Source organism: Hevea brasiliensis, chromosome 7 (genome assembly GCF_030052815.1).
Source record: "Hevea brasiliensis isolate MT/VB/25A 57/8 chromosome 7, ASM3005281v1, whole genome shotgun sequence".
NCBI lineage: Eukaryota > Viridiplantae > Streptophyta > Magnoliopsida > Malpighiales > Euphorbiaceae > Hevea > Hevea brasiliensis.
Genome location: NC_079499.1, coordinates 89,831,761 through 89,975,939, shown reverse-complemented (window position 1 = coordinate 89,975,939; position 144,179 = coordinate 89,831,761). Strand labels below are relative to the sequence as shown.

The 144,179-nt window shown below is 31.1% G+C and overlaps 4 protein-coding genes, 1 long non-coding RNA gene and 1 pseudogene across 8 annotated transcripts in view; 3 read left to right on the top strand and 3 right to left on the bottom strand.

The window, feature by feature from the left end:
• Nucleotides 1-9,316: 9,316 nt before the first annotated feature.
• LOC110650584 (uncharacterized) lies at nt 9,317-10,042 on the top strand. Its single transcript, XM_021805625.2, has one exon. The coding sequence runs from the start codon at nt 9,433-9,435 to the stop codon at nt 9,940-9,942; it is 510 nt and encodes a 169-aa protein (XP_021661317.2). The 5' UTR covers nt 9,317-9,432; the 3' UTR covers nt 9,943-10,042.
• Nucleotides 10,043-23,877: 13,835 nt separating this feature from the next.
• LOC110650578 (uncharacterized) lies at nt 23,878-25,194 on the top strand. Of its 2 annotated transcripts, none has more exons than XR_002493996.2 (2): nt 23,878-24,231; nt 24,499-25,194. It is a non-coding gene; the product is annotated as an uncharacterized LOC110650578 (long non-coding RNA). The 2 variants fall into 2 exon arrangements; XR_009150079.1 differs by having other exon boundaries at nt 24,573-25,153.
• Nucleotides 25,195-30,826: 5,632 nt separating this feature from the next.
• Nucleotides 30,827-36,679, bottom strand: LOC110650564 (uncharacterized). Of its 2 annotated transcripts, XM_021805592.2 has the most exons (12): nt 35,971-36,679; nt 35,765-35,840; nt 34,946-35,018; nt 34,327-34,410; nt 34,108-34,224; nt 33,375-33,803; nt 32,639-33,039; nt 32,423-32,522; nt 32,242-32,301; nt 32,070-32,156; nt 31,747-31,875; nt 30,827-31,368 (listed from the first exon to the last, which is right to left on the bottom strand). In XM_021805592.2, exons 2-12 carry the CDS (start codon nt 35,836-35,838, stop codon nt 31,066-31,068), a joined length of 1,857 nt encoding a protein of 618 aa, XP_021661284.2. In that variant the 5' UTR covers nt 35,839-35,840; nt 35,971-36,679; the 3' UTR covers nt 30,827-31,065. The 2 variants fall into 2 exon arrangements, with proteins under 2 accessions (XP_021661284.2, XP_021661298.2); XM_021805606.2 differs by lacking the exons at nt 35,765-35,840; nt 35,971-36,679 and adding an exon at nt 35,204-35,731.
• Nucleotides 36,680-62,769: 26,090 nt separating this feature from the next.
• Nucleotides 62,770-63,755, bottom strand: LOC110648765 (uncharacterized). Of its 2 annotated transcripts, XM_021803107.2 has the most exons (4): nt 63,567-63,755; nt 63,317-63,468; nt 63,136-63,217; nt 62,770-63,049 (listed from the first exon to the last, which is right to left on the bottom strand). In XM_021803107.2, the coding sequence occupies exons 1-4, from the start codon at nt 63,655-63,657 to the stop codon at nt 62,934-62,936; spliced, it is 441 nt and encodes a 146-aa protein (XP_021658799.2). In that variant the 5' UTR covers nt 63,658-63,755; the 3' UTR covers nt 62,770-62,933. The 2 variants fall into 2 exon arrangements, with proteins under 2 accessions (XP_021658799.2, XP_021658798.2); XM_021803106.2 differs by having other exon boundaries at nt 63,136-63,468.
• Nucleotides 63,756-88,710: 24,955 nt separating this feature from the next.
• LOC131168950 (BTB/POZ domain-containing protein At3g50780-like) lies at nt 88,711-136,626 on the top strand (annotated as a pseudogene).
• A 7,187-nt stretch (nt 136,627-143,813) lies between these two features.
• Nucleotides 143,814-144,179, bottom strand: part of LOC110633691 (BEL1-like homeodomain protein 4) — a 7,276-nt gene continuing 6,910 nt past the window's right edge. Inside the window, exon 5 of the mRNA XM_021782409.2 lies at nt 143,814-144,179. This exon is cut by the window's right edge and continues 568 nt beyond it. Within this exon, the coding sequence (XP_021638101.2) occupies nt 144,133-144,179 (47 nt within the window). The 3' untranslated portion in view covers nt 143,814-144,132.

Sequence of the window (144,179 nt, the reverse complement as noted above, 5' to 3'; positions counted from 1 at the left end):
CCCCAAAAATTTTCTGTCCAATTTTTTATTTTATTTTATTTGCAATCGATTTGTGAATCGGTTGCTAACAGCAACCGATTTTTTAAACTAATTAAAATCGATTATTACTAGCAACTGATTTTGCAATCAAATTTTTACCTCCAAAAATTTTTGCCCTTTTTTTTATTTTGATTCGCAACCGATTTGCAAATTGATTGCCAACAGCAATCAATTTTTTCCCCCAAAAAATTTTTCTTCCATTTTTTTTAATTTTGATTTGCAATTGATTAGCAACCAATTTTGTAGCCGATTATGAATCGGTTGCAAAATTTCCCCAAAATATTTTCGCCCAATTTTTAAAAGAAATTAGCAATCAACAATCGGTTGCTAATTTACTTTTGTAAACTACAACTCATTTTCTTTCTCCATTGCTCGTTTTTTTTTTCTTTTTTTTCTTTTCTCTCATTTTATTGATCATCTTTTTCATTATTATATATTTTGTTCGTCGTCTTTTCCATTTTAACATATTTTCTTCATCATCTTTTCCATTTTAACATATTTTCTTTATCATCTTTTTTTTTCTCACAATTTATTTTCTTCATTATTTTTTTATCTAATTTTTTCATCTTTTTCTTTCTCATGATTTATTTTCTTCATTATTTTTTTATCTAATTTTTTCATCTTTTTCTTTCTCATACATTTTTTTCTTTATCATTTTTTTCTAATCTATTTTCTTTTTTATCATCTTTTTCTTTTTCTCATATATTTTCTTTATCATTTTTCTCTTTATCATTATTCATCATCTTCTTCTTTCTCACCTTTTCATTTAATTTATTTTTCTTTGGCATAAAATAAAAATTTTTGTACAAATATATTATTTGTTGGTAAATTATTTGTAGTACTAATTTTAGTATTTTTTTTTGTTATAATATATATGGTAATTTTTTAGTAATTTATCTTATAAATATCTTTTTATATTTAATTTTTTGTTAATATTTTTCATAATAGCTATTATTAGTAAATTTTATAATATTTTTATATTAATTTTTAGTATTAGTTTTTCATTAATATTGTATTATTTTAGTAATTTTTGAAAAATTTATTTATTTGAATTTTTATTTATTATTTGCAAATGTAATTTTTTTATATATTTTTTTGAAATTAGCAATCGATTTTTTGATTGTTAAATTAGTTACAAATAACAACCGATTTATAAAATAGTTGTAAATTTATAAAATTAAAGACATCAAATATTTTGTAACTAATTATGTTTTGGTTACTATTGGTAACCGATTTCAGTTGTTAAATGAGTTGCTGCTAGCAACCGATATTTTTTTTTACTAAAAGTTCTTTTTTTTTAATTTAATTAATTTGCAACTGATTCGGTTATCGATTGCTATTTGCAACCAGTTTCATTGCAACCAACTGAATTAGTTGCTAAATCAGTTGTTAAATTGATTAACAAACTGATTTTAATGGATTAGCAACCGATTTAATTGATTACTAATCTTTATATATATATATATATATATATATATATATATATATATAATTTACTCTACCACTGACCACATCCTCAACTCGACATCCACCATGCTTTCCTCACAACTTTTCTTCACCACATTCTCGACTCATCATGTATTGCTTCTCCTCCATAGGCCTCTATATAGTGTTGCCATCAACCACAAACCAATAGCAATTTTGAATAATTTTTCTTTTGATGAGAGAGTTTCGCTTTGGGGAAAAGTACTAAACCCTAATTAGGTTCAATTTTTTTATTAAAATCATAATTTACATCTAATTAGAACTAATTTTCAATAAAAAAAAACTAAAATCCTATAAAAAATTATTTTTTTTTGGAATGTAGAAAATTACCTCTTATAAGATTAAGAATTCACAAGAAAATTACCTATAAGTAATTAATTACCTATTTACCTTTGACACCCCAAATTTTCAAATAATTATTTTGTGTTGATACTAATGAATTCATTAATATAATTGTTTAGGTTATCAGAATCAGCCTTCTTACTCCGTTCAGCTGCCGCAGTGATATCTGATAGATTTACGAGTAGATATTGATTTTATTTATAATTTCAATATTATTATGCATACAAGGAATGCTCATGCATTCACTAATAATTATATGCATATAGCTATTATAGGCATGCTTTGTATTATATTATTATTTGATGAAGTTAATGTGAGTGTCGCCTTAGAGTAATTTGGAGCTTTGTGCATGTGTTGGTGTGGTACTGGATATGGGTAGGATGGGCAGATCGGCTTGAGCTAGTCTCACTTGGGGCCTAATCCTTTTTTTCATAAGTCAGGATGAGTACAACTTTGAGTTGATCTCGCTGACCCCGCATTTGGATTGTTAAGAGAAAAATTCGGCTCGAGTTGATCTCACTGGCAGAGGTTGGAATTAAAAGAGCTGTGTAGGGGATCAACTCCTATATATATATATATATATATATATATATATTTGATTAATGTGACACACTGGTGTGTGAGTGCTCCAAATTATTCTTTGTGCGAATATTGTTTGAACTTGATTGAATGTGTTGATATATGCTGCATTTCATCCTTAGGGATGCATTAACCTTAGATAGTTATAGAAATTGTATTTAAAATTAATATCTTACTCTATGAGTTGAACGCTCACTCTTGTTCAATTATTTTTCCTTAGGTAACAGGAGAGCTCTTTGAATTTAACCTGCTTTCTTTCTCGCAGGTTTACCAGAAGCAAATTTATTACGTTCTTATTTTGTTGTTTATATTCTAAAAATTTCACATGTACCATTAGTGTATTAAACTTTCTAGGACTGTAATAACTTATTCTGTTGGATGTTGTAAAGGTTATTATGTGGTTATGCTTGGATAAGGGGGCTAAGCTCCCATTGGATTATATGTATTTCTTTGAGGATTGTGAGGGTGAGCTGAGCTCCCCAAATTGAGATATATTGTGATTACAGGTCCGGTGAGCTATTGCTCCCAGTTGAATATCCCAATTATAGTTAGACTCTGTCTGTTTATTTTCTTGAAATTGGACTATAATTATGAGCCTTATAGTTGGGCTAGGAATAGTTAAGTTTACTATGATCTTTGGGGGTCTTATGCTGATCCAAGTCCTAGTATCGGTTTGGCTCAGAAATTGGATCATGACAAAGTTAGTATTAGAGCTTAAGCTTACGTACTCCAAGAAGTTTTGTGTTTTTGTCAGTATGGGGCTAGGTGGCATGCTTATCTAACACAAGGTATGAGTACATAAAGGTGAGTTATGGCAGTATAGTTGCCTTAGATAGGGATAAGGGTAATGCTGCTGGCAGTCATAAGTGGATAGCCCAATCAGAGTAAGTTTATAATATACTAGTGGGTTTAAAAGAGATAAGAGATTGGAAAACCTAGTCTGTTGGGATGTACCACAATAAATATGCAATATTCTTGATGTTTGTGCTGTAAGCTGTAGATTACAGTACTGATATGGGATTATTATGTAGAGCTGCATGCTTCCTCGTAGTGCACCATGAAGAAGGTGATTGTAGATAGCCTCTATTTTGACACAGTTATGTCAGAGCAAAGTTCTATTTTTACAGAAGAGTTTGGAACTCCTAGTTAGGGGTTTAAACCCTTCAGCTAAAATATTGAAGGTCACAGTTGGGTAGTAACTAAAGTTAGTAACTAGAGTCAGTGGCTCAGTTACCTTAGTATGAATTAGAGTTATATCAAGAGTTATCATAAGACTAGAGGTTTTTGTATAGTCACAAAGTAAAGGTAACACCTATAGTGTGAGACCATCTGGTTTCTGATATGGGGTCTTAGACAGTTTTAGCAATACAATGGACATTATGCCTAAAGTTTAGTAAAAATAATATCTTCTTTGTGTGACAGCAAGGCACAGAGTATGACTTTGCTTTCTTAAAATAAGATTGGATGCTATGAATGATGTTCATAGCCTGTGAAATGATGCTTTAAGGGGTTTACAGTATGATAAGAGAGCAGATAGCCTAACATAATTGTGGCAAGGTGGCAAATATAGTATCTCTTTTGCAGTCAGTTGTGATGTAGGGTATGGTCTTATCCTTTCAGGAGGGATAGAATGTTACTACTGATGATGTTGACCTATGGAATAGTGTCCCAGATGGGACTATAGAGTGTGGTAGAGAGTTATTAACTCAGGTATCCTAGAGAGGGTACAAGTTCCATTATAGGAATCATAAGTAATCGAATCATGATGGATGAAGGTCTATGAATTGAATGACAGGTTATGGTACCCAGTATCTTAAGTTTTGGCTAATTTAGTTGATATTGGAAAATGGAATCCCTATAGATTCCCTCCTTAAGGTAGTAGAAGGTAGTATATAGTCTAATGGATAAGAACAAAGATCACACATTGAATATACAATTACCCTGAGTTCCTCCTTAACTTCTTATTGCTCGAGACAAAAGTATACTCTAAGTAAAGGAAATGATAAGGACAGAAGTTAGCATAGATAAATCATAGAATAGGTATATATATATATATATATATATATATATATATATATAAAAGAAGTGCAGAAGAGAAAAATAAAATAGTTGGATCAAATGCAGCAGGAGAGATAACTTAAATGCCAGTAAAAGTACTAGCTAGAGTGGTTAGAGGACCAATTCTAAGTAACATCAAGGTGTTGATGACTTGATAGAGACAGTGAAGGGATATAAGCTTCTAACATGATAGTTAGGTCAAGAAAGAGGATAGAGCTAAAGAATAGAATAGTTAAAGTTCAAATTTGAGTAAGATAAAAGGAGTTGGCTAAAGAACAAACTAAAAGGCCCAAATTAGAGATTAGGAAGAGTAGAATCAAGATATAGAGGCAAAGTGCAATTCTAAGAAAGGTAACAAGATAAACATAAAAGTAAGGATAGAGAGCTTAGAAAAGGACATCATTAGGCAGAACATTTGTCAAGATTTAAAACCTAAAACTACAAAACTCAGAGCAAGTCGTAGTTGATATAGTGTTAGGAGCCAAATCATAAAGCTCTGAGTTGTAAGATCTGGAATAAGTTTTGTCTATTTTTTGTCCCTAAGATAGAATAAGGGGCAATGGGACAAGGACTTTTTAGATTGTTAATAGTATAAGGAAAGTTAGATGAGGTATGCAACCAAAGTAGGTAGTAACTAGAGGGTATGCAATGGTAACTTGAACTGCCTTATCAGACAAAGAAGCAAAGTCAGTAGATAGTAAGTTGAATAAAACTCAACTTAATGGATTCAAATATGCTTGATGAGAGAAAAGAATGAGGGATAATGGCATAAAGATTTGATGCTAGAATTCAGAATGGTGAGACCTAGAGTCTATAATCAAGAGTTAGGCAAGTGTTTTCAATGTGACCAACTGGGTAACTTTGTGAGGAAATATGAGTGATAGTTTGATAATGGGTAATAGAATAATAGTAGAGGATAGGATAGGTATAAATGTTACTCACAAGTTACTAAGAAGTACAAAGATCAAAGTAATGAATGGAAGACTAGAGATAGTTCTGGAAGGATTTGATAGTGAGAGGTATCTTCCGAAATACCGCAGAAGACAGGAATATAGGATAATAATGCTAGGAATAAAATACAAATGGAGTGTAAACAGATATAGTAAATTATGAGATTATATGCTAAGCAGAGTAGTGGTACAATAAAGAGTTGGTGCACTACAATTCTGTAGGTAGAGCACAATAATTGCGAAGGTTATTATGTGGTTATGCTTGGATAAGGGAGCTGAGCTCCCATTGGATTATATATATTTCTTTGAGAATTGTTAGAGTGAGCTGAGCTCTCCAAATTGAGATATATTGTGATTGCAGGCCGGGTGAGCTATTGCTCCCTATTGGCTAGCCCAATTTATAGTGGGACTCTGTCTGTTTATTTCCTTGAAATTGGATTATAATTATGGGCCTTTTAGTTGGGCTAGGAATAATTAGGTTTACTACGGGCTTTGGGGGCCTTATACTGATCCAAGTTCTAGTATCGGTCCGACCCAGAATGTCATGACCCAAAATTTGAGTCGGATCGGCACTAAGACTTAGGTCAATATAAGGCCCCCAAAGCCCGTAGTAAGCCTAACTATTCTCTAGCTCAATCTTAAAGCCCATTTTCAAGAAATCAACTGGACAAAGTTTAGCTATAAACTGGATATCTATATATATATATATATATATATATATATATATATATATATATATATATATATATATATATATATATATATATATATATATATATATATATATATATATATACAGCTCACTCTCACAACCCACAATCAATCAGTTTAATCAAATGGGAGCTCAGCTCCCTCATCCAAAATATATGTCTGTCCCATTCAACCATACATGCATAATATTAAGTTTACAACCTTAACTAATAATCTTTTACAGCCCTAAATCAGTAAAATAATTCTAGCACATGCGGAGTTCTAAAGTTTAAATTAATAACATAACATAAATATAAATACAGCGACTAGTAGACCTGTGAGGAAGAAAGCAGGTAAGTCACAAAGAAAAGCCCTCTTGCAGCCTGAAAAAAATAGTGAATATGAGTGAGCGTTCGACTTATAGAGTAAGATATTGATTTTACTTATAATTTCTATAACTATCTGAGTCTAGTACATCCCTAAGAATGAAATGCAACATCATCGCATAATTCAAACAAGTCAAGTCATAATCACACCAAAGGCAATCTGGAGCACTCACACACCCGTGTGTCAAATCCATACTCACACACACACACACACACACACACACACACACACACACACACACATATATATATATGGGAGCTGATCTCCTATACAGTTCTCTTAGTTCTAACCTCTGCCAGCGAGATCAATTCAAAGCCGGACTTTCTCTTAACATCCAAATGCGGGGGCCAGCGAGATCAACTTGAGCCGTGCCTACCCCGACTTATCCATAATAAGGATCAGGTCCCAGCGAGTTAAGCTCCAATTGTGACTACTCGTCCTACCCATATCCATATACACACCGCATGCACACCAACTCACACACGCGGCTCAAGATTGCCATAAAGCATCAACCACAACAATGTCATCAAATACAAATGCAATACAAGGCAAGCCTGGCAAATAGCTATGTATATATATCTATAAGTGATGTATGAATATGTCTTGAATACATAATAATATTGAGATTATAAGTAAAATCAATATCTACTTACAGTACTTCATAAGTCACTTTAGTGGCTGGGCAGAGGAGAAAGGCTGGCTCGGCTCACCTAAACAATTACATTACAAACTGATTAATATTTACTTAAAACAAAACTTTGAAAGAGTCAAAGATAGCCTAGGTTTTGTCGAAAATTCGGTAGAATTTCCTCTATACCTAAGACCTACCCAACCTGCAAAATAGCTCAAATCACACTTTTAAAATTATAAGTCTCAAATTCACATATCAACAACATTATCAGGCCCCTCCAACTAGTTAAAACTCACATACTACACATAAAATAAGTATTTAAAAATTTAGGATGTTGCACAGAATTTGGGTCGTGAAATTTGAATTTGGAAAAAAAAAATTATATTTCATTTAATTTGAGAAAAAAAAATTCACAACTAAGCTATATATCATTCATGTCATTTTAAACATTAAACATCTTTAAAATCCAAATATTAGCATTCAATTATATAATTCATTTTCAAACATCTAATTAGATATTTCTCGAAAAGAAAAGAACTCTAATTAGTTATAAATAGATATTCATGTTAATAGATATTCATGTTATTTTTGAGCCTCTTAGTTGTGATGATATATCTTTATTTTCATCTTAATTTTAATTTCTCAATTTTTCTTAAAAAAATAAAAAGTTATAATCAATTGTCCTATGTTATCCGCTCTCATTTCTGGCTATGATTAGACGATTAACCAAATACTTTGTAAAAGGTGTCTTTAATAAAAGCTCGACCTTATATAAGAATGAGTTTAATAATTATTAAATTAAATATTTAAATCAAAATTAATATAAAAGTAATTAAAGCATATATAATGAATGCAAGAATCTATATATAAATATTTAATAGCGAAATATATAAGTTCACCAATGAATTTTATCAAAAAAATCTCGTGGTACCATAAAATTTTCAAGCATCTAATGACACACTCCACTCTTATTTCTAGCTATGATTAGATGATTAATCAAATACTTTGTAAAGGCTATATCTAATATAAGTTCAACCTTATATAAGAACGAGCTTAATAATTATTAAATTAAATATTTATATCGAAATTAATGTTAAAGTAATTAAAGTATATATAATGAATGCATGAATTTATATATAAATATTTAATAACGAAATAAACAAGTTCACCAATGAATTTTATCAAAAAAATCTCGTGGCATTATAAAATTTTTAAACATTTTATGATACATTTTAACTTCTATAAAGTAGAATTAATATATCTTTTAGATCCAATTAACAAATCGTCATGTCTGCTCTTTAGTTTAGGAATTTTAAAGATATTTTAATTTCACTTTATAATAGTTAAAGTGTGTTATGGGATGTTTTAAAAATTTAGAGTGTCATAAAATTTTATTTAATAAAGTTTATGTATGAAATGGTGTATTCAGCTAATATTTAATCGAATAACTATTAAATTCATCTCTTATAAATTAGAGCTCTCCCTGGCTATGCCCTTCCGTAAAATAAATGAATATTAAGCAGCTAATTGAATTTATAATTTCCAATAATTTTGAAACTTGCCAAGTAAGATGGTTGTAGCAGTCTCCTGCTTTGCCAATGTTATTTAGTTTTGCGAATAAATACATGAATCCATCCAATTAAAGATATGTAATTAATAGTAATCAATTACAAGTAAGCAGCTGATTAATGAGATGATTAGCAATGCTAATATAATTACTTGTTGCGAAATGAGAAGCAAAGGGTCCAATCCCGTCTGTGGACGTCAATCTGGTCGCAGGCCGATTTAAAGTTGAAATTAAATTTAAATTGAATTAATTAAAATTGATCAAAGTTAGTATTAAAATAGATAAAAATCGATCAATTTAATTTAAGATTAACTTGAATTTTTTATTTTAAAAAATTAAAAAAAATTTATAATTAAATTTAATTAAAATTAAAATTAAATTAAAATTAAAATAAAACTTGAAAAAAAAAAAAAAACCCCGAAACTGAATTAAAATCAAACTGAAACCTTTTACATACACGCAAGCTGTCTGCTCCAATTTACAGCCTGGCAACTCATGCCCACCGATTGATCAAATCCATTGAAAACGACAAATCTTACATGGCTACAACGTACAGATTACGAGGCAATCGCTCTCCTATATATTTCTCCTCCATTTTCTCCCTCTTCTCAAGATGCAGACTTTTCATAGATTTTTAATTAAAGAAAGATTTCTAATCTTTCTTTTCTTTTTTTTTTTTTTTTTTAAATCTCAATTTTACCTAAATGGGTATTTGCAATTCCAGTGAATCCACCAACGTAGCTACTGCAAAGCTGATCTTACAAGATGGGAGGTTGCAAGAATTTTCCTACCCTGTTAAGGTTTCTTATGTTCGCCAAAAGAATCCCACTTATTTCATCTGCAACGCCGATGAAATGGAGTATGACGATGTCGTTTCCGCCATTAACGATGATGAAGAGCTCCAATTGGGACAGCTTTATTTCGCTTTGCCTTTGAGTCTGTTAAAGTACCCTTTACAGCCGGAGGAAATGGCTGCATTGGCTGTCAAAGCTAGCTCTGCGTTGATGAAAAGTAATACTGGTGGTGAGAAACGTGGGTGCCGCCGGAAGTCGGTGTCTCCTTTGTTGTATTCCAGTGAGAGTGATAGCAAATCTAGCATGAGAAAGAGATCGTCCGCCGCAACTGGAGTAGGCGATGTTGGAAGCAGAAGTGGCGGTGGTGGTGGAGGAGGAAGGAGAAAGTTTACAGCGATGTTAAGTGCAATACCCGAGTAGGGGTAGTTTAGGAAAAGCAGGGGGTACGAGTGTAAATATTGTAATGAGGGAGGCCCATAGTTAAAGTTCCTCTGATAAATTGCTGTTTGTGATTTGATTAGTTCGCTTTGCTACATTACTTTTGGCTGATACCCATTCAAGGGATTGAATTACAATTTTAAACCTATATGAGTTGATGAGCTATTGAGATGAACAAAAAAATTACGATCACTAATTTTTTTTGTTTTTTAAAGAAAATAATTAAAAAAGGGGTCTCTAAATAAAGAAAGCCACATTGAAAGGCTGCGTAAGTGAACGTCCATCTCTAAATAATCAGAATTTAATGGCAAATTAAGAAAGTAAAAAATTTTAATCTCCCTTTGTTTATTGGAGACTTTATTGACAATTTGTGATTTAATTTTTTACGCGAATCTTACATAGATTATAAAGATAGCAAATTGAGATTTAATTTCTTACACGGATCATAAAGATAGTAAGTTATCAGGTTTTCAAAGACAGTATTATAAAAAATTTATTTAATCATCTAAATTAAAAAAATATCAATTTATGTTTTATTTTAAAGAATCTTTTAATTATTTATATTTTTTAAGAAGATTTTATTAAAATATTGTATTATACTTATCTTATAATTTTTATCAATGAATTATGAAATTTTTTATAAAAAAACTAGTGGATTAAACAAAGGCTGAAATTGGATAAGAAAAAAAAAATAAATTATTGTTCTTCAGGATAAAGAGAGGCATTAAAAGAAAAAAAGCAAAGAGAAAAAGATAAAGAAAAATAATGAGAATTGGAAGTATGTGATTTGTTTTTAAGAGGGAGCCAAAACTTCCACTTCCCGGTTTCAATGGCAATGTTTTTGGAACTTTGTTTTATGTCTTATGTGTAATAATAATATGGATAAGATAGGTGGGTTTGAATAAAAATCGAAGGTTTTAGGGTCTAGTTAGAGGATGAATTAGAATCGGATCAATTGATCATATGATTCTAGCTTGCTCTTGTTCTTAGCCAATTTTGATTCTGTTTAATTTTGGTTTTGAATTTCGATTGCAGTTTTTGATGGTTTTAATTTTGGTATGAAAATGGCTTAGTTCATATGCCACCCTATAAAGCTGCTAACTTTTTATTTTTTAAATTTAGTTTGAATCGAATTAAAATCAATAATTCAAACCGTCAATTTTAGTTCGACTCTAATTTAAGACTTCATGAGAGGAATTTCTAGTCGCCCTTTATAATCTAATTGAAGACAAATCTAGTTCACTAAACTGTTGAATCAAATTGATCTCGAATATGACTCGGGCTTATCTCAATTTGATTCAGAGACCAATTTAATCCCCAAACATGGCTATTATAAGAGAGTTGAAAAAATAGCATTAGAAAGAGTGTTGGAAAAAATTTTGTAATTAGTTTCAATTAAAATGAGCTTAGTGATTTAATGATGCTGCAGTTATTTTTAAAATAGCGAGATCTTATATTAAATTAGAAGTGAAATTGAATTAATCGAAAAAATATATATATATATATATATATATATGAATTTAATATATTGAATATATCAACATCTTTTAGCTATAATAAAAATTTAAAATTAGGTTTATGTAATCTTCATTATTAATTAATAAAATAATTTATTTTTAAATTGAGCCATAGAATGCGTACAATGAATGGTGTGGGCAAGGGATTTGAAAGCAACTTTGATGAAAACAAAACATGACCCGTGATAGCATTTTTGAGATGGACAATCAAAGCGACACCACTTTACCATTCAACTCATTCCACGCGGAATGTTAAATGTAGGAGAGATAGTGACAACACCTAACAATTAATTGAAATTATCTTCAATTTCTAAGTTAATCAATGCAATTTTACATGTCATTAAATTATTAATTAGTAAGTAATTTTTTTTTTTTTTAAAAAAAGCTTTTTAAATATAACAGTTATCGAATTCACGGTTAAATAATTTATAGTTTATGATTTAATTTATGTTATAAGAGAATCTACCATTAAGAGCATTGTAGATTTTAAAGTGTCAAGGGTATGAAAGTATTATAAATAATGTTAATAAAATTAGGAAAGTTTAATCAATTAAAAAAATAAAATTGTGATTATCATTAGATAAGAATTAAGTGAATGGGGCAGTGGATGAAGCAAAGACTAAGGGAAAGATAAAAAGGATAAGTTAAGTGTTATTACGATGACGTTGACAAAGAATAAATGAGACGTTGCAAGTGGGTCATAGGTCATTTTCCGTTTGGTTTACAAGAGGAGGGGAGAGTAAAGATGACGCGACATTGTTGGTCTATGAGGCTTTTGTCTTGTCCAATGGAATTTTATGCTTCTGCATTGAAACAGGCACACAGCTGTCACAATTTGTTTAAGCCACTCGTGGGTTCATTGTGGATCTAAGCAAAGTTCGCATATCAATCCATGCCACATAATATATATGTTATTGGATAAATATGTAAGTTCAATATTAAGTTTTATTAAAAAATATTCGTGACATTTTAAATTTTTAAAATGTCTTATAATATATTTTAATTTCATAAATATCTCATAATAAATTTTAATTTTTGTAAAAATAGAATTGAGATACTCTTCGAATTTAAGCCAGTAGATCACCATGTCAAGGCAATTGACGTTTATGTTTGGTCTTAAAGATATCTTAATTTCATTTTGTAGGAGATGAGATATGTCATGAGACGTTTTAAAAGTTCAGAGTTGAAATGATGTATTCGGTCTATGTTATTCACGTAATTTGAATTTTGTGATCCAATCTGAAAGTTTCGCATTGTAATTTAATTGTGAGAAATTAAAGAAACACAATAGAATTAAGGTTTGAGAGTTCTGAATGATTGTATCTTTATATTTTTCTTTTTGTCTATTATCACACTATTGTGAAAAATTCGAAAAACACACTAGAGTTAGGGTTTAAGAGTTCTGAGTGATGTATCTTGCTCTTTTTTATCATAGTGGAACTTTTTTCTCATTTTACTCATGGATGTAGATCTTATGGTTGAATCAGGTAAATTTTGTGTCCATTCTTTTTATATTCTCTATACCATGTTATTGTACGATTGTGTGTATACAAGCCTTAGATTTGTGTGCCTGTTATAACAAAATACCTAGCCTCAAGTAATAAATTATTCATGTTTTTTTTATATATGACAAGTTAGATTCGGGCATGACATTTTCAACTATTATTTTTTCAAGCTATAATTGTAAGGTCTTGACCCTATTTAAAAATTGTAAGGTCTTGAGCTTATGAACCCGACATGGAAGACTGTGAAATCAGAACGGTTAAAAGAAGAAGAAAGAAGGAAAAGAGAAGACGATAGAAGACATAGATAGAGGAAAAAAATTCAAGAAGAGAGAAAATTACGAAAAAAGATATTTTGTATGACTTATTCCAATAGTTTTATATATAGTAATAAGTGTTTTTATACAAAACAATTCTTGATTATTCATATTGTTGCTGTGGTTCTTGAGGCTGGTAACTAGTGGCCAGAATGGGCTTGCAAGAAAGATAGGTGAGATCGGTAGCCTAATGATAGCAACTCCGATGCTAAAGTCAGTGATCAAGTAAAAAGAGCTTATTGCTTAAATAGAATAGGTGTTCTTAATAATTAGAATGCATATCTTGTTACGAGAGAGAGTTTCACCTTTTATTCATCCTTTTTGGACCGTTGGAGGGTGTTTCCTTGCGAGATATTAGGCATTATTCTTGTGGTTCCAAGTGTTCAGCGTGTAGAAAGGATATTGCTCGATGATATTAGCTTGGCGAGATGTTGGAGATTTGTTGTTACATTATTTGTAATGACTAACTTTGTTTGACCTGACCAAGCAATTGTTAGAACCTAATTCAAACAGGATTGATTTAGTCTTCATAATATCCTTCGAGATTTTAGGGATAATAGGTTTTAAGGTTGTTGCATTTCAATTTTTAAAATAATGATCTAATATTGACTAAGTGTTGAGATTTACATGAGATTTTATTTTATTTAGTTAGACTTTTGCTATACAAATAGCTCAATTAATAGTCTTTGAATTAATAGAGTTATACAGATTATTTCTTCCTATTCAATATAAATGTTCTTTATTTTTCTGCATTTATTTTTGTTCTAACAGTAGTGTCAGAGCCTTAGTTATCCTATAGGCAAACCTTTAAGTCCGTGATTCACCAATAGCCTCAACCAATTTCTCTTTGTCTTCACCCCCTATATTTTCAGGAGAAAATTATCAAATATGGCCTATCAAAATGAAGTCCTATTTACAAGCTTTTGATTTATGGGATTCAGTAGAAAATAATACTGATCCTACCCTACTACCAGAAAATCCAACTCTTGCTCAAATAAAAATTCACAATGAGGAGAGAGCTAAGAAATACAAGGCAAAAACTTGTATAGAATCTTCAGTTTTTGAAATCATTTTCATAAAGATTATGGATTGTGAAAATGCAAAAGAAGCTTGGGATTTGCTCAATGAGGAGTATGAAGGCAATGATCAAACAAGGCTCATGCAAATTTTAAATCTCAAAAGAGAATTTGAGATTCAAAAAATGAAAGAGTCTGAAAATGTCAAAGACTATTGCACTAAGCTTGTGTCCATAGCCAAAAAAATTAGACTGCTTGGTGAAGAATTTCTTGGCAAAAGAATTGTAGAAAAAATATTTGTTAGCATCCCTGGGAAGTTTGAGTTATTTCTTCACTTGAGATTCATGCAAATTTTTCACAAATAACTGTTACAGAATTAATCGATGCTTTGTAGGCTGTGGAGCAAAGATGAGCAATCAGACAAGAAGGAACAATTGAAGGAGCCTTTCTAGCAGCAAAGTCATCCACAAAGAAAAAATTTTCACAATGTGGTATTTGCAAAAGGTTTAACCATGAAGAAAAGAATTGTTGGCAAAAAGGCAAACCACAATGTTTTAATTGCAAAAAATTTGGGCATTTGTTAAAAGATTGAAAGTTTAAAAATGAAGAAGCAAATTTAGCACAAGAGGAAGAATCTCTTTTTTGAAGTTTGGAGAGAAGTGCTCCAAGAAAATCAGAAGCAAAGGTTGGTGAGAAGTGCATCAACAAATTGTGAGAAGTGCACCAAAATTGTCAGTTGGAGAGAAGTGTTCTAACACACAAATTTATGGACTGGAGAGAAGTGCTCCAAGACTCAAATTGCCAGATGGAGAGAAGTGCTCCATTCAAAAAAAAAAAATTATTTTAAGTCTATGTTTGAATTAAGGGAGAGAATGTTAGAACCTAATTCAAACATGATTGATTTAGTCTTCATAATATCTTTTAGGATTTTAGAGATAATAGGTTTTAAGGTTGTTGCATTTTAATTTTTAAAATAATGATCTAATATTGACTAAGTGTTGAGATTTACATGGATTTTATTGTATTTAGTTAGACTTTTGCTATAATTAATAGAGTTGTATATATTATTTTTTATTATTCAATAAAAATGTTCTTTATTTTTCTACATTTATTTTTGTTCTAGCAGCAATTTGCCCGAGTGATCTTGTATTCGGTCAGTCAAGTTTGTTTGTGGTGAGTTATATCAATTCATTTTTAATTTAAGGTTTGTTATAATTTATTATTAATTATTAAAAATATTATCATTTAGCTAAGAATTTAACCACTAAGCTCTTCAGCTCAATTCAATTGACTAACTCAAGTTTCAATTATTTGTTATGCATCCCATATTGACATTTACAATATTATCATCTTCTATAAGCTCACACTACAAGGAAACAAGACCTTTAGGGATAGAATTTTGTCACTAATAATACAAATCCATAACGAATTAGAAATGAATTGGTTGTGACAAAAGTGTTTTGCTTCTAAGTCATCACTGATCAAGAAATTAGCAACATATTGAATTTCGTTGCTAATAACATAAACGATTGAATGGACATCATTTCTAAAGTGTGCATTTTGATGATTTTAAGGCTAAATTGTTTTATCTTTCACTTTTCTCTTCTCCATCTGTTTTCTACCCAACTTTCTGAATCTAATTTACATCTCTTTTTGCTGCCCGAACTATCTGCATTTTCTCCCTCACTATCTTAAGAACCTTCTATTGTAGGTTAGAAATATTTTTGTGAAACAAAATTAAAGTTCAAAAATTTTATAGTAACAAATTGAAGATGAGGGATAAAAATGAAATAACTTAAAGTTGAGCCTACTGACAAAAATTATCCCTATTCTCTCCCTCACCCACCATTGGAAAAGGAGGTACGACAGGCCATTTGGAGTATCGTTGTCCCTCCCTCTCCTCTCATCATTTCCTTTCTCTCAATTTCTTTTTTTTTTTTTTTTTTTTCCCTTAACACACAGAGAGCATCTTTGTTATCTGAGAAGCATCTCGAGTGTATTGAAAAATCTGAAAGGAAAAAAAAAATGGCATGAAGAGGCCAACTTTCTCATAATCTTAAGGAGCTTTGGATTAAGTTATGCCAATCTTCGCGTTCAATTTTTTTTTCTCAATGATATAAGTTTCATTAGCCATCATTATTATGAATTATAGAATAAAATCCACATAGGAATTGCATCTAAAAGATGCATCATGAAGACACATAATAGATAAAATAGAGGAGTGTGACAGGTTACTATGTGATTATAAGATTTCTAACGAAGTGAAAGATAAGTTTTATAAGACTATGTTCAGACCACTATATATATATATATTGTATGGGACTAAATATTAAGCATTTAAAATATAACATATCCATAAAATAAATATAGTAGAAATGTAAATATTAAAATGAATTTCTGATAATATGAAATTAATAATGATCCCATACTAACATCCACAATATGGAACAACTTGATTTGAAAGGCCAATATAATTCATTGATAAGATCTCATTTTTAATCTAAATATAATGTACATTAAATTATACAAGCAGAATGAATCATTTCTCAAACAAAGGTAAACTTTAAAATCAATTCATTTTTAAATAAAATTTTGATCAAGCATATCTAATTTAGAGATAAAATCCCTAACTAAACTTGTTTTTTTTTACGGAATAAATTAAGTGATTCTAGTCTCATAATAATATAACGTCAAATATTAAGCATTAAAATCTTTTTTTTTTAAAGTAAATTACTATGAACATAGAGTTCAATTCACCTTTTGCAATGTGATAAGGGCTAATCTCTCAATTTTAAACAAGCAAATTGCATAAATGTTATAGGCCATGTTCGGCAACAACTAATTTTGAGGTAGCATTTAGTGTATATTATTAGGTAGCATAGTTTTTATTGTGCTTAAAAATTGAGGGAGTGATTTATAAAATGTTATCCTCTTAACTTTTAGAAGTTGATGGAGTATTTTGATTAAGATCAATAAAATAATATCACTATTTTTATATTTAACAACTAATTTCAATAATTATTTTTACTTAATATTTCTGCTTTAAATCACTATATAAATAGTTAACAATTAATAGTTGCTATCTAATAGTTAACGGTTATTAAAATAATTGACAATTATTAAGACAATTAATAATTATTAAAATAACTAATCATAGTAAATCCCAAACTACTAAAATCTTTTCCATATACAAGCATTTGAAACCCCATCAACACTAGAATAAATTCAATACATTCAATTATAGGCAGCTTAGCACTAGAAGACATTTATATATTGTGGATTTGCGGTGGTAAAACAAAATATTCCAATGATGAGAGCCAGCTAGGCACAGGAGAATCCAATGTTTGCATATGAAATGTTGAAGGTGAAGAGAAATTACCTAAAGAACATATTTCTTACATATAAAAATGAAAAAGGAGGAGCACGTGCTCATTTCTTTTATCTTACCATTCATGAATATTCATGTGAGAATATGTCGTTTCTTATTGGAGGGACCATATCCATATGACTAGCTAGCTACTTCCAACCATCATTATGCTGCAACTTGAAGGGTGTTCCTCTGTAGAGAACATGAAGGTGACAACCATAATTCCGACCACCATTAAGGACTTTCGATTCCGATAACAGCCACCTTTCATCGATATTTGAAGAGCACCTATTATCTGCACGAAGCCAAGGTCCATATGCGAATTGGCTCCTTGGAACTTCAGGATATTCCAAAAGCTTTGCACAAAAACGATCAGAATGTCCCAAGTAGCCATAGAAAAAGCAGAATGTAGATAACCTCTCATACTTAAAATTCACCCACTCCCATTCCCCTTTAGGATGTTTCATTTGAAGCCTACATTTGAGAGGTTTGTTGACATCCATGAGATTCCAATGTTTGCATATCCAGCTAGGCACAGGATTCCAATGATGAGAAATGCATTGTTTCCTAACTCTTTCACCGGCATTCCTTTAACTGGCCTCCACATCGCCGCCATGATTTGCTTAAAAGCAACAAAATTCAACGGCTTCTCCGTCAACAGCCTTCCCACAACACGCAACAGTGATTCAATAACCTCCTCGTTTCCACCATCATTATCATATTCCATAAATTCCACCCTCCCTCCCTTGTTGCTCTTTGCTCTTCAAGATTGATCGAGATGCGCATAAAACTCATCAGCAAAAGATGAATTAGAGCTAGAACTCACCATGATCCAAAAATTAAAGAAAAGAAATAAGAAAAGAAGACAAAGTGGAAGAAAGTTTCAAACTTGTAAAAAATAAGAGAAAATCACACTTGTCACATATTGAACAAGATATTCGCAAGAGGTCAGGTTAAGTGTATATCTTCACTTATTTATATTAATTATAATATTATAAATATAATACAATAAAAATGCAACTAAAAAAATTGGAAAAAAAGATAATATATGCATTAAAATAACAATTTTTTTATTAAAATCTTGTTTTACCTTGAAAATATATAAATATATTGTATTCGAACATAAGTAGGCATTCTTATCAATGTTAAAACGTGATGAAGAGCATTATTTCTATTTGATTGCATTACAATACAATTTTTTTGATACAACTAAAAAAGATAAAAAAAAAAAAAAAAAAAAAAAAACTAATATGTGCAGCATAAGTTAACACCAAATAAGAGATCAATATTATGGCCTAATTTGGCCAAACAATTAATTTTTAGTATGAAATTTTTTATTATAAATTTTAATTCATTCAGTTTTCTTTATTAAGAAAAAGTTAATAACACTTATTGAATAGCAACTTAAAATTTTTAAAATAAATGTTTTTTTTTTTAATTTTCTACATTGGTATAATTATATGTAGTGTAAATTTTATGTTCTTTTAGTTTTTTTTTTAATTATTTTTTTATTATATTAAACCTAATTCATGCAACAATTATTTAATAAATTCATTTTCAATTTAAATTCAAGAATTTTTATTTATTTAAATTCAACAAATTCTTTTAATGTTGTAGAAGTTTTACATTCACCTTTAAAAAATATAATAATAAAATTTATTTTTTAAAATAAGAATCATGAAAAAGATGTTCAAAAATAAATTTTCAATGAAAAAAAAAAGTGAGTTTAACAATATTTAATAACTTAATGTAAAAAATGAGTTGCACACAATAAAAATTAAAAAAAAATAAACTTCTCACTGCATAAAAGAAAAATAGTCTAACTTTGCGTCAGGATTGGATTTTATTTTATTATATTTTTATTATCTATTCCCATATTGTTATGACAAATATTTATTAAATTTATTTTCGATTTAAATTCAATTAATTTCTTATAAAAGAATTTTTATTTTTTAAAATTTTAAAACTTCTTTTTATTATGATGTAGAAGCTTGACGTTCACCTCTAAAAAATATTAACGAAATTTATTTTTATTTAAAATAAAAATCAGAAAAAAAATTAAAAAATAAATTTCAATGAAGAAAAGGTGACTTCAGTAAAAATTAAAAGTTTAATGCAAAAAATGAGTGACAAATAAAAAAGTAAAATTGCTTAATGCATAAGGGAAAAATAAAATTAATATGAATTAAGTTAAATTTTACGTATTTATATTGATTTTAATTCTTGTGCATGAAAGAAAATCAAAATACATGAAATTAAAATTTTCAAGCAAAAATATTCTTTTTTAATTTATATGAAAAAGAAAAAAAAATTGCCTAACAATAAATATATAAAACTAATTGAAAAAGTTAAATTATTTGAATAAATAGGTAAAAATAAAATAAATTAAACTAACAGTAATCGAATACTTGCAAAAATCTTTAGTATTATTTGATAGTTGATACAACTCCAATCTAAATTCTAAAGCAACAATTAAGAAAAGCATCTAAAAAGATTGGAGCAACTAATTTTAAAAAGCCTTTATGACAATATTTTCAAACATTACTAGAATTAGGTTAGAGCCCTAATCATCTAAAGTCTCAAATCTTGTATAGATAAGAGTGGAAAGGGAAACAGTGGGATGGATAAAAATAATCAAGATTAATAACTAAATTCAATTAACTATTAAAAATCAATATATTATGATAATATTATATCATATAAAAAAATTACATATACAAAAATTAAATTACGAGAATAAATAACGAACACAAATAATATATAATGCATGTTAAGAATATATATATATATATATATATATATATATATATTATAAACGAGAGGATGATCTTGTTAACATATAAAACTTAGTCATCTATCCGCGTTAAATTTTTTATTTTTAATTTTTATTTAACCTAAATTAATTTTTTTTCCTTCATAACCTAAATTAATTGAACTTCAATCAATTAAAATATTTATTTTGATAAAAAAATTTGGTTATTATATTAATTTATATACCAATATATGTTGATCAGTAATATTTAGTCTAAACAAAAATAATTGACTGAATTAAAACAAAAATAGAAAAAATTTTGCAAATTAAATTTTTAAAAGATAGAATAGTATTTCTTAGCTCAAAAGATAATTAGCAAAAAAAATTTTTAGCATATATGAAAGAATAAAATAATGTGAATGCATTAAGTAAAAAATATTATTATAGATTAAATATCTCTAAAATAAAAAAAAATAGAATTTAATTTACCAATGTATCTAATAAATTATTTTTGGTAGTCATACGGAAATAAAGTTAAAGATGTTACGTGAATTTAATATTTTAAAAGGGATTTTTATTTTATGAATTTTTTCAGTTTTTGATTACAATAACAGTTATGATAAAAATTGAATTTATAATTAAAAATTAAATTAGAAAGAAATTTTAAATTTAGATGCTATAAAATAATTATTAATTTAAGTATTATTTAATATTGATAAATAAATTTATAACTAAAAAGAATAATTAATATAAAATTATTGAGGTAAGTATTATTTAATATAAATAATTAAATTTATATTAAAAAAAAAGATAAGTTAAAATAAATTTTTTTATATATTTTTTAATATATATATATATAATGATTAAGTTTTTTTTATTGTAATTCAAATTAAATTATTATAAAAATAATTAATTAAAATAAAAATTTTATATATATTTTAAAAAAATTTGTACCATTCACATTTTTTAAAAATTTTATAAGTTTTTATAAAAATACGACTAAAATCACAAATTTATGTTTTTCTTAAAGAAAAGTTTGTTACTGTTATGTTCTGAAAAAATATCAATAAGTGTTTGTCATTTAATTTTTTATATCATTTTTCTTATAAGGTAGATTTTTAATTATTCAAATTTATTAAATATAAATGATAATAGTATATAATAAATAAAATAATATATGATTTTATATATTATTTACAAAACTAATAAATTAACTACAAATTCTATAATTTATTAATGATAATAGTATATAATAAATAAAATAATATATGATTCTATATATTATTTACAAAACTAATAAATTAATTACAAATTCTATAATTTATTTTTTTGTATTAATGTATTATTTATTTAAATAATTTGCAATATTATATTATAATTTATACATCTATCTATAATATATAAAAATATAAATTAAAAAGGAATTTATACATATTACTATTACCCATATGTAATTCTATTTATAATAATAAATAGTATTTCTAACTCTTTACAATAATCTATAGTTTAAATTTAAAAAACATAAAATAAAAATAAAGTTAAAATTATGCGAACATCTTTATAATTAAAGGAGATTATCTCCTTTCTATTGTTTTAACTTTCATGTTGTGTGAATGTTCAGTATTAGGATTATAATTTTAATAAAATTAGAATTATGTGAATATAATTTGTTTAGAAAAGAGAGAAAAAAAAAAGCCAGCTCTTTTTATTTATAAATTTTAAAAGGATAAATAGTTAATTACTGACAAAAAGAATTTTTTTTTTTTTAAAATATAGATCCCATTCAAAATTTAAAAAAATATGTATATTTAATTTATTGAATAGGTATTCATACCATATCTTATTTAACAAGTGTTCAAAATTCCAATTCTAATTCGAATTTAATAAGCATTCTATTTTAAGTTTTTAATTTGATTTTAATTGTATTATTTTAATTCAATTTAATCATGGCTTGATAATACCTTATAAAAGAGTTTTTCTTGTAATGAAAGATTTTCAATTATTAAACAATATTTTCTATGAGAAATTAAAGAAAAAAAAAAATAAAGCTTATCAATTATTCTATTTTATAAGGCACAACTATTACAAAAGTATAATACAATATCATAAAATAATTTTTCATAATGCATATACCAAAATTTTCTTAGACAATCATATCATTTTTATCATCTCCTAAAAAAAAACCATATTAGGTCCTTTTAACATATTGAACTTAAATTGTTAGTGGAAATGCAACTCTAACTGCATATAGCATAGTAGTTCAAACGCCTTAAGGCGAACGAATTTGAATAGGATGTAGGCCCACTGAGCTATTCTTACTCAATGCCAATAGTCGCCTCCCCAGCACCTGCTAGAGATTTGAACCATAGCCTTGGCTCTGATACCAATTATAGGATCGAGCACTTAGCTTAAGCTATTAGCAAAGGTACAACTCTAATTCTTTATAGTATAGCAGTCCAAACGCCATGGAGCGAAGGAATCTGAGTAGGATGCTAGCCAGCTATCTCCACTTAGTGCTAACAAAATCAAAGATAAATATTAGTTTTAAAAACCAGCTATATGTACAACATAGACAGAATTTTATTTAATTTTTGTAAAAAAAAATAAATAATAAAAAAGTCATTAATAGCAACTAAATCTAAATTTATTTTAATCCCATATGTTTACTTGGAAAACAGTTTGGCTAGCTAATGGCTTAGGAAATGTAGGTGTGTCAGATACTGAGTGTGTCAGCTGTGTGCTTTCTGACTTTTATCAAATGGTTGCGAGAACTTAACTAGACTGAGTGTAGCCTCGTCAAAATCTCACTTTGGAATGAACAATTAAAGTAACAAAAATTATATTAATCGTTGAAATTTGAGTACAAGGTTTGGAAATTAAATGTAAAGTTTAGAAAATTAAAAGAAAAATAAAAATAAAGATAGATAGACTACTAGATTCTATTATTGTTGTTGTTGTTGTCGAAATGGTTGGAGGTCTTCTCGTGGCATAGCAAAAAATATTTATAATAGCACCTGGCTGCCCTTGGAAGAATCTAGAACCCTCATGCTACACGTTTCACAATTGCAGTCCATTATCCTGTCAACTGCTTAGTAACCTCCTCTGTGGCAAGTAACCTCCATCCTAGTAACTCCTTACAACTTTCCATTACTTAATAACCACTTATAACCTCCAATTAAATATTAACTTCTACTAAATAACTAACAAAAATATATAGTGAATAATTAATCAGGCTTCATAAATAAACTAATGCAACAAAGTTAATTAAATTAATTTTAAAAAAACTAATTTAATTAATCATGGGCCTGAACACAAAAAAAAAATTATATTTTTGTTGTAAATAATACCCCTCGCACATGGATTAGCTGATAATTTTTTAGATTTTTAATTGAACTCCCTTGCACCTGCTCAACTCCCTTGGGTACCAGCTCCCCTACCTCATACGTCTAGGTTGTTGTCCAATGCACTTACTTTATCTCCAAATAAGAAATTAATTTAAAATGAGACATTTTCTGCAAAAGTTTCAACTTTAATAAAGATAAGAATATTCTACCAACATCACATCAACACTTTTACACTTACCAAAGTTTTCTTTTTTTCTTCCCAAAGCAATTTTACTTTCCTGTAAATCCTCAAGCCACATAAGACTCTAATATTTCATCTTCCTTTTTTTTTTTCCAATCTACTTCTCTACCTTTAGTACGCCACTCCTTTGATCGAAACCCACTGCCATCGATCGAGTCAAAGGCCTAAAAGCTTCCTTTACTCGTCACCTAGCCTTCCATGTAATGCTATTTTAGGTACTTTCTTTACTCCATTTTCTTGATTCTTGCTTTCTTGAACCATTTCTTTGCTCTAATAGCCATTTCTTAATTAAATAAATGTTGGTTCTTGTCTAGCATTATCAATTTGTTGAGAATTTGAAGGAATTTAAGCAAACTTGAAAAATTGTAGGTACCTTTAAATCTTGACATTCTTGAATAAATTTGGTACCTTTTGGTCTTTTGAGCTTAGTTGTGCATTCAGGAAGTGTTAGGTAAACTATTGATGTTTGTAATTACATTTAGATTTACTATGAAAACGTCTTCAACCTCTCCTGGTATGACACCTACTAAGGTACTTGCTACGACACTTGCTGCAGCACCTGCTACCAATATTGGTGCGGCCCCTCTCCTGGTTATATGTCCTCTGAGTATTTTTATACTAAGGCTTTAGTTCCTCTTCTACACGAAAGGTCTTTGCACCGTCAAGCTTCCCAATGTCCAAAATCAACCCTTTCTACATAGCAGCCAAATATAGTTCTCTTCACGGAACCTGTATTGAACCTGAGCACCTGAGTTAAGTTGTGCCAATCTGCTATTTATTGTGTGTTCTGCAAGTTGTGCATTTGTTATTTTTCGAAGATTGGCTTTAAAACTTGACTGGCCACTTTTCTGTACCTTCCCAGTGTAAGGAAGATTTTATCAAAATTTTTCCTTGACCAGGTGCTACAATATTTACATGGAGAATATAAGCACTTCCTTATTAGGTGCTAGTACCACCTTTCTCCTTTAGAAATATTGGGCAGTTGTCTATCCAGCCTTATTCCAGAGCCACTAATTCACTTTAAGTTTCATCCAAGGATTTGCTGCATATTGTAGTCATATATTTTGAGGTAATAAGTTTAGCACACATGTAAATACTTGGATATTTGTTGAATAATAAGTTGTGTTTCAGCTTTTATTTATGAATGATAGTGGCCATAAGGCTTACTTGTTACCTTCTATCTGCCTAATTTCATATGAATAAATGCTATAATATGTTAGCCATTATGTCAGCTTTATCTTTTTATTAAGTGCAAGTGAGACTAAGAAAAGCCGTGGGATCGACTATTTGATACCGTGGGTCAACCTAAGAGAGTCGTGGATTGGCCTTAGGTGTTTTATGCTCAGCATTATTCCATTGGCTTCTTGTAAGTTGCGATGGATTTAGACCTAAAGAATCTCATCATTATAAATGTTACTTGAAGAACTAGAGCAATAGGAATTGTTATATGAGGAACATGGCCTGTAAGACCATTAATTCCTCTGATACTATGATTGCCCCTTGAGTATGGAGTCACTTAAGGAACCTGAGTCCCCTGGAAAGCTATTGGTACCATTAGAACTGGAGTTACAAGTACTACTATCTGAGGGCCTGGTGCGGCTATTTGAGGAACTTGCATTGTAGATACATTAATTCCTTTATGAATGTTGCCCCCAAAGCCAAAGGTCACCTCGGGCATTTACATCTGCTTAGACACTAGTGTGGCTTAAGAACCTAAAATTGCCTCTACATCATAAATACTCAGGTAAATTACGGGGTTAATGTTATTAAGAATTTAGGTAGAATATTGGTTCTGCCGTTAGGGCGACTAATTTTTATTAATGCTCTAGGGTGGGTAGCCATTTGTTAGCCACTTGTTCATCTTTCTTGTGGGGTGGCTAGTACCTTTCTTCATTTTGGATCCGACATCCATCAAAACTGCCCTAAGGAGTTTTGGCAGAGATTGCCCCTCGAGTACCCTGGCACTCCTAGATGCCAAATCAGATTCCTGTGGCCTAGGAATCTACCATCAAGAAGTAGTATAAAAATTGGGATGTTGTATTTCTCATAAATAAATTATGCATCCAATTGATGAGATTTCTCCACCCATGAAATTATGCCTTTTATTAAAGTATTCATGATAGTTGATGCTAGCTTTTCCATATTACTACTATAACACATTTTGTAACACCTCATTAAGAACGTAAATGATAGTAAAGCATGAGAATCGTCTCATTGGGCATGCCAAAAATTGTTAATGAAATATAGAACGTTGATGTGAGAATTTATAAAATCTATTCCACCGAGCGTGCCAAAAATTATTTGCAATTTTTTGTGTAGAATAGTGGTAAAGAATAGAAAATTGTCTTGACATTGTAGGAGATTGTCCCACTTGGCGTGCCAAAAATTATTTGTTTGGGAAACAACTTGGTTGGTTAATAACGTAGGAAATGTGAGTATGCCAGACACTGAGTGTATCAGCTGTGCACTTTCTGACCTTTATCAAACGATTGTGCGAATTTGACTAGACTGAATGGAACTTCGTCAAAATCTCACTTCAAATTTAACAATTAAAGTAACTGAAATTGTATTGATTGCTAAAAATTTGAGTACAAGGGTTGGAAATTAAATGCAAAAGCTTGGAAAATTAAAAGACGGATAAAAATAAAGACAGATAGATTGTTAAAGTCTGTTGTTGTTGTCGAATTGATTAAGGTCTTCCCGTGGCACAACAGAAAATATTTATAACAGCATCTGGTTGCCTTCGTAAGAATTTGGAATCGACACTTCTCACACTGCACATTCTGCAACTGGTGTCCATTTTCCTATCAACTGCTTAGTAACCTTCTCTATAGCAAGTAACCTCCATCATGTTTCAGTAACTCCTTATAATTTTGCATTACTTAATAACCTTTTGTAACCTCCAATTAAGTACTAACTTCCAATAAATACCTACCAAAAATATATAGTAAATAATTAATCAGGATTTATAATTAAATTAATGCAACAAAAATAATTAAATTAATTTTGAAAAAAAAACTAATTTAATTAATCATGGGCTGAACATGAAAGATTACATTTTTTGTGTAAACATCATATAAATCTATATTTTTCAATTATTTTGTTATTATGATTTTTCTTAAAAAATTTCTACTATAGAATTAGCATTATAGCACCTATAAAATAATCTCTTTAATATTTATATATTATTTTTTCATAATTTTTGAAATATTATACAATTATTTTTACATTTACATGTAATTAAACATGTAATATATATATATATATATATATATATATATATGGGTATTTGTAAAAATAGATTATATATGCTTTAAAAATTATAAGATAATTTAATATATTTATAATTAAAATTATTAAAAAATATAAAAAATAAAGTAAATATTAGATTGTACTTAGTTTATAATTATCTATACACATATATACATAGATATAATTATATTAAAATTATATAGTACATATAAAAAATATAAAAATATATATGAATAAATTCGATCTTCGATTCGATTACGATCCGATTCAGTTCCTAGTGAAGAATCAAAACTGAACCAAAGTATTCAAATAACTTTAATTCAATATGATTCTTATTGATTTAGTACAATTCTTCAATTCGGTTCGGATCCTCAATAAATGTGTACAATCCTATCAAGAGTTACACAAAATTTTCAAATTATGATTATATCATAATTTAATAATATAAAAATTTTAAAAATTAATAATTTTAAATTAAAAATAAAATGTATTATCAAAATCTACATGTGATGTGCACCGATAATAAGTTGAATCCTACCTGTGATTTTTCTCTTGAACTTCTATTAAATAGTCAATTAAGTCTTTAGGAAAAAAAAAGCGGTCAGTCCAGCTTTGTAGTTTTTTGAATGGCTCAATAGACCCAAAATTAACAGCAATTAAATTTTGCTAATTTCACTTCTCTGATCCTTCAATTCTTTTGCCACCGCCATAGAAATCAAAGCTCTGGAGAAGACTGTGAGCAACATTTTCGAACTCTAGGCTGGTTTAGTGTCATTTTCTCATAACAATATTGTGGTACTTGAGAGAGTACAACATAAAGACAAAAAAATGATAAGAGTCATTACCCAAGTAAAAACACAAGAACAGAAGGGAAGTGAACGTTCATTCCTTTTAGAGGACTATTACCATTTGTTACCATATCTTGAGAGACACATGTTTAGGATAATGGGTACAAGAAAAGGAATGTGTTAAATATCCTTTTCACATGAACTTATTTGATATGGGGTTGGTCTCTACTAATTATTTTCTAAAATTTATTTTATTATTTTTTTTATGAGATTTTTTATTCATACAATTGCAAACTAAGTTACAAGCAAAGGTTTTTTTTTTTAATCAGAAGTTACACATGGAGGTTGGTGCAAATAGGAATCAAACAAGTACATATGCATTTATTTCATCCTACGCATGCCAAAGTTCCTAATTTAGAATTATTTATCATGCTTACTGTCTTGCCCTATTCGCATATTACTAAGTCAATTACATGCATAACCATATTTACATCAAAGCATATTATTACAAACAATTAGAGAAAAGAAATAAAGTCCTAAATCATGCCTAAAGGTTTCTATCATAGCACAACTCATTTTAATTTACTAAAAGGCCAATTCAAACAGTATACAGTAAATTCTTGAAGAGGACTTGAAGGAGAGATCAGTATACAAGAAGAGATGTCCTTTTACCTCTTTACTCTTATTCCTTCCCGTCTTGATCTCCCTTTTCCTTCATATTATGCTTATTTATATGCCTTGTTGTTTATTATACATAAATTAAATCAAAATAAAGCTAAGATTAAACTAGATATCCTAAACTAAAGAAATGAAAAGAGAAATGAGCTTAAAAATCCTTAAAATGATTAAAATATACCTTAGAAAATAAATAAAGAAAATCTATCCTATTCTAAGACTTTCATGTTCAATAATCCATGCAAGAGGTCTTTGAAACTCCAAAATGGGCCTTGAAAACTCCATAGGTTGCCCATGTGTAGGTGAAATTTGGCTAGGGTTTCTCCATTGATTTTCTTGCTTATTCAGTGTGCCTTGCCTTCCTTTTAGGGGATTTGAACTTATCATATTTGTTTATGGAAATTAAATATTTAATTAATTAATTAATTAAAATAAATTAAATTAAAATAAGAAAAGAAATCAAAATAAAATTTTAAGGGTGCTACAATTCGTCTTAGGGTTCCAAACCCTAGCCCTTTTCCATTCAATCACCATAACATCAAAATAACGTCCATCGAACTCATGCAAAATAGAAATTAAATGGTTAGTATGATCCAAATAAATAAAATTAAGAACAAAGACATAAACTCAACATAAAGTCATAAAGTCACCGTATAGGGTAACAATCTTGCAACAATTACTAAAATAGTAAATCAACTCCAAAAAATTATGAAATTTTATGGAAAGATGCCTAACATGTTATACTGACAAATTGGACTTGCATACAGAACTATAATGGCTATCCAAAATCAAAAAATATGGCAAGAATCCTGAAATCCTAACATGCAATTTATGAGCAAGAATCATTAGAAAAAAAAAAATCTAGCTCAAGTTATTTCCATTGCAAATTCATGTTTATTATGTGATATGATTAATCAGGTGCAAACTTTAAAAAATAATAATTTAATTTAGAAAAAATATTTTTTTATAATTTTAAAAAACAATATATATATATATATATATATATATATATATATATATATATATATATATATATATATATATATATATAAAATCCATTAAAAATAAAATCAAACACAGAAGAGTGCATTTTCAATGAGTGAAATTAAAACAAAAAAAGAAAAACGACTTTTAGATGCATATGGAGTAATTATGATGCCCGATCAAATTTTCCTTTAAGAATTTATTATTTCTTTGGGTTAGAAACTCCCTTAAGACACTTTGGAACACCTTGGAATGGTTGAGGATGACCTTGGAGTGTAGGGTGTTTTTTTTTTTTTTTTTTTTTGTCGTGGTAGTTGAATGGAGAGTAAATTAAGGTACCTAAACTCTATTTTCTAACCTAAGGGGCTAGGACCTGGCCAGGAGAGGGACAGAAAGGAAGAGACAAAAGAGTTGGGGTTTTCATTGCAATCAAGGGTATTTTACTAATTTTAACTTTTGATAATTGAAAATCCAACTCCAATAAGTAAAGCATGTAAAGGAAAACTTTTGTGTTACTCAAATTAAAATTGAATAATTTTATTATAACAAATTAAAGTTAGAAACTGAAATGAAATAATCCCTTTAATTCAAGAACAAGAGTAAAAATCCGAAATGCGCCTCACTTTAATATTTATATGGATATTAAATCCACTAATAGTTTGATGCAATGCACTCAATTCATCCAGTAATCCCTCTGGCCATTCTCAAAGTAAACCTCGTGAATCATGCAATTAAATAGGATTGACATTCATTTTTTATCCGATGCCCTCAATCCAATTGAAAAATTATGCAATGAAGCAGTTATAACATGTCAGCACATTATATGAAATGACAGAGTAACAGGGGATGGACAAATATATAAATGCAGTTATAATCACTTCATTGTATAATTTCTCCTATCTTAAACGTCCACGGGCACAACTGGAGCTGTGAAATTTTTCTATAATAATTTTGGTCTATTTGATCTCAAGTAAACATCATCTACTTATGTATGATCCAGTGCATACCTTACACTAGTGGGCTACAAAAATTTTATACAGGAAAATAGAATTAGTGAGCAAATAAGAAAAAAAAAAAAAAATAAAATAAAGAATAAACAGTGAACCGAATCTATGTGCAATGCTCAATACACAATTTCATTCTTTTCCAGCATTACAAAAATCATGAATACTTCCCTGACACAGCATGGAAGACTGGGAATCACATTGTACAGTATCAAAAAGCACATTGCTCTATCCTAACCATTTTTATAATTCATCTTCTACTTTGTACAATGAAAATTATAGAATCTGAGAACAGTGTAAATGAACTCAACTGGTATTAAAAACTTTGGATGATACAAGTAAGCAATTATCTTACCAGTTCTTTAGATATCAGATACCGAAAAGTAAAATTGTGAGGAATCCATTCAATGCTCTTACGAGGCTTTCCAAGCTGGCTTTTCTTAATACAATTCCTTAGAGATACAGGCAATGTCTGTTGGATCATTTCAATAACACCAGCCTGACACAAACCTGAATCCTTTGCAAATGATTCCACAATCCTGGGAAGTAGAATTTTCTGATCTTTGCGTACACCAAATGTAGCTCGGATATACTCATCTTTTGCAGCTTCTAGCTCTAGAAATACTCGCTTCGAGGTATAAACACGCACCTGGAAAAAAATTGCAAATTTATATAAATCCTGTCTGAAAAATATAAAGTAGAAAATGTGTCCAACTTTACAAGCAGTAATAATGGAGGAAGGAGTGAACCCCAATTTTCATCTTTTTTGAGACTGATATCTCTTAAACAATGTAAAGTAATAAAAAGGAAATCAACCCTTGTAAAAATTTTGAGCACACAGATGATCCATCAATGGAGTTAACCCCCATGACACATGCCATGCAAACGTATAGTATTTACTTAGTTTGGCGATTCCATTATCTTTTGCCTGTAGAGAAAATTTTAGAAGCCAATTCTGCACCTCAACACATTTTTAAGTACTTCTCATCTTAATAAAAACATTAAAAGAAATTTGAGGATTAAGTACCGCAGGATCAGAATGGCTTCCTGAACAGAGTGCAAAGTGCAAAAGGGGTTCTGGATTTTCAATTGCATATGCTTGTCTTTCATCTCCTGTCTTAAATTTTGATCTAGATGAAAGTAATAGTCGAAGCCACTGCAATCAAAAGCAAGCTTTGTGAGTCTCATTAAATTAAAAGAAGTTTTCTGTGCATGTTGACAATAAATCAAGTGAATCACTGGATCTCAGAGAACTATCCTGGGTAATATGTACTTATATTAATAGACAAAATACATTTCTACACACATAACATCTTAATTTTACAGATAAATTCAAGACTTGAGATCTACCTGTCCAGGACGAGACATCCGGCATCCAAGGATAGAATTCTGTACTGTGTCTGCACTAATTGTAAAACCCCCAACATTATAAGCAGCCTGCAAAGAGTGGAACTGTAAGGAAAAGAAAAAGAGAACCGAACCAAATTTCCCCCTTGTAGCAGTCTAATGTAGGTCTTCTTACCTTCAAGAGCAGAAAAAGTCTCTTCACATTGTTTTGCGGAATTCCATAAGCCAGATATGCCTGTAGAAAAACAGCAAAGATTATGTTCTACTTTCACTCACAAGAACAGAAACAGAACCAGAATTAGCAGAAAGGAGTCAATACTTAAAGCAAAAATATTTCTATTAAAGAGAACCATTACATGCATCACTAATGCATTGTGTATGTTGATCCAGAAAGCCAGCTTCTCCTCATGTTTCAACTTCCTAGGGTCAACATCTTCCAGTCGACAGATAAGTGATCTACAACAGAATAACTCAATAAGCATGTAACATATTTCTACAATAGCACAAAATACAAATGTTCACTTCATACATTATCAATTAAGTTTTCTGTTAAGGATCAAATAATAGCTCACCTGTAATTTTGCAGCAAGTGTTCAACATCTCCCAACTTCTGACTATCTCTATAAATCCAAGGCACTTCAACCATTGTACTGTATGGTCCGCTAAATTCTTTCAGTCCGTCAACAAGGAAAGGGTTATCCAGCCGTACATCAAATGATGAATTATTCCTGAACCCTGGACTCCAGATGTCACATTGATCCCGTGGAGAAAATGCACTCACTGATGACAAAGATGAATTGGGAGATGAAAGGCCATTATGCATCAAAGGTGGGTCTGAAAGTTTGCAATATATAGCTGACATGCACTTGATCATATCCTCTGAAAGTTTGTTAGGTGTCTCTGGAACATGATCAGAAATGTGTGTTCCAAGATGCTCCGCCAAACTGAATATATTTGTTGCATTATGAGCATACTGTAAAAAAGTCATCACAATTTATAATCCAATTAGTCCTTACCAAGCTCTCATATGAAGAAATTAATCTCTCTTACTATTGTTATTATTATTATTATTATTATTATTATTATTATTATTATTATTATTATTATTATGCTTCAACATGGAAGCAGACAGCCAGTGACAGGGACCACATCTATAGGAAGGAAGAATGGCTGAGCACACAATATTTTCTTTCTTTTAATTCTGTAGTAGTCAAATCATGGTATGATGTGGTCCAAGTTCGTTGGCAATAGTAGGGACTAGGGAGCCAAAGGAAAATGGAAACACTAATGAATTAGATGCTATGTTACCTCCATCATGGACAATGGCTGGGAATGGCAGGCACGTACAGCTCTTCCTAAAGACTCCTCTGGAGGAGAGGTTCTAGTTGGAAATGCTGAACGTTGTGATAGTGAAGAGTGACAGCGATGAACACCAGAATCTAATAGCTTTTCTTCTCCCCCAATACCACTGGATTCCTTCCATGGGTTGTCATGTGACCCACAACCAGATTGAACAGCCGAAGTTTCCCTCTTTGGCATAGTATCAGGTCTTGAAACATCCAAGGACCTTCCTCTTGGTGTTGTCACAGGTGATTTTGATCTTTCATACTTGCTGGATGGAGAAACTGAGGATATTTGTTGACCAAAAGCTTTACGATACAAGGAAAGAAGATGTTGTTCCAAATGTACAACTTCCAATTCTAACAATGCAATTTCCTTGATTAATTCTGTGGCTGGCTGGAGTTGAGAGGAAAAAAAAAAAGGAAAAAAAAGGACATGGCAAGGAGGATATCAGAAACCTTGAGTATAATAGTTATTCTGGGATTACAGTCACATTTCTTCATGGGAAAAAAGTAAAATATTCTATTACAAATTAATAGCCAGATCCCTAAAGTAATGACCAGGGGTTAGCAAGTCAATAGCCGCTAGTGCCACATTAGTAAATTTAAAGTTTAAACATTTGGAGAATGTAATTAGAATAAAGGTTATGTCCGCAAGAAATTGTTTCTATTTCCACCAAATAATGACGGGATTAGGTTACCTTGGGAATTGACATTCTAGGGGCATTAACATGGGAGGAAGTCCTATAACCAAGTGCTTTTTCCATAGCGTGACGGACCTCAAACTGATCTTGTAATCTTTTTTCAAGCTGTAGAATCTGCATAAAAGAGATTAGATCCAAGATGTTAGTAAAAATATTTGCAGTGATAAATGCCTAAAATGGCCCATGGTTTAAAGACGAAGATGTTTGGTTCGACACCTCTTCCTTCAAAGAAATTTCAACTTCAGTCTTAGGGGATTGTTTCTTCTTGGCCTTCACAGAGTCCTTCAAGTGCCCCATATCCTATTATCAGATCATACCCAAAAGTCATACAACAAGGCATACAACAAGGAATTAATTGTAAGATTATGTCCCCGGAGAACATTCATTCTGGATTCATGTTCATTGAGTGAATTAGTTCATGTGGCAAGGAGCACAGAAACAAACTCCACTTCTGTGGATTAATTACGTGAATCATTTTTCTATTGAACTCACAAGAATAATTTATTCCATTAAACTCTATTTAGGACCATAGGCGAGATTTGATTCTAAGAAATTAAGCTAATCATTAACAACTTTAACCACCCACCCCAAGCAAAAAAAAAAAAAAAGCTTAATAATTCAGGGAAGGAAAATTTGGAATATAATAATGATAATAAGAAGAAAAAGATGTCACTGAATTTCTGGCTGGCTTGGGGCTCAAGGTCCTAGTATAACATGGGAAAGAAGAGATAGAAAACAATACATAAGATAATGAGATATTTCAGGTGCTAGTTCTCTAAACTTCATTTAGAAAACAATACCTTTTTCAAGGAAAAAGGAAAAGGCAGTATCTTACCAGCCCTATGCGGTGCGATGCTTCAAATGAATTATCAACTGCATCTTCATCAAATCTTTTCTTATCAGGGAAGCTGACAAAGCACAAACAGCAAAATCTTAGATGAAGTGGCTATGGATTGGAGAAGAAAAGAATTGAAATTCTGCAACCAAAATTCTTGGCCACTTCATGTACAATTTGAACAAAATCTAAAACATGTTTGCTAACACCTTTTTTTCATCAGAAAAGAAAAAGATGACCATATATATCTGCAGTTACCGTCTACTAGAGGTCCACTTAGCAATTATTTTCCCAAGCCTCATAGCAAAACAATCTTCAGTTACTTTCAAGTTTTCAACACAATCAATTGGACAATTAATAGCAGATCAGGGTAAAATTAGGGGAAAGTTGAAAAGAAACGCAAAGAAAGTTCCCCAAATTATAAACCTAGAACACTCAAGACTTCAATTTTCATGTCTTAAACCTCAGTTTCAAGAGGTTCTTGACATGATAGAAGAACACCCCATTCTCCCTATTTCTTGAGGCTCCAAATTTCATCAGGACCACAAATCATTCATGGCTCTTTCTAGATGGTAAGTAGTGACAATGTACAACCAAGAGATTATATTCAATATAAAGACAACTAATACAATTGTGCTTTCATCATGGCAACTCGTAAAACACAAGCTTGTGTAGCCATGATTGCCCAAGTTTCCATGTTAATGAATACGCTCAGAACAGAAAAAATTCCAGTTAAAGGAAACCATCAGTAAACATCACAAGTGAACTGAAATATGCAAAGAACAATAATTGCAGAGTAACAAAAGATTTAAAAGCTACCTCTTTGAACGCTTGTGTCTAGGAGTCACTATCAGTCCCAACATTTTATTGTCTCCAACCCCTTCAAACCACATCTCTGAGAACACATCCCAAGAAGCAAGAAGCAGTAACTTCAGTAAAACAAAATTACATTTCCCCAAAGCAAGGAAAGTGAAAAGAAATGAAAACAAAGCTCATTACACTCGGCAAACAAAACAAATGATTACCCAGATGGGTTCTTTAAGAGATGAACCAGAGTAACCGACCCACTAGTCAAAAGAAAACAAAATGGGTTCACAGGAAGCACCAATTAGACTCCAAAAACTCCACTTCTCTCAATGCACATGACGTCTTGAGCAAACAAGAGCTTCCAGGAAGTACCCACAAAGTCATCATTTGCAGCCAACAGAGAGCTGAACATAGCAGAGACTGGAATTTTGTTACCGTGTTACAGATATGGGCAAGCAAAGATAAAAACTTTGGGCTCTTGACCGGTGATATATCAGTAAGCTACTAAGCTTTTGTAATGGAAGATCATTTTGTATGAAAAGAAGCAAAACCAGTTCGTGGGCTTTAACTGAAGAAGAAAGTATACAGAGTCATGCTACTAAAGACTAGTCTCTAAATGTCAAAATGTGCAAAAAGTAGACAAATTTCCCTCAATCTTAGAGATCCCAAGGGACAAAGGGGCCAAGTCGGAGAGGAAGATATATAGTGGCTATGACTGTTGAAAGTCCATGTATAACAAAATAATATCTGACTCAAATTTGCAAACTCTCTTCCCTTATTGTGAAGCAAGTGGGAGTTGGTGACCGCCCCTCCACTGTTGTCCAATTCTTCGCATTAATACTATCCTCTCTTGCATGTTACTTGGCTACGTTTTCCTAATATGTTGTGCAGGGAAATCCTTGCTTAGGTTATATACATCATGTACCTTTCACACATTTAATAAGTGAAATATATATATTTATCTTGAATTCATAATGATAAAATCTAGATAAATTTTCCTAATGGATACAGTTGTCGTTGATGGTGGTATCGTGGTCGGTTTTAAAACCTTTGTTGGACCAGCCCAACAAATTTTTACTTTACAATTGAGAAAAATGATCCTTTTCTAGACAGAATTTCTAAATTCAAAAGGTTCAATTCCCTGCAGCCAATATCAACTCTGATTTGATTTATGCGCTTTGCTTAATTGAGTGCTTAATAGCACCTATGAAAAGTAAACATTTGCTGCTAGTAACCTCCTTCATGAACAGTCTTACAATTACTAAGTTTAGCCAAAATTTGTCGAGATACAATACTGTCATGGTGGTTAGACAACAATTTGCGGGTAATAATTTATTTGGTGCTTGATTAATTGCTATATCAGAGCTTGAAAAACGGCTAATACATATATACTTCAAGCATAATAACATTAAAGAACATTAGTCCACAATATATGATCCAAAAGCAGCTCAACTGAGTCCATCCAAAATACAAAAGGATTTTGAGCAACTAAAGAGAAATGGTCATGTCCAAATGTAAGTTGCTAATAGTTTTAAGCCAACAAGAAAAGGAAGAGGCTCACCTCAAAAGGGATGAAAGGTGAGGGATAAAGAAGACATTGGATGCTTGTAAGGAAATGAGGTCTTGTGGGGTTTCTATGTCTATGTCTCCTTTGAGAAAATTAGGGTAAAGAAAAGGTAGATGCCCATGTTGTCCTTAATATCCAAGACCATGAATACCCGTCTATGGTTACATGACCTGAAAAAGAAAAAACAAAAGGGTAACCTAAGTAAATCTTGTGGTAATACTCTATATTTAAGTTAGTTTTAAATTTTAAAGAAGGAAAAAAGAGTAAAAAAAAAAAGGAAGAGTAAAGAGTAAACAACGAATAGTTAGTTTCAAATGTCAAAAAAATTATGTCTTTGAAAATATTATACTATTTCTGCCCATTTTTATTTATTATATTTGAGTTTTATATCATGATTAAGAAAATGTTTAGATAATCATATTTTTATAAAAATATATTAGTAATTGATCATTTATTTCATATAATTATTCATTGTATAAATATTTATTGAATAAAATGTAAAATTAAGAAAAAAAATTAATTCTCTTTAGTCTTTTAAATGTAATAGATAATTAAAAAAAATTTAAATGTGACAAAAAAAAAGGATAGTCAGAATATAAAATATGGGTTGAACTGAGCCACACTTATTGGTTTATCATGATAAGCTACTTGCGTGCAATAATACAAGTGATGTCACAATTCATTTAGATTAAGGACCAAGGATGCACATACCATTTTAGTTTTAGGTGTCTTTTGATATCCTTCACTCATGGGTATTTTTAGAATTTTTTTATTACATAAAAAGAAATTTTAAAAAATAATTTTAATTGAGTTAATAAAAAAATAATTTTTAAAATTTTAAATTATGAACTTATTAAATTTATTTATTTAATTAAAACAATAAAAAAAATTAAAATTGTAAAATTCTTTCAAATTTTTTTTTAGAGTCAAATCTGAGAATTTACTTTAAAACATGCTTTTATTCAATATATTTTCAATTAAAATTAAAATTTTAAAAAATATATAATTAAAAATGAAAATCTTAGAAGCGGTGAACCTCTGCCAACCCTTACTTAGGTCTGTCTTTGAGAATAAGTTTATTTTACGTCAATTGTTATTTTAGTAAATTTTTTGTAGTAATCATATCGTGTTATCCCTATTAAATGCTAAATATGAATTATTTTCTCTGACTAATTGATTTGGTGTATTCACACAATTAGACTCTCAGTTGATATCCCACTCGATTTTTCCACCTCAATTTTTATATCATTATTTATTCTGATCACTTTCCTTCATTCCTTTATCTAATGTGCTTTCCCTTCCTAATTAGCTCTTTTAAGTTTTAATCGCTTAAAATAATATAATTTGAGGAAAAGTTAAAAAAAAAAATCATGGAATTTCACACTTTAATATATAAAAAATTATGATTTAATTTTTATTAATTTAATATTTTATATATATTTTTTTTTAAATTTGATCTAAACCGTTAATTGTTATTAAATAATACTGATGTGGTAACACGTTAGTGTCATGTGTTGGTAACTAATGATTTAAACCATATTTACAAACAAAGAAAAATATAAAAGATCAAATTAATAAAATAATTTCTCATGTATCAAAGTTGAAACCACATAATATTTTTTTATATTTTATTTTTTTTTATATTTTTCTCTATGATTTAACTTGTGAATATTCATATGCCATTCTTTCATTAATTATTTAATTTTATTTTTCATCACAAGATACTAATTTTTTAAAAGAATTAACAATTAAAATTATGCTATTAATATAAAATTAATAATAAATAAATATATTAAATAATTCTTTACAAGTGTAATGCTAAAGTATGAGTTTTAAGTACTTTGTGTGAGCGCAATAGAGTTTCTTGAAGAACTTTTCATTTAGTAGGGATAGCAAAATTCAGTGTCTCAACAAGAAATTTATCTTTGTCTCAAATTTAGGGAAAATTTTGTGCTTGCAAATTTTAATATAAAAGCATATTCTTATTATAACTTTAAATTATATAAATGTGAAAAAAAAAATCCCTTTATACTACAAAGCTAAGTTTCCTTTTTTTTTTATTTGTTTCAAGTTATAATTTTTTTCAAATATTAATTTATTTATTAGTTTTTAATATATCCCTATTGAAATTGAAAAAAATAAAATTCATTAGTTTAAAGAATAATTTACTAATATGAGTTTTTTTTTTTTTTTAATAAAAGAATATGACTAAAGTGTATAAGTAGAAAAAGACTGAATAGAATTTATTAACTTAATTATATAAATGATATTTTTATAAACTATGTGAAAATAGAAAAAACTTATTTTTTAGACAGAAGAAGTATCATTTTATTTTAAAGAAATTATATATTATTTAATTTTATTTTTTAATTATATTTCAATAATATATAAAATTTAATATAAATGTATAAGTTATTTATGAAATATAAGAAAACATATTTTTAATTATTAAAAAATTAAATTAAAATATAATTTTTTTAATAACTCTCTTAATAAAAATAAAAACAACCATTATATTATAAATTTCACAATCACATATCAAAATTTTAACAATTATAATCTTATTTTAGTGATTTTCTTACTCCTTTGAAATTCATTAACAAGCTAGTTAGTGACTGTTATGGAGCAGTGGAATGATTTGGTTTCAATATTATCCTTTCTAGCTAGCCATTGTGCATTTGGGGAATCAAGAAAAGACTCAGATTGGTTTATCTTGGACACATCTCATAGTTTAATCTCCAACCACAAAAATTGAAATTTTCTGGTTCCAATAGATAAACAAATGAAACTTCTATTTTATCTTATTATCCTAATTTTATACAGTGTTTTTTCAAAACTACAAGGCACCAAGAAATTCTTTTTAAACCCCACTCAAAAATAAATAAATAAATAAATAATTATTCTTTATTTGTTATAACGATGGAGTTAATTCTATTTTCACATAGGTTAATAAAATAGAATTAATATAGTTGTAAATAATAAATTTTATTTAGTCTTTTCCTATGTATTATCAACCCATATGATTCCATTGAAAATTAAATAATTGATATTATGAAATTATTCTTATAACTAATGAATTTTGTTTTTTTAATACATATTAATAAATAAATAAGTTATTATTTTAAAATAAAAAAATAATCTATAGGACAGATGAAAAAGGCAAATATATTTTTATAGGATGGAGGCAGCATAATAATATGTTCAGTTTCTTGAAGTGGGTACCAATGATCGATACTCGCATTAATTATATTCTTTTAATTGTGGATTAAAAAAAATTCTGTATTTAATATCTACCACGAAAACACACAGTTCAATGGTGTTCAAATTTTTTAAATTTATCAGTTTATAAAAACAAGATTAGGTTAGTTAATAGATAGATTAATTATAGGTACCCATCTGTCTATGATATTTTAGATCAAGAAATTTTATTTTGTATATGACTGATGGTTTAAATAATAGCAAGATCCCATTGAAGCCTGACATGCTTACCATTTCTGATGAAATTGGACATGAATTTTTAATCACCAGACAGCAAATTCAATGAAAGATTTGAAAATCAGATCATTGAGAAGAGTAATAGCTTGAAGCTGCAGGTTCCAATTTGCTGCTGTTTCAGTTTCTCAAGAAATGGTGTACAATCTTCAAATGAGATGATAAAAGAAGACGAATTAGAAAATAACATAAAAAAATTGGATGAGTTACAAAGGAAGCTCGTAAAATTCCAAAACATAGATTCTAGGGAAAGTGTTAAACATCTAACATAATTGTTCATTTCAATGATTTTTGTCTATACAACAAATTTGAATTATGGAACAAATTTTCTTGCACTACAAAGGAAAAAACTGCATATTTTTAACCCTCTAGCGAGATTTGTAAGCGCCAGAAATCTTGTGAATGGAGTTGGATATCAGTTTGTATTTGAAATTTAAGACAGAAACATGGCCATTTCAGTGATCTTTCTAACAATTAATCAGCTTTAGCAATTTTCTATGCCGCAAAAGAAAAGGACAGTTCTAAAAACCAGTTCAAAATTGATGCAACTATGCTCTTCCAATCCAAAAAAAAATGTGCATCAGAAATTCAGAATCAATGTTTCTTGATCTCAGGCGCTGCTGATGCATCCATCACTAGTGGGGTGGGGACTAAGTAATGTCTAGAGTTGGCCACAAAATCCAAAAGAAATGTCTGTTAGGTTGAGAGAGAGAGAGAGAGAGAGGTGGATGTATGTATGGTGGTGGGAAAATGGTGGGGGTTACAAGATTGATGTATGGCAGCAGTGTGCTAGGGAAGGTGTAGAATCCCACAATTAGGATAGAAAAAGTGAACTTTCCAAAGACATTCGGACAATGAGTCAATTGCAATCATAACCAGCAAAAGGTATCTCTACATCCTCCATTCCTGTCCCCACTTCCCTACCTTTTCTTTTTCTCTAATAAATGGTCCCAAGTCCAAAACAAAATTGATCATAAGCCTAATTACTTTATTAGTTAACGAATTGCATTGTCAAAGACTAATGCTTTGTTTATTTAAATCAATGATATTCTCATAGTGGCACCATTACCATTACATGAAATGGCTTGCAAGGTTGATGAATTTTTAATCCATTAAGCTAGGCTGATTCATGGGTCCTTTGATTGCGCAGGCAAATTGTTCTGATTAAAGAAAAAAAAAAGGTAAAAAGAGTGCATCGAAATGAAATGAAATCATGAATTAGGAGGCAGCTGATATGTTGAATTTTAAGAAAAGTTAAGTCTCTTTTCCCATTCAAGGGCAGGGAGATTGATTGGCAATCGACCTGGTACAAATGCTTTACCTTTAATCTCTTATCTCTCCAACTAAAGTGCCAACCATCATTCAAGTAAAAAATAAAGGTAAATTTGCTTCTTTTTAGTCCCTCCCTTTTTGTCCACACATCCTTCCATCCTCTTTCATGCCCATATGTGTTTGGAATTTGGTAATAGGTAAGAATCTATTGTCAATGGAATCGTTTTCAGAGTTATGATATCTCAAATTTGAGTCCTAACCAAAGCCAGTTGAAAAAAAAAAAAAACAAAAAACCTTGATGTGGTTAAAATTACCCATACCCATCAATTCTTCCATCTACCTCAACCGTGAATCCCAAATTTAGCTGAAGCAGAAATCTTTTACTGGGTTCAATTTCCTTAGTTCTGACGAATGTCTCTAGCCAACAGTAACCAATGAAATGACTCTTGCAGCTTTCAGATGGATCAAAAAGCTTCTGCAAAGTTAGTCCAATTTATCGGTGAATTCCAAAAATTGTTGTAAGACAATTTGAGTTACTGCCTTCATGGATTGTATTAGCACCCAATGGCAAGCTTAATTTTCATTCTCTAAATAGCAAAAGGGCTTGCTAATGTTATCAATGAAGATGAAGAACCAGAAATAAACAATATGATTAATTATTGTTTTAAAAGAAAAACTCCAAAGTGAGGTTCATTAAAGGAAGGGATGGCTTCCCATTCTTTTGTTTTCAAGCAAAATAATTAGCAGAGCATGCAGAATAAAATCTATTGAAACTTTCAACCTTTTTAAAGCAGATATCCTCTTTGTTATAGATTTCACTCCCTTGGAGAAAGTTCATAGAGTAAAAATGGCTTGAGGAAAGAGGAAAAGATTGCCAACTTGGAGAAAAGTCCCCCATTAAAACAGAAACAGAGACCAATTGAGGCCGAAGTGGATACCTTATCTTCTTTTAATTTTCCAAATAATTGAGCTAAAGAAAGAGCAAAATTGCATTAAAAGAATAAAAGCGTATCTAACTTTGCAAATACCAATTGTTTATGCAATAAACAAGCATTAATCCAAGGTTAAATGCTTGAAAATCATGTGATGTGTTGCTCAACTTTCATTAATCCTCTAGTTTCCTTTCCCTTTTACTTTCGATGATGATTTTGTTTTATACATTGGAAATCTATACGTCTATAATTAAATTTATGATTTTGTTTTAATAATGGTAGTTTACTTGCAAATCTATACGTCTCTCTCTCTATATATATATAATAGGAAGTTATTTTCAAGAATTTTATATGTTGCACTTTCTTTTATAGTATTACCATATGACTAATATGTAATATTCTCCTGCTCTTTAGGTTTGAATTAGTTAAATTATGGGCCATGAACCTTACATTCATTTCACTCTTTAATAAATTTATATCTTTAGTTAAAAAAAAATTATTATTGTCAATAATTATGAGTATTAAAGTGTAAATTTGAAAGTGTTAACGGTAATAATAAGGTTGAATCTAATGTATAATCAAAAAATAAAGTTGAAAGTTTAGTCAATAAAACAAAATATAATTAAAATAATTTTTTAAATTGAATAAAATTGTTAAAATTAAAAATTATGAATTCATAATTTTTAATTTTAACAATTTTTTTCAATTTAAAAATTATTCTAATTATATTTCGTTATATATATAATACTTTCTATAATTATTTGAGATATAATGTAAGTTTATGTTAGTACTTATCTATTTCAACATTTTATATATTCTTAATTATTTTATATATACTTTTAAATAATTTGTGTAATATTAAATTTATATTTTTATTATAATTAATTAATATTAATTTTAATTATAAAATATTAAAATTAATAATTAAAAATAAAAAATCACAATATATTATTTTTATATATTAAAATTAAAATATTTAAAATTATTAATAATTACGTATATTAATACAATAATTTCTAATTAATTAATATTATAAATTACTTTTGTTTGTTGTACTAAATACTCATTGAAATTGGGTTTTATAATCATTATAAAAAATAATGTTTCAACTAGCGGTGTACCGCGATGCTGTAGAGTCAATTTTTTTTTTTAATTATGAATTGATTTAATAAAAAATTTTAAATAATATTTTTCTTCAAACGACATATTAACAGTGTAACATAAAAATTGCATTACCTATATCTCTTTATGTGGAAAGTAAAAATTAAAAAAAAAATAAATATGTTGATTTTAATTTGATTTGATTTAATTTAATATTTTTTATATAGAAAATTGAATTTATAATTGTCACTTTAATGGGTTAATTTATGCTAACCGTATTTATTATCTTAATCTATTTATATAAGTCATTAATTAAATATAAAGTATGTTTTGATAATAAATGCATTTTTTTATCTATTACATTTAAAGAAAATAGAATTTAAGTATATTATACAAATAAAATTTTAAACTACATTAATTATTTATTAAATTATATGGATTGAAATTTTCTTTTAAAACAATTTATTTTTTGGGTAATAGAGATTTACTAACTTTAATTAACTAATTTTTTAAACACGTTATACACATTATTTATGCTCGTTATTCCTGATTTAATTTATTTTTATATAATCTTTTTGTTAACTTTTCATATATAATTATAAAATCAAAGATTATTTCTTCAATGTAAATACTAATAAAATCAAATAAATAAAATATAAATAAGTAATAATTGAATTTAAATAATAAAAATAAAAATATTAGAATAATAATTACCTTTCAATAATAATTATGATTTTTTTTTCCTTCTATCTTTAGTTTTATATATTGATTTGATATAAATTATTTTTAATGAGCAATAAAAATTGAAATAAATTAATAGTCAAAATTATAACTGGATAAAAAATTAACAATCAAAATTATATTGCATTGACTGATTTAACTTAGTTTTAACTATAGACTAAAAAAAACCTTTTAAAACTATACTAAAATTATTAAAAAAAATTAGCTATAATTATAAAAATTTGAAAAAAGGTTTAATATTATGCCTTTAAAGCACATAATACTATTTACTATTAATAAAATTATTTATGAGTTAGGATTTTTATCTATATAAGTATTTTTTGAAACAAAAATTATAATAAAAATAATATTTTAATGTGTTAATATTATTTATAGAAAATTAAAAAAATTATAAAATAATTTAATCATTTTGTAAATTCTTCTATTCATATTTTTAATTTATTAACTAATTATTAGAAAAGAATACAACACAAAAAATTTAGGCTAATAATTGAATGAATTTTTATTATATATATATATATATATATATATATATATATATATATATATATATATATAATTCTATGTAAGGTAAATTAAAAATTAAAAAAAATTGAAGTATTTATAATGAAAAAAGTATATAAGGTAAACATATTGATGAAAAGTTAAATTATATAATTTAAAAATACATTTATTATAATTATATATTATATATTAATTTTATTCTTTAATATAACTCTAAATATTCATATATTTACATAATTAAATAAGGTTAAAAGATTAAAAAAAGTAAAATTTTTTTTATTAATTTTTAATTTTAGTAAAAAATTTTAATTATATCAATTTAATCATAAACATTTTCAAATGTTTTTAATTTTAATAATAAATTTAATTAAAAATAATTAACTCATCAATTGGTAAAAATAATTTAAATTTTTTTCATTTTTTATCAATTTTAACTACTCCCTTTAGTTTTATTAATATATTCAATAATTTTAGTACTTTTATTAATTTCAAAAAACTTCATTGATAAAAAAATAATAAATGAATAATATATCTAATATTATTATCTAAATTATTATCTAAATTTTTTTTCATCTTTCTTTTTACTTATACTTTCAATTCCTATCTTTCCCATCATTTTATTTCAAATTTAAGACAAAGAAAAGAGAAAAAATAAAATATTTAAAAATAAAGTATGAACAAATAATAAAACTAAAATAAATGTAATTACAATTTTAAAACAATAGATATATTAATTAAAATAATATTTTATATTAATTTGAGAATAAATGCTAAAATTGATATAAAAATAAAAAATTGTCTAATATTAATAATGAATGTAAATATTTGAATTGCTTTTGCCAATTAAGTAATCCAATTAGGCTAATTGTGAAAATTAAAACTAATTTTAAAATTTGAGATTAAATTGATAAAATTAAAAAGTTTAGACAATTTGAATAAATTTATAAAAATTTTGATTTCTTTAGTTATTTAACTATTAAATAATAATATAAAATTTATATAAATAGATAAAAATTTGAAAGGAATAAGCATTTAAATTTGATATTATGATTTTTTAATTATATTTTAATGCAACATTAAAATTTATTTTTATTTTAAAAAATTAATTATCTAAATAAAGACTAAATAATTTTTATGAATAGTATTTTTGTAAAAAAAATTTAATATATTTATAAATTATAATTTTTAATTGATGTAAAGAATAAAATTGATTTGAAAATTGGACAAATTAATTAAAAAAATTCTAAGCACTTTTTTAATTTTATTTAAATTTTAGTTGATTTTATCAAAAATAAAAAATTAGTGTTAGTTTCATTCTATTTACCTAAATTAGTTTAGTTTTATTCTATTTACCTAAATTAGTCAAAATTAAAATGCAATTATAATAATTTCATTAAAGTTTTCAATATAAATTATTTTTTAATTTATTAAATTAAACAAAAATTTGAGAATATAAAATTATTTATTTTTATTCTTATTGAGAATGAAATAAATAAAATTTGTTTATATATAAAAATAAATTTTAAGTTTGATTAAAGTTATATTTTTATCTATATAAATAATCTAAAAAAAAGCCTATAAATTTATAATTAATAATGTAGTTCATCTACTGAATTCAATTAAAAATTCAAATTATTGCTTTCAATATGTAGTTAACACTAAATATATATATATATATATATATATATATATAATTAAAATAAATTAAATAGTTTTTAATGAATTAATAATACTTATAGGATTATATTTATAGAAATACTATATTACAAATTATAATATATTTTTTTAGTATAAGCAAAATTAGTACTAAAATAGTATTAAAATTTTAATTCAAATTAATTATTGTAATATTAAAAATAAATTATTAAATATTTAGTGACAAATATTTTGTCGCTAAAAGTTTTTGAGACAAAACAAAATAGTATAGAATTGACACTATTAGGATTTAGCGACAAATTTTTTTGTCGCTAAAAGATTAGCGACGATAAAACGGGAAAGGCAATATCCTAATATTATTAGTGACGAATATTTTTTGTTGCTAAATATTATTAGCGACGAACTTATATGATATAGAATGTTATTGCCTTTTATATGTATTATTGGCGACGAATTATTTATGTGTCGCTATAAATATATTATTTATATTTTTATAAATAATAGATAGATAAATAATATTTTTTATTTTTATTTTTATTTTTATTTATTAATTTTATATTTTAGTTAATTACTTATACAATCTTATATTTAATTAAAGTTAAATATAACTAAGATTAAAAATTTTAAATTTATATAAGTTCTAAAATTAAAAATTTTAAATTTATATAAATTTTAAAATTAAAAATTTTAAATTTATATAAATTTTAAAATTAATTTCAGTGATAAAAATATAATTATAATTAATTTTAAGAATAAATAACAATTTAGATAAAGTCAATGTTCTACCTCTATACATTTACATATAATATTGATATGTAAATATTTAATTTAAAATTATTTAATTTTAATATATTTAATAAAATTAAATAATTTTAAATGGTAAATATGTATATATAAAGATTATCTTAATTATTTATTACATTATACTTATTAATTTTTTTATGTGAAATGTTCGTTGAAAACGTTTTATTTTTGTGTAATAGAAATCTAGAGTTTCTCCATCGAAAATTTGCTTCGCTCAATTGTCACTTTAATGGGCTAATTTATGCTAACTGTATTTGTTATCTTAATCTATTTATATAAGTCATTAATTAAATATAAAATATATTTTTACAATAAAATTTACATTTTTTATATATTATATTTAAAGTAAATAAAATTTATATATTTTATATAATTAAAATTTTAAAATGTAAATTATTAAAATAAAAAATTATATTTTTATATATATTAGTAGCCAAAATTTATAAAACTATAGTAATGCCTATAGAATTTTATTTTAATTTCAACCCTTTATAATTTTAGGAATTTTTTTCCCCTCAAAATAAATCAATCTAATATAGCAAAACAACATTTTTAAAAGAAAACCAATTATCTTAAAAAAAAAAATTTCTTTTAAATACATTTTAAAACCATTTAAAAAATATAAACCCTTTGTAATTTTAAGATTTTTTTTCCCTTCAAAATAAATCAATCTAATATAATAAAACAACATTCTTAAAAGAAAATTAATTATCTTGAAAATCAAATAAATAATTTTTTTTCTTCAAAATAAGTTACTCAACTTTTGCATTTGTAAATACATTTAAAAAAATCATAAATTTGTATTTCTTCCTAATTTTACAAATTTTTGGCCACCTAAAAAAAATAAAACATCAAATAATATTATGCTTTTAGGAACTGTTTACAACCTAATTTATTTAAAAAATATATAAATTAAACTCATTTTATCTTTTAAAATCTTTATATTCATAATATAAGGTAAAAAATTCGATTTAATCCATAGTGAAAAAAAGAAATATTTTATAATTATTTAACACAGTTTTAACCAACCAAACATGATTAACAAAGAAAAACAAAAATAACATAGCATAAGATAAAAAAAAAAAAAACATTAATTTGATAACACACACATGTAAATTAAACTAGTTTAATTTATATGTGTGTGCTATATATAAAGGATAAATTTAATAATATATTCATATTATAAGGTAGAACAAACATTACTTTGATAAACATTCTTGTTCCCTCTTTCTTGTCTTTTTAATTCATACTACATTTATAAATTATAGTAAAATTATTAACCAACAGAGCCAATCTCCACATCAAAGCTTTTAAATAAATAGATTTATTAAGAAACATCAAGTAAACCTTACATTTTAAATTCTTTGACTATTCTTCCCATATCAAAACTTCATCAGCTCACAAAAGAATATAGCATCAAAGTAACTACAACATTAACTTGATAGAAAGATATGAACAGAAGCAAATAGCAAATTATAAATTAAGGTAAAATTATGAACCAACAAATAAAAGCTAATAATTTTCTCTTCTTCTCGTCTCTAATTTAGATGTGAAAAATTAAAACAAAAATCAAAACATGAATAATACTATTATTTCAACATAAATATAAAATGAATACTAGATATTATACTCTATATTATCGACAAAGACTCTATATTATTGACAAAGACATGAAGAAATTAAAGCTAAATTTTCCTCTTCTCTTCTTTAATTGACATGTGGAAAATTAAAACAATAATTAGAACATGAATAATAGTACTATTTCAACAGAAATAGAAAATGAATAAATAATAGAATCTATATTATCAACAAAGACAAAGAAAAAAAAAGGAAAAAAAAAAATTACATAGCAACAAATGGAAGCAAGCAGAAAAGGGAAATAAATTACAATAGCCAAGATTCTCATATATAAGGCTGAAGAAACCCAAAACGCATTGCCATGGCTTAAAGCTTTAAGGCATATATATGAGGAATTATTTAAGTTGGGTACAAATGCATGGTGTTTAAGTTGGATACAAAAGCATGATGCAAGAAAATGATAGGAACCATACAATTAAATGCATGCTTGACATAAATGAAATAGAAAAGCACAGTGTCAGAAAGAAGAATCAGTTAACTTGGGGACAAAAGACGGTGTAAGAAAATCAATGTAATCCGTACAAATGCATGCATAGTGGAAAAACCAATAGAATGAAGTGGAAAGTAGGGTTGTACATGAGTTAGTTTAGGAGAGTTCATTGTATTTAACTAAATTAAACTGACAAAGTCAGTTTTGGTAATATTTAATCTGAAATTAACAGATTAAATTATAAAATCACGTATGTTCGATTTTCACATTAAGCAGGTTGGATTCAGTTTTCACAATTTTTACTTATTTTATTATTTTTAGGTTTTAATAATTCAATTCTTATTAAACCAGTTGCATATTCATATTATCATAAATTAATTGAAAAAAATACTAATTCATAATGCATTATTTAGTAAAAATAAAAAATAAAATAAGATTATTCACTTGTTTTTTTATTAAACTTTTACCATGTTAACCTAAAAATCAGAATAAAAATTCGATTTATTATTAATTTCAAACTATAATCAATATTTAAATGTATAAAACTACTAATTTTGGTTTGAATTTATAAGGTTATTTAGCGATTTTGTTGCATACTCCTAGTGGAAAGGGAAAAAGTGACAAAAGAGGATGCAAGAAAGTAAAGTAATCCATACCACTGATTGCAGACTGGGAAAGCCACTAGAATGAAGTGGAAAGGGAAAGAAGGTTGAAAACAGCAGGTTAAGAGGTTGAACGACATCGTTTTACATTTATAGTGCAAATAAAGGAAGGTGAAGATGGTGGTTGTATGATGGGTAGGGATTTTTTTTTTTTTTCCTATGGGACATTTCCACACAACCCTTAAAAGGATGAATATTTACAAAATTGCCTTAAATTTCCACTATACTATGAACAGTGAAAATTTGGAACGAAAATAATATTATATAATGTATTGAAAATTCTATTAAATCGTCAACAGCAGTAGTAGAATGAAGTAGTCCTAGCAATGGCTAGTCACTTTCCTTCATCTACTTTGGTTTTCTTTTTCCTATTAGCTCTTCTAACCACTTAAAATAATATAATTTAACTTGTCAATATTCAAACGTCATTCTTTAATTAATTGTCTAATTTTATTTTTCATCACAAGATACTATTTTTTTAAGTCAATAAATATAATATTAAATGCCTTTTCAACGAATACAATATTCTACTTTTAAATATTCATTAAGTATGTTTATTTATTACTAAATTTACACTTATTAAGAAGTACAATGTTGCACTTACTAAAAAAAAACTGAATATTAAAATATGGGTTTTAGGTTTTTATGACTGTGTAAAGGGAGCCAATATAATTTCTTGAAAAACTTTTCATTTAGTCGGGATAACAAAATTTGATACATCTCAACAAGAAATTTATCTTTGTCTTAAATTTAGCAAAAATTTGTGCCCGTAAATTCTAACATAAAATATATTTTTATATATAATATTAAATTATATAAATGTGAAAAAAATAACTCCTTCATCATATAAAGATAAGCCTATTTTTCTTTCTCATCTATCCCAAATTATAAGTAACTTTCTTGTTCAAAATAATAATTTATTTTTTAGTTTGTTAATATGTCAATGTTGAATATTTATGACTTGAAAAATAAAACGTATTATTTTCAAGAATAATTTAGTATGAGGTTTTTTAATTTTTAATAGAACAATATGAGTAAAGGACAAAGTAGAGAAGATAAAATAGATAATTTATTACTTTTATTATATTAACTATATTTTTTTAAACTATGTGAAAATAGAATTACACCTCTTTTTGTGAGAAGGAAAAAGTATTATTTTACTTTAAAGACATTATTTATTATTTAATTTTAGTATTTTTAATTATAATTTAATAATATATAAACTTTAATATAAATGTGTATGTTATTTTATGATAATATATAGAATATATATTTTGAATTATTAAAAAAATAAAATATAATTTTCTTGTAACAACTCTTTTAATCAAATGTGAAAGCAACCATTATATTATAATTTTTACAATCACTTTAAGAATTTAATAATTATAATCATATTTAAGTGTGCATGATTGAGCGCTTATCATCATGCCAAGAGCTTAATATGAGTAGAGATACAACTCTAACTTCTTATAGTGTAGTAGCCCAAGCACCATGAGCAAAATGATAGGATGTTAGCCCACTGGGTTATCCCTACCTAGTGCCAACAATTCCCTCCCCTCCTCTCCCAAACCCCCCCCCCCCCCCCCGCCTCGCTCAGGGATTTGAATCCATTACCTTGGCTTTGATACTAATTGTAGGATCGAGCGCTTATTACAGTGCCAAAAGCTTAAGCTGTTAGCAGAGATGCAACTTCAACTCTTTATAGCATAGCAGCCCAAGTGTCATGGGCCGAAGGAATTTCAGCAGGATGCAGGCCCACCAGGTTATAAGCTAGTTAGTGATTATCAAATGGCAAGTCAACTAAAAAATATATATGTTTTTTTTTTCAAAGGTAAAAATTCATTGAAAGCCTTAAGTGGGCAAGGAAGAGACAATATTAAATTGAGTCAAAAGATTAAAGTAGAAGGAATCATTTAGCAGACATTCTCTTGCGATGAAGTGAGTTGCTTAGTTTCTTATCCTATTGACATAAGAAAAGGAAACACTATTCAATTGGTTAGATAGATGAAAACAATTGAAAATGATACTACCAATCGAACTGAACTGAGAACTCCCCTGCACTGAATTGATTGCAAGTTGGGAATCTCCTTTAATTAACACTCGCTAGAAATTCTTTGACACAGCCATTTGTATCGCTTCTTTACAAGCCAATGCTTCTAGGGATAAAGGGTCTGTTATGCCAAAAAAATCTTTTACATTTCCAACTGAAGACCAAGCCTGAGGGGTCTCGAGCTATAACTGTTATTGATCCACAACTCTTAGAGACATTAACAGCCTCATCAAAAGTAATTTTGATGCTTCCTTGCGGGGAATGAGACCATGATGAAAGGTGATAATGGGTTCTGCTTGAAGAGTTGATTCAAATGAAGCTTCTGTAATTGAAGCAAGAAAATCTTACCAATTGCCAATAGCTAAAGAGATAACTTGCCTGTGATCCATCATCTTATTTCTAAATACTAAATGATTTCTACTCTTCCATATGTTCCACAAAAGGGACACCATAAAAAACAACTAACTATGATCTTTATCGTTATCCTATAAGGACCTGAACATCTCATTCTAACATTCTGTAACTGATCTTTCTCCCAACATCAAGGATCTCAACATCAAAGGGGAAATAAACCAAATCTGCATTGCCCTTGGACAAGAGAAGAATAAATGGTTCAATGATTTAGTTGCTTCATAAAACTTACAATCCATTGAAAAAATAGGCAATATTTTGTGAATCTACTCGTTAATTGGAAGCCTCTTCCACAGAAAAATTGAAATCTTAGGAGGGAGTTTTAGTTTCCAAAGATGAAGCCACGTTCTCATATTGTTGCTTTTTAAAATAGGACCTAGACCTTTTTAATTGTGATTTTGTTGGCTATGGTGGAGTTTGTAGGCAAACAAATAACCAAATTTAACTAAATATTCGCTCAGTGGAGTGAAATGCCAAACTAAATGGTCCTCTCTTAAAAAAAAAAAAGAAAAATGCAACAAGAATAGAGAGAGTGTTTTGAACTTCTTGATCCTCAAACACACTTCTGAGTTTCTGCATAGAAGAAGTATTCTTATCAACTAATTAGGAAGCCCAAATAATAGAAGGATCCACATTTAATTTAACTCTTAGCAGATTAAGGAAGGGATTTGGTATCTAATTGTCCACTTTACACAAGATTGAATTTCCATTATTAAAATTCCATCGAATTACTTTGTCTAATAATTGCCTACACCATAAAATACCTTGCCATCCCCATGAGGGGTTTGAACCGTGCTTTGCTTGTATGAAAGAAGTAAAAGGAAAATATTTTCCTTTAAGAATTCTTGCTGCCAAAGATTAAAGATTGGTTACTGTTCTCCAACCCTATTTTGCCAGAAGGGCTAGATTAAACAATTCCAAATCCCTAAAGCTCATACCTACTTGGACCTTAGGCATGCAAGTTTTACTCCATGATATTGAATGGATTTGTCTCTCTTGATCATTTTGCCCCCACCAAAGGTTAGCAACCATGCTATTAATTGAATTGCAAAAAGAAGAAGGCATCCGAAAATAGCTCATAGCATAAATAAGAATTGATATAGCCACTACCTTAATAAAGGTCTCTTTCCCTCCTTGGGATAGAAGCTTCTCTTTTCACCCCACTGTATTATTTTGAATCTTCCTCTTTAACTCTTTAAAGTACTTGGATTTGGAATAAGAAAGAATAGCTAGAAGACCTAAGAACTTATCTTGCCCTCCCATATTAGAAACTCCAAGAATGGAAGAGATTTTCCTGCTAATCTCCCTTGGCGTGTTCAGATTGAAAAAAAGAGTAGATTTTGCCATGCTGACAGTCTGGCCACTCACTGTCGAATAATTACGTAGCAGTTGTTGAATCTTTCTTGCTTGAGAGCAAATAGCCTTAGAAAAGATGATTGAGACATCTGTAAATAGCAGATGTTTCACCTCAAGACCCTGTCTAGATATAGAAATACCCTGAAGAGATGATGCTCTCAATTGATGGGATAAATCTTCTGCATAAAAGAGAAATAAGAAAGGGGATAATGGAACCCTCTGCCTAAGCCCTCTAAATGGCTTAATAAGACTTATCTTGTGACCATTGATTTGCAAAGAATTGGAGATTGTAGAGATGCATTCCATAATCCAATTAATCCAAGTAGGATGAAAGCCAAAATAAGTAAGCATATGAGTAAGAAAGCTCCACTAAACACATTCATATGCTTTACTAATGTCTAACTTCAGAGCCATATCATAATTTTGCCCCTTTCTCCTCATTTTGAGATTCTGCATAAGCTCATGGCTAATTAAGATGTTGTCTGAGATAAGTCTCCCTTTTTTGAAGGCATTTTATTCTTCACTTATAATTGAGTGCATGATAGGCTACAATTTATGAACAAGAACCTTTGATATAATTTTATAGAGGACATTACACAAGCTGATAGGTCTAAGGTCTTTCATAGTAACAACTTGCTTGACTTTAGGAATGAGAGATAGATAGTGTGGTTTATGCTCTTTAACATTTTACCTCCATTGAAAAAATTCAAAATAGCTACACTGACCTCATTGTTGATTATGTTCCAATTATTTTGAAAGAAGTGAACTGTGAGTCCATCCTCTCCCAGGGCCTTGGAAAGGTTAATTGAGAAAGTAACTAATTTGATTTCTTCTATTCTGATTGGCTTAATGAGCTAGTTATTCATATCATTTGAAACCCAAGGAGAAAATCCTTAGTTAAGCAATCCAGGTTAGCAGGCTGGCAAAAGGAATAAATCATATTGAAGTAATTCACAGCCACTACTAAAATGTCATAAATGGAGTTATGCCAAATGCCCTAGTTGTCTTTTATCTTCAAAATGCAATTCCGTCTTCTATGTTGGACAAGCTTAACATGGAAGAAAGCTGTGTTTTTATCTCCATGTTGAAGCCACATTTGTCTGGCCTTTTGAGCCCAAAATCTCTCCTCCATCATAGGCTCACGCTTTAAATCTTGCTCAGCCTCGCAAATTTCTACATCATTCCACCGAGATTGGTTTTTCAGAGAAGATAAATGACGTTGCAATTCCTATATTCTTCTTTGTGAGTTCTAGTTTGTTGATTTATGCCATTCCACTAAATTGTGTGGACAACATTTAAGTTTTGACCATAGCCTAAACATATTTGAGCTAAAAAAGAAACATGCCAGCCAAGAGGAAGAAATTATCTATCGAACTTTTGGATTTTCTAGCGTTGAATACAAATCTCATTTTGGGCTTGGAGCAGCTGAAATCTGTAGTAAGCAATAGAGGTCTATGGTCCAACCCTACGCCCTCTAAATGTTGAACCATCATCTTTGGATAAAGAGAAAGCCATGTTAGAGAACTCATTCCCTTGTTAATACGTTCTTGAATATTGTGTTAGTCCCCACGTCTGTTGTTCCATGTGAATTTGGGTCCAGAGAAGCCCAAATAAAAAATGCCCATATTGTTGATGAAGGTTCTAAAAGAATGTCTCTTATTTTGGAGTTGAGTGTCCCCTCTCTTCTTCTCATATGAGTGCAGAAAACAGTTAAGTAGTGGAATCATATGGATTCAACATTATCCTTCATCAACAATATGTGCATTTTTTTATTTGGGCTTCATCCTTTCTAGCTAGTCATTTTTTGCATTTGGGCAACCAGTTCAATTCAAGCAATTATGTTGTTCCAATCCAAAAAGAAAATGTGCATTAGAAATTCAGAATCAATATTTCTTGATCCAAGACTCTGCTGATTCATCCATCACTACCGGGGCCTAAGCAATGTTTAGAGTTGGCCACCAAATCCACAAGAAATGTCTACCAGGTTGATAGAGAGAGAGGTGGATGCATGCGTAATGGTGGGAAAATGGGGGGTTACAAGGTTGATGTATGGCACTAGTAAGCTAAATAAGGTATAGAATCCCACGATTTGGAGAGAAAAAGTGAACTTTCCAAAGACATTTGAACAATTAGTCAATTCCAATCATAACCAGCAAAAGGCATTTCTACCTTCCCCATTCCTGTCCCCACTTCCCCACCTTTTCTTTTTCTCTAATAAAATGGTTCCAAGTCCAAAACGAAATTGATCATAAGCCTAATCACTTTATATTGCATTGTTAAAGACTAATGCTTTGTTTATTTAAGGTAAATTACTATAAAATTTTTATAGTTTGTCAAAATTAATTATTTGGTTTTTATTTTTTAAAAACTTAATTAAAAAGTTCTTGTACTTTGTAAAATCATACTTTTTAGTCTTTGGATCAAAGAAAATATTATTCAACTTGTTTTAGCCTTGAGTATCTATATTTTTTAGTCCCTATAATTTTAAATATTCATATTATTTAGTTCTTATAATTTTAAACTATTTATACTATTTGCTTATTAAAAAAAACTATTTATACTATTTAATATCTTTGGTTAAGGCTAAAACAAGTTGTCTTACATATTTTTTTGACAGAAATTTAATGGAAAACTAAAACATTTTAGTCTTTGATCAAAGAAAACATTATTTAACTTTTCTTCGCCTTGAATATTTATATTTTTTAAGTTTCTATAGTTTTAAATATTTATATTATTTAGTCTTTATAATTTTAACTATTTATACTATTTAATCCCTTTGATTAAGGCTAAAATAAGTTGACCAACGTATTTTCGGATAGAAATCTAATAGAAAAATCAAACTTTTAGTCCTTTGATCAAAGAAAACATTATTCAACTTTTCTTAGCCTTAAATATTTATACTTTTTAGTCCCTATAATTTTAAATATTCATGTTATTTAATCCTTATAATTTTAACTATTTATACTATTTAATCCATTTGATGAAGGCTAAAACAAGTTGACTAAAATATTTTTTGATAGAAATCTAATAGAAGGACTAGAGAGTTTGATTTTATAAAATACACATATGTTTTATTTTGATTTAAAAAAAAAAAGGATTAAGTAGTTAATAATGATAAAATACAAAAACCTTATAGTAATTTACCCTTATTTAAATCAATGATATTCTCATAGTGGCACCACTACAATTACATGAGACATATGGGACAATATAGCAGAATAAAATTGACAGCATTCAATGCTTGCTAATAGTCACAATTCATTTCATATTCTGAATTGCTCATATTCTTCCATTTAGTCTACTTCCAACTTGCAAGGTTGATGAATTTTTAATCCATTTGTCTAGGTTGCTTTTTTCTTTTTCTTTTTTTTTTTAAATATGGTGGAAGAGAATATTGCACCGCCTGAAACCAGGTGAGGAAACTGGGCAAGAACACAGTAACACTGTTAGGAAGGTAGGAGACTAACTGAAGCTACATGATTGAAGAAGCTTGAAAGGAGATCCACTAGTTAATAGCAACCCAAGGGAATCGGGACAGATGGCAACTGGCAATCCGAACACAAGAAAAGTCGAGTCAAGGATCACTGATATCATCAAGAGTCTGCTTCAGTGCTCAAAGTAGAGAAGGAAGCAGGCCTCTTATCCTAGGTCGGTGAGCACCATCGGGTATTGGTAGAGACCCTGAGGTGACTTCCTTCAAGCTTCTCACACATATCGCCCACACCTTGAAGCAGATTCAAACAAGCCAACATCACCAACCCACTGGACAACATTTCTGTGACAACGCCTGCATACAACAGATATACAAAGCAGAACATTATTATTATTATATATATTACTACTAAAAGAGAGGCTCCTTTTACTGTTCCTAAGAACAGTAAATAGTCTTTTATACCCTTCTTTCCTCTTTCTTTTCTTTTCCTTTTACTTTATATTTTAAATTATATATATGAATGATTGTAAAGCAGAGGCATTTGATGCGCAGGGACAGACACGCGGCATCAATAATTTTCTTTGCACATTTTTCTATTATAAATAATTATATTAAATGAGAAATACTTTTTACTATTCTTAACAAAAGATATTATTTTTTAATTATTTATTTAATTTGTATTAAATATTATATTTTAAATTAATTTTCATAAAATATTTTAATTCATACTTTAATATTATATAATAGAATATCAAACTTCCATTTCATTAAAATAAAAATATAATAAAAGTAAATTATTATTTTGATTGATATTATTATTTTTATATTATTATTATTATTATTATTATCTAAAAATGTTAAAAAAATGATTTATAGATTTTCTTTTTATAATATCGATTTATATATTTTTTAAAGCTATATTCTTTCAGAATTGTTAATATATTAAATGCGTAAATTTAATTTATAAGTAATAACTAATTAAATTTTTTTCTTCTAATTTTTGATGAAATTTATAATATATTTAATTTATTTTTTTATCAATTTTTAAATATTTTATAATAATGTCCATATATATTATTTTTATATACTAAACTTATTAATATAAGAATAATATTAAGCTATTTTTAAATGGATAATCATTTATTTTTCTTAATTAGATTTAAAATTAAAAATTTTTTATTATTAAATTATATTTTATTTAATATATTATAATAAGTAATTAATAAATATTGTATTATTAACATTATTTTGTCTTAAAGTAAACTATATATGCATAACTAATATGTAATATAGTGAATGAATATAATTTTATTTTAATTGAATTGATTAAATATTTTAATAATTATTGATAAATAATAATTTTATTTATAATATTTAAGTGTAATATTTATATTATTTTAAATTAAAATTGAATATATTTTTATATAAATATCTTTCATTAAATATTTTAATAAAATGAATATAAAAAAATTCCCAGCATTGCGCGGGTTTTTAAGCTTGGAGGAAACTAAAAACCCATCTAAGTTGAAAATAGCCACAATCATTCCCTCTGCTTGTTTTCGCTGGTTGTACTCCATACCAAAATGCTATCTGCAAACCCAGCCTGGTTGCAAAGGGAATCCACCAGCCAGGCAACAGGAAGGATAGCCTTCCCCCGCTTAGAGGGGCAGAGGACCTTTAATTGCACAGGCAAATATGTGTTCTAATTAAAGAAAAGTAAGAAAGTTAAAAAGAGTGCATGAAAATGAAATCAAATCAATGAATTAGGAGGCAACTAAAATGTGGAATTTTAGGATAAGTTAGTTTCTTTTCCCTTTTAAGGGCAAGGAGATTGATTGGCAACCAACCTGGTACAAATGCTTTACCGTTAATCTCTTCTCCCTCCAACTAAATTGCCAATCATTATTCAAGTAAAAAATAAAGGCAAAAATTGCTTATTTTTAGTCCCTCCCTTTTTGTCAACACCACCTTCCATCGTCTTCCTTGCCAATATGTGTTTGTAATTTGGTAACAGGTAAGAATCTTTGTCATTTGAATTTTTTCAGAGTTATGAGATGTCAAGTTGGAGTCCTAACTAACAATTGAAAAAAAAAAAAAGTCCTTGATTGATATGGCTAAAACTACCTATCAAATCTTCCATCTACCTCAACTATGAATCACAAATTCAGGTGAAGCAGAAATCTCTTTCTGGATTCAATTTCCTTGGTTCTGAAGAATGTCTCTAGCCACCAATAACCAATTAGATGACTCTTATAGCTCTCAAAATGGATCAAAAAGCTTCTTCAAAATTAGTCAAATTTATTGGTGAAAATATGCATACCCAGTTGTTGTGACTATGCCCTCCTTAACACACAAATTCCTAAAATGGTTGTGAGACAATTTGGGTTCATGGGTTGTATTAGGAGCCATTGGCAAGCTTACTTTTCATTCTCTAAATGCAAATAAAGGGAATGAAAAAAACATGGCCCTGGATAGCAAAGGGACTTGCTAATGTTATCAATGAAGATGAAGAACCAGACATAAACAATATGATTAATTATTGTTTTAAAAGAACAAATCTAATGTCTAAAGTAGGTTCATTAAAGGAAGGGATGGCCTCCCATTCTTTTATTTTCAAGAAAAAATAATTAGCAGAACATGCAGAATAAAATCCATTGAAACTTTCAACCTTTTTAAGCAGATATCCTCTTTATCATGGATTTCACTTGGAGAAAGTCCATGGAGTAAAAAGGGCTTCAGAAAAGAGCAAAAGATTGCTTACTCGGAGAAAAGTCCCCCCATTAGAAACAGAGATCAATTGAGGCCAAAGTGGACCCCTTATCTTCTTTTAATTTTCCAAATAATTAAGCTAAAGAAAGAGCAAAATTGCATTAAAAGAATAAAAACGAATCTAACTTTGCAAATACCAATTGTATATGCAATAAACAAGCATTAATTCGAGGTTAAATGCTTGAAAATCATGTGATGTGTTGCTCAACTTTCATTAATCCGCTAGTTTCCTTTCCCTTTTACTTACGATGATGATTTTTTTTTTATACATTGGAAAGTAATCGATGATGATAGTTTACGTGCATATTAGTTACTAATACAAATTAATTTTCGTTTGTTCCACTAAATACTCAAACAAATTGGGTTTTATAAATAAACACTGCTTCATTTGAAAATTCGATGAAAATCTTCGACAGCAATAGTAGAATGAAACAGCCCTGACCATGGCCACTGTGGAATCAAAATCGAATCGGGATTGGATCAATTAAATTTGAATTCAGTATCATTGATTGTTTTATGGTTTCAATTTGACTTAAAAATGTTAATCAGAGGAAACAATTGCATATTCTAACAACCAAAACTAGAACCAAAGCTCAAGTTAGTGCCAAGAATCGAATTGAACTTAGATAATCAAACTAAAACTGTACCGCAATTACGGTTCAATTTGCTTTTATGGGATCATAAATAGCCTAAAGTTGTTGGTATATGAGAACTTGAGATTTTTATGTTTCCCCTCCCAGAGGAAATCTCCAGGTCATAAAGATGTAAATTTTGTACCACACATTTCATTGCTATGTGCAAATTCTTTGTGGCATACTGATGGGGTGTGTATTCTCGTTTGCTACTCAGCCCTTCCTCTTTAAATGTCGGTTTTAGATATCTTTGAACAGTTTCTTTCCTAGTGATATTGACATTATCAAAATTTTCTTGCAAAATATGCAGGAAGGTTACCTTGTTTATGAGGCAAACCCATGCGCAGATGCAGCAAAACCAGAGAAGTGCTTGGTTCAACATCAACACAGTCAACCCAGTCATTGTTATCACAGACTGTCTGGTTGTTTAATTACCAATATTTAATTAATCTTTAAAATCTCTCAAAATAATGACGCAGTGTTCCAGACAAAATGAACCAATTGCTAGGTCCTGCTGTTTTCAGTCTTCCTCTTAAAAACCATGACTGCTGTCTGTGGCGCTAAAATGTAAAAGAAAGATATTCTGGATGTAATTCGCCATGTTTATGAAAAAGTGAATTTTCATTAGGTTAATAAAATCCATATACACATTTTTAAGTCACACAATCCAAAAATGTACCAATGGAATATTTTCTACAGGGTACGTATACCAGCATAGATCTTGTGTGATGGTCGGAGATCAGAATAGTAAATTCTTTTAATAGCCGCAAAAAAAAACTATATTATGAACTTGAAAAATGATAAGAGGGTCTGGATAGAGGGAGAAGGGGAAATTTCTGATGATTTACAAGTTTATATATTTTGTATTGCAAATTCTTTTCCTCCAGTCTCCCTACCAATATCGAAGTAGTGACACTGATAGCTCTTCACAGTGTGGTAACTGATAAAATTAATTGCAAGTTTCCTGTCAGGCTACCTGCTTAAAGAGCTTAATCACGCCAACATTGTATTGATCTCGAAGCAGCAAAACCCTGAAGCCATAAACAAGATTAGGCCTATCTCTCTCTGCAATTTCCTCTACAAAGTTATTTCCAAATGCTTGGTTAACCGATTGAGCCCTGGATGAACAATTTGATCGCTCAAGATCAAGCAGCCTCTAATCGATGTGCAAGTCTCTCCTAATTGCTCTATATTGTTTTTTGTCCACATGTATGATGTATCTGCAACCTGGTTTGCTGGTGATTGTAATTATAAACCTGCATTGGTAGGAAGCTTTAGATCGGCAGTTTTGGAGATGTTGAAAAGGGTATGCTGATGGATACCATTGCTCTCAACTGTTGGCACATTTGGAAAGGTCGAAACGCTTTTGTTTTTAAAGGTATCCAGCTTGATCCATCTATTTTGTTAGAAAAATTCACAACTCAGTTAGTGACTAGGCTATCTTAGCAGATATCTTTTGCCAACTTATAGCAGATCATGGTCCTGCTTCTCCAGCCCAATCTTGCTAGTGTCCTCCACCCCGGGATATATAGTTATATTTAATTGTGATTTTGCGTGGAAAAAGACCTCAAAGGATGCAGGTATTGCTATAGCCATAGTGTTCTATCATATAAGCTATCATATAAGCAATGATAGTATTACAAAACTTGTGAAAACTAGCAGGTTATGGAAGATAATACAAATTTTTTTGTGGGATATTGATTTGCACATTTGAAAATTTGCATGCTAAACCTAGTTTATTTTCCAAGAATGCCCATCATTGATATACTCTAACTTCATTTCTCCATTTCTAACTACAAAGAATACAAAGGGGAGTCCAAAGCTGAAGCACACCAAGATTGCCATTCCTGCCAGAACAATTCACTAATTGGTAATCAATTTAAATTCACATTAATTGATTTATAGAGGTAAAAAATAGGTCAAATGTGTTTACCATATTCAACACATCTTGGAAATTCCTTTTTCTTTCTTTGATTTCTTGACTTGGAATACTTTAGATGGGATGATGCTTGCAACTGCAAAATAAAGGAAATGATGACCAACCCACTTCCAGTTTTCTCTCTAACAACTCTCTCACTCAAATCCAATGACCAGAAGCCAGCAGTTTCACTTACAAAATCTTCTACTACAACTTTCAAAAATAGGAATATACCCAGCCATACTGTCACCTCTGCAATTTTCCTGATAAATGTTTTTGAGGAGATTGCCCAGTTCAGCATATTAACAACACAAGCGCAAGCATAGAGAGGGAACCAAAAGTACCAATCTATACCAAACAAGAAGGGAAAATAAGAACAAAGAGATTGAAGAAGTTAGCTTTTAATGCACATAGGAACAAGCAAATGGATCTAAGCAACCAAGTACCTGGGTCATTTAACTGGACACAAGCTGAGTAAGCAAAGATTGCAGCCATTAGTAGAGAACAGAAGCTGAATAGGAAAGTAAAGTTTGCCATTTCTTCTTCTGTTTCGGAGTCTAGGCATCAAAGCGGTAGTGTGGTTCAAGGGAAGAATGATTGAATTCCGAAGGTCAACACATCACAGAAATATTAAATTATCCTTCTCATCGGTATCTGATTTTGCTTAATTATTTTTTTTATTAAGAGAAATACTAGCAATAATCACTTTAAAAAGTGACCTTCAATAATCTCCAAAAATATTTAATAAATTTTAGATAACTTATTATCTATTATTATAATATTTTTTTTAATTTTTTATAATTTTTTATATTTTTTCTTTATTATGTCAGCTTTTTATTATAGAAATTTTTATTATGCAGACTAATCTTTTACTAAAGGATAAGGACTTAAAAAAAAAAAAACTTTTGGATAGATATATATATAATTTATACTTAATTTTTTAATTAATTATTTGAGACACACATTAATTTTTTTTAAAGAATTCATAATGAATTATGCTGGGTATTTTTTTTTTAAATTAATTACTCTACACACTATATTGTATACCCACAGTTACTTATATATAATTTATATATGTTAATAATTTGAAATAACTCCTAATGAATTTTAAATCCTTTGTAGATGATAGATTTAGACAAAAATTTATTGGGCACTCTATTTCTTTTTTAATAATAAATATACTTAATCCACTTAATTTTTATAAAAATTGAAACTCATGAAAAAAAAAATCTAAAATGAAGTGTAATAATTTGTAATCTCTTTGAACTTTAATAAATGCTTTTAATTAATTTAAAGGTCTAATTAAAAAATGAATAAATTAAAAGTCAAAGAAACTAATTAAATAAAGAGAGAGAATGAGTCATTAATTAAAAGAAAAAAAAAGAAATTAATGATTTTTTTATTATCTTCATAATAGATAATATGTTACCTATAAATTTAATAAATATTCTTTCACTAATAAAGAAGAAATTATCGAATAATCACTTTAAAAAAGTGATCATAACTAGCATTCTTCTTTTATTAGATTAATGATCTCATGGATTTTGTCCCGTGATAACTATCATCAAATCTTTCCTCGGAGACTCTTTTGGCTGCAATTAATTCATGTTATGGTTCAGTATACAACTTGTTTGAATTTCTTATTATAAAATAAAATTTGAGAGTTGACAATGACAAGCCAAATACATTTATTTGGTTTATTTACAAAATAATAAGCTCCAATGTGGTTTCTTAGATAATAAACTTCCGATGATATTAATGAAAGATAGGCCTTGCTTAGACCCTGCGATCAGTTCAAATTATGAATCAGATCAGGATCTACCTAGATCAACGTTTCGATCAATTGAACTTAGGGTATAGAGGGCTGGTCACGGTCCCCTTTCTTGAACTTAAACCAAAATTAGTCCAAAATCATTGCTTTGAACCAGCGATTCTGAATCTACTTGACTCGATTCAAATTTTCTTTACTCATTCAAATTTTCTTTTCTTTTTCTTAATTTATATTTAATATCTTAATTATTTTTATATTAAAAATTAAATAAATAATGTATAAAATTTTATTATAATTGATAATAACAAGTAGTGAATCAAAATTGAATCAAAATCACATTAAATAAAAAACATTTCAAACAATATTTAGTTTAAATTAGGGGTGTAAATAAATCAAGCTGCTCATGATCTACTCGATAAAAGTTTAGCTCGGTTCAACTTGATAAAAGCTTGAGTCAGTTTGATTCGTTTTTTAAACGAGCTGAGCTCGAGCTAGAATTTTAAATTCGTTTAATAAGCGAGTCGAACTTGAACTCAACAGTAGACTCACGAGCTGGCTCATTAAACAGATTCGTGAATAAACTCGTTTGTAGGTTTCTTTGTAGGCTCGTTTATAAAAACATTTATATTAGTTATTGTAATTTTATATTGTTATAAATATATTTATTTTGTTTATAATTATTTTAAAAATAATATATTATTTAAAAATATGATATAAACAATATATAAGATAAATTTATAATTATATAGTTATTTGTGCTTTAGATTTATTTTTTTTAAAAAAAATTAATTTTTATATGAGAATAAATTTAGAATATTAGATAATAAATATATAAAATTATTGTGAACTATTTTATCTATATTAAATTACTAAATAAATTAAAATTACATACTTTTAGTGGTAGTGTGATTTGAAACATGAATCATATCTCTCTCCCTCTCTTTCTCTTCTATCAAGATTTTAAACTTTTAAAAGATTAAGTTTCAAAATTAACACTAATATATCTAACAATTATTATTACTTTCTCTTTATATGTAGTATCTGTTCCTTTCAATCTCTTTGACTAGTTTTCTTTTATGTAAATTTTAAACCTTTAAAAGATTAATATTCAATTTTAATACTGAGCTATCTATCCATTATTATTACTCTCCTCTCTCTCGCTCAACACTTTCTCTTTGTGCATCCTTTAAAAATTTCTCTCTTAAATTTTTTCCTACTTAATATGTTATACTTATTCCCTAAAAATTAAATTGTTAATATATTAAATTTAAATCATAATACTATTGAGATTAGTTAAGAACTATGAAATTATATTATGTGTGTGTATATATATATACACTTATGTAATTGAGTTTATTATAATTGTCATTAATATATTGATATCATAAAATATCTTGTATTTATATCACATAGTACTCTTTTTAATTGAATCATAATACTATTAAATTTAGTTAGAGTCATGAAATTAGATTGTGTGTGTATATATATATACACATATATATATACACTTGTAATTGAGTTTATTATAATTATAATTAATATATTGATATCTTATAATATCTTGAATTTGTATCACATGATAATATTGTAACACCCCTAATCTTTAAATAATTATTTTAGATGTAAATATTAATATTTTATTGTATTAAAATTATGGAAATTTATTTGAATTTTTTTTGAATTTTAAAGATCGGGTTTGATTTTTTTAAGACAATAAATTTTACTGATTTTTAAAAATTAATTTAAAGGCCACGTAATAAAACCGAAAATATATTTGGACTCCAAAAATTTTTTTGAGTTTTTTGAAAATTTTTCAAAATTTTCGGGCCCCATTTTTTGTCCCAGGGCAAAGTAAAAATCAAATCAAATCGAATCGGACCAGTTGAATTGAACAGGCTCATTTTTCCTCTTCTTTCTTTCTCCTCGCGCGCGCCCTACATCCCCTCTCCCTTTCTCATTTTCTCTCTCCTCTCTCCTCCCCTCGCCAGGCAACCACCGCCCCTCCCTCCCTAGCTCAACGACGCACCTCCAGCACCCCTCCCCTCCACTGGCCACTGCTCAGTGGCAGGAAAATCGAGCTTGAAATCTCCCTCACGCGCTCGCTCCTTTTCGACTTCCTGACCAAAATTTGGCTGATCCAGCCACCAATCGGACCGAGTCTTGTCCCAAACGCCTTCCACTCCTCAAAAGCTTTCTATAGACATTAAGATCACAAATTTTCATTTGGTAGATTGTCCAATTTTTACCCAAGAAGTTTAAGCCTATTTTTTATTTTTGGATTAAATTTCTCTCAAACCAAGAATCCCATAAAAATTCTGAGAGTACTGGTGTACTCTACTCGATGAGAACTTCGCAATCATATAAATTTCAAAATTTTTTGAGACTAAAATTTTGATGGGTCTCTCGAACTTCGCAGTATTTTTTTGAGCTCCAAAAGAGCTTATTTAATTTTGTAATAATTTTATTATAACCCTTGGTGTTGTGGGCTTTTCGTACGTACTTTTGTTTCGTGAAAATTCGACCGTCGCATGAGTCTGTAATTTTTGGCCGGACAAACGGGCTATTAGAACAACTTCAGAATCAGGTCAAAATTATAGTCTACCCCACCATTTTTAGATTGCCCAGATGTATTCCAAGTGTCAAAATTGGCATAGGTAAATCTGAACCCTAAGCTTCTTCAATTTTCTAGTACCAAATTTAGAATAAAATCTATAAAATATTTATGGGTGGCTAGAAAATTATAAATCCTTTTGTATTAGCTTCAGAATATTGTTAAGGACTGCGAGAAAAAAATTTAGAAATTTTAGAGCTCGTTTGAATAATTTATAATAAAATGATAATTATAGGGACTAAAATATAATTTTTAAAATTGTGAGTATTGACTGTTTTAGAGGGCCTAGGAGGGGCCATATGATGATGATGAGATGTGGATGTGGGACTTGTGTATTAAAAGTGTTATTTGGATCATTTTGCAGGTTGAGTAGGTCCTTGGTATAGGAAAAACTCTACCGGATTTTCAGCAAAACTTAGGATTTGCTCTTGGATTATTTGAAGTTTTGTTTGAATAAATATTGATAAAATTTTTGATATAATATTTAGGTGAGCCGGGCCAGCCTTCCTCCTCCGCCTAGCCACCTTAGTGATCAACAGTTAATTAGTGAGTAGATATTGATTTTATTTATAATTTCAATATTATTATATTCAAAGCATGTTCATGCATCACTTATATATATATGTATATAGTAAACATTAGGCACGCTTTATATTGCATTTGTTCTTGATGATATTGCTGAGATTATTGTTTTATAGCGATCTGGAGCTGTATGCGTGAGTGAGTGTGTATGTGGTGTATAAATGGATATAGATAGGACAGGTAGACGCGGCTAGAACTTGACTCGCTGGGACCTCGATCCTTATTATGGATAAGTCAGGGTAGGCACGGCTTTGAGTTAATCTTGCTAGCCCCTGCATTTGGATATTAAGAGAAAGTCCGGCTTTGAGTTGACTCGCTGGCAGAAGTTGAAACTAAGAGAGCTATATAGGGGATCAGCTCCCGTATATATATATGTGTGAGTATGGATGTGACACATAAGTGTGTGAGTACTTTAGATTGCTTTTTTCATGTGATTATGACTTGTCTTATTTTAACTGTGTGAAGGTGTTTCATTCATTCTTAGGGATGCACTAGACTTAGGTAGTTATAGAAATTGTATGTAAAATCAATATCTTACTCTATGAGTCGAATGCTCACTTCTGTTCACCCATTTTTCCAAGTTACAGGAGAGCTTATTTCTTGTGTTTAACCTGCTTCCTACCTTGTAGGTCCATTAGCTATTATTTTCGTATTTTGTATTGTTAAATTTGAATTCTAGACCTCTACTTATGTAGAACCATTTTACTTAGCTTGGGATTATAAGATTAATTATTCTGGAATTGTAAACTTATTAATATACGTATGTGGAATGGGTGGATGGATGATCATGTTGGATGAGGGAGTTGGACTCCCATTTGATCTTATATTGAGTTGTTGATGATTGTGAGGGAGAGTTGAGCTCCCCATATATATGTATATTGTGATTATAGGTCTGGTGAGTTAAAAACTCCCCGTTGGATGGTCTTGTTTATGGTCGAGCTCTATCCAGTTATTTTTTTAAATAAGGTTTTGAAAATTAGGTTTATAGTTTGGGCTTGAACAATGAGGCTTACTATGGGCTTTGGGGGCCTTATGCTGACCCAAGTCCTTGTGCCAATCCTACCCATAATTTAGCTCGTGACAATGTTGGTATCAGAGCTTAGGCTCTAGATTCTTGGGTAGTATATGTCTACGGCTTTATGGAGAGTCTTATTGGTAGGCCACATGCAGAGTATAGTGTCCATATTCATCCTTACACTGTCATCCTTGCATCTAGTTTCTGCTTCATATACCTATGTGTGATTATGAGTTTGTAGAGATGTGTAGCATACTAATTTGGATTTTTGTAGGCTAATGCTGCTGAATTTTAAGGAAATGCGTAAAAGTAGAAGAACTCCATAATGCCAGAATGAGAAGTGCTAGACGAGGTGTCGGCACAAGATGAGGCAAGGAGACGGGGCAGGAGACCTAGAGCTACTCAAGTAAAAGAGTAGCAACCCCCAGTGCAGGAGCAGTCTTTTATTACTCCGAATTCTATGGATCCAATGGCAGTTACCCTAGCTAGTCTATAGAGGACCATTGACATGGCGAAGTATATGGTCCACCTTCCACAATAACAGCAGCCCACATTACAGAGAGTAGAACCCTACAAGTAAACAATCAATTTTAAGAAGTTAGTATGGGGCATTTATGATACTTCAGATGATGCTTACCAATTTTTGGACTCCTGCAAATAGGCAGGGGTGGAGCTGTAGTTAATTGATAAGAGATTAATAGAGTGTGAGCAGCATGTATTGGGACCCATGCCAAGGCAGTAGATGATAAATTACATATTACCTTGCATTGAAGGGTTATCTTAGACGTAGTTTGTGGAATTGTTCATTAATAGATTTATGCCAAAAAGCTTTATGGACCAAAAGTAGTGGGCCTTTAAGGCCTTGAGACAAAATGGCAGATCGGTAGATGAGTATGCTTCAGAATTCTTGAAGCTGAGTAGGTATGCTTCTATGGCCGTGGCTACAGAAAGTATGAAGGTAAAGAGATTCCTAAAGGGGCTAGACAGAAAGTATGCAAACCTAGACATGTTGTCTGATCAGCATTTTGATGTAGTGGTGGATAGAGCCAGACAAATTGAAATTAGCTATATGGGAGATAAGGGAAGCAGAGTAAAGAAGAATTGAGCTGAAGGGTCATCCAGTCTCCCATAGATGCACACCATGGGTGGCAGCTAGAGCCACCATAGTGGAAAGGCCAGAGGCAGTGTAATACCCCTTATAAATCTAAATGTAATACCCCTTACCCAATCTACGGTGTAGCCGAGTGAGGCATGCTACACTTGGTGCCGAAGCATCATAACTTATCTTATTCCATTCTTAATAATCACATTTAATTTATTTAATTTGGGGTCAATTTATTAACCGGGGAAACTGACGGAGTTTTCCCTAATTTTAATGATATTTGATGTTTTCCCACTTGTTAAAAATGTCAATAATAATTCCAATAACATAAATTTTCTATAATTTCAAGCTTCATCTCAATTTTTCAAACTCAATTTTCATTCAAACATTTCATACATAATTAAAATGGCACTCACATTCATGAATAAAAGACTCCATTTCATAAACTCAACTCAACTCAACTAAGCCTTTATCCCAAAAATTTGGGGTCGGCTATATGGATTCGCTTTCTCCTCTGAACGATTTTGGGTTAAATCCTCAGAAATGTGTAATGTTTTTAGGTCATGTTGTACTACTCTCCTCCAAGTCAATTTAGGTCTACCCCTTTTTTTTTTCTATCCTCTAACCTAATGTGCTCTACTTGTCTAACTAGAGCCTTCGTATGTCTACGCTTCATATGACCAAACCACCTCAATCTCCCTTCTCTCAACTTATCTTCAATTGGCACCACTCCTACCTTTTCTCTAATACTCTCATTACGGACTTTATCTAGTCTAGAATGGCTACTCATCCACCTTAACATTCTCATTTATGCAACTCTTATCTTAGATACATACGACTCTTTTAGTGCCCAACACTCACTACCATATAACATAGTCGGTCGTATGGCTGTACGGTAAAATTTTCCTTTCAATTTATTGGGAATCTTACGATCACATAAAACTCCCGTGGCACGTCTCCACTTCAACCATCCGGCTTTAATCCTATGACTAACATCCTCCTCACATCTCCCATCTACTTGAAGGACTGAGCCTAGATATTTAAAGTGATTACTTTGGGGCATTATCGCTCCATTCAAACTAACTCATTCCCTATCACCAGTTTGGCCTTCACTGAACTTGCAATGCATGTATTCTGTCTTCGTTCTACTTAACTTAAAATCCTTTGACTCTAGAGTACTTCTCCAAAGTTCTAGCTTTCTATTGACTCCTTCTCGTGTCTCATCTATCAGAACAATATCATCCGCAAACATCATGCACTAAGGAATACTCTCTTGTATATGTTTCGTTAGTTCATCTAAAACTAATGTAAAAAGGTAAGGGCTTATCCATTTCATTAATTTACATAAATTTACAAGTAATTACATAAGTCTATAATTTACATAATAAAATGAATACATAACTACAAAATGCAAAACTACTAATAAGCCTAATGGGTCCTACCCAAAATGCACTGTAGTGGAGGTGACACCGGACTCAATGCAGATCTAGACTCACCCAGTCTGGGGTCTACTGGGCTCTCTATCTGTGTCTCCAGTACCTACGCGTGGCAAAAAGCGACGTGCTAAGCAATACAGCTTAGTGGTACCAATATAAAATAAAAGTAAACTAAATAGTAAATATTAAGAAATTATGTTTTATTTCATGCAGACTGAAATTTTGGTAATTATTAGTAATATTATTAATTTAGTACTTTTTATGTTCATTATTTGGTAATAAATTATTAAGGCTTATTTTGATTGCCCAAGTGACCTATATCAGTTGACTGGACTGGATAAACGGGTAAACTGATACTGGGTACCAAGTACCTCAGGTCGTCACACCATCGATCACATAGTGTCTGCCAGGTGTGCAACAGAATGGCTAACTAGCCATAATAAACATCGGGCATAAAGCCGAGTATGTCAAGTATAACAAAATGGCCAAAAGTCATGATATCACAAAATGACACTATATGCCATAAATCACGGAATGGTACAAAGCCATATGTAGTACTGCTATCAGAACCCTACTGACATGCCAACCTATCCAAACCAATCATTCTAGGCATACTAGGGCATGTTAACAAAGTTAATTGTTTAGTTCTGTGTATGTAATGTTTGGTGGTTACTATTCACCTTACTATTTATGCAAAAATATTGAATTTTTCATAATTAATAGGTATGCTAGTTCTAATTACACCAAAATACCACATTTTGGATTTTACATTTGTTGGCATTTGTTGCCAATTTCAATTCAAAGCTCATTGGAAGTAATTCCAAAAATTCAGATTTGATCACTTAGGTTTACTGTTCCATTGGACCAATCTACAGTAGGAATTTGGCTAAACTTTCTTCATCAAAGTTGTTCCTTAATGTGTCTTCTTTAATTTTATTTCTGAATCACTCCATTTGGAGTTTTGTAGATAAAGTTATGGCATTTTTACCATAATTGGACGGATTGGTCCATTCCAAGATTTTCTGGGCAAATTTGATTATGGCAGTTTTAGTGTCCTAAATTTGGCTAGCAATTCGAATGGGTTATGGTCAGAATTTGGATTTCTATTCTTCATGAAAGTTGTTCTACATTGTCTAAGCTTTCCATGGGTTTAAAATTCAGATTATTTGGACCTCTCTACACAAAGTTATGGCCAAATAAACAAATACTGTTCATTTGGTCATTTTCCAAGCCCAGAATTTCGGTTACCAGGATTTAGGCAAAATTTAGGTCATTCTAAGTTAGTTTTCTGGGCAGGGTCTCTTCATAAAAAATATAATATTATGTACCTAGTTTCACCTCCAATTGGCCTTACACCAATTGGAGCTACACAAATTTATGGCTGCCCAAACCCACTAGACTCAAGATCCAGAACATCCAACAAATGGGCAGCTTATCCAATTCACCATTCCATTCAACATTTCACTTCAAATCATAATCAATTCTCATCAATTAGTCCATAATTAACTTCAACAACATCAATTTCATACTATAGCACCAAATTCCCAATTTCCTCAAAACCCTAATTCCACTTCTTCATAAATTCATGAAATCATATGTGACTTCAATAAAAATTCATGTAGGCACATCAATTAACATTGATATACAAGTTTGATTTCTTTAAAACCTTCAAAGAATCTAATCCTTTCAAGTGGATCGAAATTCTTCTTCCCATTATTTGCATGATTTCTTTCATTTCAAATAAAATTTCAACTCAAATCAACTTAATTATAACAATTAAACAACTAATATAAGGGTTAATTGCACTTACCTCAATTGATGGGTTTCTAAGTTCCTCAACTCTTCAATTTTTCTACTTCTTTTTGCTTTCAATCTCTTCTTCAAGGTCTATTGACAAGTTTTTGTGTTTGGGGTGTAAGAAAACATGGTATGAATTGATGGAAATTAAAGCTTAAAAATTAAAAAATGGTGGAAGCTTTTGGGAGAGAAGGTTCGGCTAGCTGAAGAAGGAAGGAAGAAGAGCTGATTTTTATTTGTTTTTATCCCCTTTTATCCTTTTTATGAGTGCTTGTTGAATGGTGATTGGCTAACAAATTTTTATTGCATCATGCTTACATATGGCTTATGTCATAATTAGGATTTAATTTCATTTTCTTTTTCTCTCTTCTCTACTTATTTTTAATTAAATTTCCATCAATATTTATTCACATTTTATGACATAAACCTCACTTACTCAATCGGATAAGTTGGTCAAAAATCATCTCTAAAGGTGAAATGACCAAAATGCCCTTCGTTTTGCTAGCCAAAGTTAGGACACTAAAACTGCCAGAGCTAAATTTGCCCCAGAAAATCTGAGAATAGACCAATGTGGCCAGTTATGGTAAAAATGCCATACTTGAGCTACAAAACTCCAAATGGAGTGATTTAAAGAGAAAATTAAAGAAGGCACATTAAGGAACAACTTTGATGAAGAAAGTTTAGCCAAATTCCCACTATAGATTGGTCCAATGGAACAGTAAACCTAAGTGACCAAATCTAAATTTTTGGAATTACTTTCAATGAGCTTTAATTGAAATTGACAACTAATGCCAATAAATGTAAAATCCAAAATGTGGTATTTTGGTGTAATTAGAACTAGCATACCTATTAATTATGAAAAAGTTAATATTTTTGCATGAATAGTAAGGTGAATAGTAATCACCAAACATTAAATACAAAGAACTAAACAATTAACTTTGTTAACATGCCCTAGTATGCCTAGTATGTTTGGTTTGGATAGGTTGGCATGCCAGTAGGGTTCTGATAGCAATACTGCATATGGCTTTGTGCCATTCTGTGATTTATGGCATATAGTGCCATTTTGTGATATCATGGCTTTTGGCCATTTTGTTATACTTGACATACTCGGCTTTATGCCCAATGTTTATTATGGCTAGTTAGCCATTCTGTTGCACACTTGGCAGATACTATGTGACCGATGTTGTGACAGTCTAAGGTACTTGATACCCAGTGCCAGTTTACCCATTTATCCAATCCAGTCAACTAGTATAGGTTACTTGGGCAATCAAAATAAGTCTTAATAATTTATCATCAAATAATGAACATAAAAAGTACTGAATTAATAATATTACTAATAATTACCAAAATTTCAGTCTGTATTAAATAAAAACATAATTTTTGTATATTTATTTATTTAGTTTACTTTTATTTTATATTATCATCACTAAGCTGTATTGCTTAGCACGTCGCTTTTTGCCACGCGTAGGTACTGGAGACACAGATAGAGAGCCCAATAAACCCTAGACTAGGTGAGAGTCTAGATATGCATTGAGTCTGATGTCACCTCCACTATAGTGCATTTTGAGTAGGACCTATTAGGCTTATTAGTAGTTTTGCATTTTGTAGTTATGTATTCATTTTGTTATGTAAATTATGGACTTATGTAATTACTTATAAATTTATGTAAATTAATGAAATAGTCTTTTATTTATGAATGTGAGTGCCATTTTAATTATGTATGAAATGTTTGAATGAAAATTTGAGTTTGAAAAATTGAGATGAAGCTTGAAATTATAGAAAATTTATATTATTGAAATTATTATTGAGATTTTTAACAGGTGGGAAAACGTCAAATATCATTAAAATTAGGGGAAACTCCGTCAGTTTTCCTAGTTAATAAATTGACCCCAAATTAAATAAATTAAATGTGATTATTAAGAATGGAATAAGATAAGTTATGGCGCTCCGGCACCGAGTGTGACATGCTTCGCTCGGCTACATTGTAGATTGGGTAAGGGGTATTACATTTAGGTTTGTAAGGGGTATTACAGGCAGTAAGAAGGCAGGCCTAAGACATAGAACAAGAGGATTCAGGTCAGGGTATGGCTCAAGCAATTGTCAGAGTTCAGGCTACAGCAGTTCTGGGTCTAGTTCAGGTTCTTCCTTGGCACCATGCACACAATGTGACAGAATTCATATAGGGCCTTGTTTGATGAGCTCTAGTGGATGCTTTAGCTGTGGCCAACAGGGCCACTTTGCCAGGGAATGTCCCATGTTAAGTGAGCACGTAATGGGGTCATAAGGTTCTATTGCTAATGTGCCTCGTCAGATGCATACTGGCACATCCAGCATGGTGGGTAGTCAATACAAGCCAACAAGGCTGTGGACAAGGAGGATTGGATTTGGAGGTAGATCAGGAGGTAGAAGTTAACTTCAGGGTTCTTTTGCATAAGGCAGGGGTCAAGCATGAGTTTTCACCTTGACTCATCAGAATGCCCAAGCTTCAAATGCAGTTGTGGCAGATATTCTTTTAGTTTGTTCCTATGAGGCACGTGTTTTAATAGACTCGAGTGCTACACACTTGTTTGTTTCTCCTATTTTCACCCTGAGATTAGTTAAGAACCCCACAGCTTTAGAATGCCCATTGTCTATAGCTACCCCTCTTAGTGACAATATAGATGTAGATATGATTTTTTTAAGTAGCCCAGTGGTAGTGGATGGAAAGATCCTCCTAGCAGACTTGGTTCCTTTGCCAATGATGGACTTTGATGTAATCTTGGGAATGGATTGGCTGTCAACTCATTATGCCACCTTAGATTGCATAAATAAAAAGGTGTATTTCCATATAACTAGAATAGAAGTGTTCAGCTTCGATGGTGACAGAAGCATGGCACCGTACAACCTAGTGTTAGCTATCAATGCTAGGAAGATGTTGAGTGTAATACCCCTATTTGTATAGCCTGGTATATTTCACTGTTCCGGTGACCGGTGTCGGTCCGGACAATTAATGAGATTAGAACCACGCTTAAGACAACTAGAGAAGTCATAAACACAAATAATTAGTAATGTTCAATTAGTTGAGTATAAATAAGAAAAATAGAACATAAGAAGTTAAACGAGCCGAGAGTCACAGCGATGGGTGACCTTCTCGGGAACGACTGGGAAGTCATTTTAAACTCAAATTTCGAACCGTAAAATGTGACGCTGCAGTCCTTAGGACCCTTATAAACACAGTGGAAAAGAGAAAATCATGAAAAAGAACTGTTAAGCCAGTTAAATAATTAGATCAAGGAGTCAGAAGAAATATTAAATTATTTGCAAATCGGGATGAACCAGCGAGGGGCAATTTGGTCAATTGACCCTGAGAGCTGACTCCTGACCTAACTGTCAAATAAAATCAGAGAAAAGAAAATTTCAGAATCGAGAATTAAATTAAAGAACTAATAGAAAAATAAAAAAAATAAAAAAAAAGAAGAGAATGGAAAAGTTAAAAGGTGATGACATTATGCATGACCTCATGCATGATGCCATAAAGAATATAATTAATTTATTTATTTATTTGGATTTTTGGTCTTCCTAAAGAGATAAAAGACAAAAGAAAAGAAAAGAAAAAAAAAATTTAAAAGCCTCATCTTCCTCAAAGTGGACGTCTCCATCCTTCTCCCTCCCTCACCATTGCAAATCTCATTTTAAGCTTGCTTCAAGCTTTGAAACCCTCACCAAATCCCAACTTCTTCTATAATCACTCCATTAAAACTTATTCCCTTCCTTTGAGAAAGAAATTTAACAAGAAAGAAAGAAGAAAAGAGGAGGAAAATTGAAGATTGGATATCAAAGTTGAGGTAAACATATCAATTTGAAAGTTTGAGATTATTTGTTGTGTTTTTAGCTTGAATTACTTGTAAATAAACTTAAAATAAAAAAAAATATGTGTGAGGGACTAAACCAAAATTTGTCCAGCAGGGAGGGGAGAGTGATTTGCATGAGTTTGATTGAGTTAAACATGTTAAGATACTTGAATGAGTTGAAAGATTGTGTTTATATGTTTTGAATTAGTTAATTGCAATGGATTAGAGTGGTTAGGATTTGAGACCTAGGGTTTTGAGGAAAAAATTTGGAGAAATTTGTAAATGGTGTCTTTGACCTAATGTGAAGTGAAAAATGGTCATTTGTGACCAAATGAGTTGTGTTAGAAGTGTTGGAATTAAAAGCCAATTCGGATTGGATAAGGTCATGTGCTGGCAGCATGACCAAAATCTCCTTTGAGGGACCAAAAATGAAATTGTACAAGTCCAATGGATATGGAACTAATTGTGAATGAAAATAGGCACTAAATGACACAATTTTCATTTAGGAAGCATGCCCAAAAAGTGACTAAAACCTAGTGAACAAATTGACTAAAGTTGAGAAATCACAGTCTGCCTCTGCACAACCTGACCAAATGAACAGTATTTGTTTATTTGGTCATAACTTGAGCTAGGCAGGTAAAAATGACCTGAAATTTTACCAGTTTTTAGATGAGATATAGATCTAAAACTTTCATGAAGAACACAAACCCAAATTATGACATTAACCAAATCAAATTACTGAGCAAAGTTGGGTCACTGAATCTGCAGACTGCAGATTTGCCATTTGAACAGTAAAGTTTCAATGGCTATAACTCTCTCTAGAAAACTCCGATTTAGGTGATTCTTAACCGATGGAAACCTAAGGCATAGTAGAACATTTCATATGAATAAAGTTAGACCAAATTATGGACCTAATTTGATCAAATTGCTGAATAAATTTGGAATTAATAATCTGTCAGAACAAAATTCTGCAGCATGAACAGTAAACGTAATTTGCTTATAACTTGAGCTTAAAAACTCCAATTGGAGTGATTCAAAAATGAAAATAAACTTAAGACAATAGGGAACATTTTCTATGAAGAAAGTTTTGCCAAATTCCAACAGTAAATTGACCAATGAAATAGTACAATTAAGGACACCAAAACTGAAAATTTGGCCATTTTGCCTAAAAGACCTAAGTTTTGAGAAAAAGACCAAAACTAACAAGTTTAGTGACCAAAATGTGGTATGTGAGTGAAGTTTGAGTTCCCATACCTATTAAGCCTTAGAAAGTCAAGAATTCGAAGTGAATAGTATAGTGAATAGTAACCCAAAAGACAAAATTTCAAGAACGTCGAGTTTAGCCCGTTAGAGCTAGGTAAAAATAAGGCTAAATTTATTTTTGGATTTATGTTAAATTATGATACTTAAACATTGTAAAATTGTGTGTTTTAGTTGAAAAGAATACCGGGAAGGAATCCGAGGAACTGAGTCAAGGCCAAGAGGCGACTCGCTTGAGGTTTGTGCACAACGTATCCTTTTTATAATCATCTTTTATGTACTGTTTTGAATAATGTGAAATATTGGATTATGGCATTCTTATGATGTTTGATCTAAATTGTTGAAAGTTATTATGTATATTTGAAATGACAATGTTTAGCAAATTGTTAACATAAGTTTTGAAACCACAGTGTCGTGACCATATATTTGAACACCTCACTAGCACGACTAGTGGGGGTAATTAGTTTCGAATTTTGATTCCTTCTCTGGAGAAGTGTTGAGGTGTGCTAGTAGAAGAGGATGTGAATGGATATCCATATATTTGAGCTAGCTAGCCTTGTGATGTGATTTCTCTTTAGCCTCTGGCTATTGAGATTCTATTTATTTCGAATGGCATGATCTAACTGTGGGTTTTATGAAATGTGTTTTGATACTTTGAAATGAACTTGGTTTGCATTAAAATCTCATAATTCATGTTTTGTGTTTAATGCTCATGTTTAGTCAAATTTTTTTGAATAAATGTGATTTAAGTTTTGCATAAAGATTATTTTAGTATGTTGTGCACCACTGAGTCCTAGTACTCAGCGATAGCTTCTATTGCTGTCGCAGATACAGAGACTAGAGGAGCAGCAGACTGAGCTCCTAAGGTGTGAGGAGCTATCAGCTTAAAGTCATCGGGTATAATTTATACCCTAATTGTAAATATTTCTTTTGATGTATGAATTGCATATAAAAGTATGGACATGTAAATGGGTCTTGAGCAGCTTGTACAAAGTTTGTATGAAGTTTGTAATAAAAAAATTTAGTTCGAATTTCCTTTGATGTAAATTTTGTAATGAAGTATATATATAAATTGTTTTGTCTCTAATGAAATATGAGTGGAACTATTTTATTTAATTTGAATGAAATGTATTGTTAGTGTTTTGAGGATTATTGAATTTTGAACTTGAAAAATTGATTGAAATGATTGTGGAGTTGTTGAAATGGATTGAGTTTGATTGTGAAATTGAAGTAGTTGTTGAGAAAACATTTTTAGAAGTGCTTTTTACAGGTATTTGAAGAACTGGTTTCTCAAAATACAAACAGAACTCTGTCAAAATTTTTATAAAATTTGCGGAAAACTAAAATGGACCAAAAATATTAAATAGTTTTAATTTTAACTAAATGTTTTAAATACTTATTTGAAAATGCTCACCACTTATAAAAAATAAGACAATTGTTTTAAAATCTCTTGTAGGGTACTTAATGAGTTATCGGTAGGTGAAGTTCGGTAGTTCATTAGGTATTCTACGGGATCATGTTATGCCTTACAGAGGGGTAAGGTGTGACATATTTTAGTGGTATCAGAGCAAATTTTTGAAGTATATTTTAACTTGAGAATTTGTGTCTTTCTTATTAAGTACAACTACTCAATGTCCATATTTATTACATACAGTGCATTACATCATAAATATGAACTAACTGAGGGAAATCTCCATGTGTTACTTGTTCAGGAGATACCCTAACTTCAGCCTGAAATGGAAGAAGGGGATCGCTCAGTTGAGCAGTCTGTTGAAGCTGAGGCATAAGGGAAAGCCCCAGCTTTACAAAATGTCAGTGGATCTGTAGCACCAGTCCCACAAATGCCGCAGTTTCCTGCACATTTCGCATAGCAGATGGCTGCGATGTTTCAACAAATGGCTGGGGGTATGCCTATTCAAGCTCCACCCCAACCACCTATGGCACAACCACTGCCTCTAGCCAGACAGTATGACAAGTTATTGAAGTATGGGGCTGCAGAATTTAAGGGTACAGTGGACTCTTTAGAGGCAGAGCAATGGCTTGAAAGAATGGACAGAGTATTTACGAAGTTACACTGCCAAGATGAACTGAAGTTTGAGTATTCTGTGTCTCTACTCTAAGGGGATGCTATGATTGGTGGAAGACCATCCCCCACAGCTTGGCTGAACCACCAGTGCTGACTTGGGATGACTTCATCAGAGAGTTCAGACAGAAATACATCCCAGATGCATATGTTGATCAGAAGTTACAAGAGTTTCTGAGTCTAAAATAAGGAAACAGAACAGTGGCAGAGTATGAGAGGGAGTTCTCCCGCTTAAGTCATTATGCGAGGAGTCTCCTTTTCACCAGTAAGGCAAGGTGCAAGAGATTTGAGACAGGTTTGAAGCCTAGTATAAGGATGCAAGTTGTGGGATTTCGATACAGCAACTTCTCAGAGCTTATGTCTCAAGCACTTGAACTGGAGAGAATTGAATCAGAAGCAACCCAGTGAAAGAAAAATAAGAAAAAGCTGAGAAATCAGAAAAAGACAAGGGGGAAAAGTCAGTAGAGCCGAGTTCTGGTGGTACCTCTGGAAAGAAAAAGAAATTTAGTGGACCCAGCAGGGGTCGAGGTGGAAGATTTGGTAGGGGCAGATTTTCTGGACAGAGACCCCCTAGGTCTGGTCACCAGTCGAGCAGGGGTTCATATTCTGCCCACCCTGTGAGACTTGTGGCAAGATTCATGGGGGGGAGTGTTATTGGGCCACTGGAGCCTGCTTTAACTATGAAGGCAAGGGTCATTTAGCAAGAGACTGCACTAGTGCTCTGTCTTCGAGATATGGTCCAACTTCTATTACTGCCGTGGGATCTATTCTAAGTCCTGCTCCCAGAGGTTCACAGTCAGTTGGCAGAGGAAGAGGCAGAGGTAGAGGCACTGCTTTAGGCGATCGAGAACGCGATTGGTCGATCGGCACAAGGGAGTGCTTCAGTCAGGGTTTATTCAATGAGACAGCGAGAAGAGGCTGAGACTTCTGATGTTGTAGCCGGTATATTCTCTATCTCTGATCAAGAAGTATTTGTATTGTTTGATCCGGGTTCAACCCATTCATATGTTAGTGCTAGCATAGTCAGTTCACTTGCTGTTCCATGTGTTCAAATGGGTTTTGAAGTGCTAGTAACTAGTCCGTTAGGACAAGAGGTCCGAGTCAACAAAATTTATAGGGACTGTCCTTTGGTGATCCAAGGATATGTTTTTCTGTCAGATTTGATTGAAATGCCTTTCAGAGATTATGATATTATCTTGGTCATGGTTAGCCAGGCATCATGCCATGATTGACTGTAGACTGAAGACAGTCACTTTTGGTCTCCCTCTATACGGTGATGTGGTAATACATGGGGAGAGCCATTTACTGCCATCAAATATCATTTCGGCTGCACTAGCCAGAAAAATGATCAGAAAGGGGTGTGAAGCATACTTAGCACATGTGATAGACACCCAAGTGGGGAGCCTAGCACTGAGGGACATCCCTACTGTATGTGACTTTCCGGATGTATTTCCTAATGAATTGCTAGGATTACCTCCAGAAAGAGAGGTGCAGTTTGAAATTGATGTTATGCCTGGTGTGGACCCAATCTCCATAACACCATATAGAATGGCACCAGCAGAATTGAAAGAGTTGAAAGTGCAATTGCAAGAATTACTTGACAAGGGCTTTATCCGCCTTAGTGTGTCACCTTGGGGAGCGCCAGTGTTGTTTGTTAAGAAGAAGGATGGCACTCTCTGCTTGTGTATTGATTATCGACAGTTGAATAAGGTGACTATAAAGAACAGATATCCATTGCCCCGCATTGATGACTTGTTTGATCAGTTGAGGGGTGCAGCCGTGTTCTCCAAAATTGACCTGAGATCAGGTTATTATCAGCTGAAAGTATAAGAGCAGAGTATTCCTAAAACTGCCTTCAGAACCCGCTATGGCCATTATGAGTTCCTAGTCATGCCATTCGGGTTAACTAATGCTTCGACTGCTTTTATGGATCTGATGAACACTATCTTCAGGCCATACCTTGACCAGTTTGTTGTGGTATTCATAGATGATATATTGGTTTATTCGAGGAATGCAGAAGAGCATGATAGACATCTATGGATTGTACTACAAACTTTGAGAGAGAAACAGCTATATGCCAAATTGTCGAAGTGTGAATTTTGGCTAAAGGAAAAATCTTTCTTGGGGCATGTAGTATCAGGAGAGGGCATTAAGGTAGATCCAAGTAAGATTGAAGCTGTCCTTAATTGGAGGCCACCCAGAAATGTCACAGAGATTCGCAGTTTTCTGGGTTTAGCTGGATACTACCGTCGGTTTGTGAAGGGATTCTCTATGTTGGCATCTCCATTGACCAAGCTGCTTAGAAAAGATGTGAAATTTCAGTGGACGGATAAATGCCAACAGAGTTTTGATGAATTGAAGAAATGTTTGACTGAAGCTCCAGTCCTGACTTTACCTACTCCAGGTAAAGAATACACAGTTTATAGTGATGCTTCTCACAATGGGTTAGGCTGTGTACTGATGCAAGATCAAAATGTTATTGCCTATGCATCACGCCAGCTAAAACCACATGAGAGGAATTATTCGACGAATGACTTAGAGCTTGCAGCTATAGTGTTTGCTCTTAAGATCTGGAGACACTATTTGTATGGTGAAAAGTGTTACATTTACACAGATCATAAGAGTTTGAAGTATTTGGGTACCCAGAAAGAGCTGAATTTGAGACAAAGGAGATGGTTAGAGTTGATAAAAGACTATGATTGTCTGATAGACTATCAGCCAGGGAAAGCTAATATTGTGGCTGATGCCTTAAGTCGCAAGACTATGGCAAGTCTATGAGTTACTCCTTTATCTTTTGTACATGAGTTAAGATCATTAAATGCCAGCTTAGAGATTAATGATGATGGGCAGACAGCAGTTGCATGGTATGTATAGCCAGTGTTGATTGATCTTATTAGAATGGCTGCTCAGAATGATCAGAAGTATTAGAAGCTGATGGAAGAAGTTCGACAGGGCAAGAAACCAGAATTCTCAATAAGAGATGATGGTCTATTGCTACACCAGGGCAGAATGTGTATTCCTAATGATGTTGAATTGAGGAAGATCATTTTGAAGGAAGCACATGAGTCTCCTTTTGCCATGCACCCTGGTGGCACAAAAATGTATAGGGGGCTAAAGGAGCATTACTGGTGGATCGGTATGAAAAGAGATATGGCAAAGTTTATTTATAAATGCCTAACTTGTCAGCAAGTAAAGGCAGAGCATCAAGTACCCGCTAGGTTGTTACATCCACTGCCAGTACCAGAATGGAAATGGGAAAGAATAACGATGGATTTTGTGATGGGACTTTCGAGGACACAAAAGAGTCATGATGCAGTATGGGTCATTATTGACAGACTAACCAAGTCTGCTCATTTTCTGCCAGTCCGGATGGACTACAGTTTGGAAAGATTAGCCAAGTTGTACATTGATGAGATTGTGAGACTACATGGAGTGCCAGTATCCATTGTGTCAGACAGAGATCCTAGGTTCACTTCTAGATTCTGGGGTAGTCTTCAAAGAGCCCTAGGAACTAGATTGAACTTCAGTACTGCATTCCACCCACAGACAGATGGCCAGTCTGAGAGGGTAATTCAGATCTTGGAGGACATGCTACGAGCTTGTGTGATTGAATTTGAGGTTAGTTGGGATACACACTTGCCTTAATTGAGTTTGCTTACAACAACAGCTACCAATCAAGCATTGGGATGCCTCTATATGAAGCTTTGTATGTCAGAAAATGTAGAACCCCATTGTGTTGGGATGACGCGGGTGAAAGAAAAATGATTGGACCCCAAATTGTTCAGCAAACTGAGGAGAAGATTAGAGTAATTAGAGATCGATTTAAGACTGCATCAGACTGGCAGAAGTCCTATATTGATCTGAAGAGAAGAGATATTGAGTATGCAGTGGGTGAGAAAGTTTTCCTCAAAGTTTCTCCTTGGAAGAGAATTATGAGATTCAGCAGAAAGGGAAAACTGAGTCCTCATTTCATTGGGCCATATGAGGTTCTGGAAAGAGTAGATCCTTTAGCATATCGTTTGGCACTACCTCCAGAGTTGGAGAAGATACATAATGTCTTCCATGTGTCTATGTTGAGGAGGTATCGATCAGACCCATCTCATGTACTACCAGTAGAGGAAATTGAAGTGAATCCAGACCTCACATATGAAGAAGAACCCATACAAATTCTGGCTTATGAGGTGAAGCAGCTACGGAACAAGCAGATACCGATGATAAAAGTGCTGTGGAACCATCATTCGGGCCAGGAGGCTACTTGGGAACGAGAGGAGGACATGAAGAGACAGCACCCACAGCTGTTCAGAGATTAATACCAGGTAAAATTTCGAGACGAAATTTATTTAAAGGGAGGAGAATTATAACACCACTATTTGTATAGCCTGATATATTTTACTGTTTCGGTGACCGGTGTCGGTCTGGACAATTAAGGAGATTAGAACCACACTTAAGATAACTAGAGAAGCCATAAACACAAATAATTAGTAATGTTCAATTAGTTGAGTATAAATAAGAAAAATAGAACATAAGAAGTTAAACGAGCCGAGAGTCACAGCGATGGGTGACCTTCTCGGGAACGACTGCGAAGTCGTTTTAAACTCAAATTTCGAACCATAAAATGTGACACCGCGGTCCTTAGGACCCTCATAAACATGGTGGAAAAGAGAAAATCACGAAAAAGAATTGTTAAGCCAGTTAAATAATTAGGTCAGGGAGCCGAAAGAAATATTAAATTATTTGCAAACCGAGATAAACCGGCGAGGGGCAATTTGGTCAATTAACCCCAAGAGCTGACTCCTGACCTAACTGTCAAATAAAATCAGAGAAAAGAAAATTTTGGAATCGAGAATTAAATTAAAGAACTAATAGAAAAATTAAAAAAAAAATAAAGAAGAGAATGGAAAAGTTAAAAGGTGATGACATCATGCATGACCTCATGCATGATGCCATAAAAAATATAATTAAGTTATTTATTTATTTGGATTTTTGGTCTTCCTAAAGAGATAAAAGACAAAATAAAAGAAAAGGAAAAAAAAATTTAAAAGCCTCATCTTCCTCAAAGTGGATGTGTCCATCCTTCTCCCTCCCTCACCATTGCAAATCTCATTTTAAGCTTGCTTCAAGCTTTGAAACCCTTACCAAATCCCAACTTCTTCTATAATCACTCCATAAAACCTTATTCCCTTCCCTTGAGAAAGAAATTTAACAAGAAAGAAAGAAGAAAAGAGGAGGAAAATTGAAGATTGGATATCAAAGTTGAGGTAAACACATCAATTTGAAAGTTTGAGATTATTTGTTGTGTTTTTAGCTTGAATTACTTGCAAATAAACTTAAAATAAAAAAAAATATGTGTGAGGGACTAAACTGAAATTCGTCCAGAAGGGAGGGGAGAGTGACTTGCATGAGTTTGATTGAGTTAAACATGTTAAGATGCTTGAATGAGTTGAAAGATTGTGTTTATATGCTTTGAATTAGTTAATTGCAATGGATTAGAGTGGTTAGGATTTGAGACCTAAGGTTTTGAGGCAAAAATTTGGAGAAATTTGTAAATGGTGTCTTTGACCTAATGTGAAGTGAAAAATGGTCATTTGTGACCAAATGAGGTGTGTTAGAAGTGTTGGAATTAAAAGCCAATTTGGATTGGATAAGGTCATGTGCTGGCAGCATGACCAAAATCTCCTTTGAGGGATCAAAAATGAAATTTTACAAGTCCAATGGATATGGGACTAATTGGGAATGAAAATAGGCACTAAATGACACAATTTTCATTTAGGAAGCATGCCCAAAAAGTGATTAAAACCTAGTGAACAAATTGACCAAAGTTGAGAAATCACAGTCTGCCTCTGCACAACCTGACCAAATGAACATTGGTCATAACTCGAGCTAGGCAGGTCAAAATGACCTGAAATTTTACCAGTTGTTAGATGAGATATAGATCTAAAACTTTTATGAAGAACATAAACCTAAATTATGCAATTAACCAAATCAAATTACTGAGCAAAATTGGGTCACTGAATCTGCAGACTGCAGATTTGCCATTTAAACAGTAAAGTTTCAATGGCTATAACTCTCTCTAGAAAACTCCGATTTAGGTGATTCTTGAACCGATGGAAACCTAAGGCATATTAGAACATTTCGTATGAAGAAAGTTAGACCAAATTATGGACCTAACTTGATCAAATTGCTGAACAAAATTGGAATTAATAATCTTCCAGAACAAAATTCTGCAGCATGAACAGTAAATGTAATTTGCTTATAACTTGAGCTAAAAAACTCCAATTGGAGTGATTCAAAAAGGAAAATAAACTTAAGACAATAGGAAACATTTTCTATGAAGAAAGTTTTGCCAAATTCCAACAGTAAACTGACCAATAAAATAGTACAATTAAGGACACCAAAACTGAAAATTTGGCCATTTTGCCTAAAAGACCTAAGTTTTGAGAAAATGACCAAAACCAATAAGTTTAGTGACCAAAATATGGTATGTGGGTGAAGTTGGAGTTCCCATACCTATTAATCCTTAGAAAGTCAATAATTCGACTTGAATAGTGTAGTGAATAGTAACCCGAAACACAAAATTTCGAGAACATCGAGTTTAGCACGTTAGAGCTAGGTAAAAATAAGGCTAAATTTATTTTTGGATTTATGTTAAATTATGGTACTAAAATATTGTAAAATTGTGTGTTTTAGTTGAAAAGAATACCGGGAAGAAACCCGGGGAACCGAATCAAGGCCAAGAGGCGACTCGCTTGAGGTTTGTGCACAATGTATACTTTTTATAATCATCTTTTGCATACTGTTTTGAATAATGTGAAATATTGGATTATGGCATTCTTATGATGTTTGATCTAAATTGTTGAAAGTTATTATGTATATTTGAAATGGCAATGTTTAGCAAATTGTTAAGATAAGTTTTGAAACCACAGTGTTATGACCATATATTTGAACACCTCACTAGCACGACTAGTGGGGGTAATTAGTTTCGAATTTTGATTCCTTCTCTGGAGAAGTGTTGAGGTGTGCTAGTAGAAGAGGATGTGAATGGATATCCATATATTTGAACTAGCTAGCCTTGTGATGTGATTTCTCTTTAGCCTCTGGCTATTGAGATTCTATTTATTTCGAATGGCATGATCTAACTGTGGGTTTTATAAAATGTGTTTTGATACTTTGAAATGAACTTGGTTTGCATTAAAATCTCATAATTCATGTTTTGTGTTTAATGCTCATGTTTAGTCAAATTTTTTTGAATAAATGTGATTTAAGTTTTGCATAAACATTATTTTAGTATGTTATGCACCACTGAGTCCTAGTACTCAGCGATAGCTTCTATTACTGTCGCAGATACAGAGACTAGAGGAGCAGCAGACTGAGCTCCTGAAGTGTGAAGAGCTATCAGCTTAAAGTCATCGGGTATAATTTATACCCTAATTGTAAATATTTCTTTTGATGTATGAATTGCATATAAAAGTATGGACATGTAAATGGGTCTTGAGCAGCTTGTACAAAGTTTGTATGAAGTTTGTAATAAAAAAATTTAGTTTGAATTTCCTTTGATGTAAATTTTGTAATGAAGTATATATATAAATTGTTTTGTCTCTAATGAAATATGAGTGGAACTATTTTATTTAATTTGAATGAAATGTATTGTTAGTGTTTTGAGGATTATTGAATTTTGAACTTGAGAAATTGATTGAAATGATTGTGGAGTTGTTGAAATGGATTAAGTTTGATTGTGAAATTGAAGTAGTTGTTAAGAAAACATTTTTAGAAGTGCTTTTTACAAGTATTTGAAGAACTGGTTTCTCAAAATACAAACAGAACTCTGTCAAAATTTTTATAAAATTTGCAGAAACCTAAAATGGACCAAAAATATTAAATAGTTTTAATTTTAACTAAATGTTTTAAATACTTATTAGAAAATGCTCACCACTTATCAAAAATAAGAAAATTGTTTTAAAATTCCTTGTAGGGTACTTAATGAGTTATTAGTAGGTGAAGTTCGGTAGTTCATTAGGTATTCTACAGGATCATGTTATGCCTTACAGAGGGTAAGGTGTGACATTGAGGCACGGATGTTAGGGATATTTGGCAATAGTAAGGGATATGTCTGCTGAAGGTATAAATATGGAAAATGTTCTTGTTGTTAGAGAATTCATGGATGTGTTTCTTGAGGAGCTTCCAAGGTTACTACCAGAGAGGGAAATAGAGTTCTGTATAGACATTATGCCATGTATCAACCCCATCTCTATGCCAGCTTATAGGATGGCACTAGTAGAGTTGAAGGAACTAAAGGAGCAATTACAAGAGCTTCTGGACAAGGGTTTCATCTGCCCAAGTACTTCACCCTAGGGTACGCCTATTCTATTTGTAAGAAAGAAGGATGGATCCTTGAGATTGTGCATAAATTACAGGCAGTTAAACAAGGTGACAATTAAGAACAAGTATCCACTTTCTCAGATTGATGACTTATTTGACCAGCTAGAAGGAGCAAGGTACTTTTCAAAAATAGATTTGTGGTTGGGTTATCACCAGTTGAGAATTTGAAGCGGGGATGTACCAAAGACAGCATTTAGGACAAGATATGGTCATTATGAGTTCCTGGTGATGTCTTTTGGACTCACTAATACACCAGCGGCCTTTATGAACTTAATAAATAGGGTGTTTAGGCCGTTCATGGATCACTTTGTCATTGTATTTATAGATGACATTTTGGTCTATTCCTGCACTGAAGAAGAGCATGTTTGACATTTGAGAATTGTGTTACATATATTAAGGGAGCACCAGTTATATGCTAAATTTTCAAAATATGAATTTTGGCTAGAGAGCATCTCATTCTTGGGACATGTGGTTTCTCGTGAAGGTATTCAAGTAGATCCCAAGAAGATTGAGGCAGTAACTGACTGACTTAGGCCTACAATAGTCACTGAAGTATGGAGTTTTTTAAGCCTGGTAGGTATTACCGGAGCTTTGTATAGAATTTCTCTAGGATAGCAGCTCCCCTAACCAAGTTAACTCAAAAGAATGTCCCATTCTTCTGGTCAAACGAGTGTGAGGAAAGCTTATAGAAACTTAAGGAATGTCTAAATACAGCCCCTGTGTTGACATTGCCGGTAAATGTTGACGGATATATGGTGTACTGTGATGCTTCTATGGTTGGGTTAGGGTGTGTCTTAATGCAGCAAAGAAAGGTAGTAGCCTATACTTCATGACAGCTAAAGAGGCACGAGCAGAACTACCCCACCCATGATTTGGAGATGGTGGCTGTGGTCTTTGCATTAAAGATCTAGAGGCACTATCTGTATGGTAAGGTATGCGAGATATACACTGATCATAAAAGCTTGAAGTATATTTTTTAGCAGAGGGACTTAAATCTGAGGCAGAGGAGTTGGATGGAACTTCTGAAGGACTATGACTGCACCATTCAGTATTATCCTGGGAAGGCAAATGTAATGGCAAATACCTTGAGCAAAAAGTCTTCTGGCAGTTTGGCCCATATATCAGTGGAAAGGAGACCATTGATTCGAGAGATACAGGAATTGATGGATGACCAAGGTCTAATTCTGGATATTTCAGAAGAGGGTGCATTGCTAGCTCACTTAGGGTGGGGCTAGATCTGTGGGACAAAATCAGTATCCTAGCTCAGAGACCCATAATTAATGAGAATTGTAGATAGGGTACAATAAGGGGAAGATTGTGAATTTGGATTTGCTGTAGATGGTGCTCTTATGCAAGATTTCAGGATATGTGTGCCAGATGTGGACAACCTTAGAGTTGAGATCATGTAAGAGGTGTACTACACACCCTATAATGTCCACCCAAGCTCCTCTAAGATATATCATGATGTGAAGGATAGGTATTGGTAGAATGGCATGAAGAGAGACATAGCAGATTTTGTGTCTAAGTGCTTGACTTGTCAGAAAGTTTTAGCCTATTGTGACTTTTAGGCTAAATTTCTCCCAAACCGAGAACTCCATGAAAATTCTGAGAGTATTGGCGTGCTCTACTCGATGAGAGCTTTGCAACCACAATTTCGATGGGTCCCTTGAACTTCGTAATATTTTTTTGAGCTCCAAATGAGTTTATTTAATTTTGTAACAATTTTATTTTAACTCCAGGTGTTGTGGGGTTCACGTTGGTACTTTTGTTTTATGGAAATTTGATCGTCGCTCAGGTTTGTAATTTTCGGCTGGATAGATGGGCTACCAAAATAACTGCAGAATCGGGTTAAAATTATAGTCTATCCCACCATTTTCAAATGCCCTGAACATGTTTCAAGCGTCAGAATTGGCATAGGTAAATCTGAACCCTAAGTTTCTTCAAATTCCTATTTTGAATTTAGAATAAAAATCTATAAAATATTTGTGGGTGGTTAGAAAATTATAAATCCTTTTGTATTAGCTTTAGAATATTGTTAAGGACTGCAGGGCAAAATTTTAGAAATTTTAGAGCTCATTTGAATAATTTATAATAAAATGATAGTTATAGGGACTAAAATGTCATTTTTCAAAATTGTGAGTATTGACTATTTTGGAGGGCCCAAGAGGGACCATATGATGATGATGAGATGTGGATGTGAGATTTGTGTATTAAAAGTATTATTTGGATCATTTTGCACGTTGGGTAGGTCCTAGGTATAGGGAAAACTCTACCGGATTTTCGGTAAAACTTAGGATTTATCCTTTGATTCTTTGAAGTTTCGTTTGAATAAATACTGATAAAATTTTTGATATAATGTTTAGGTGAGTCAGGCCAGCCTTCCTCCTCCACCCAACCACCTTAGTGATCAACTGTTAATTAATGAGTAGATATTAATTTTATTTATAATTTTAATATTATTATATTCAAAGCATGTTCATGCATCACTTATACATATATATATGTGGTAAACATTGGGCATGCTTTGTATTACATTTGTTGTTGATGATATTGCTAAGATTGTTATTTTATTGCAATCTGGAACTGTGTGCGTGAATGGGTGTGTATGTGGTGTATATATGGATATGGATAGAATGGGTAGATGCAGTTGGAGCTTGACTCGCTGGGACCCGATCCTTATTATGGATAAGTCGAGGTAAGCATGGCTTTGAGTTGATCTCGTTGGCCTCCACATTTATATATTAAGAGAAAGTTCGGCTTTGAGTTGATCTCATTGGCAGAGGTTAAAACTAAAAGAGCTGTGTAGGGGATCAGCTCTCGTATATATATGTGTAAGTATGGCTGTGACACATGGGTGTGTGAGTGCTCCAGATTGCTTTTGATGTGATTATGACTTGTCTTGTATGAACTGTGTGAAGGTATTGCATCATTCTTAGGGATGCACTAGACGTAAGTAGTTATAGAAATTGTATGTAAAATCAATATCTTACTTTATGAGTCGAACGCTCACTCCTGCTCACCCATTTTTTTAGATTACAGGAGAGCTTATTTCTTATGTCTAAGCTGCTTTCGACTTCGCTGGTCCATTAGCTGTTATTTCCATATTTTGTATTGTTAACTTTGAATTCTAGACCTCTGCATGTGTAAAACCATTTTGCTTAGCTTGGGATTGTACGATTAATTATTCTGGAATTGTAAACTTATTAATATATATACGTGGAATGAGTGGATGGATGAGGGAGTTGGACTTCCATTTGATCTTATATTGAGTTGTTGATGATTGTGAGGGAGAGCTGAGCTCCCCATATATATGTTTATTGTGATTACAGGTCGGGTGAGCTAAAAGCTCCCCGTTGGATGGTCCTGTTTATAGCCTGATTCTTTTTAGTTATTTTCTTGAATTAGGCTTTGGAAGTTGGGCTTATAGTTTGGGCTTAAACAGTGAGGCTTACTACGAGCTTTGGGGACCTTAAGCTGGCCCAAGTCCTAGTGCCGGTCCGGCTCATAATTTGGGTCGTGATAAATATTTTTAATTAAATCATAATACTATTAAGTTTATTTAAGAGCCATGAAATTAAATTAAGTGTATGTATAATGTATATATGATTTTAATCAAATTTAAACTTTAAAAATTTATAAATGTAATAATAAATATGATAAAGTTTTAATTATACATTCTATTACTTCATTAGGCCTTTATTATAGTAAATTATTTATATAAAATAAAAATTAAAATTAAAATTTAATAAATAAAAGTTAATGAATTTTAAAAAAATCCCAATGTGGGACTTCTCCGACATTGAATTGAAAGAGGTGAGGGGAGCTATGGCTTCCTTATAAAAAAGAAGCCACTCCTCCCCAATTTATAGTTGGTTGGCTAGCAAGCTAGCATGTGGAGCCCAAATGGGCTTGTTAGTAATATTTTTTCAATTTTAAATTTATTTTAATTAAAATTAAATATATTTTTCATTATAATTAAATTAATTTTTGATTTATTTTTTATTTAAATTAAATTTTATTTTAATATAATAATATTAACGAGCTCGAGTCGCGCTCGAATTTGAACTTGAGTTTAGCTTATTTATATTATAAACAAGCCAAGCTCGTATTAGTAGTATGCCCTAGAGCATATTATCATATTGTATTTTGTAAACATTTATTTTCCATTGATGGCAAATATTATTTTCTTTTAAATTTGAATGGTTTGAATTTAATTGAAAATGTCCTTTAATATTTTGTTAGATATTTTATTCTTAAGTTGTTAAGAATATGAGTGACAGAACATTTTAGTACAAGTATTATAAATTTCGATTCACAATCTAGGATACCTCATTGGGCATGATTTATCCAGAATAGATTGTCACTTAAATTTGTATCCATGGATTAGTATGAAAACTAATGAGATAGTGAGTCTCATGCCATATGACAAACATGGTGAGCACTTATAAGAAAAGTAGGCCGAACCAGTGACATAAGATGACTTATACATAGAGTTTTCTCTTGTCAATACAAAGTCATCTAGATCATACTAGTGTATATAATCCCTTGACCTGAGATAATATAGTTATCTTGTATACAAGTGATTTGAGTTTGATACTACTTTCATGCTTGTACTATATATGAGTATATGGGCATGTGTTGGCTCTGACTAGTTATATATGGAGATTGGTCTTAGTCAAGATGGGATCCGTTACCCTAAGTAAATAAGGATAAAAATCCTATGTCTATTTAATTATTCTTGATGAATTCAAGTTCTTGGCCAGGACAGATATATTTAATCAAAAAAGAGTTTCTGACTGGAAAGTCTTATTAATCAAGAATTAAAATTAAAAGAGGACATATGATTCTAAGCAAAAGAGTTTGACATAAACCATGACTCTAGCTGGAATTAGAATTTTATAACGAAGAGATTTTAGTGCATGGTATGTAGAATCAAGATTCATGAATTGGGGAATAATTCATAACTAATTAGGTAGTCATGGTACATTATACTAAATGTTAACTATGATTTATGAGAACTTAAATGAAAAGAGAATTTTATTTTAAGTTTGGAATGATTCCAATAATATTAAGGAGTTAATATTATTCTCATTAACAATTAGTAATGAACCTAGTAAGTCATGCACATAAGAGCATTATGATCAAAGCAAAATTAATTTAATTAATTAATTAAATAGTTTAATTAATTAATCAATTAAATTAATAAATTTAGTTTAGAATTAGATTGCAAAGTCCCTCGCATAACTTAAAACTAATCTATTTATGGAAGTATTCAAGTTACTATTTAAAGTGTTTAAACATAAACTTGAATAATCAATCATAAAGGAAGAAAATTAATTTGATTATTTTGGAATTAATCTTCGTGAAAATTTGACAAGTTTGACTTAGTCAAATTTTAATAATTTTGATAAGTTTGACTTAGTCAAATATGGAGAAAAAATTAATTAATTAATTTTATGAAAAATTAATTAATCAAAATTTAATTTCTTAGTTAAGAATTAGTTTGACAAGTGGACTTATCATAAGTGGAAAACTCATTCAAGAGTTCAATGAGAAATGGACACTTATTAATTGATTTTTAATTAAAGAAATTAGATTAATAAAAGGAAAAAGGAGAGAAGGCAAATTCATCTTCTTCCTTTCCTTTTGTTGGTCAAACCATTCTCTCCATAGCCAAGAAAATTCTCTTCCTTGCTTGCTTGCTTCAAGAGACATTAGAAGTCGTTCACTCTTGAATTAAGCTTTGATAAAGTGTTTCTCACCTTTTCTATATACTTAAACCTGGAAAACCCTAAAGCTCTTCTTCTATCAACCTTGGCCGAATCACAAGGAGTAAGAATCAAGGGTTCTTGGTTGATCAAGGTACTTTTATCAAAGGTGCTTGTGTGGACAAACTAGAGAGCTAACATTTGATAGTCTTCGCTCTCCAGATTGATGGTAGAATTTGATTCTATGCCTTTAGGGGTAAGGTTTCCCTAAACCTTAACATTGTTTAAATTTAGGGATTTTGTTTCCTAATGATAATTAGGCTTGTTAACAATTGAGAAATCATGTTTTATGACCTAATCTAAGTGTTTTGCAATAGTATAAAGTATTTATGTATTACATGAAACTTAGGGTTATAAAATTTTAAAATTACTAACTTTGCACCCTAAGGCATGCTAAGGTGCATTTTTTTTTTTCTATTAGTATCATAATCATCCTAATTTGTCATTAGGAACATTGATTCACATTATATGATGTTTGGGACACTATAATGTTGCATGAGATGTAATTAAGAACAAGAAACATTCAAAAGGAAATTGATGAACATGGTTCAGCCATAGTGAGAAACCATTTGGCCATGGTATGACAATGACCAAATAATTTTGCTTTTGTGTGTTTTCTTGTTTTAATGATGTTTGGCATGTATGAGATGCAAGTTGTAGATGAATTTTGACTAAAGCACTAATTAGCCCATTTGGTATGCCATTCGGCCACCATGAGATGGAAAAGTGTTTAATCATTTTAAGGCTTTTTTTAGTGGTTAAAATGTTTAATCTATGCCCCAACATAAGTATAACATGATTGTGAATGAGATTCATGGTTGGTTCACTTAATTTTAAATATTGGATATTTGGAATTAAAATACATGCTCAAGTGTTAAAAGTGTGAATTGGCATGAAGGATGATTATGGACTTTAGGAGACCTTGTGATTGATTTCTTATTCATCTCTATGGGATTGTAATAATTATTTTAATTTTTACAAAGGCTTGTATTATAAAGTTGTTGTGATTAGCCTTAGGTTATAAATTTATTTATTTGAGCTTACATGCTCAATTCTTTTGTAATTTTCACCTTTCTATGCCAAGGATATGTGATGTAATTGGCTTGGTGGATTTTACAAGAAGAAATGGAGTTTCAATCATTGATGGAGATTAGTGGGAGTACAAGGCTTCAAGTGTTGAAGATTGTTAAAGCAAAGCTGCAAATAGATAAATAATAACCTAAGATGCCTTTGAATCTAATCCTTGTGGCTAGGATTGGATTCCCATAAAATAGTCCATGATCATGCCTTTTACATTACCATTGATGAATGTATGTATGTGATATGTGTGTTCATTATGTATATGAGATATGCATGAAAATGGTTACTGTGCAAGCTGAGACCCAATAGTAATTAGGTCGGCCAAGAAAATCTTCCAATCAAATGATTAAGTTGGTAATGGTGTAATTTTGGAAAATGCATTATGGCCCTCCACTAAGGCAATTATTTAAGAAGTTTTAAATACTTATATTATTAGCTATGGTTAAATAAAAATGATGTATTTTGGTTTAAGAGATCTTCTTGAAATAATTGTTAAGCATGAGATATTGTGAGTATGTAAATACTTTGGTGATCAAGAATGGATGTACCTAAGGTCATTAAGGTTCAAATTAGCATGCTTGCTAACTTAGTGGGCTCAACTAAAATAATGCAAGATAAACCAAGAATGGATGTACATAAGGTTTTAAGTAAGAGAGACCAAATAATTAATTGAACCTCACATGAGATGTGATGATTAAAGAGTGTTAGTAGTATGCCCTAGAGCATATCATTTTGTATGTATCTTGTATATATTTTATTAATAAAAGGCAATTTTACTTTTCTGTTTACATAATATATTTATGTGTAATAGAAAATATCTATTGATATTTTGTTAGAAATTCTATTCTTAAGTTGTTAAGAATATGAGTGACAATATTTCTAGCACAAAGTATCATAAATTGGTTCACAATCGAGGATACTTCACACAGGACATGACTTATCCAAAAAGATTGTAATCATGTTTGTTCCCAAGGTATTTATATGAGATATAAATAAGATGGAGTGGTGAGTCTCATGCCACATAATAAACATGATAGGCACTTATACATGATAAGTAGGCCGAACCAGTGACGCATATGACAAGCACATGGAGTTTATTCTTGTCAATGTATTATCATATATCATATCAGTGCATATAATCTTTAGATCTAAGATAACACAGTTATCTTATATATAGGTGGTTTGAGTTTGATACTACTTTCATACTTGTACTTTGTATGGGTATATGGGTATGTGTTGCCTCCTATTAGTTATATATGGAGATAAGTGTTGATCAAGATGGAATCTGTTACCCTAAGTAAATAGGGATAAAATCCTATGTTCATTTAATTGTTCTTGATGTTTCAAGTTCCTGGTCAGAACAGACAGATTTAGTCAGAAAAGAGTTTCTGACAAAAAAAATCTAATTAATCAAGAACTGGAATTAAAAGAGAACATAATGTTCATAACAAATGGGTTTGACATTAACCATGATTCCAGCTCGAATTGGAATTTTGTAATAGAGAGATTCTAGTGCATGGTAACATATTATTAAAGCTTCATTTAAGGTATTCCTTATTACTGATTGGGTGGCCATGACACGATATGCTAGGTTTCAACCATGGTATATGAGATGTATAAAATGATTTAGAGAAATCATTCATAGTAAGAAAGAGTTCTGATGATATTAAGAGTTGATATCATATCTCATTGCCAATTAGTGATGAGCCTAGTGAGTCACACACATACACAAGTTAATCACCAAGTTAAATGTGATTTAATTGATTAATTAGAGTTTAATTGATTAATTAAATAAGTTTGATTTGTAATAAGATTACAAAGTCCCTATCATGGCTTAAAACCAAATCTAGGTTATTGGATGTATAGTATAAGTTAAATTTATATTTAAAGTGTTTAAATATGAATTTAATTATGAGAAATTAATTAATGGAGATTAATTAATTAATTTATATTTGATATAAATTGATTAGAAGAGGAGAAATAATGATTTTGGGTTAAGAGCTCAAAATTAAAACATAAGGGTAATTTGGTCATTTCACATGGTGACATGTAGCAACATGAGATGGTGGCACATGGCATCATATAAGTTTATCATTTGTCTTCCTATCATGCAACGTGATCAAAGTCAAGATTAAGTCTAGCTTTGACACTTGGCTTAATGTAATTAAGTCAATTAAAAATAAGATGCAATGTGGTGGTGACATGTGGCAAAGGGTTTAAGTGATTACTTGACCTAATTATAAAAGAGAAAAGAAAAGAAGAAAGATAGAACTCTCTCTTGCCTCTCAAGTGTGGCAGCACATTGCTCTCTTCCTCTCCTCTCAATTTCTCAACAATTCAAAGAGAAATCATCCATTCCCTTTGAATTAAAATTGCTAGGAATTATTTCTAGTGTCCTATACACACATATAACCTCTCTAAAAGCAAAACCTCAAATTATAATTGGTTGGCAAAGCTTGAGAAGCAAAATTGGGGGTTGCCCATTGGTGATCTTAGTGTGGACAAGCTAGAGGGACAACACTTGGGTCCTAGGTGCTTCCTAAAGGTGCTAATTGCATCCATAGTGCATCAAAGAGGTTAGTGCCCAAATTCCTCTTTCAAATTATGGTTTAATTGAATTAATTTGTTAATTCACAATCTTAAATGGCAAATGAAGATCCTAATGTATATTAAAAGTATTTTAATATGCAATTGAGTATTGAAATTAATTAGGCACATAAGAGATGTGGCATGATGCATGAAACCCTGAAAGAAAAATTTTGAAATTCAATGCTCCAATACACCAATTACCATGCTTCCGCTCCTTCAATTGGTATCAGAGCCACTATATTTGCCATTAGGATTGAATATGAAGTTTGATTATGTGATTGTATCAAATGTTGATTGATTCAAAGCTAGTTGTGATGATCAAAGGTGGTGGCATGAATGTTGTGTTGATCATGTGTTGTGGCTTGAATGTGTATCACACCCCAACGGTGTGATTTGTTATGGGCTTGGTTTTTAAGGTCCATAATTAGGCCCATACCTAATTAAATTATTTAATTAGGAATTTTAATCACACAATTAATTTATGAAAATTGTTTTCATAGAGTTAAATTTGGAAAAGGGTTTCTAAATCTGAATTTTTTGGTTAAATATGTGATATTCAATTTAATTTTTTAGTATGTATATTTTATTTAATTGTTAAATTTTAATATGCATGATGGATGATCATGGACAATAAAAGACCAATGTGATTGAATTTATTTCTTTGATTTTTCTTTGGGTTGTAAAATAATTAATTTTATTTTAGTGGCAAGTATTATAAGTGTTGTAATAATTTGGGTTATAATTTTATTTATTTGAGGACTTTAAAGTCCATATTCTTGTAAATTTGCCTTGGTATGCCAAGGATTACAATGTAATTGGATTGCAAGAAGATCAAGGAGGTCAAGAGCATTGGTGGAACCAGTGGGAGGAAATCAAGATCAAGTGTTAATTATGTACTCCTTCAACAACTCTTGTAAAATGAATGAATGAAATACACTTAGGAATGCCCTGATTCAATTCTTGGTGGCTCAGAATTGAATCCCTTAGAAAGTTTATGATCGTACCATATTAATTGTTTATCCATGTATGCATGAGATGTATGAGAATGTATGCAAGTAACTGATATATGCATGCTAATTGGATAATGCGCAAAGTGAGACCATAATAGTAATTATGCTGACCACTAAATCTTTCAAACAAATGATTAAGTTAAAAATGATATAATTAAAGTAGTTATATCATGGGCCCTCCATTGAGGCAATTATTTTTAAGAAATTTTAAATATTTGCATATGATGCATTTAATTTAAGAGATTTTCTTAAGAATAATTGTTAAGCATGAGATGTTATAAATATATAAATAGTTGATGGCCAATAATGGATGTGCCTGAGGAAATTAAAATTATTTGCATGTTTACTGGCTCAATGGGATCAACTTAACTAATGCAAGATAAATCATTAATAGATGTGCCTGAGATTTTTAGCATTAGGGGCTAGATAAATGATTGAACTTCACATGAGATGTGATGGGCAAGGAGTTGCTCACTTATAGTTTATTGTAATTCCAATAATGGATGTGCCTGAGGATGATCAATAAGACTATAAGAATTCAATCACCCACTAGAAATCCATCCAACTAGGATTTCCGTTTCCTACTTTGGAAGTGTAGGATTCACCAAGTTAGTGGGAGGACCAATTTGATTAAAAGACCATAATCATTTTGGTTAATTACTTGATACATTTACTAATTAATCTAGTTATTTTCTGCAGCTATTCTTTTGATAATAATGAGCACACAACAACCACCACCATCCAATATACTTGCGAGCATATTTGATCACAATAGGTTGACGAGACCTAATTTTTCTGATTGGCTCAGAAATTTAAAACTTGTCATGAACCTAAAACGTATTAGATATGTTCTAGACTCAAAGGTTCTTGGTCTCTTACCTCCAGAGGCCACTCAAGAGGAATATGGTACTTTGGATAAGTGGAAGGAGCAAGATATGAGAGCCAAATATTACATGCTTGCTTCTATGAGTAATGGGTTACAGAAGCAGCATGAGAACATGCAAAGTGCAAGTGAGATCCTTCTTCACCTGCAAGAGTTATATGGTGAGCACAGCAGGAATGCTAGGTATGAGATATCTAGACAGCTATTCTGCATGAGGATGTTTGAGGGATAGAATATAGGAGATCATGTTCACAAGATGATTCAGCTTATTGAGCAGCTAGAATATCTTGCCCTTCACATGGATTTCCAATTACAGATGAATTTGATCCTTCAGTCCCTGCCTGAGTCATTTGGGAATTTTGTGACAAATTTCCATATGACAAAGCAAGAGTGTACTTTGGCTGGGTTGCTTAACTTGCTGGTTATTACCCAAAAGAATATACCGGGCAATAAAGGAAAAGAGGGTGCTTTGATTGCTTCTTCTTCTTCTGCTGGAAAGTCCAAAAATAAGAAGGGCAATAAGAACAAGAAACCTCAAATTCTTGGACTACCAAGAAGATAGCCAAACAGAAGGGCAAGACCAAAGCTGACAAAGGCAAGGGAAAGTGTTTCCACTACCAGAAGGATGGGCACTAGAAAAGAAACTGCCCAGAGTATCTTGCTTTTCTGAATAAAAAGAAGGATAGACCTTCAGAAGGTATGTTTGTGTCTTGTTATTTAGATTCTGACGATACTCATAGTTCATCTACAGCTTGGGTTTTAGATACTGGTGCCAATTCTCACATTTCTTATGGTATACAGGAACTAGCAAACAGTAGCAGCTTGCATGCTCGAGATGTTAGATTCTGGATTGGCGATGGCTCAACTGTTGAAGCTTTAGCCATAAGATCTAAATCTTTTTATATGTGTGGACATTTTTTGTGTTTAAATAATATTTTGTATGTACCTGATGCTTTTAAGAACATCATTTCAATATCTAGTTTGACTAGAAATGGTTATAAATTTCAGTTCACAGATGATGTTTGCAATATTTATTTTGGAAATAAATATGTTGGCTTGAGTTATATGCATGATGGTCTTTATTATTTGGATAATAATGATAAACACAAATTGAATGCAAGCAATCTAAATGAATGTAATGCCATAATAAAAATCAACTCAAGTTCAAAATATATTTGGCACTTAAGATTAGGTCATGTTGCAGAAGATAGAATTGCAAAGCTGGAGAAAATGGGGATTTTTTCCTCCTTGGGTTCTGAACCTACTCCAACTTGTGAATCCTGCCTTCAAGGCAAAATGAATAGATCACCTTTTGTTGGACAAAGGCTAAGAGCTAAAAATATTTTGGAATTGATACATAGTGATATATGTGGTCCATTTAAGGAAATGGCTAGAGGCAGTTTTCATTACTTTATTACCTTTACTAATGATAAATCAAGGTTTGGGTATTTGTATTTGATGAAATACAAACATTAATCCTTTGAAAAGTTCAAAGAATTTAAATCTGAAGTAGAAAATCAAACAGAAAAAAGTATTAAAACTCTTCGATTAGATCGTGGAGGTGATACTTAAGTACTGAATTTGATGAATACTTGAAAGAGCATGGCATTATTTCCTAGCTGACTCCTCTAAGAATGCCACAGTTGAATGGTGTATCTGAAAGGAGAAATCGTACCCTATTAGATATGGTACACAGTATGATGAGCTATACTGATATGCCAGTCTCCTTTTGGGGATTTGCATTAGAATCAGCTTTGCATATTCTGAATAGGATTCCATCAAAATCAGTTTCTTCCACACTTTATGAGATATGGCATGGAAGAAAATTGAGTCTTAAGCATGTTAAGATTTGGCATTGTCCAGCTTATATTAAAAAGTTGAACACTGATAAATTGGAAATCAGATCAGAAAAAGGTCAATTTATTGGATATCCAAAAGAAAGTTTTGGATATTATTTTTATTTGCCCATATCACAAAAGGTTGTGGTAAGCAGAGATGCCATATTTCTTGAACAATAGTTCATTAAAGAAGGAGGCAAAGGAAGGCAAATAGAGTTAGAATTGGAGAATTCTGACCAACCAACAGATCGAATGGATATAGATCCATCTAGTCAACCTACACCTATTAATGAAACATCTACAGTAATTCCTCGCAGATCGACCAGGATATCTCACCCACCAGTGAGATATGATTTTCTTCATGAAGATGAACAAGAGTTGTTTACTCATGAAGAAGTAGATCATGGAGATGATCCTCTTATCTATGAAGAAGCTATATCAGATATAGACTCTTCAAAATGGATTGAAGCTATGAAATCCGAAATTGATTCCATGCATAAAAATTAAGTTTGGGACCTTGTTGACCCACCTAAAGGTATTGTACCTATTGGGAATAAATGGGTTTTCAAGAAGAAAATTGGTTCTGATGGAAAGGTAAAGACCTATAAAGCAAGGCTAGTAGCAAAAGGGTTTCGCCAAAGGCAAGGAATCGATTATGAGGAGACTTTCTCGCCTGTTGCCACGCTTAAATCAATTAGGATTCTATTAGCAAAGCTGCACACTATGATTATGAGATTTGGCAGATGGATGTCAAAACAGCTTTTCTGAATGGATACATTAATGAAAACGTTTTCATGGAACAACCTAGGAGTTTTGAATCCCAAGATAGTTCCAAGGTGTGCAAGCTAAAGCGATCAATTTATGGGTTAAAACAAGCTTCAACGAGTAGGAACATCCATTTTGATGAAATCATTAAGTCATTTAGTTTTATAAAAAATGTGGATGAGCCATGTGTATATAAAAAGGTTAGTGATAGTGCTATCACTTTTCTTGTCTTATATGTGGATGATAATCTGTTGATAGGTAATGATATAGGTATGTTCACAACCATAAAAGTATGGTTGTCAAATACATTCTCCATGAAAGACTTAGGGGAGGCAACCTATATTCTTGGAATTCACATCTATAGAGATAGAGCGAAAAGAATAATTGGTTTATCCCAAAGTCTATACTTGGAAAAGGTATTAAAGAGGTTTAACATACTTGATTCCAAGAGAAGATTGTTACCAGTAAGACATGGTATCCACCTTTCTAAAGAGATGTCTCCAAAGACACCTGAAGAAAGAGATAAAATGGCCAGGATTCCATATGCTTCTGCTATTGGAAGTTTGATGTATGCAATGATGTGTATTAGGCCGAATATCGCATATGCTATTAGTTTGACTAGTAGGTTTCAATCTAATCCAGGTTTGGAACACTGGATAGCTATCAAGAATATCCTTAAGTACTTGAGAAGAACTAAGGATTTATTCTTGATTTTTGGAGGTGGTGACTTGCAATTGGATGGTTATACTGATTCTAATTTCCAATCAGATATCGATGATAGAAAGTCTACCTCTGGATATGTGTTCATTTGTAATGGAGGTGTAGTCAGTTAGAAGAGTTTCAAACAGAGTATGACTGCTGATTCTATTCCAGAGGCTGAGTATATTGCTGCATCAAATGCTGCAAAAGAGGTTATTTGGATAAGAAAGTTCGTATCAGAACTTGCAGTAGTTCCTTCCCTAGAGTCAGCAATTCCTCTTTGCTGTGACAACAATGGAGTAGTCATACAGGCTAAGGAACCCCAGTCTCACCAGAAATCCAAACACATAGAAATGTGCTACAACATTATCAGAGAGATAGTTGGGCAAGGCGATGTAGCCATGCAGAAAATAGCATCAGCTGAAAATCCAGCTGATCCATTCATGAAGCCTATGTCACAAGCTCAGTTAGACCGACATCTTGAGAAGATGAGTCTAAGATACTGTAATGAATGGCTCTAGTGCTAGTGGGAGATTGTTAGTAGCATGTCCTAGAGCATATCATTTTGTATATATCTTGTACATAATTTATTAATAAAAGGCAATTTCACTTTTCCGTTTACATAATACATTTATGTCTAATAGAAAAGGTCTATTGATATTTTATTAGAAATTCTATTCTTAAGTTGTTAAGAATATGAGTGACAGTATTTATAGCATAAAGTATCATAAATTGGTTCACAATTGAGGATACTTCACACAGAACATGACTTATCCAGAAAGATTGTAATCATGTTTGTTCCCAAGGTATTTATATGAGATATACATAAGATGGAGTGGTGAGTCTGATTCCACATAACAAACATGATAGGCATTTATACATGATAAGTAGGCTGAACCAGTGACGCATATGACAAGCACATGGAGTTTACTCTTGTCAATGCATTGTCATATATCATATCAGTGCATATAATCTTTAGACCTGAGATAACACAGTTATCTTGTATATAGGTAATTTGAGTTTGATACTGCTTTCATACTTGTACTGTGTATGGGTATATGGGCATGTGTTGGCTCCTACTAGTTATATATGGAGATAGGTGTTGATCAAAATGGAATCTGTTACCCTAAGTAAATAGGGATAAAATTCTATGTTCATTTAATTGTTCTTGATGTTTCAAGTTCCTGGCCAGAACAAACAGATTTAGTCAAAAAAGAGTTTATGATAAGAAAATCTAATTAATCAAGAACTGGAATTAAAAGAGAACATAATGTTCAAAGCAAATGGGGTTTGACATTAACCATGACTCTAGCTCGAATTGAGATTTTGTAGCAGAGAGATTCTAGTGCATGGTAACATATGATTAAAGCTTCATTTAAAGTATTCCTTATTACTGATTGGGTGGCCATGGCACGCTATGCTAGGTGTCAACCATAGTCTATGAGATGCCTAAAATGATTTAGAGAAATCATTCATGGTAAGAAAGAGTTCTGATGATATTAAGAGTTGATATCATATCTCATTGCCAATTAGTGATGAGCCTAGTGAGTCACACACATACACAAGTTAATCACCAAGTTAAATGTGATTTAATTGATTAATTAAAGAGTTTAATTGATTAATTAAATAGGTTTGATTTGCAATAAGATTGCAAAGTCCCTAGCATGGCTTGAAACCAAATATAGGTTATTAGATGTATAGTATAAGTTAAATTTATATTTAAAGTGTTTAAATATGAATTTAATTATGAGAAATTAATTAATGGAGATTAATTAATTAATTTATACTTGATATAAATTGATTAGAAGAGGAGAAATAATGATTTTGGGTTGAGAGCTCGAAATTAAAACATAAGGGTAATTTGGTCATTTCACATGGTAATATGTGGCACCGTGAGATGGTGACACATGACATCATATAAGTTTGTCATTTGTCTTCCTATCATGCAAGGTGATCAAAGTCAAGATTAAGTTTAACTTTGACACTTGGCTTAATGTGATTAAGTCAATTAAAAATAAGATGCAATGTGGTGGTGACATGTGGCAAAGGGTTTAAGTGATTACTTGACCTAATTATAAAAGGGAAAAGAAAAGAAGAAAGATAGAACTCTCTCTAGCCTCTCAAGTGTGGCGGCACATTGCTCTCTTCCTCTCCTCTCAATTTCTCAATAATTCAAAGAGAAATCATCCATTCCCTTTGAATTAAAATTGCTAGGAATTATTTCTAGTGTCTTATACACACATATAACCTCTCTAAAAGCAAAACCCCAAATTATAATTGGTTGGCAAAGCTTGAGAAGCAAAATTGGGGGCTGCCCATTGGTGATCTTGATGTGGACAAGCTAGAGGGACAACACTTAGGGTCCTAGGTGCTTTCTAAAGGTGCCAATTACATCCATAGTGCATCAAAGAGGTTAGTGCCTAAATTCCTCTTTCAAATTAGGGTTTAATTGAATTAATTTGTTAATTTACAATCTTAAATGGCAAATGAAGATCCTAATGTATATTAAAAGTGTTTTAATATGCAATTGAGCATTGAAATTAATTAGGCACATAAGAGATGTGGCATGATGCATGAAACCCTAGAAGAAAAATTTTGAAATTCAATGTTCCAATACACCAATTACCATGCTTCCGCTCCTTCAAAGAGTTACTCACTTATGAATTATTATGAATCCAAGAATAGATGTACTTGAGGATGATTAATAGTTTATAAGGATTCAATCACCTACTAGAAATTCGACCCAACTAGGATTTTTGTTTCCTACTTTGAAAATGTAGGATTTGCGAAATTAGTGGGAGGACCAATTTGATTAAAAGACCATAATTATTTTGGTAACATACTTAATACAATATGCTAATCGAAATCTTGTTACTTTTTATAGCATAATCTGATAAAATGACCACTCAACCATCCAACTTCCTAGCTAGTATTCTCAATAACAATAGGCTAACTGGTCCAAACTTTTTAGATTGGTTAAGAAATCTAAAGATTGTCTTGAATTTGAAGCATATAAGATACGTTCCATATTCAAAGGTTTGAGGTCCTTTACCAGAAGGGGCCACACAGGAGGAACAGGACACCTTAGATAGATGGAAGGAACATGACGTGTGAGCTAGGTGCTACATGTTGGCTTTTATGACTAATGAATTACAGAAGCAATATGAAAAGATGCATTTTGCATTAGAGATCCTCGATCACCTGCAAAAGTTGTATAGTGAGCACAGTAGAAATGCTCTATAAGATATCTAATCAATTATTCAAAATGAGGATGACAGAGGGAATGAAAGTGGGAGCCCATGTTCATAAGATGATCATATTGATAGAGCAGCTTGAAGCTCCTGATTTCACTATGGACTTCCATTTACAGATAGATTTGATCCTTCAGTTCCTACCTAAGTTTTTTGAATCTTTTATCACAAACTTTCATATGACTAAATAGGAGCACACCTTAGCTGGCTTGTTAAACTTGCTGGTCATTGTTGAAAAGAATAAGCTCGGCAACAAGGGAAAGGAGGTTGCTTTGATTGCTTCTTCTTTGTTTGAAAAGTCCAAGAAGAAGAAAGCTAACAAGAAGAAGAAGCCTTCTGCTCCTGGTCCATTTGGCAGGATAGCCAAAAACAAGTCTAAGAAGAAGAAATCTGAAGCTGTTTTGGACAAGGAAAAGTGTTTCTATTATCAGAAAAAAGGGCATTGAAAAAAAAAATTGCCCTAAGTATTTGGCAATTTTGAAAGACAAGGAGGATAAGCCATCTAAAGGTTTGTCTATATCTTATTATTTAGATAATACTCTAAGTTCATCTATAGCTTGGGTTTTAAATACTAGCGTAAGTTCTCACATATATTGTGATATGCAAGAACTAGCATGTGACACTCTTCACCCGTCTATAGTGTAGCCGAGCAAGACATATCACACTCGGTGCCGGAGCACCCTAACTTATCTTACTTTATTTCTTTAATAATTTTGAATTCGTTTAATTTAATATCAATTATTTTTTTCGACGGAGAAACTAACGGAGTTTTCCCTATTTTATTATAGTTTGACGTATTTCACTATTTACCTGTTTGAAATTCAACAATATTTTCCTTAAAATAATTCATGCATACTCATATCATCATTATCACACATTCAATTCTTACTATCACAATTGCATACATATCCATTCAGAATCAATTTATGTATCAAAATTCTCAATTTTCATTAATTTACATAATTTACAAAATAATTACATAATCTCATAATTTACATGATGTACAAATTGATTACATATGAAATAGCCAAATTAATGGGAGCCCTATCTACATGCATTGCTGAGGAGGTGACAATCTTGAATATTTCAGACACTTCTGCAGATCAAAACTCGAAAATCTCTGTTTAATATTTTTTTCTGGGCTTTACCTTCAGTACCTGCGTGAGGAAACAAATCCATCACACTAAGCATTGATGCTTAGTGGTGCAATAATATAACAAAGAAATAATATACAAAATACAGATAGAAATAAAACATGGTTTAGAAAATTTAGATCTAATTATGCTTCAATAAGGTTTCTGAAATTCAATATCCACCTTTTTTTTTTCTTAATTTAGTCCTCTTTGGAGGTGCTTAGTCCATACCTTTACTGATGATAAATTAAGGTATGGATACTTGTATTTGATGAAATACAAACATAAAACCTTTGAAAAGTTTAAAGAATTCAAATCTGAAGTAAAAAAAAATAAAAAAATAAAAAAAAACCAAATAGGAAAAAGTATTAAAACTCTGAGATCAGATTAAGGAGATAAATACTTTAGTACTGAATTCAATGAGTTCTTGAAAGAACAGGGCATTGTTTCTCAATTGACTCCTCTAGGAACGCCATAATTAAATGGTGTATTTGAAAGGAGAAATTATATTTTATTAGATATGATACAAAGCATAATGAGTTACACAAATCTTCCAATCTCCTTATGGGGATTTGTAATAAAGACAGCTTTATATATTCTTAATCGAGTCCCTTCCAAATCAGTCTCTTCCACTCCATAGGAGATATGGCATGGGAAGCAACCAAGTCTTAAGCATGTTAAGATTTGGGGTTATCCAGCTTATAGTAAAAAGTTGAACACTGATAAATTAGAAACTAAATCAGAAAAGGGATGGTTTGTTAGGTATCTAAAAGATGGTTTTGGGTATTATTTCTATCTTCTTTCATCACAAAGAGTTGTGATAAGCAGAGATGCTATTTTTCTTCAAAAAGATTTTATTCAAGAAGGTGGCAAAGGAAGGCAGATAGAATTAGAATTAGAGAATTCTGATCAACCAATAGATAACATGGATATAGATCCATCCAGTGTGCCTACACTTATTAATGATATATCCACAACACTTTCTCAAAGATCAAGAAGAATATCTCATCCTGTAACACCCCTATGTTCGGTAGTGCGTTCTACTGCTCCGGTGACCAGTGTTGTCCGGACAGCTAGGATGCCTAGAACTACACTTCAATATGAGTGAGGAGACATAAAATAATGAAATACAAGAAAAGAAAATACAAGAAAAACAAAGGAAAAATAATAGCAAAGAAATGTAACCAAGTTAAGCGAGCCGAGAACCCTAGCGATGGGTGACCGCACCGGGAAGTCACGGCGTGGACCGTTGACTAGCCCCGGACTGCGGGGAACCCTGGAAAATATTTTAGGACTTAAATAGACCCTTATTGAAGTATAAATATCATTAGAAATATCAAAAAAAAAATAAATAATTAGTACAAAGAAAAGTGAGAAATCGAAAAACAGACAAAAACCCGGTGTTACCGAAAAATCGGGAATGTAACCCGAACAGGGGCGTTATGGTCATTTGACATCCCGAATTGTCTTTTGACCTAAATGTCCATTAAAAATAAATAATATTACACTTAGAAAATAAAATGAAGAATTAATTTGGTGGTACCTAATACAAATAGCCAAAAGTGGAGTGAAAAAGGTGTAAATAACACATTTAACTTATTATATGATTTAATAAGTGTGAGTGGGCCACTAAAGGAATAAACTAAGTTAAATGGGGCATGTGTACACCTAATATGCAATCTGCAAATTCATTTCTTCAAAGTTCCTCAACCATGCCGATTTGAGAAGAAAGAAGAACTCCATTGCCGTTTCACTTGGAGCTTGATCCATCCCTCCATTTCATCTCCAATCACTTAGATTGCTTCATTAAAGATTGTCTACACATCATAAGGAAGAACTTGATACCAAAATCAAGAAGTTTAATCAAGGTTTAGCAAGTTCCAACCATAGGTAAGTTTACATTTTTGAATATTGCTTTGTTAAACTTTGTGTACATGTTATGGGTGTTGGATTTGTGAAGAAAATTTTCAAGTTTGAGGAGTTATTGATATGTCCATTTTGGACAGCCATGGAGTTATGTATTTAATGATTTATTATTACATATATTTGATGTAAATTAATGTTGAGTAGAGGGATTTAATATCCTAGTAAGTTATTTCCATGAAAATGTGGTGATTGTGCACTTAAATTGGAGATTGACGAATTGTGGGACACTTTGGCATTGTAGAACATTTCGGCAGCCTTGGGACACTTTGATAAATGTATGAGTTCATGAAGGTATTAGCAGAATATTGACATTGAGGATTGATGGATATGTATATAGGTTGGTTGTGTAAAGTGTATGTAAGAATGAGTAATGTTTAGGTGTATATGTGATTGTACTTAGACTTTGTAAAATTGAGTTTATTTGGTGTATTGAGGATGTGTGTAATCTTCCCAAAGTGACTTTAAAGTGAAGTGGTATATGGTTTTGGTAATGTACCAAAACAGAATTGGTAAGAGAAGTGGACATATAGTAAGGTGAATGTGTCATTGATGTATGTTTAAGCAAGGTAATTAAGGGCAGCATGCATTTTAACCTATAACTTTAAATGTGTAACTTCAATTGGTATGAGACCAATTGGAGGTGAAACTAGGCACAAAATGTGCCAACTTTCATTGAGAAAGCATACCAAAATTCTGCTTGCAAGGTGACATGAAAAATGACCAATTTGGATTAAGTGCAATTGAAACCTGAAAACTGATCAATTTGGCAGCAGTTAGTATTTAGGCCATAACTCACTCAAAACAGGTCCAATTGACCTGAAATTTTAACCATGGATATTTAAGACCCATACCTACAAGTCTTATGAAGACACCAAAACCCAGAAATGACCATAAGCAAGTCAAACAGCTTGCACAAGTTCGGGTCCAAAAACTGGCCGAACCAGAGTTGACCAAATTGACCTAATTTGATGCCATTTGACCAGCAATAGTATAATGACCATAACTTGGTCTACTTAACTCAGAATGACCTAAAATTTTTCCCCGCGTTCCATAAGACATAGATCTACAAGTTTGTAGTTTTGACCGAAACCCGAAAACCGAGGGAACTAGGTCGTCCGGCTAGGTCAAACTAGTATCCCAGAATCCAGCAAGTTGCATTAAAATGCACTAAACAAGGAAATGAGTTTGGTAAAACGTACCAACCCTAAAACCCTATCGAATGTGACATATTAATGACACTAAAACCTAATTTACCTAAAACGCATCGAGGGTCGGTATATTAGGTGATTGGGCAAATAATAGCCTTCAGTGAATTACTTATCGAACATTATCGTTAGAGACAGTTTAATTTAGTACTGAAACACTTCAAATTGTGTTTCTCAGTTACCAAAGACTCAGGAAAAGGGAAGGAAACACTGAGTCCAGACCGAGAGACAGTTATCAGAGGTTTGTGCACAACTAGTTTTCAACTGATTTTATTTTGAATAATATTTCATATGATTAATTGTATGTTATTGTTTTAAATTGTGTTTGTGTACAACTAGTTTTCAACTGATTTTACTCTGAATAATATTTCATATGATTAATTGTATGTTATTGTTTTAAATTGTGTTTGTGCACAACATTTATTTCTTTTGAATTTTTCAATTGAAATAAATTATGACTATTTGTATATTATTATTTTCAATTATGGAAATGTGTTTGAATGGATACTTATTGCTTGAAAAGCATTGTAAATGGTTTGAAACTGTGGAAAAATTGATTTAGTGTAAATTGTGAAAGTTGAAGTTATTATGAATTTTGTTGCCATCTTGTGAATGAAATTATGACTTTGGAAATTTTGAGATAAAATGTGTTTAGTGTTATCAGAGCAAAGTAGGGACGGCGATACGTAACGCCTACGATTCTTGGGAACTCTCACGAGTGAACTCAGGAGCTTGCAGGGATGGCGATACGTAACGCCTGCAAGTGCTCTGATAGGTACCACCCAAGGGCTTGCAGGGACGGCGATACGTAACGCTTGCAGGTGCTTTGGTAAGTACCCTTAGCATTGATCGGAAAATTGTGTCATGGTCTAAGTTGTGTATGAATTGGCAACACTGTGTTTTTAAATTATTTGACTAAATTGTGTTATTATGAGCTTTAATAATTTGTGAAATGGAGTTTAAATTCTTATTGACATTCACTGTCTTCTGAATTTAACTATGTTTTGATTACTGAGATTTATTGTGATATTGTATTAAATTCCTTATGACATTCATTGTCTTGAATTTAACTATGGTTTTAAGTATCCACTATTTGTATGATTTATGAATTGTGATTTAAAGATGTATTTGGTTAATGTTGTGCACCACTGAGACATTGTCTCAGCGATAGCTTTTTATTGCTGTCGCAGGTAGACAGACAGACAGGGCAGCAGACTAGGTTGCTAGTACCTCCAACGAGAAATTACCGGGTATAATGAGTATACCACATTTTGTATTTTGTGCTGTAATGTATGTTCACTGTATGTACATATTATTTTTGGTTTTGAGCAGTTGTAAATTCAAATTGTACCTTGAAGTTGTAAGGTAAATTATGAGTTATTTTGACTTGTAAAAATTGTATTATATTTCTTTTATCTCAGTCTTTGAAAAATCACTATGGATTTGAGTTGAGAAATATGTTGTGTTGAGAAAAATGTTGGAGTTGAGATTTGGAAATATATTGAAGTGCTTTTTATAAGTTTTCTGAAGAACTGTTTTATCCAAAATACAGATGGCACTCTGCCAAAATTTCTACAGAAATTCCAAATAATTCAAATGTGTTAGTTCTATCACTTCAGTTCAAAAAGGTTTTTAACACCTGTAAATAGTGCTCACCACTGTAAAAGAAGTAAGAAAAGTTTTTAAAATCCCTTGTGTATTTAATGGATTATCAGTAGACGGAGTTGATAATTCATTAGGTATACTACGGGATCATGTTATGCCTTACAGAGGGGTAGGGTGTGACACATCCTCCAGAGAGAGATGGTTTTCTTCATGAGAATGAACAAGAGTTGATCATGGTGATGATCCTATGACCTATGAAGAAGCTATATCAAATATAAACTTTTCAAAATGGATTGAAGCAATGAAATCTAAAATGGATTTCATGTATAAGAACCAAGTTTGGGATCTTGTAGACCCACCTGAAGGTATTCTACTAATAGGAAATAAATGGTTTTCAAGATGAAAATTGGTTCTAATGAAAAGGTAGAGACATATAAAGCAAGGTTAGTTACGAAAGAGTTTTGCCAAAATCAGGGAATCGACTATGAAGAGACCTTCTTGCCTGTAGCCATGCCTAAATCCATTAGGATTTTATTGGTAATAGCAGCATATTATGACTATGAGATTTGGCAAATGGATATCAAAACTGCTTTCCTCAATGGATACATAAAGAAAAAACATATTCATGGAACAACCTAGGGTTTTTGAATCCCAAGATCATTCTAAAATATGCAAGCTTAAACAATCCATTTATGGTTTGAAACAAGCTTCAAGGAGCTAGAACATCCGTTTTAATGAGGCCATTAAATTTTTTGGTTTTATAAAAAATGAGGATGAGCCATACGTGTACAAGAAAGTTAGTGAGAGTGCACTCATTTTCCTTATCTTATATGTGGATGATATATTATTAATGGGTAATGATATCGGTATGCTAACTACTGTAAAACTCTGGTTGTATAATATTTTCTCCATGAAAGACTTAGGGGAAGCCACCTATATTATGGGAATTTGCATCTATAGAGATAGATAAAAAAGATGATAGGTTTATCCAAAAATCTATACTTGAAAAATGTGTTAAAGAGGCTTAACATGCTTAATTCCAAGAGAGGATTATTACCTGCAAGGCATGGTATCCACCTTTCTAAGGAGATGTCTCCAAAGACACCTAAGGAAAGAGAGAAAATGGCAAAGAAGCCATATGCTTCGGCAATTAGAAGTCTTATGTATGCAATGTTGTGTATAAGGTCAGATATCTCTTATGTCGTTAGTCTGACTAGCAGGTTTCAATCTAATTCAGGTTTGGAACACTAGATTTGTAACATCCTCACTTTAGCTAGTCCGTATAGTCTACTATTCCAGTGACCGATGTCGATCCGGGCAGCTATAATATTTGAAATTATAAATAGACTAGAGTGAGGAGTTATAAATAAACCAAATAATGCTCATAAAAATCAAGGAAAATTTTTAGGAATAAAATCTACTAAGGTTAAATGAGTCGTAATCCCAGTGATAAGTAACCCGAAGGGGAAGTGACGGTGAAGGCCGTTAGCAACCTTAGACCCAAGGAAAACTTTATGAAAAAATTTTTGGAACCTCAGGGAAGGATTATTGGGGTTCCAATACCAATAAAATGTTAAGAAAACACAAGGAAAATTTAATCAATCGGTACACACAATTTTAGCTTTTTAAGCCAAACGGAGGGCATTTTAGTCATTTCGTCTATAGAGATGATTTTTGGCCAACTTGTCCAGTTAAATAAATAATTTATATGATATAAAATATGAATAAATATTGTTAATAATTTAATTAAAATTAAGTAGAAAAGAAAAGGAAAGAAAATGAAAATAGGAATTAAAATGGTAGCATGGCTGCTCTTAATATTAATCTCTTGAGTGGGATAATGAAATGCAAGTTAAATGTATGAATTGAGATGGTTGAGTTAGGGTTTGGGTATGAGATTGATACTTTGTTCATGTAATGGTGAAAGTGAGTTTTAATGGTCAATTAGTGACCATGTGGCTATGTATGATTAAGAAATGAAGTGGTTTGTGACATGAGAATTGAAGCTATGTATGCTGCCCTTGTTGACCTATAGGACTGGGTGTGAGTCCAGTAGGTTTGGGCAGCAATAACTGGAGTTGTGTAGGTTCAATTGGTGCAAGGCCAATTGGACATGAAACTAGACACATAATGGCATAACTTTGATAAAGAAACCCTGCCTAGAAAACAAAATCAAGTTGACCTAAAGATTACCCTAATCCGAGTGACCTGCATTCTGCCTGGGCAAAATGATCAAATGAATAGTATTTATTCATTTGGTCATAACTCAGTGTAGAAAGGTCCAATTGACCTGAAATTTTACCAACAAATAGCTGAGACATAGACCTACAACTTTCATGAAGAAACCAAACCCAAATTTTGACCATAACATGTTCAAAAGGTGACCTGCAGTCACTACACAAAACACTATAGATTTGGTCAGTCCAGAAAATCTGGAAAGTTTGTAATCCAACCAGTTATGGTGTTTAGGCCATAACTTGAATTACAAAACTCCAAATGGAGTGATTCAAAAAAAGAAATGTAACTAGACACAATAAGGAACAACTTTCATGTTGACAACTTTGCCAAATTCCTACTGTAAAAATGACCAATGGAACAGTAAACACAAGACTTAAATCTGAAAATTTTGAACAACTAACACTAAGCTTAGAAATGGTATTGGCAACGAATACCAACAACTTTAGAATGCAAAATGTGGTATGTTAGGAGTATTAAAACCAATGTACCTATTGCCTATGCAAAAGTTAACATTTTAGTTGACTAATGAAATGAATAATAACACCTAAACTTAAATTTCAAGAATTGTATAATTTAAGACTGTAACATGCCCTAGTACACCTAGCAAGATTGGTTTGGATAGGTTGGCATGCAAATAGGGTTCTGTTAGCAGTACTACATATAGCTTCATGCCATTCTGTGATTTATAGCCTTTCGTGCCATTCTGTGATATAATAGCCTTTGGTTATATTGATTGAGTTGTTATACTTGGGTTTTATCCCTAATAATTATTACAGCTTATTAGCTATTCTGTTGCACACCGGGAGACACAATGTGACCGATGGTGTCATGGTCTGAGGTACTTAGTACCCAGTGCCAGTTTACCCATTTATCCAGTCCAGTCGACTAATATAGGTTACTCGAGCAATTAAAATAAATCTTACCAAATTTTAATCGAATAATACTGTAATAAATGCCAAAAATTAAGTCTACATAAAATGTAAACATACATTTTACATATTTATTTTATTTTAGTTATTTTATTTTATATTATCACCACTAAGCAGAATTGTTTAGCGCGTCGCTTTTTCCACGCGCAGGTATTGGAGACATCGCTGGGGAGTCTAGCAAACCTTAAACCGGGTGAATTGTCAGATTTGCACACAGAGTCCAGAGTCACCTCACATTTGCAGTGCATTGGTAGGATATTAGGCTACTTTTGGTATTTTGTATTTTGTAAACTTTTATAATCAAACCTTTATTTTTCCATGTATATTATAAACTCATGTAATTATGTTTTGATATAATTATCTATAAATCATGTTCAGTAATAAATTTGAGTATTTCTTATTGAGTTGAGTATGATATGAAATGAATTGAATTTTAAAATATTGAAGTCATTTGAGAAATTATGGAAATATGTTGGTGGTTGACTAAGATTGATAATATGATTATATTGGAAGTGTTTTTAATAGATTCAGAATAACTGTTTTACTAATTTATAGCCGGCACTCTGCCGAATTTTCTATAAAATTTGTGAAAAATTCAGATTAATCAAAATTATAAATAAACGAATTAAAAAGGGTAAATTGTAATAGAAATATGATTTGGTACTCCGGCACACTGTGTGGCATATCTTGCTCGGCTACACTGTAGACGGGTAAGGGATGTCACAGGATTGCTGTCAAGAATATACTTAAGTACTTGAGAAGAACTAAGGATTTATTCTTGATCTATAGAGGATGTGATTTACAACTGGATGGATTTATAGATTTTGATTTCCAATCAGATGTGGATGATAGAAAATCTATCTTCGATTTTGTGTTCATAATTAATGGAGGCATAGTTAGCTGAAAGAGTTCCAAGCAAACAATAACTACAGTCTCTACTACAGAGACCGAGTATATTGCTACATCCGATGCTGCAAAGGAAACTGTTTAAATAAAGAAGTTTGCAATAGAACTTCGAGTGGTTCCTTTGATTGTGTCACCAATTCCATTATATTGTGACAACAATGGTGCTGTTATTCAAGCAAAGAAACCCCAGTCTCATTAGAAATCTAAACACATAGAAATGTGCTACTATATTATTAGAAAAATTATTAGGAGAGGCGATATAACCATGCAGAAAATATAATCAGTTGATAACTCAGCTAATCCCTTCACCAAGGCCATGACGCAAAACCAGCTAGATCGACATCTTGAGAAGATGGGTATGAGATTTTATAATAAATAGCTCTAGTGCAAATGGGAGATTGTTAGTAGTATGCCCTAGAGCATATCATCGTATTGTATTTTGTAAACATCTATTTTCCATTAATGGCAAATATTATTTTCTTTTAAATTTGAATGGCTTGAATTTAATTGAAAATGTCCTTTAATATCTTATTAGATATTCTATTCTTAAGTTGTTAAGAATATGAGTGACCAAATATTCTAGTACAAGTATTATAAATTTTGGTTCACAATCTAGGATACCTCATCGGGTATGATTTATCTGAAAAAGATTGTCACTTATGTTTATATCCATGGATTAGTATGAGATATTAATGGGATGGAAGTATGGGTCTCATGCCATATAACAAACATGGTGGGCACTTATAAAATAAGTAGGCTAAACCAGTGACATAAGATGACTTATATATGGAGTTTACTCTTATCAATACAAAGTCATTTAGATCATAATAGTGCATATAATCCATTGACCTAAGAAAACACAGTTATCTTGTACATAGGTGGTTTAAGTTTGATGTTGCTTTCATGCTTGTATTATGTATGAGTATATGAGCATGTGATGGCTCCAACTAGTTATATATGCAGATAGGTGTTAGTCAAGATGGGATCCCTTATCCCAAGCAAATAGGGATAAAAATCCTATGTCCATTTAATTATTCTTGATGAATTCAAGTTCCTGGCTAGGACAGATAAACTTAGTAAGAAAAGAGTTTTTGACTAGAAAGTCTCATTAATCAAGAATTAGAATTAAAAAAGGACATATGATTCTAAGCAAAAGAGTTTGACGTAAACCATGACTCTAGCTGGAATTGGGATTTTGTAACGAAGAGATTTTAGTACATGGTATGTAGGATCAAGGTTCATGAATTGGGGAATAATTCATAACTAATTGGGTAGTCATGATACATTATGCTAGAAGTCAACCATGATTTATGAGAACTTAAATAAAAATTTCCATTTTATGTTTGGAATGGTTCCAATAATATTAAGCAGTTAATATTATTCTCATTACCAATTAGTAATGAACCTAGTAAGTCACGCACATAAGAGCATTATGATCAAAGCAAAATTAATTTGATTAATTAATTAAATAGTTTAATTAATTAATTAATTAAATTAATAAATTTAGTTTGCAATTAGATTGCAAAGTCTCTAGCATGACTTGAAATTAAATCTATTTAAGGAAGTGTTCAAGTTAATAATTAAAGTGTTTAAATATAAACTTGAATAATAAAGCAAAAAGGAAGAAAATTAATTTGATTAATTTGAAATTAATCTTGGTCAAAATTTGATAAGTTTGACTTGATCAAATTTAGCAATTTTGATAAGTTTGACTTAGTAAAATATGGAGGGAAAATTAATTAATTAATTTTATAAAAATTAATCAATCAAATTTTAATTTCTTAGTTAAGAATTAGTTTGAAATGCGGACTTATCAAAAGTTAAAAACTCATTCAAGGGTTAAATGAAAAATGGACACTTGTTAATTGATTTTTAATAAAAGAAATTAGATTAATAAAAGGAAAAAGGAAAGAAGACAAATTCTTCTTCTTCCTTTCCTTTTGTTGGCCAAACCATTCTCTCCATAACCAAGAAAATTCTTTTCCTTCCTTGCTTGCTTCAAGAGACATTAGAAGTTGTTTACTCTTGAATTAAGCTTTAAGAAAGTGTTTCTCACCTCTTCCATATAATTGAACCTAGAAAACCCTAAAGCTCTTCTTCCATCAACCTTGCCCGAATCACAAGGAGGAAGGATCAAGGGTTCTTGGTTGATTAAGGTGCTTTGATCAAAGGTACTTATGTGGACAAGCAATAGGGCTAACATTTGGTAGTCTTCACTCCCCATATTAGTGGTTGAATTTGATTCTGCTCCTTTAGAAGTAAGGTTTCGCTAAACCCTAACTTTGTCTAAATTTGGGAATTTTGTTTCCTAATGGCAATTGGGTGTAACATCCTCCCTATACGTGTTCTGTACGTTCTATTGCTCCAGTAGTCAAATAACAGTCTAGGCAAGTCAGGATGTCTGGAACTACACTTCGGTGATAGTGAACAGACATATAATGATGAAATAAATAAAAAGAAAATACAAGAAAAATCAAACAAAAATGAAAAAGAGAAAATGATGCTAAGTTAAACGAGTCGGGACCGCAGCGATGGGTGACTGCACTGGAAAGGTCGTTGCCGACCCCAGGACCGCGGGAAACCCTCTGAATTTAATTTCGAGACATAAATAAAGGTTTATTGAAATGTAATTGACACTAGAAATATCAAAGAAAAATTAATAGATTAGTACAAAGAAAAATGAAAAATCGAGAAACAGACAAAAATCGGTGTTACCGAAAATTCGGGAATATAACCCGAAGTGGGGTATTTTGGTCATTTGACATATAGTGTTGCCTTTTGACCTCAATCTCCATTAAAAATAAATGATATTACACTTAGAAAATGTCAAAGAAAAATTAGAAAGTTAGTATAAACGAAAAATAAAAATTAAAGAAATCGGCGGTATAAGGAGTAAATCGGTGTTATCGAAAAAGTCCGAACTTGACCCGAAGAGGGGTATTTTGGTCAATTGATACCTAGAGTTGACTTTTGACTTAAATGTCCATGAAAAATAAGTGGTATTATATTTTGAAAATTTAATGAAAAATGAAATTCAAGATAACATGTAATTTAAGGGAATTGGAGGGCATAATTGCAATTAAAGGAAATCTTGAATTAATGTAATTTTTAATTGTGATTAGTGGGGCATTGTAGAGTATATAAGGACCACTAGGACAGATTTTTCCACTATTCATCTTCTTCTTCATTATTCTTCTTTGCCGAATTGAAATTTCTCCAAGCTTCATCCATGGCCGCCCCATATACAAGCCTTCATCTACCCATCTTCAAGCCTTGATTTTCATAAGTTCCTTCATTAAACTTAGTCTATACATCATGGGCAGTATAATGGAAGAAAAAAGAAGAGGATTTGAAGAAGTTTTGGTGAAGCTCAAAAAAAGGATAGTGCTAGTTTTCCTTACCTCACTTAATTAAAATTTGTACTAAGATTGAGATGAGTTGAATTATTGAAAAATTAGAAGGATTGGATGAATATTTAATGGTGATTGAATTTGGCAGCCATGGAACCTAAAGAGGTTTGAATTATCTTTACATGTATTTGATGGGAAATGATATTGATTAAGGTAATTAGAGGTCCTAGCAAATTAACTTTATGTATATGTTGAGATTGAGTGATTGAATTAGGAGTTTGAAAGAATTGTTGAAGACCTTGGATAATTGTTGAATTGGGGCAGCCTTGAGAAGCATGAAAATGGTTAATTTATGCATATTATTGTTGATTAATTATGCTCAATTTATGTGATTATAAGTGTTAAAATTTAATTATAAGAGTACATGTGAGGTTGACAATGTGAAAGTGGGTTTTGAACAAAATTTTGAAGACTTGGACAATTGAGCTTGAAATTGGCAACCTATTAAATAATGAATTTGTATGTGTGAATATGTAGTTTATTAATGAAATGTAATGGTGTTAAATTGTGGGCAGTATGTATAGTTAAAATGGAAGTGTTTGTGTGTAATATAAGTGTTGATGCACATTGAATTTGGGTGGATGTAAATGTTGAAGTTTAATGGTGCATTGTGTGCCTTGTGCACTTGAGTATTCTACCCAGAATTCTTACTGGAATTGTGTACAATATATATATATAAGTGCCATTGATTGAATATTGAAGTATTGGGAGGAGGAGGATTGTTAAAAATTGGAAGTGTGATGTTCAAATGCAGGTTGTGTATGTTAGCAGCACTTAAATTAGGTCATAAGTGCAATATTGTGAACCCAATTGGTATGAGGCCAATGGGGAGTGAAACTAGACACCAAATAGGCCAACTTTCATGTAGAAATGTTGTCAAAATTCTACCTAGAAACTGACCTTAAAAAGTGACCAAATCCGGATTAGTGCATTTAAGGCCTGAAAACTGACTATTTGGGCAGCAGTTAGTATTTAGGCCATAACTCACTCAAAACAGGTCCAATTGACCTGAAATTTTGACCATGAATAGTTAAGACCTATATCTACAAGTCTTATGAAGACACCCAAGCCCAGAAATGACCATAATCAAGTCAAAAAGCTTGCACAAGTTCGGGTCTAAAAACTGGCCGAACCTAAAATGACCTAAAATGACCTAAAGTGACCAATTTTGATACATTCTGTCCAGCTTTAGTAAATTGACCATATATTCGACTACACAACTCAGAATGACCTAAAATTTTTCCCCACGTGCAATAAGACATAGACCTACAAGTTTGTAGTTTAGACTGAAACCCGAAAACCGAGGGAACTAGGTCGTCCGGCTAGGTCAAAATAGTACACCAAAATCCGGTAAATTGCAATAAAATGCAATACACTTGGAAATGAAATTGGTAACATATACCAATACTAAAGGGCTATAAAATGTGACATATTGGTAACATTCAAATTGACTCACGTAGAGTGCATCAAGGGTCAACATTATAGGTTGACTAATGAAATGAATTGAAGGGAATAGTACCAAGGGAAATAGGATTTTAAGCTAGACAAATCTAGCACACAAAAATTGAGAAATTGACCAAATTTTGCACTAAAGGTGCAATCTGTCCAGCTTTAGTAAATTGACCATATCTTGGTCTATACAACTCATAATGACCTAAAATTTTGCCCCAAGTGCAATAAGACATAGAGCTACAATTTTTCTTCTTTGACCAGAAGCCAAAAACCAAGGGAAATAGGACTTTAAGCTAGACCAATCTACCATACTAAAATTGAAAATTGGTAATTACATAAAATGATGCTTGAAGTGATTTGGCAATGAATGCCAACTTATAAAAAGGGTAAATTGCATTATATTGACAACATATTGAATTATAAATTGTGACATGTTGATGCTAGAATCAACCTATCCATGATGCATAAAAAGGTCAATAATTTTATTGACCAGTGAAAGACATAAAGATGTATAAACCCTATGAATAAAGAATTAAATACGTAACCTTATAATATGCCCTAATTTGCCTAGTTGACTAGTTTGGATAGGTTGGCATACCAATAGGATTCTGACAGCTGTTCTATAAATGACTTTACGTCATATTGTATTTTATGGCTTATTATGCCATACTATGATTTTAATAGCCTATGGCTATACAGATTGTGTTATTATACTCGGCTTAATGCCTGATTGGTTATATGGCTTTTTAGCCACACTGTTTGCACACTGGGAGATACTTTGTGACCGATGGTGTGACGGCCCGAGGTACTAGGTACCTAGTGCTAGTATATCCATTTATCCAGTCTGGTCAGTGTATAGGCTACATGGGCAGTCAATTAAAACATTATTCAATTCAGGCAGCTAAGTTAAGTTAAGTATAATGAGATTTCAGTACAATTAAATTAAGTATTAAATGAATGAGTAAAAGAGATTAGCAAAAGAAACATAACAAAAATATAAATTACAGAACCGTAGAGACTTGAAATACAATACAGTTAGAATAATTTATATACTGGCTAGTATTACTGAAAAGTTATAAATTAAGCACTTCCAAAGAGGAACAGACTAGTATACAAGATCGTTGATACTAGAAATACCATACCAAATTAAATTGATTCCTGGATATCCGAAATGATGATTTATTTCTTTCTTTACTTGTATATATATTATTTCTTGTTATATTATTGCACCACTAAGCAGAAATGCTTAGCGCGATGGAATTGCTTCCTCGTGCAGGTACTGAAGGTAAAACCAGTAGATTGTCGACTGAGATTTTTGGAGTCCAGATCTGCAGAAGTGTCAGAAGAGTTTAAGATTGTCACCTCCTCAGCAATAAATGTAGATAGGGCTCATTTTACACATGTTATGTATATTGTTCATTCCTAGCACATTGTAAATTAACCTATGAATTATGGAAGCTACTCAAAGTAAGTATTTTAATATGTGAATTGAATTTGAGATATAATGGGATTGTACTTGTGAGTATTGAGATGTTGAAAATCTGATGAGATTTCTGAGAAATCTGGATACTGTATTGAGATACATTATGTTTGAAAATTTTTGAGACTATTAAGTTTGAGAAATTGAGTATATATTGAAATTGTTTTTGGCAAGTTCAGAAGAACTGTTAGTCCAAATTACTGTCGGCATGTTGTCAGATTATCGTTAAAATTTTTAAAATTTCCAAATTAGTTAGATTTTGATAAAAGTAAAAATAGCCTAAACCTTAAATAAAGTTTTTGAATAAATAAATCAAGAACTGTAATGAAATCAGATAAGATCAGGTGCTCTGGCACCCCGTGTAGCACGCCTTGCTCTGCTACACTGTAGACGGGTGAGGGGTGTTACATTGGGCTTGTTAGCAATTGATAAACCATGTTTTATGACCTAATCTAATTATTTTGTAATAGTATAAAATGTTTATATATTGCATAAAACCTAGGGTTATAAAATTTTGAAATTACTAACTTTGCACCCTAATACATGTTAAGGTGCATATTTCTTTCAGCTCGAGCTTTATTCGTTTATATAATAAATGGGTTTGATATAAGCCGAATTCGAATCGAGTTCGGGCTTGGTATATATATAATGAGCTGAGCTTGAGCTTGAATATTAAAGCTTGAATTGAGCTTGAGCCTGGAAAAAATATAATAAGCCGAGCTTGAACTATTCAATGATTGGCTCAACTCGATTTAGTTCATTTACACCCCTAGTTTAAAACCATGAAATTGGCCAAACTAACAATTTCGGCATGGAGCCAGATCAAAACCGAGCTATGGCAAGGTCTAGGCTTGCTTTTTATATATTTCCTAGACATATTAGCCAAAACATTGCACTTTTCCTTCCTATTTTCATGGATGAAGTTCTTGTCTCTTCAGTTTGCTTCTAGAAGTTGAGCACTTCTACAAAGCAAGACCTAAAAATTACTATTCCCTTATATTGCTAAAAACTAACTGCTTATATAAATGCATGTATAGAGTAGACATAACTTAAAAAAAGATCAAATTACTTTTTTTATATTGATCCTGTTACTTTTTTTATATTGATCCTATAAGGATGTCTAGAGGTTTGGTAATTTGGTGGAATGATGAGGTAAATGTCTGTATTAATCAATACTCATGCAATTTTGCAGATGTTGATGTTACTTTGTTTGGCAGTCAGTTTGCATGGCACATAACATTGGTGTATGGCTATCCTATAAAGAAGGATAGAGTCTACTTTTTGCAAAACTTACGGACCTTAATGGGTGATGAGAGTGACGTTTGGATTTGTCTTGGAGACTTTAATTCAATTTTATCATAGGATGAAAAGTTAGGGGGGAATTTAGTGAGAGACTCTCAAGTTCAAGATATGGCTCAGTTCATTAATCATTGTCCCTTTATGGATTTAGAATATGAAAGTCCTCTGTTTACTTGGTTCAATAAACAGTTTGGAGAGCTTGTCATTCAAAAGCGTCTTGATAGAGCTCTAGTGTCAGTTGTTCGGAAGGAACTCTTCCCTAAGGCGGTTCTTATTCATGAAGCTTTAGTGGGATCTAACCATAGACCAATTGTGTTGTGCTTGGATTTTTAGCAGTCCAAGAACAAGTTTTTCTTTTGTTTTGAATTACAAAGGCTTTAGTATTTGGATTGTGCTTCCATTAGTAACTCATCTTAGTAGCATTTAGTGATGGGATCTCTAATAAGCTAAAGGAATGTAGGAAAGCCTTGAGTAAATGGGACACTCAGGTAAAGGCAATAAGCCAGAGATAAGCTAGCTAAAGTTAAGATTGGAGGAGCTTTATTCTAACCTAATGGCGACAGGGAACAAAAACGAAGGAGCAAAATGTTCTTCACCACCTTCAAGAGCTATGGAAAAGGGAGGAAAGTCATTAGAGGCAAAGATATTGTATTAATTGGTTAATGGAAGGTGATAAACACTCGTTTGTTCCACTTATCTACCATATTGTGCCACCAAAGAAACTCAATTATTAAGTTTTAAAAAGCTAAAGGTCAGTGGATTGAATATAAATATAAGAAATGAGATCCTCTCTTATTTTCTGCAGATATACAATAAGAGAAATGGGTTAAATATTAAAGATGTGATAAGCCTGTGTCCCAGAGTTATTTCGGAAGAAATGAACAATTGTCTACTTGCTCTTATTTCTGATGAGGAGATTAAGAAAACCGATTTTGAGTTAAGGGTATGAAGGTTCTAGGACCAGATGGCTTCTTAGGTATCATCTACCAATAGCATTGGGAGACAGTAGGAGGTGATGTAATGTTGTAAAATCTTTTTTGGAGTCTAGTTTTTTGTTGAAAAAGCTTAATAGAACTAACATTGTACTGATCCCCAAGTGTAAAAACCTATTAATATTAATCAATTCAGGCCTATAAGCCTGTGCAGTTTCCTCTATAAGATTTTCTCAAAGCTTATTATTAATTGTTTGAAACCATCGATAGGTAGTTTGATTTCTCATAATCAGGTAACTTTTATTTCATCAAAGGCTATTCAAGACAATAGAATCATAACCCATGAAGCTTTTCACTATCTGCGGACTTCCAATAGCAAAAATCACTCAATGGCTCTGAAATTGGATATGCATAAAGCATATGATCAAGTAGAGTGGGACTTTCTTGGAAAAACTCTCTTTCAGTTTGGCTTCAATTTGAGGTGGGTTCATATCATTATGCAGTGTGTATCTACTATGAGCTTTTCTATTGTTATAAATGGTGCTCCATTTTAAGCCTTTATGCCTGACGGAGACCTGTTATCACCTTATTTATTTCTTTTTGTATCACAGGCATTATCTTATCTCATTTCCTAAGCAAAAGATGCAAGGAACTTATAAGGAATTAAGTTGGAATGAAGCACTCTGGCAATAACTAATATATTATTTATTGATGACTCTTTGTTGTTTGGGAAAGCATCCATGGGAGAGGCTTATGCCATTCTGGATATCATTAAGAAATATTTTGCGACTATGGGGCAAAAGGTCAATTTTCATCAGTCAACATCCATTTTAGTATGAAAATTCCTTCCCATCTTAAGCACAATATTTTAAATCTTTTTAATATGGTGAAATAAAGTAGGAAGATAGATATTTGGGCTTGCCTTCATTCTTGTAGAGATCTAAGAACTAGGCTTTATCTTTTATTAAGGACAAAATTAGAGCCAAAACTCAATCATAGAAGCACAAGCTGCTCTCGCAAGTAGGTGGGGAAACTTTAATTAAAGCAGTCTTGAGCGCCATCCCTACATATTCGATGGCCATTTTGAAATGCCTAAAGAGTTTTTGTAAGCAGTCCCTAGGATTGGCTTTGGGCCTTTCCTGCGCAGCTTAGGTAAAAGGCAAAGAAAGCCCCCTTTTGGGGGGGTCCGAGCTATCAGTGAGATACTACTCTGGAAGAGCTAGAATTCTAACATTGTGTCAGGACCTACGAGCCAATGGACAATCTCAGGTAGACAATTTCTATGGGACCGTAGGCCTCCTTAAAGGTAACAGAGGCGTGCAAAGGTTTCCTCGGGCCGGATGGAGATTGGCCCTCGAGTGCAAAGGCAGAAGGGAGCTTGACTGCAAGACCCACCCATCGAACAGGGACGAAAGTTGGCCTTAGTGATTTGACAGTGCTGAGTGGAAAGGCCATCGCTCAATGGATAAAAGTTACTCTAGGGATAACAGGCTGATCTTCCCTAAGAGCTCACATCGATGGGAAGGTTTGGCACTCGATGTCAGCTTCTAACTTCTGGTGGGGGAGTAAAGATTCAGAGTAAAAAATGTATTGGTCAAGTTGGCACAAAGCTTCCATTCCAAAGTTGCAAGGAGGGTTGGGATTCAGAGAGTTTCAGAGCTTTAACTCACTTTGTCTAGCTAAACAATGTTGGCTCTTGCTTACTAATCCTTGTAGTCTTTGAGCCAAAGTTATGAAAGGTATTTATTTTCCTCACTTCTCTTTTTGGCTAGCTCCTCCTTTAAAACAAAACTCTTAGGTGTGGCAGGGGTTAATTGTTGGAAGAGATTTGCTTAAAGAGGGGTTCAGAAGTAATATAGCCAATAGGCATAATACTATCATTTGGGAGGACCCTTAGATAATCAGGCTTCCCAATTTTAGAGTTAATAGACCTAATAATGTTCTTTTAAATGTCAATTTGGTGTCAGAGCTCATCGACCATGATAATATGGGTTGGAAAGCAAATATGGTGAGCAATACTTTTTATTAAAATGAAGCAAAAACCATTCTCTCAATTCTTGTAGCTCTGAGAGGTAGTAATGATATCCTTGTTTGGCATTTTGAAAGGTCCAGAGTTTACTTTGTGCATTCAAGCAATAAATTGTTGATGAGTAAAAATCATGAGGAAAGAAATGCAATTCCATCTAATTCCTTCTTCTTGATGAAGGAATCTTGGCAAGCAGTTTGGAATCTATCTGTGCAGCCAAAAGTTAAGGTGTTCTTGTGGAAAGTAGTGTTTAATGCACTTCCTGTTAAGGATAATCTAACTAAGAGAGGAATTCCTACTTCCCCAGGCTATCCTCTATGTTTTAAGAATAATGAAACCATTGAGCATCTCTTATTCTAGTGTAATCATTCTTGGGCAATTTGGTTCTCAGGCCCATGCTCACACAAACCAAATCCTATTGGTTTCTTATCTGTTGCTCAGTGGTGGTCTTCTCTTGTTGAAGATTTCAAAGGAGACTTGGAAGATTGGATGTCATAGCACTTACATGCTGGTTTATTTGGAAGGAGAGGAATACTGCTATTTTTTATCATGTTGACCTTAATCCTTAGTTTGTTATTTGTTGTATTACTAGAACTATGAATGAGTTTCAGTAGGTCAAGGAGTTTGATGGCAACCTCGCTTCAATAAATTCCAGTATTCCAATTCCTACTAGATGGCTTCCTCTGCCACAAGGCAAAATAAAAATTAATTTGATGTTATTTTTAAAACTCAACGCAAAACTACTTCCATTACAGTGATAGTTAGAAATCATTATGGATCTTAGATTAATGGTGTGGTTTGTAGTATCTATTATGCATCTTCTTTAGCTGGGGAAGCTTTTGCAGTTTTGGAAGCCTTAAAACTTGCCTCAGTTGTGGGAGTTAACTCTTCTATCATTGAATTAAATTCAAAATGTCTTATCTTAGTTCTAAAAGGTTCAAATCCGAAGCAATTATGGGAGATTCAAGCTACAATCTTAGCTATTTAGAATATGGTGGTTAGTTGTCAATCTAGTGGTTAATTCTAATAAGGCCACGAGCTAAGTTGAGTATGAAGGGTACTCTTCCTAGAAATTGGATTGTGGCCACTCCTTAAGAGCTCTTGTTCCTTTTGTCTAGTGATGCCCAAGGGGCCTTGTAAATGCTTTGGTAGCAATTTAAAAAAAAAAAAAAAAGAATTGATCAAATTAATTAATGGGTTTTGACTCAATAATATTGGGCTCATGTTTTAAAATGTAGAGTTTCAAGTTTTAACATAAAAAGTTATGTAATAATGACAAGAAAATTAGCGATTAATTAGAAATACTATAATTGAGGGATCAGCTTGATCCGCATTTAATGTGCATCAAAGGTTTCAACAATATAGAATGTCTTATTTATCTTTTATATTTTTGGAGGTAAATTTATCTTCATCTTACGCTCTTTCCTCTTTCAATAATTTCCCTCCAACTACATTATCTTTTTTTTAGGGAATTTCAAAAAGGAAAATCTTCTTGCCTAAACTTAGTCTAATATGAACCTAAAATATAAGATGTACACATAGTTTAAGAGAGAATACTTGTGACATAAGATAAGGTATTTAACAAGTATTTTGAAATCTGCACATGATAGGGCAAATCAGTTGTAATCATATTATTTTAGTTTGGTATTCACAAACCATAACTTGTATCATATTTTTTTATGACTATAAGGCTTGTGTGACTTCTCTAAAATTATCATTCAAAATAATAGAATCTATAATTGGCTTCCATGGATTTCAAATTCCATATTTGTTATGTTAATCTACAAATTTTGAACCCTTAAAAGAAATTTTATTACGATAATCTTGATAATTACCTACTTGAATTCAAGCTCAATTAAAATTAAAAACTCTAATACTTAAACCTGGTCAAACTCAATTAAATTTTATCTTAGGCTATTTTCCTGAAAAATTATTTTTTTTATTTTTTTAATGTTTGGGAGTGTTTAAGAAATTTTTGGTTAAAGGAAAATAACCTCAAAATAAGGAAAAATGACTTCCGTAGCTTTTGTGAATAATGACATAAAATGCTAGGTATATATTAGAAAATAACTTTTATAGAAAATATTTTTCACATATAAATTATTTTTTGTGAAACAAACAAAGGCTTAAAGTACTTAAATTTGTCCTAAACCTAATTATTATTATTCAAATATTATCAAATTCATTTAATTTTATATATTTTAATTAATAATTTGTATTTTAAAAAATTTAATAATCTTATAAAATATTTAAAATCTAAATTTAAAAATGCAATACTCTAAAAATTTATAAATATTATTATAAAAATAAAATATTTAAATTTAATTATTTATTTATATAAGTGAGTTAAATAATGAGTGTCCAAAGTATAAATTTGAACTCGAATTACATACAAGTACTATTTCCTAAAATTTAGATACATCTCGATTTCAATTATAAACTATATAAATACATCTTAATAGAATTGAACTATATTGAATATTTGAGAATGCTTAATTTTTTTTTCTTTATATTTGTTCTTAATGTTGATATGCAATGAATTTTTATTCATTATAATTATAGTGTCTTAGGAATTACTATTTTATCATATAAAATTCGTATAAACATTTAATTTCACTAATTTGCACTTACATTTTATATAGGATAGATTATAATTTGATCCTTTAGATTTGACAAAATTTATAATTTAGTACCTATATTTTTAAAATCAAACAATTTAATCAATAAAAATTGACAAAACCTACAACTTAATTTATGCTATTAGAATTTCAGTTATGTTACCACTAATTTTAGTAAAAATGACTAAAATGTTCTTAACTTTATTTTCAATTAAAAAATAAATTTAATCCTAAGATTTTATTTTATTAATAATTTAGTCTTTAAAATTTGATTAAACTTATAAATTAGTTCTTGTAGTTTTAAAACTAAGTGATTTAGTCTTTGATATTTTAATAAACTTACAAGTTAATTCCTACTATTTCATTAAATTTAACAAAAATACTAAAAAATTTTTAACTCTATTTTCAAATTTAAAGCAATTTAGTCATTAAAATTTTATTTTAATAACAATTTACATCTATATCTATATATTTTTTTGCTTTTTTTAGGACCTTAAAATAATTAATTAATGTTTTACTAATTTGAATTTATAATTTTTTAATTTAATGGGATCTATATTTTGAAAATATAGGAACTAAATTATTAATAAAATAAAATCTTAATGACTAAATTATAAAGAAAATAGAACTTTAGAGACTAAATTATTTTTAGATTAAAAATAAAGATAAAGACATTTATCATTGTTATTAAAATTAATAATAATTTTACGGAATTCTAACGTTGTGAACTAAATTATATATTTCATTAAATTTTAGAGGCTAAATTACTTGATTTTAAAAATATAAAAACTAAGTTATAAATTTTATTAAATTTTAAAAATTAAATTATAATTTACTCTTTTATTTAATAATTTTTTATTATATAAAACATACGCATAAATTGGTAATAGTTTGGACAAACCATACTCTTCATTTTCTCTAATAGTGATACAATCAAATGCGCATCCAATCAATATTAAATTATGAAAAATATATTTAAACTATAACTTATTAAATTTTTATTAATTGATTGTATATATATCCGATGCATTTAAGAATTTTCCTAATAACATTTGAACACGATTGATGCACTTTCAGCCTAAAATTCCAGCAACTGTTCACAAATGCAATACTACTAAACCCAGCATAAAGAAAAAAAAGGTAAATTACTATTTATTACTTATATTTTAACCACATTAATTATTTAATGTCTCTATTTAATTTATATGTTTTATTTATATTTAATTATTAAATTATTTTATTAATTTTTTATTGTTTTATACTAATTAAATTATTATTTAACTTTTTATTATAAAAAAATAAATTAATTAATTTTTATATTTTAAAAAATATTATTATTTTATTATTTTATTTTAATAAAATTAACTAATTGATTTTATATTTTAAAAAATATATTTTTAAATAAAAATAAAAATTTTATTATATAAAAATTAAATTTATATTTATATTTTTTTTAATTTTTAAACATCATTTTTAATTTTTTATATTGAAAAATAATTATTCTTTATTACTTAAAACGTAAACAGCTTATTACTATTTTTATCAAAAGATAAAAGAATATCGGAAACATAGGTGCAAGTTCAGGAGAAGAAGGGATAAACAAGAGGAGGATTAGATACTTTAAATATAAAAAGTAATTATAAAATTAAATAATTAATGAAATTAAATTATAAATTAATTATTATATTTTTTTAATATAAAAATTAATTAATTATTTATTATAAAATAAAAAATTAATAATAATTTAATAAAAAATTAATAATAATTTAATAAAAAATTAATAAAATAATTAAAATATAAAATTAAATAATTAATTTAATTAAAATATAACGATTAAATAGTAATTCTTTTTAAATAAATTATAAAAATTATTATTGTTGTTATTATTATTATTATTACTATTATTTTTTAAATCAAGACTTGAAGACGGACGTGTTTCATCCCTGGGAAAGTGCTTTTGGGACAGATAGAGAGAGGGGAAAGTATATTAGCAGAGAGAGGCAAAGGCATGAAAAATCTGATACTCACATCACAAACAATCATCAAAAGCACAGATAGACACGAACCTATGAGCCCATCACTGCTTTATTTTCATTTTTTCGCTTGTTAGAGTGTGTGCGAATGTTGGGGTTTTCTTTTGCAGTTAAAAGAGACATCACACTCATTATTCCTACTGGTTCCCTTGACGCTTGACACTAGTGCTTCTTCTCAATGATTTTAAGCACTCCTGGACCTCAAGGAGTTCTCTCAATTCCACACTCCTTGGGTGAGTTTTTAGTCTTTTGGGGCTCTGAAAGTTTCAAAATTTTTTATTGTTGCTGATGTAGTTGGGAGTCTTTTTTATGGGATTTTGTTGGGAGTTTATCTGCATTTAGATATGCAGGACATAGGAGAAACTGTATAATTGCTTGTTGTGAGGATTTTTTTGCCTATATATATATATATAATTTTAGCTTACTCTCTAGAACTATGTTCTTATCTTTCTGCTTACTTTAGCTTACAATTAGACTCTTTTTGGTTTTTCTGTAACTACAATTTGGAGTATGTTGAATTTTAACTGGCTCAGTCTTGAAGAAATATATTTATTTTTCCAATTGCACTACCTGTTTCAGAGGAAATAAAATTTTGAGTTTAGGGTTCCTAGGATTCACCACCACCTAAAACTACTGTCCAAAAGAAACAAGCTCCATTTAATGAGAGAAAGCCACCACCATCTCCATTAAGACCTGGACTTCTGTTTGATGATCAGTGAAATTTTGGCTCTGATACTCCTGTTGTTAGTGCTTCTATTGTTAATGAGAGAGTACCGAGGCCTAAAATAGAAAGTTTGCCAAGGAAGGTGGCAATTGAGTTTGGAGAACCTGGAACCAGTGACATGAAGGTGGTCTTACTTGGCAAGCAAGGATTTTGTGTGAAGCTGAGTGTCCGCAAGAATGTCTTAGTGGAGAACAGCAGCTATTTTGCTTATAAACTTTCTGAAGATTCAAATTTGTCCTGTCTTGAGATTGACGATTGTGATGATGTTGGGATATATATTGAAACTGGGGGACTGACGTATTGCGAATAAATGAAACAGTGGTTGATCAAGTGAAGTGTCTTGCGGGTGCTTTGAATTATCAAGGTAACTTACAGTGCAACAGGAACTTCTTTTAATTGGTGTTGAATGCGACTTTGCTGCTTACATGTTATTAGCAAGGGTCTGTGATTGTGGTCTTGTTGTTCTGTATGTGTTTTTGCATTGTGGGTAATTTATAAAATAGCATGTGCATGACTTAGTATAGTCTGCATGTTATAAAGGCCATGTACATTGTCGCTGGTCCTTGTCTCCAGCAGAGAAAGGTTGTGGAGGGTAGTTGAATAGCCTGCTTTTGAAGCAGAGAACAGGGTTAATAAATGAAATTTTGATTTCTGAAAGAACATGGAATTGATGTCCATACATTCTATGGAAATTATTCTTATACACACCATCCTAAGTATGTTTGTATCTTGACCATGATATTCAGATGTGCGATTTATATTTAGCTGGAGTAACACAGAATAAGGTTTTCATTAAACTGAAAATCTTTAGCAAGCCTCTGAAGGGTAAAGGAAGGAGGTTTTTTTTTTATTTTTTATTTTTTATTTTTTATTTTTTTTTATTTTTTATTTTTTATTTTTATTTATTTATTTTTTTTGTGGGGGGGTGGGTTTCATTAATATTCTCCACAATCTCTGTGGGACTGTATCTTTCAAAGTTGAGAAGTTGAGTGACCATCTATACCTAATCAGTTGCTTCCGTGAGGGATGTCTATGAAGCATGCTAATTTGATGACTGATAAATATGGAACATTATCATGCGTAAGTATTATTTTCTCTTGGATCATCATAGTTGGGTACTCAACTGTAGTAAATATCATGTATATTATACAATCAGGTCAACATGAATCGTTGACCTTTTTTCAGTTTGACACTAGGGTGGCATTTGCTGCACTCGTGAATAGTGATAATAACAGTCCAGCTGTTCTTTTTGTTTCTGTTATATTTTATATGAAGGATGCCTAAAAGTTGCAACAAACTTATATTTATGCGACCTAATTGTTATTGATTCAATGTGAAAATCTAATTGCTTTTACTCTTTTTATGGAGGATTATGTTGTGTGTTATTCTTTTCCCATTTTGGGTTAGAGTAGAACCAAAATTTCAATGGGTCGTTATGTCTAAGCCTTGATCCCTTGACAGTTTTTCTTTAAGAATTAAACTTTCATAACATACAGTGGAACACATCATTATTTGCTTTGGCTTTTTATCTGCATGTAGCTTAACCAACTGTTTTGACATTCTTTCATCTCATTGATGCCTTTGTCTCATGTAATTGCTTTTGCTCTTTTTTCTTTTTAGCAATGCCCATTATGTCTGATGCATTGTTTTCCAATTACTTGACATGCTTAATGGAAATCGTTTCCTTCTGGTATTTCATTTAGTCAACATCTAGATACGCTTCTTATAAAGCTGCAATTGTTTGGACATTGCTAGGGAAACTTGAGTTGTTGGGATCATTAATTGTTGTTCTTATGTAGATATTGAAACACTACTAACCTTCCAATTTTAATTGACCACAGTTTGGGGACATAATTTTATCATATTCATGACCAAAAGATAGGATTTGCATTGCTAAGTGATGATTTTGTGTTAGAGAAAGTTGAAAGGAATTGCAAACGTTAAATGCACACCCTGCTGATGTCACCTTTTTTCTTTTGCTTTTCAATGGCAGGTGAATACTGCCATTTCTAACCATGGTCACTGTGTTAGAAATCTAGTTGATAACTATATCTTGTCTTGAAAGTAAAAGTTGTCTTAAGTAGTAGCCATGTGGTCATTCCCCTAATCTCTCTCCCTTTCTTGTTACATGTTGTTTAATCCCTCTTTGCATATGACCTATGTGGCATATTCGGCTATCGGTTAACCTTCTGTTCAATTTCCAAAATTATGATGTCATTCAGGCAATAGTTAGGTTAACAAAGGTCTTCTAGATGAAATTTGAAGTTGTAATATTCATGAGTGGAAAGGATTATGTGAAGTTTATGCAGTCAATTGAATCTTTCTTAAAACACTCTGCATCTGTGGTTTGTGAATAATCTTTAACATTTGTCAAGGCCTTACATGATTAGAACTGTTTTGCAGATTGCTGAATTTCTTGGCTTCAACTCATGCATTCAAACATGCTTGGAGTATTTGGAATCAGTTCCATGGGTAGGAAAAGAAGAGGAAGAAAATGTGATCTCTTCAGTTCTACAACTCCAAAATGAAGGTGTTGGGGTCACGCCAGTTTTATAATGAGTCTCTTCTAATGTTTTTAATCCGCCTAAGGATACACTTTCCCACATAATGGAACTTGGTCTTAAAAGCAATGAGGAGAGAGAGGCCGCCGTGAAATGAAATCTGTGGTACTGAAACTCCTTCAGGAGAACAACAACGTTCCAAGTTATTCGGGTTCAACTGACATCTGCAATGAAACCATCTACAGCCCATGTAAAAGTTGCGTTAATTCCCTTTGGTCTTAATTCAGGCAAGCTGCTGAACCTGAGTTTTCCAATAAACCTATGAACTATAGGGAACTAGTGGTGAAACAAATAGTTATTGATGCTGATAACCTCTCATGGTGCTTTAGATTTTAGCTGGCAGACAAGCAGCAAATGAATTTGCTTTAATGTAGGCAAGCCAGCAGAAGTTGACAGTGCTACATGCAAAACTGCGTATTGTGTCCCGTTACCATGTTAACTGCATTACAGCAAGGCTATTTGTTGGAATTGGAAGAGGGGAGCTGCTACCATTAAAAGACACTCATCACATGTTGTTACAAACCTGGTTACAACCATTGATCAATGACTAGAGTTGGTTACAACATGGTTGCCGATCTTTTGATAGGAAGGTATTGGAGGAAGGCATTGGGAGGACAATCCTGACTTTACCGCTGGAGAACCAACAGAGTATTTTGCTTGCATGGTTGGGCAGTTTTCTGAAGGTTGGTGATAACTGCCCCAATCTCCAGAGGGCCTTCGAGGTTTGGTGGCGAAGAACTTTCATTAGACCTTATGTTGAAATCTGGAAATCTACTCCAGTCAGATAGCACAATGATGTCAAAGTGGTAGAGCTAATGAGCCTGAAATGCGAGAGCAATTTGTATGATAAGCGGTTACTGCCATCTCCAAATATGCAAAGTCACTTCCATATAAAAAGTGAAAGAAAAGAAATGGTTGGGCCTTTTCTCTTTTAGCAATAGATAATGCAGCATATCCCTCTGGAGGCAAAACAGTGACTATTGATAAAGTATTGCTCGTATATTTTATGATACCGCATTGCAGGTTTGTAAAACTTTTCACTTGACGGTTATGGTTGCTCGCTTGATATTGAAATGAATGAAGAACTGTATTGGAAATTGCTTTTCTTCATATGTGCAATTTTTTTTCCCTTCCTATTATGATTACGTAATTGTAAAAGCAGTATATAATATATTCATATCGAGATTATGACTGTAAATGTGTGAGAATTATGATAGTGTAACCAATTTTTTCCCCTCATTTATTCTCTTCTAATGTATTGTTAGTGTAATGTACTATTGTAATGTCTTTTCATTGTAATTCAATTGTTAGAAAGAAAGCATGACTTGTATCTAAACCCAAGTATTGATCAAATACATTTTTGAAAAATCTCTGTTCCTGTCTGAGGAGAACCCTCCCTAATCAAAGATGTTTCAGAGTTATTGAACAAGTGGACTAGGAAAAGGCCATAGGAATTCCCTTGTAGCACATTGGTAAAAGCCATAGGACTTCACTTGTAGCATCTTGGAAAGGGTCCTATCGCCAGGCTTATATTTGCCTTTCTTCATAACTGTGCAGGGTTTGATCTTTTGTAGCATCTTGATATTATTATGATGTGTCTCTGATGTTGTGTTGGCCACATGGTAGAAGTAGACTTGGAAAAGGCCATAGGAATTCCCTTGGCCCATAAAGAACCCTAAAAGGGGCTTCCATCATTTCCATATCCCATTTACTTGCTCTTGCTCTTTCTTCTGCAAACAGATATTTGATGTCTACATATATATATATATATATATATATATATATATATATATATATATATTTTTTTTTTTTTTTTTTTTTTTTTTTTTTCTGGGTACTGTAGGAATTGTTAAAAGAAGATGCAGCAGGCTGAGTTTCAATCATTGAAATCCTGTATTAAGAGACATGCATTCAGACCACTGGATTATTATCCCAATGGTAGATATTTGATAGCAATCAATGCATTGCTATCAGCTTGTGCATTATCATTTATCAACATATGACTTGGTCACATTCTGAAAATTGGACATTGCAAGATTGCTGACGAAATAGGATGCTCCATAATGGTAAATAGCTCTACTTATCTGGGAAGATGTCCATTATTTATGAATCCTACATCAACATGTGATGTTATACTAATTTTACTGTATGTGTCGGAGCCATGCATGCATATGTAGGTCACCCCATAAGGTGATGTTTCTTGTTTAAAGATGTACAGCTTTGATAATGTCCTCGTCTGTGCTAGTTTTCTTGGTCTCTTTCCTCTCTAGGTCCTTTTCTTCAATGTCCCACTAGGGCCACCACACATGCGACTACCATGATCTTGATGTGAATGATAGCTGCTTGTTTGATGTATCACACAAAACAATCGACATCCCAAATAATATCAACAAGGGCAAGCTTGAAAGCAGACACATTAGGATACCATAATGCTTTTATTTGGGAAAGCTTAACAGTACCTGAACTATCAAACCCTAAAGTTTCCATACATCATATGCAGATTGTTAATTCTTTCAGAATCGATAAAAAAAAAAAAAAAAATAGAGAATGGGAAAACTGTGTTCAATTTTGTAACGGTTGAACACTGTTGCAAACTACTTAAATATGTCAAAATTTTAGACAGCTTTTTTTTTGTCATTACAAAATATAATTAAACCGTTGTTTCATGTCAAAATTTTTTTTTTCAAAATTTTCACATCTGCTTTTCCTTATTTAACATGATATCGTTTTGTCATTGTTGAAGGGTCATTACTAATCAATAAATACTGAGATTCGGATAAATTTTGACAACCGTCCCTGAACTTATCTAGTTGTAACATTACAATATTTTAACTTAAAAATGTAACACAAAACTCTATCAACTTTCAAATTTTACACAGTAAAATCCCTCTAACCTCTAATTACCAGTTTTCCAGTTAGACGTTAACCTACACAGTTTCAGCATGGAACTTAGTATTTTTCTTTTCTTTCTTAAGCCATATGTAAATTGAATCATTTTCTTTTCTGTAGACATAATAATTTTTCTCGTGTAGAGAGAATAATTTTACATTTTGTATAAGAGATGAGAGATAAATGTTGACTAAGCACCATGTGGGAGCTGTTCACGTTAATTTTTAATTAGAAATTAATAATTGAAAATCAGAGGGATTTTTCAATGTAAAATTTGAAAGTTTAGGGGTTTTTATGATACATTTTAAAGTTAAAGGATTGTAGTATTATATACATATAAGTTTAGTGACAATTATTGAAATTTATCCACTGAGACTCTCCAACCCCACCTGCACGTGCGCCCAAATGATGAGGCAGAGAAGAACACTGATGAGGACTGAGGAGTGCTGCTATGGGTATGTTATCTGTCCATGGAAGGTAATGTCACCTTACTAGCTTTTCCTTTTTTGTCTTATCTTCTGTTTGTTTCTCTGCCATTGCTGTTGTTGATTTTGCAGTGTTTTTTTAGTATCTAAAGCCAGCAACACTCTCTAACCATTGTTGCTTATGCTATCAGTTCCAAGTAATAATGAAGTAAAATTACTTATTCCCATATATAGATTTATATATAAAAATAAAGAATTAATCACCATATATATTTGGAATCTTGAGAACCAAATTATTTTAATGAAATCATGATTTGTTTTCTACTGAATTTTAGGTACTTTTATTTTGGAAGGAGGTGTAAAAAGGAGGTGTAAAGAGGATGTGGTTAGGAAGTGAAAGAAGAGAGTGGGCCTAATAATTTAGAAGGTGGTTGAAGATTAAAGAATAATAGAGAAATTATTGTATACTCTTAAAGTATATATTATGTCTAGACAAAGTCATGGGTCGCATTCCCTATTAATATGAAAAAAAATAAAAATTTATGTCTAAAGGAGCACTAGGTTAGTGATCTCTGCATTGCATGTACAGTAATTGGGAGGATCTCATGGCAGAAATTTTAAAGAGAGAAGATGTGGATGTGGTCATTTTAAAAAAAAAAAAAAAAGGAAAAAAATTAATAATATTAATGTGCTCTGATGATCCAGTTGCCAGCCCATGTTGGGGGGGGGGCGGGTGGGGCCTCCAAACCCACCTTACTACTGGATGAAACACAGAACCACCTATATGTTGGGCTTTATTTGTATTACGTATCCATCTCACTCTTCTTAGCCCAAATTGTTCTCACTAACCGCCTTTAGAATTTTATTTTTAAATTTATTTATACATATAAGGGGAGGAATTTTTTTTATATAATATTCAAATCCTCAAGTCCACTCTAGTTAAAAGCTAATTATTTACATTGAAATTAGTGATTTTCTAAAGAAAAAGAATTTTTTTATGATGTGGCTCAAAAATTAAAATCCAGGTGGACAGAGATTATTAAAAATAAAGCTTCTTTAAAAAGGTATTATTGGTAATAGATAATTAATCAACAATTTCAAAGTCTCTACTTGCTCAAATTATTCAATGTAACCGTTACAGTGAATGAATGTTGGTTATTTATTATAACAGAATTAATATGAGATTTACCATGATACTATTGTATTGACTTGAGAAAGAAAAGGAAAACCACTTTTACATATTACCACTAGAAATGTTAGGTAATGGTTGTATATTGATGTTACCTTACGAAAGCCAGTTTTCTCCTATACTGCATATCCAAGATCCAGCCTATCCCTACACCTGCAGAACCGATCCACAAGGCACTCTGATCCTACCCCCTGCATCAAATCAATTCCATTATCCTGTCACTGAAAATTTCACTAGCCAAGAGGATGAACCTCATGAATTTTACCCATATCTCCATTACCATTAGAGTGTGTGATTTTAGTTTAGTTTGGAATTTGTCTAGAAATTGAAATTAAATCGAAATTTCGATACGGATTTGATTTGATTTTTCGTTATTTTGATTTCGATTCGATACAGTTCTCAGTTTGATAAGAGGTTTCAATTTGACTCTTGATTTTTAAAACAATTTAATGCAATTATTTTCTTAAAAAAATTATGTTTAAACTAAAATTTAAGTTTTAAATTGAGTTATTAATATATAATATATCACATAATATATCTTTTAACCTTTTTAAATTTTATATATATATATATATATTTAGGATTAACTATTTATTAATTATATAATATTTAACTATAAGATACAAATATAATTATAAATTAATATAATATAATAGTATATTTATAATTAAGAATTATTTAATAATTTAATGTATTTGTAATTAAAATTATTAAGAAAATATAGAGAAATAAAAATATAATATTAGGCCGTATTTAATTCATAATTAAATATACAAATATATATATATATATATTAAAAAGTATATAATGCATCTAAAAAAATATAGAAAAATATATATATAAGTTCAGTTTTAATTTTATTTCAGTTCGGTATGGTTTTTATTTCATTTTATGTTGGTTTTGATTCGATTCTTAGTGAAAAATCAGAATTGAATCAAAATATTAAAATAACTTCGGTTCAGTATGATTTCTTTTGGTTTAGTATAATTTTTTTATTCATTCAAAACCTAAGAATAATGCATCTCTAATTTCTATATGTCGACTCACTTTTTATTTTTTATATTTTTTTACAGGTAAATGGTTGGTAGACGGTCCTTGGATTGGATCTGAAATGTATCTTTCAATCTAGCAATTTTAGGCAGGGGGCCACTCCAATATTGCACACTTGAATTTTTGAGTCCTTTCATTTTTAATTCAATTTAAAAAAAAAAAAAACCCACTTATCATTTTTATTGTCAGTTTCTCTCTGCATTGAATACGTAATTTATGTGTCTAAACAAGACAAAGAAACCATTCTGGGGTTGTTATCAACCCTATTGATGAGCTGTACTGTAGCAGTAGGGTTTTGATCCTATCTCAGCCCAGATGTTCTAACCACAGCTCAGAAAATGGGCCACACCCACCAGAAAGCAACATTTATATCTCATTTATTGAAGGCTTGCAAAAGCTAACCTATACACTCAAAACGACAGATAGGAAAAGAAAAAGAAAATTTGTTTCTTGGAAATTTCTCTTTCACAACTCATGCTTTTTGCTCGATATTAATCAAACTCATCATCTTTTCTTTTCTTTTTTTTTTTTTTTTTTTTCCTTCTCTTCAACTTTACAGAGAGAATGCTCTTGCATCAAGGAAGTAGAGTCATTTAATTTCTACATATATATTACAGTTGTGTTTCAGTACTCTTGTAGCTAGGTTTCATAGTTGATGATGATGACTTTCCATTTGGGTGCCTGAAAAATTCATTGCCTTGCATTCAACTTTGAAGAATTAACAAAAAGATTTGAACCAATTAGGCTGAAAAATAATAATAAAAGAAAGATGATAAAATTCCATCATATAACATGTAATATATAATATAATGAATCTTTAATCTAAATGTGCAGTCATTTTTATTTTGCTTGTTTCTAAGCAACTTCACCATCAAAGAATGAAAACCTAATTGAAAACGACATTACTTTATACTTACATATATGAAAGTGAAACACTGAGCAACAAAAAGGGTTTGTATTTTTCCCAGCAAGGTAAAAATTTAACCGCTGCAACATCAATATCATACCCTCTACTCAGCTCAGCTCCCAAAGATTTTTAATTAATTTTATATAGTTACTAGAAATTCTTCATCCTTACATGAAATTATATTACCTTAAATTCAAAAGGGGACATGATTGTACAAGCAGAACAACTTGGTAAATCCAAATGTAGGACAAATAGTAGTTATTGGTTAGTTACAGTGTGTTCCTAAAATGAAAAGCAACATATTAGGTAAAGCGTAGTTGTTGCTTTGCATATTATTGGTTTGGATTTGAAGGAACCTTCATTTTGCGTTGGTTATCAGGTAGCTTAACAAAATCAACCAGTCTGCTTGGGCTTTGAGCAACTTTCTTGTTTTCTTCTTTTTTTTTTTTTTTTTTTTTTTTTGGTTTATGAAGACTATGAAAATACTCCAATGATTCTATGACTGCAAGAAAAACTTATCCAAACCTAATTCATCATGAACTCAAAATATAAATACGTGAATTTCTACCTATTTTATGTTTTGAATCCATGATAAATCAGATCTAGATAAGAATTCTCTGTTGAGGAACTATAGCTATAGCTAGAAGAAGCATATGATTTGGTCAATCATGAACTCAAGAGATAAACATGCGGATTTAACTTATTTTTCATGTGAGTGCCACCATATATATTACTTCTTAAGTTTACAATGGGCTGAGTACATCTATGCAAGAATTTTACATCTAAACCTTGATGTCAACAGTCAACACTGTCTTATGTGCATGCATAATTCAGTTTGTATTTCCCACTCCATTGCTAAACATAGCATTATCACTCAGTTTCCTAAATTATATAAAATCCATATTGTTATGGATTAATTAGTTATGTCTTCCAATTTCTCAAGTGGGGTAACTAGATAATAACAATAATTTTCTGTAATATTAACTAAGTTTCTAGATTATTTTGATTAAGTCCTGTCCAAGCTCCTTATCTGCCTTTATAATTTAATTAATTAATTAATCATCTTTTCTCTTGTTTTCTACTCAGTAATTTAATTTCATTTTAGACTAACAGTTGGATTATAGTAAGGATGAACTTCATGTCTTTTATATATCTTTTCTTATGTCAGAAGTAAGTGAAATTATGATTTTAATGAATTTTCAAAAAAATTTAACAATTTTACTATTAGTTTTACAAAATAATTACATTTTTATCTAAATAAAGTTAATTAATTATTCAACTTAGTTTATGTTTATTGTAATTATTATGACATTTCTAGAAAAATAGTTTCCTTTGAAATTAATTTGAAACTATTTATGAGTTTTCAAGTTGAATTTAAAGGTGTTTGAAACTTGTTTATTTAAAAAACAAATTAGTTTAAATCTTTTTTTTTTTCACTAATTAGCTCCAACTAGGACTCAACTTTGAGATCTCACAACCCTAGAAATGATTCTAGTACCACTAAGTTAAAGCTAATTAGTTAAATTCAATCTTATTTTTTGTTTGTCAAATTTATGTATAAACAAATTTGCACAAGTATTTAGTTTTTAATTACGATTCAAAACTCCTAATCTTGCAATTAAAAAGACTTCAAAATTATATTAAAAATAACTCAAATTTACCAAATATATTTACGTAGAATAAATCTCAATCGAAGTTATTTAAATAAAAAAAATAAAATAATTCAAATTTAAACATATTTAAAACTTGTAGTAGATAAGTGTAAGATTAAAATAGTCTCCCTAACAGAAAAAGATAAGATCATGCCCAATAAAGGTGAGAAATTGACGTGCATGATAAATTGGAAGTTAACCATCTATTTATAGTTTCTTCATGTGATTTTGTAGCATGTATCAATAAGGAGAAGCATTCACTGCTCAATCATAGTCACATTGGGAGGTGTAATAGATAAATAAGCCAGGTCTGTCTTGGGGGGGTTTTGCCATTACTAAAATAAAAGAAATAATAAAATAAAAATAAAAATAAAAATCTGTTCATGCATGCCCCTCGACCTCTCTAATCTCTGAAAAATACAAGATTTCATGTTATTTTCTAGCCAATATTAAGGTACAAAACCTTATAAATACACAGAGCAAAACAATGCCTTCTATACAATTACAATAGACTCCATACAGCTAACTAACTCAAAATATATGCTAATTTTTTTCTCATTATGTATTTTCTTCTTAACATATAGAATGAAAATGGAAAAAAAAAAAATAAAAGACAGAAAATAAAAATAAATATTTTTCTTAAAGGTACTATATATAAAAAAGAGGGTTTAAAATAATTAACAGTTCCCAAAGTCCCTAACTGAGAAAGCAGAACCTTTCTCTG

Coding starts and splice junctions, on each gene's coding strand:
- LOC110650564 (XM_021805592.2), bottom strand. CDS start 35,838: ATGTGGTTTGAAGGGGTTGGAGACAATAAAATGTTGGGACTGATAGTG. Junction 33,804..34,107: donor CTAGAATGTCAATTCCCAAG/GTAACCTAATCC, acceptor TCTCAACTCCAG/CCAGCCACAGAATTAATCAA. Junction 32,302..32,422: donor ACAATGCATTAGTGATGCAT/GTAATGGTTCTC, acceptor GTTTTTCTACAG/GCATATCTGGCTTATGGAAT.
- LOC110650584 (XM_021805625.2), top strand. CDS start 9,433: ATGGGTATTTGCAATTCCAGTGAATCCACCAACGTAGCTACTGCAAAG.
- LOC110648765 (XM_021803106.2), bottom strand. CDS start 63,657: ATGGCAAACTTTACTTTCCTATTCAGCTTCTGTTCTCTACTAATGGCT. Junction 63,469..63,566: donor TGTCCAGTTAAATGACCCAG/GTACTTGGTTGC, acceptor TGTTTGGTATAG/ATTGGTACTTTTGGTTCCCT. Junction 63,050..63,135: donor TCCAAGATGTGTTGAATATG/GTAAACACATTT, acceptor TTGTTCTGGCAG/GAATGGCAATCTTGGTGTGC.